The 144,179-nt window shown below is 48.0% G+C and overlaps 1 pseudogene; it reads left to right on the plus strand.

Annotated features, from left to right (window-relative positions):
- The first annotated feature begins 7,317 nt into the window (after window positions 1–7,317).
- Window positions 7,318–92,012, plus strand: LOC144153462 (uncharacterized; annotated as a pseudogene).
- Window positions 92,013–144,179: the final 52,167 nt, after the last annotated feature.

Raw genomic sequence — 144,179 nt, forward strand, 5'->3', positions numbered from 1 at the left:
CTACAAAGAAAGAAAGATGCATTTATTCACAGACACCTATTTGTGTTGTCGTTGTACTTGATTGCTAGAGCGGATCTCAGCTTTGAAATTTCGTGTCAGTACTCGTTTAAGCAGGTGCACTAGCCCTTCTCACGCCCGATTCTTGGCCAATCCCCCACGTGGGTATGTGTCATGTCAGCGGCCAGGCAGCGCGCCCATCTCCCCCCGTTGCCAAGGAAGACGAGGAGATTCCTGGCCAATCCCCCACGCGGGTATGTGCCATGTCAGCGGCCAGGCTGCGCGCGCCCATCTCCACGTGCGCGGACATCGCCGGTGGACGCAGGTTGAGGGTCGCTTAAGAAGTGCATTGCACTAAAATAGATACATTGATATACAGTGATTGGTAAAGTGGCACAGGTCACATGCTTCAAGTCTTTGGACCTTTCTGAACACAGTTGCAAGGTACTCCCATGAAAACTCTACTGCTAGAACGTGAAAGAGTCTACAACCTCCTTCATTAGCCCTTAGGGCTACTACAGCTTTCATTTGCGGATGAGACAATATACGTTGGCAACGCTCTTGACAGCACCCTTTGTAAAAATGTCTGCGGAAAAAGGTCATTAGTATCTCCTAAAAACAGGAACCGATTAACAAGCTGGCGAATATAGACGGGACACAACCCAACCCCGCCCTCCTTAACTCGCCGGAAGGGATTGGGTCTACTTGAACGCTCCCAAACTGAAGACCAAATGAACACGGCAAACACACGATGTGGTTTCTGAACTTTAACTCGCGAACAATCAATGACTTGCATTACGTACCACAGCTTTGCTACCAGAAAAAAGGTTTCAAACTGTGGCACGTTCCAAAACAGACAAAGCTTCACCTCCCCACTTGGTTGTCTTTTCTCACGGCCTCACAGTTTCGGATTCCCTGTACTCGCGACTATCCTGATAGCTGTCTAGAGGAACTCCGAGATAACGCACTCGTGTGCGTGACCAAGACACATTTTCAAACATACACATTTTAAAAAAATCCCACACACTTTGCATAATTAACAGAACTCATTGTAACGCGACAAAATTCCTTTCTTATCATCATTGATTTGCTGATTATCTCGTTGTCCTCCCAGAATACAGCCACATCATCGGCATATGTTGATAGCCTCACCTCACTTTATTGGAGACGAAACCAGCGCAAACCACCATCATTAATTATATGCGAAAACGAAAAGGTTCCGTAAAAACCAAAGCAACAATCCAGAGGCAGGGCATCCCTGTCACACAGAAGATACAACTGGAATACTTTTGCATAGATGCTTGTTTACAATCAATTTTGTGAAACATTCACGATACGGTATACGTACACTGTCCTTCACAACATCGCGAACATTAACATAGTTCACAACGCAGAACAAGATTTTGGGACACACGTTATAAAAGGCCTTTTCATAAGCAATCTGAAGAATTGTTACTTTTCTACAAAATACATCACAATACTGTAAAACAACGCGTGCGACATGAACATTGTTTAACATGCTTTTACCTGGTATGCCACATGTCTGATGCGGTCCAAGAAGTGTTGTTATTATTCCCAGTAGTCTATTTGCTATATTCAACTTCATCAGTACTTTGTAGACTGTATTGGCTAAGGTGATCGGCCTGTAGCCAGTTCCGGCCTGAAGTTTTGCCCTGTCGTCGGATTTGGGAATTTAGACAGCATGCGTTCGCGAAAAAAAAAGCATTCGAACACCCCCCCCCCCACCTTCCCCCCCCTCCCCCCCCCGAAAGGCTTCACATTACACCCTATACAAAAACGGTTCTTGGGTGTTTGAAAAACTCTTGTAAAAAAGGGCCCCCAAGCTGTCCAGGCCAGGAGACTTGCCACTCTTTAAATTGCATATGACTCTCTCTACTTCGCCTAACTTTATGGGTTATTCTAATGTATTCTTAACATCGTCAGCTAAGCTTGGCATGAAGCGAAAGAAGTCTTGTTCGAAGTCTTCGATATTGGGAGCGACCAGGCTGAAGAGTGTAGGTACAAAAGCATGTTGTACAAATACATGTCGTATAAAAGCCTCTTCTATGACCTTTTTATCTCGGGTAAGCTCTCCGCCTAGCAGGATTTCATTAATCGTGTTGGCTTTAGAGTAACGTGCCATATCACTTAGCGCTCGTTTCGTGGGCGCTTCGCCCACCAGATAGGATTCTGCTCTCGCTCGCATGGTCACCCCTCCCTACATTTTTGCCTTTCTATTGCTTCTAGTTTGTTCTTTATTGTTTTTATGTCATCCCGGAAAGCACCAGATGTTTCGCATTCCAGCTTGAGAATCTCTCCCAAATTACGCTTCAGAATACATTCGATTTTCTTATCTTTCCTTCTTAGTACAGTCCCGCTCTCTTTGGCGTTAAGCTTACAGTCCTTCTGAAACAATTCCCACTTTTCCCCCCAACTTATACCTTCTGCGTTTGTGTCTTTGCAAAAACGTTCTTTTACAGATGTATGAAAGTCTCATAATTCTACAGCTTTACGTTTAACTTCCACAACTCCAACGTAAATTTATACCCTTCTCCCTTTTCTCCCGTGTAAAAAGTAACAGAACAATGATCACTGAAAGAAACGTTGTCTACGCAATATTTTTGGCATGTGGAGGCTATACCGCAAAACCATAAACACTATCTAATCGCGCGTGGCTCGTTCCCTGAATATGGGTAAGCCTAACCGCATTTTCATTTCCTGCGCAGTGTGAACATCGGAAAGTTTGCAATCTTCAAGCAATTCACAAAGAATTTGTGCACTCTTATCCGCTCCCCGCCGTGGTCCATTTCTATCCTTTCCTTCGCAAACGCAATTGAAACCCCAAAGTAAAATAATTTGTCCTTCCGCTCTTAAGACTTGAGCGAAACTTTCAAAAAGGCCGCCCTTTCTTGCACGACGTTTGGGGCGTAGATACAAACGGCCCGAAATTCACCCCCACAGTATTCAAAATCGCAAAAAATAACCTGACCATTACGCACCAAAAAATTATTTGTATACAGTTGAACACGGATATATCGAACAAGGATATATCGAATTATTGTCTATATCGAACAGTGCAAACATCCCCTTGAAAATCCCATGCAAAAGTATAGGGCTGTTGTGCGTGTGTATCGAACTTCTGATCACGGGCAAATTCGATATATCGAATTCCGCGCCGAAGGTGCCCCTGAAAGTTTGCTTCCTCTGATGGGTGGAGCTGATGATAATGTTGACTCATCGCAGGAGCTTTAAAGCTTAGTGAGACAGAGACGGCGTCCGCGGCATTATGTCGCTTCGATGGCCTTCACCAGCTGTTTTCACGCTAGCACGAGGGGCAGCTCCATGATAGCTAGAACCCCGATAGCGGTTGGGGCGAAAGGACATAAAGGAGGAAAATAAATTTTCCGGAGGCACTCTTTTTCAGTGATTGAGCTGTTTGGTGGCTCGTGACGGGGGACCGATGCGGCGTTGTATGTTTGTTTTGTCCAAGGAATTCTTTTCGGAGCAACGAAGGCGGGAATTCGTCGGGTGCAGGCTGTGAAAAGATGTTGGTTGAAAAGGCGTTCGGAATTCCTCGCAGTAGTTTTGAGGGCGAAGAACGCATCAACGTTGACGTAAAGCCGCCCCGGCTCTACCGGAGCGTGTCGGTCGCAAAGCGACTTCGTTGCACGCCTCCAGTTAAGGAAGGTGTTCGGTTCGCATACTGAAGATAACGACACTCAGTGCCTGACAACGTTCCCAACCGCCTACTGCAGCCGAGGTTCCGTCAGCGGTATTCGCCTCTGTTGGGGCACAGTGTACAGCGTTGATTTCCTCATTTGTGCGTGTTTGTAATCTTGAAGACAATTTGGCGAACTTTACGACGCAGGAGAAAAAAAAACAAGCGAAGCTACAAGACATTTCAATGATAAATTAAGTGCGGTGGTCATCACGCTGCGGTTCGGAGTTTCCGTGCTTTGAGAGTCGAAACGGTAAACTACCGTTTTCAACGACTTCAGACAACTCTCAGTGATATGCGGAGTTGTCAGATCATCTTCAGAAAGGCGTATTTTATATATCGAATTATCGATATATCGAATTCTTTCACGATCCCCTAGAAGTTCGATATATCCGTGTTCGACTGTATTAGTACCATAATTATTCCTAACAAACACACACCCTCCCTAAGTGCCAACCACTGGCTGACACACACACTAAACAGGTTTTGAAAGGGCTTTATCATACTGGCGGTGGAGTTATCACTTTCGATTTCTGTTTCTTGGCCTGCCAAGATATCGATTTCTTTTTCCAGCGTAATTTTTTTCAGCTGGTGTTGTTTCCGCCTTTCGCCAAGGCCCCGCACATTTATTGTGGCGAAACGAAGCGCTCTTTCAAAGCCAGCCATAATTTATAGTTATAAGTGCACCCTCGGCAATATGTCAATTAACACGAGAGAGATAAACAAACACACACAATGAAAAAAAGAGAAGAAATGAAAGCAAATAAAAGAAAAACCAAAACGAAGCCATTTCTGGAAAAGCGGGGACGCGAGGAAAAGTTCCCGGCGTCTCCGTGCTCTAGAGGCCTGCCACATATAGCAGTCTAATGTGACCACACCCTTGAAACTTCCTTCTTCCTTCCCACCCCACACAACCCGCCCTTCTGGCGCCGTGTCAACAGTCCGATCGCTTCACCTTGGGTTTTTCCGGCGGGATATTTGCCTTGGGTCCAGGGCGTTCAGGGCGTCTGGACTGCAGCGTGGCCTTCGCTGGAGGCTCCTCGGGGTTTGGCTCTGCGGCGCCTCCTCTTTCGTCTCCACCACTTTCCCTTGCACGCTTCCCCGGCACGGAACTTGCGCCCGGTCCCGTCTTCGTCTTGCCCGTCAACGCTCATGTTGGCTGCATGCGGCTCACCAACACTTTTGTTCGCGTTACACGCCTCGGCGACGGCATCTTGTTCCTGGGGGGTTTCAGGGTCTTTTACAGGCTCTTCAGGCGGGCTCCACTGCGGCAGGACGACGCGAGCTAGTTCAGGGGGCGTCACCTCATTCGCCGGAACCTCTACTTTGCCCCTTGCAGCCTCCTCTGTATTCATGATAATTTCGGACGTCTTCTCGTCGACTCTTGGTCCTGCGACGTTCGCGTAGGTGTGAACGCATCCGTTGTCGTCGTGGCTGAAGCGGCGACAAAGAGCAGAACGGGGCACCCCACACTCGCGTCGAATGTGGCCGCTCCGGTGACAGCGGAGGCTGAGAGGCGCACGCCCGGGCACCACGACCAGGCCTTGCTCACGGGCGACGCATACCTGGTTGAGGATGTTGTCTACGCTGACGCCCGACTTCAGCTGAAGGGTGATCAGGCGTGTAGTTGACAGCTGCGCGGAGCAGCCTGGCGCACTCCATCGGTCCCGGTTCTTCTGTGACCTTGCCTCAAAGCCCCAGCGCGCTTCGCACTTCGTGGTCGGGGACGTTGTGGAGCACCCAGAGGATCTTTAACGGGATGTTCTGGTGTCTGGGATCGATGACGACACAACGACGCCCATTGATATGCAGTTCTCCGGCGTCAGCAAGTTTCTTCGACCCGTGGCAATCTTTGAAAGTAACTGCCCACAAATGGTTCATTGGGGACGCCCCCAAGGCGATAAACTCGGGGACGGTTCCAGATGAACCAAAGTGTCGCGGAAATCTTCGACCTTGTACGTCCTGGCTCTCAAATCGGCGTGCAAAAACATCGTGTTAAGCACAGATGGTTCCGACAGTAGTTGCGACAGTATAACTTGATAATCCTGGTGTTATCAGAAGCCGGCCCTTGACACAGCTGGCCATCCTGCGTCCGCACTGCTCCGTAGTTGGAAGCAGAATGAACTGCGCTATGGATCAGCATTACGAAGGCAGCTTATGTCCCTCCCTATATTCATTCAGATGGTACTGCCGTATAGGAGAGGCGAATCGAAGTGGCACATCATGACGCTAATGAGCGCCGACAGTTGGCCAGCGCCTTCATGTACGGGGAACGCACGCTAATTGCGCCCCCTCCCCCCCCCCCCCCCCCCCGCTGTCGCGTTGTTCCCATGGCCGTTATGTTTCAAGCTGCTGTTTTTGTGCATGTGATTTTTGGTTTTGTGGTTCCGGAATTGTTTCGCTCCGATGTCTAAAAAAACTCCTTGAAAATCATAAGAAGGCCACATATACCTAATGTTCAAGGTGTCATTTGCAACGCATATCATGGCAGCACAAACATAAGTATAAGTGGTATCTACAGACCCCTTGCCTCCATTATGGTTGTTGCGGAAGAGCTGCGCACACCCCTTGACAAATATGTACAGCTAGGGAATCACATTATGTTTGCAGGGGATTTCAATGTCTCATTTTGAATGAAAAAGCTTCTTAATTAAAAGCCAAAATTATTCATTAAGCGAATAAAGGTTAGATGCTGCCTTCAAATTTGATTCATTGCAAATTGTCTTTGTTTTTTCCAGAGTACAAGGTGGCTCTTCGAAAATGCTTGATCTTTTTTTGTTGTTGTTAGAGGGTCAATTTCTTCCAAGAAAGCTTGCAGTGTTGTTCCGCGAATATCGGATCACGCGGCTGTGCTTCTGGCACTACCAGATGTTTCCCTAAAGAAGAACTTGAAAACTTCAAAATTTCCAAATTTATCTACAGCAGATGACACATAAATCGATACCTATATAAACGAAGTGCCCGACTGTCTGATTGACAGACTCATCAAAGCCCAGCCAAAACCGATAGATCTAGACTTGAAATTTCACGAGTACATTTGCATTTAGCGTAGGGGCTGACTAAGGCGCGATTTTCAGAAATTACAATCCTAAAAAAGCAAAAGGGCGAAATTGTGCTTACGTAAATTCGTGATTATCTCGATAACCTGTTCATATATCGAAGTATTTTTTGCTGAATATATAGCCTTTAAGAATATCTAAAAAGCAGTTTTAGGATTTCGCCCTACCCACCGCAATCGGTGTAATTCCGCATGCCGGAATAAAATAGGTGCTCCTAAAGATTCTACAAAAAACCTTTCCCTGATTCACTTCTCCAATTGGTTTTTGCTAAGAAATGTTTCTCTTACATTAGCGGAAAACCAATTTTAAGGATTTCACCCTGCAACGCCGGTAAAAGGGCCAAATTTGTTTTATAAGTGAGACGCCTGACAAACTGAAAAGGCCTGACAGGTGGTGTCAACGCCAAGCCAAACAGCTGGTTCAGACGGCTTCATGCTTCATGAGCATATTGTGATTACGGTGGTGGAGCTCAATATCACTGAAAATTTAAAGATTACACCACCGAGGGAGTGAAAAGCTTTTCGCGCTTCTTTTCACGCACGGCCAGTGTGTGACAGTGTAATCAATCTGTATTAATCGTGATTTAGGGTCGCATTTGGTTTGAAAAGTTAGCATCGTCCAAGTCAAAATGGTGCAGAGGAAGATCAAAGGAAAAAAGGGCAAGAAGAAGATAGCGGCCGCTTCATTGGCGGTCAAAAAGCCGGAGCAGAAGGAAATTACAAACCCGCTTTTTGAAAAGCGGCCTAGAAATTTGAGCATTGGTTGGACAGGACATCCAACTAAAGCGGGACTTGAGCCGCTTCGTGCAATGGCCGAAGTATGTGCGTATTCAGCGCCAGAGGGCTATTCTGTGCCAGCGCATCAAGGTTCCTCCTCCCATCAACCGGTTCACCCAGTGCTTGGATAGGCAGACAGCGACCAACCTGTTCAAGTTGCTGGATAAGTACAAGCCGGAGTCCAAGGCGGCCAAGAAGCATCGTCTGCTCCAGCGTGATGAGGAAAAGGCAAAGGGCAAGGAGGACGTCCCCACCAAGCGCCTGCCTGTCGTTCGTCAGAGCACCAATACTGTGACTTCCTTGGTTGAACAGAAGAAAGCGCAGCTGGTGACCATTGCCAACGATGTTGACCCCATTGAGCTTGTTACGTTTCTGCCAGCTCTGTGCCGCAAAAATGGGTGTGCCGTGAAATTATTTTTCAGATGTTACTTTTTATCGCAGGACATTCGAGATATTGAAGTGGTTTTTCTTTATATAAAAACATAACTCAGGTATCTAAACACTGTTCTACAACATTGTTTCATGTCACCCACTCAATAGGGATAATCTGTATTTCGGGAAAACGGCGAGTTTTTGCACACAGCCCGTTAATATGACCAACTGGCTACTGCTTGCAACTGCTGCCCATCCTATTGCCCAAACTCAATTTCAGGATTTTGTCCTAACATGCGGATACAAATTCAAGCGAGGTTTTTTAATTTACACCTCTCTGGGCGTGGAATCCAGTTAAATTTTCCGCGTTTGTTTAGCCCTCGCCATCTTTCGGCACATTCTGCAACAAGGCGCCTCCCGTAGGAGCCCTGTAATCTATACCTATAAAAAGAAGTGCCCGACTGACTGACTGACTGACTGACTGACTGACTGACTAACTGGCTCATCAACGCCCAGCCAAAAATTTTAGACCTAGAGACTTGAAATTTCACGAGTTTATCTGCGTCATTGAGTAGGTGCTCACTAATGCGGGTTTTTCAGAAATTGCCCTCCTGACCGGAGAAAAGGGCGAAATTGTGGTTTCGCGAATACGGGATTTTTCGGTCACCCATTCACATATCGAAGCGTTTTTTTCTGATATAAGTAGCCCTTAAGAATTCCTAAAAAGTACTTTTTGGATTTCGCCCTAACCTACACCAGCGAGGTGATTCCGCATTCCGCAACTAAAACGGTGTTCCTAAAGATTCTCAAATAAATCTTTCACCGATTCAATAATCCAACTGATTTTGCTAGAATATGTTATTCATACAAATGCACAGAACCGCTTTTAAGGATTTCGCTGTGCGACGCCGCTAAAAGGGTCAAATTGTTTTTTTACAAATGACACGGCTGATGAGACAAAAAGGCCTGACAGGTTATGTACACGTCTAGCCAAACTGCTCTTTCAAACGGCTACAGATTGCAAGGGCACATTCTGATTACGGTGTTGGAGGTCAATATTTCTTAAAATTTTAAAAATTCCACCATGGAGAGAGTGAAAAGCGGAAAATAGTTTTTCAGATATTAATTTTTTTACCGCCCGCCATCTGAGATATCGAACTGGTTTTTGTTGAGATAGGCAACTTACTCACGTATTTGAACACTGTTATATAACATTTTTCAATGACACCCTCCCAATAGAGGCAAGCGGGATTTCCGGAAAACACTGTGTTTTTACACTTTCGTAAATAACCACCCAGCCAGTTGAAATCTTCCATTCGTTTTTTCTTGAAAATGCTGCCCATTTAATTGCCCAAAAACTACTTTCAGGATTTTGTCCTAACATGCGGATAAGAAGGCCAGCGAGATTTTTTATTCTGCATCCTTTTGAACGTAAAATATTTGCAACCTGGCACTCTTCCTCACATCATATTAAGAGTGCAAGCAAACCAAGCTCCTCCTTCTTCCATCAACTTTTCCAAACGTTTAGCTGTGGGAGAAGCTGGTGACTAACAGCGATCTGGATGTACAGACAATACTTCCTCCAGAGCGACGGCTGCCCACTCATCACATGGCTTTCTGAAATTGGGAACCACTCCCACTTCGCCGGCTCAACAAAACCTTTTTCTTTCACTCACTGACTCATTCGCTCAAATGCGCCAACTTGGTGCAATTTGTTTAGCAAGAGTTGGAGCAAAACACGAGTACCAGTCGTTTCACATTACCACGACGCGCCTGCAGTAGGAGCCAATGTACTGACAGCAGGCAGGCGCTCTCGAGTGTGTACCAGTTCCCAATGAAGTAGCCTAATATGGCGACTAACAAATACCAATTGCTGTCCTAAATATAATGGCCCACCCGGGCACCGCCGGGTACTACCGCTAGTTTGTCATAAATCTAAAAGTGCCAGTAAAAAGCGCAAAAGCATAGCGATCGCGATCTGTTGGCATTTTCTGCAACCCCGCGCCTACTGAAGATAGCCCATTTTATCAATAAACTGTCACCGATGAGCATCGTTCATACCTTCTGAAATAGCACTTCTCGTCGGTGAAAATACCTTTCCTCACCCAGTCGGCCTCTATCGCATGTTCCCAGCACAATCTCCTGACAAATGCAAGTTCTGTTTACAACCCGCCACTCTTGCTCATATCATATTAGAATGCAAGGAAAACCCTAACCTCCCCCACCTTCCGTCCACCTTTCCAACCCATGAGCTGTGGGAGAAAATGGTGACTAGCAGCGATCTGAATGTACAGATACTTTTAAAGCAAAGCTTTACTACTTTCGTCCAGCGGTTTAGCGGAGGATGCGCAAGGTGACCTTTTGACCGGAGACGCACTCCCGGCGACACACCCCTCGAAGCGCATCGCGTGATTCTCCAGGCCGCTTTCGGCGCTGCGCACAAGGCCTCGTTTTCAGTCGTTCTGGTCATATGAGCGGCGGCTGCCGCCGTGGTAGCGGCCTATCAGCTGATCGGTAGTCGATCACCCCCGATGCCTCTCATGTATGCGCCGCTGGGTCGTCTCGTGCTACGTGACTCTTCTTGCGCCCTGCGAAGAGGAACGGCGCACCCGCCGTGAATGAACGCCGCGTTCACCCTGGCGAACGCCGCCGGGCCTCCTCCTGTGAGCGTTGCACGGGAGCGAACGTCTTTCAGCCGTGGTTGGCAATACAGCTGCATCAAAGGTTAACCAAGTGAAACTAAGACTCAACCAGACTCAATCAAGCTTTTGCTTTGCATATCCAAGGTTAGCTGAACTAAGCTCGCAGCTGTTCTTTTTCTCCTCCAGAGCGAAGGCTGCCCGTTCACCACATGGCTTTCTGGAATAGGGAACGACACCCACTTCACCGGCTCAATAAAACCTTTTTCACTCGCTCACTCCCTCTCTTGAGCGCACCATCTTGGTGCAATTTCTTTAGCCAGAGCTCCAGTCAAACACGAGTTCCAGAGGTTTCGCATTACCACGACGCGCCTGCGGTTGGAGCCCTTGCATAGACAGCAGGCAGGAGTTCCTGAGTGTGTCCCCCTTCACGATGAAGCAGCCAAGTGTGACAACTAACAAATAAATGAGCGCGTGTTATAGCCATTAGTGTCATTATTAAAATGGCCCACCCGGGCATCGCCGGTTACTACCGCTAGTTTTAGATATGCTGTCTTTTACCTTTGATCTGTTTCCTAACAATGATGTTGACGTTCACAACCTTTTGAATTTCTTTAAAGATATTGCTAATGAATGGGTAGAGCGGTTTGTTCTCCGTATCAGAAAAAATGGTTAAAAAAATTCCTGGATCACTGGATACACATTACGCTGAAAAGGCAATTGAAAAGAATAAAAAAGCAACAGTCACGTGAATTCGCTTCTTGTACAAGACGGAAAATATCTTAAATTAGCTGCGAGATAAACAAAAAAAGCTTACTGAAGATAAAAGCCGCAATTACAGTGAGTCCCCGCAAAGATTTATAACCACAACTCCTGGCAAATTGCGGAAGACAATCAGTCCCATATATACAGTCTGTGACGCGTTCTATATCGGCGGTGTACGAGTAAACAATGAATGTATTATTTCAAATGCATTTAATGAACACAAGATAACAACACAAGATAAGCACAACATGAACAAGTCTTTAAACAAGATAATGGTTCGCTGCCGATAGTTGAAACCAATTTTAATTACGTGTCCGATGTTGGGATAAGCGAGTAAGTTATTCTTAATATGCTTCTAAAATTTAATGTAAAAAATCCGCCTGGAACGGACGGTATCCAGAACATGTTTTAACAGCGTTATGCAGAATGTACTTTCAAATATTTACATGTTTTATATTCCAGATCCATACATGAGGGACATTTGCCGAGTGACTGGAGAACCGCCATACTGAAACCATTCCATAAAGGCACGACCCAGGCATATGATTAACAACTACCGTCCAATTTCTTTAACCCCAACTGGCTGCAAATTACTACCACAAATTATACACGATCACATATCTGAATGTCTGGAAACACATAGTGCACTAACCGCCCATATGGGTTTCGGGAGTGATACTCAACCTGTACCCACCTGGGGCATGCCTTCGCTACATTTATTACTAACGGCAATGGAACTGACGGCATTTTCGACGATTTCTCAAAAGCTTTTGACAAAGTCTCACACAAAAAATTGTTTTTAAAACAGGATATATTTTTAGAGCACACAGTTACTTAAATGAAGCTTGGCATACCTCTAAGGCCGAGAACAGTTTGTTAATTTAACAACATCAATTCCTGTGGGTTAACGGTCAACCCTCTCGTTGCCCAGGGCTCTGTGCTTGGGCCCATTCTCTTTATGTTATATATTCATGATATTGTTTACAGTATTCCTGTGAAAATGAAACTTCTTGCAGATGATCGTGGGATTTACTCTGAAAAATGGGCAGCACATCAGACCAGTTGCTTCTAAACAATGTTCTTCAAAAAGTTATCACACGGTATGAACAATGGAAGATGGCTGTAAACATCGATAAAACCGGAGTCATGACAATTGATAGTGATCAAATGTAGCGCAGCAGAAACACACGGGACACGAAACACGGAAATTACCAACTAGCCCAGTCTACAGCTTTACTTAGTTATCATGAGAATTAGCCAGAAAAAATCATTTGGTCTTTAATTACTCTGCGAGCGCAATCATTGTGATCGAAGTAATTCAATATAAGTACCTCAATTTATACATAACCAACAAACTTATTTCGAATGACCACATTGATTCTAGGATTGCAGCCGCTACATATTTAACAATTTTGGGCGCACTTACGTTTCTGAGCTTTTAAAGGGACACTGAAGTGATATGTAAACATTGCGGGATTACTAGCGCAAATTGTAGTCCGCAGTCCCCAGGCCATGTTTCGACCACTCTAGGCGCGTTTACGCGATTTTATTTAGTAGAAAAACTAATTCGAAAATGCTGTCCTCCTCTCTTTGCGCTCGCCCATTTTCTGTGGCGTTTTCGTGTGACGTCAGGAGGGGATGAGCTGGCAATTGGCTGCGCTACTGCACGGCTCCCCAGCCTTCACACAGAGTCAGTCAGCCCAGCGTTTCGTCCGCCGGCCGCCGGCGGGTCGTCGCTATCAAGGAGGTTAAAAAAATTGCTTGGTCGCAATTCGTTCGCTTAGTTGAAACGATGCCAGGACACGTTTGTGAATGGAAGAATGTGCCTTTCTTTACTTGGTTTGTTTGTACACTGCATCTAGCTCCAAGTCAAGGTCGCTTCACACAAGCGCTGCACAAGGGCACATGCGACGCTTCGCTGACTGGTACGCCAGTAGGAAAATATAAGGCCTCTTGAAGGCGGGAGAAGAGTCAGCGAAGTCAATATAGGTACTAAGGAAATAAAATCAACTGATATTTTTACCGTACAGCGTAAAACTAGAGCGCGGGAAGCACTTTTTTGCGCTGGGGGAACAGGCACAGCGGTCAGCAGCACGACTACGCATCTGCGAACGCTTTTCCGTCTACGAAATGCAATTGCTAGACGTGAGCTACTGTGGAAACTCGGGCGACGCTTACTGCACGAGCGTAGTACAACAAATAGTCACCTAAGCTGCTTGAAATGCCAAAACTAAATAAAAGTCTAAACCGGTTGTACAATATATACCCTATATTAGCGAGGCCTTCGCATCCCGCTCCGTGGCTCAGTTTTGATAAAGTCTCTCATGAAATGCTTTTTAGCATCTTGGAACAAGTAAACTTGGGAAGAATAATAGCGGGGGGTGCACAAAGGGCTTATAAAGGGTGTTCGACAAGTTTGGTTATTAACAAGTCGGTGTGTCGTCCAATCAAGGTCACACGTTCGGTTCGCCAAGGGTGCCCGCTTTCGCCTTTACTTTTTTGTTTATACATTGAGGCACTCTGTGCAAGCGTAAATAACAACAACAGTATTCATGGCTTTCGGTTTCAGGCATGTGAGGTCCGTGTACTTGCCTATGCGGACGACATTGCTTTTTTGTGCCGTGATAGAGAAAGTATCAGTAGCGCCATTAAAATACTTAATTCCTTTTGTGAATATACTGGAAGTTCCGTAAATTGGAAAAAGTGTCTGGGGTTCTGGCACGGGTGCTGGGACTGGACACCCAGTGTGTTTGAAGGTGTCAGCTGGCAAGTTACGCCCGCGAAGTATCTAGGTGTCACGCTGGAAAATTACCGCGACAGCGAGCCGTACTGGCGAAGCCAGACAGCGGCGTTGCGAGAGAAAGCGGAAAAGTGGGAGGGAAAGGGTAAAACGTTGTCTGTGTTTGCACGGGCGACGGTGTGTAATGTGTTTCTGTTCCCTAAACTGTGGTACGTTTTGCAAGTTATTCATTGTTCGCGTGCAAATGTACAAAGGTTACATCGTGTATGTGCTGTTTTTATCTGGGGCTCGACCTGGGAACGGACGAGTAAAACTAATCTTTTCAGACGTGTGCGTGCTGGTGGTTTGTCACTATCGCATCTTTTTCTGCGACAAGTAGTCAATAGATTTTATTTTTTGCGTGAGGTGAAGGACCCCCTACTTCGCACTGTAATTCAGGTTAGGTTAGGTAGATTTCTTCCTCAGTTTGTTATTACGTCATCTTTGTGTTATACCGGAGGACTTCACGGATATCTAAAGGAAGTCGTACAGGCAACACAATTTGTATGTTCGCGTTTTTTCATGGAGTATTTGACTTCAGTGTCGAAGAAGAAGTTTTACAAAGATCTCGATGAAATCTGCTTTCCTGTGCCACTATACAGATCCATCTTTCGAAGTGGACCAGGACAAAATGTTTTGAAACGTGTAAAAGCAATGGTTGTTCCGCCGGGTGTTAAAACGTTTTTCTTTAAGCTTCATGTTGGTGTGCTCCCGGTTAAAACGTGGATGCTTGAGAAGGGCTTGTTCGTGCCCTGGGGAGCAGACTGCTGGCTATGCAAGAAGCCGGAAACTGTTGAACATGTATTTTTGGACTGTTGGTATGCGGTGTTTTTGTGGGATTTTCTTCAGAGAACTTTGAAAAAGGAACTCCCCTTGGATCCTCATGGTATACGGTTTCTGGCAGTTGAGAACGATAATGGAGTGCCTTACGACCTATTGATGTTGCTGGTCCTCCACGGAATATGGAGGTCTCGATTGGCAGCCCGTTACTCGGACGTTGATGGACGGCCCGCGAGGCAGTATTTCTGTGAAAGCGTTCATCGCATTGTAGAAATGTGGAAGGGTCAACCTTGTACACCCGAGTGGCTGCAGGAAGTAGAGAAAGTGTTGTCTATGCCCCGTTTTTAGACATAACACGCTGGCTTAGGCAAAGCTAGCGTTTGTTATCTGTAGCACGTTTTTGTGTTGTCTGAAACCGGTAATAAAAAAAAAAAAAAGCTCCGTGGCTCAGTTGTCTGGGGCGCTAGGCGTGTCACCGCAAGTGTTTTGCGAGTCACGAGTTCGAATCCCTGCGGGTACGTGCTTTTTTTTTTGTAAGTTCACTTTTTTGTTTTCCGCCGATGTTTTCTGTATTGAGTTCACCTTTTTTTGGGCCGCAACGTTCATGGCTACACGAACTAGTTCACAAAACGCGCGCAGGCTGGCACTGGCGCGCTAGCGAGTTCTCGTTGGCGTGCTGTTGCCATAAGCATGCACCGACTGCTTGCAGGCAGTGGGCACAGGCCAGAATGAACAGACCCTTGGCCTGGTGCGAACACGCTTTTTACGATACAGGCATGAGGGACGCAAGCTCCAAATATGGGGGAAAAGCGCATGACATTTGGGCGTCTGCGGGTACGCGGAGGGCGTTCATGCACTGCGTAGGTCTCCGCTAGTGAATGCTACGACTACAAGCCGTCCTGGGAGGCTTATCTTGTGCATTTTACAGCCGACAACATGGCAGAAGCGCGGTACGATGATTACTGAGATATTGAGAATGCCCATCCAACAACTCCATTGGTTATGTTTTACAGAACCGAAACCGAAACTTGTTAGATTGCTAACCTTGGGCATCGTCCAATCACGGCGCACCTCCTCCCAACGTCACAGCCTTAGTTGGTGTGGCCGCCGCAAACCGCGCATGGTAGTTTTTCTTCTTTCGCGCTTTGTAAAATAATTACCGATTTGTCAACCGGATAAACGATGAAAAGTGTGCTAATTTGAGCCAGTCTACGCAGTGCAAGCAAAAACGGGAGCTTGACAAATTCACTTCAGTGTCCCTTTAAGACGAGCCCAGTTAGCGTCGTTACCACACAGGATTCTATCTCAACTGCAGCTGTTTTTCTACCAAATATTCAAGAGGCATTATAAAATAGATGTTGCAAATGTGATTTCATTTTCAGAAGGGTACGCGACCAGGCAAAGACACCAACAAACAGTAACGCCCCATCGCACAGGCACTAACTCTTACAAGTATTCCTGCTTTCCCAGGACCATTTCCAATGGGAATAAACTTCAGAATACACACGTTATCCACCCATTTTTGAGTTTGCTGGATCCCCTACTTAAAGGGGTCCTGAAATACCTTCCGCCGATGCATGGATGTACATGTACCCAAATAAAGCAATGTATTTGCAATCTCCTCCCGCAAGAATTCTGTTAAAGCGATGAGTATTAGCTGATTAGCTGAGAAATCGTAAATCAAAAACCGCGCATTATCGTCGCTCCGCGTTTCCTCCTCCTTTCGACTTACTCTCCGCTGTTGACGGCGCGCGAGCCTTGCCTCCCATGATGGTGCGCTCCGCAGCGGTGACGTACTTCTGCTATTGCGCTGCTCAGACTGTCGTCTGCTACGGGCAAGCTTTGTTGACACCATGAATCCCGCACTCCGCTCAAGGCTGGAAAAGCGAACGAAAAATCTGGCCACATGTATGCGGTGGCCTGGCCTTGCCCTTTCGCGGTGTACGTTGCTGGTGGCACATGACTTTTTATCGGCGGCGGACTCGCAGCCGCACGGGGAGGGTTGTGCGCTCGTTCCCTTGATGCACCGCGCACTGTTTACCTAAAAAGCGCCGTATCAGATGTGGCCCCGCTGGTGCCGGGTCTTATTTTTCGGCGGTGGTAATTCCTGCCGGCGGCATGTGAAAAAGTCATATTAAACCGATACAGAACCCGTGCACAAAACGCTCCAATCATGTTACCAGTTAAGCTTGGGGCGACGCGTGGTGGAGAGCGGCAACGTTGGCAAAACATGCTCCGGCGCGGCTCTGAGCTTTCTAGCGCTGGAGCGAGCGCCATTTCTTTGACAATCTCAAACATCGGTTGCCTTGGCAACACGGCACAAACCGCTCCAGAAGTCAGTTACGGTTGCGTGATCCCGGTTCAGCTTGGGGCCCCACTTCGCCACATGTGGGCACTGCAGGCGTACAACTCACTCCCATTGGGAAGTACGAGATGCGTTTGGCATTACAGGAGGCGATGGTGTGTGTGTTGTGGACGCCTTTGTTTCGCGATGAATTGCGACGTTGTGCTTCTGCGGGTGGATAGTGCTTCCCATGGTCTGGATTATCTTTCTCGAGCGACGTAGGACTCAACCTCGCATGGGGTATGTGCAGTGTGCGTGGCTAAAAGCCATCGGCTTGTGCGCCAGAGTTAAGTGACTTGCTGTTCATCCCCGGAAAGCGCGCGCGAGGTGAGTACCGACTTTACGCTGGGCAGGAGGCAACCCATCCTCTGTCAATCGTGGTTCAGACTTTCAACTCATGTCTGACGTTGTGTTCGTTAGAAACGCATCTCTGCATTGTTTTGAAGTTGAATAAACTGTATGCGTCAAACCCGGGCATTCGGCTGAAGGCGTTCTCTGCGATTGCACGAAAGTAGTGCCACGGGGCTTCAACGCTTTCTTTATGGAACGTACTCAGGTAACGGAATATCCATGTCGTGTTATGGCCGTGTTGCATTCAATACAAACGGTTAAGCGTTTGTTTTACACTTGTTTCGTTTGTCGTAAAATGCCCAAGCACTCCGGCACTCCGCTGGCAGATCAGCCGGCGAGCCGACGCTGAGCAGACGGCTCATCTCTTTGCCGGAAGTGCGTGAAAAAGCCGCCCAATAGCAGGATGTCTAGCTCATGACGAACATCTGGGAATCGATGATGTAGACATGTGAAGATGGCGGCGTCCAAAAACACGAAGGGAAGGGTGAGAAAAAAACGACAAACTTTGCAACAAAAGTGTGAGCTTTCAGCTGCGCGTAAAAGAGTAATACTTGGCACAGAGGACGTTGACGACCCAATCTAACGGTCGCGCTAGTTCATTTAGTGTGCTCAAAATGCCTTTCAGGGCCCCTTTATTAGGCGTTTACCATTGTCTAAGAAATTTATTGTTGTTTACTCTTTCGGTGTGATATTTGTTACAACCTTTTTGTACCTGAGAAAAACGGAATGAATTCCCCTTCGTTGTATTATACAATTGTTCTCAACCCCATGTAGTTTTTGATACTCTTGTCACCCTTGTAACCCTCCTGCAAAAATTCATATCATTTATTGCAGTATAAATAAATAAATAAATAAATAAATAAAATACTGAAACGTAAAAAACACCTGGTGAATTCCGCTTTCATAGGAATCGGTAAAAAGACGAAAGTAAAATGTGCCTTCACAGGAGCATTTATTCTGCATCCATATAAACTTGCACATCGCTATAGGCTCCGGACAGCGAAGTTTGCCGCGCGAGCGCAGCGCCAGCCGCGACAGACACGCGCAACTCCGGGTCGGTCCCGCCGCGCCGACAGCCTTCAGCGCCAGTTAACGCAACTTTGCAAACACCGTTCGTTATAACGTTATTTGCGCGTGTATGTACTACGTAGTGCAACAAAGTCATGCAAAATATTGTATAGTCTGGGGAAGCCTCCAAATAAAACGGGGCACTGATAAAATGCTGTCGCCTCGCTGCCGAGCCGTAGGCTAGCACAACTGGGAAGCATGTGTTCAGGCTTTGCATTCTCCCGCGGATTCTTCTTGTCTGTGTTTTTTTTTCTCGCAGATACCGAGCATGGTTACTGAATCTTGAAAGGCCCACATTAATCGAGCGGATTACATGCTGTCGTGGTGTACGATCAGCTTGTTAGTAGGCTGGTTAGCAGGCGGTCAATACACATAATGCGCTCTGAATTCGGTAACAAAGAGGGCCCCCAAGCACAGTTACAGCATTGTAGTTTTATCACCCAGCTGTTCTACTCTGCTTCATCTATTATTCCACGTACTTATACCGCCTAATTAAATACATAAAACCACATATGGGGCGCGGACACTTATAGGCGTTACTGTGTCGAAATGTTTCCGAGCTTTTGGATAGCATAAAATTACCGCCTCTTCTTGCAAAAGAAACAATAAAATTGTTGTCTAAGACACTGAAAAGCGAAGAAAAATAGAGCTAAGACGTGCCGCAAAAAAAGTTGGAACAATATGTACGCAGGAAAAAGTTTCTCGCGTTCGGGAGAAGGAGGAGGACAAACTTCATTTATCCCATCTGTTGTGATTTCGGTAAGTCTGGACCAGTGAGGAGTGTACTAAGGGAACTAAATTTTTCTCCCGTGACTTTTGTTGCAGAGGTGTAGACGGTAATAAAAACGCTACTATTCCTTCCTAACGTAAGTATCCTGGCTAACCCGTTGCCGTAGAGAAAAAAAAATACCCGAATATGAATATTCCGTAATTTATTCCGATACGCCTATTAGATGTTCTGCTTACCCCTCCCCCATCCCATCCCTGCCCAAAGGAATATCTTGTGATAGCCTTCTCGTGAAGAGTTTCTTGTTTCGGGGCGTGTTTACATGTATGCAACTAACGCACTGCGCTACAACTGGAAGCCCAAAAGTTTCTCGGCGAAGCGGGCACTTATTAACGTCCGCACTTTCGCTATACCTCAACAAACGTGAATTTCATACTTTTACATGTATGGAGCATCACATTCGGATCAAAGACCTATATGTAACTCCCATGTGGACCGGTTAGTAGTTCTGTAGTCGCATGCAAGTGCACTCACATGGATGGAATACCCCGCGCGGTAACATCACGCAACGTCTGATATATTTGCAGACAAAGCCTCCTCTTTTGTGAATTGAACAATATAAATTACGTTTTCTTTTGAAGCGAAACATGCTGAAGGTTTTGCCCGCCAGGCAGGCTGTATACAAGCGTTTCTCTTCTGGGAATCACTACTATAGGTCCTTTATATGCCTTCTTATACGCGCGTTCAACCGAATAAATCCTTCTCCATTCCCATGCACTATGTGGCAGGATTACTTTACAATCTCTTACTTCGTTTTAAGCCCAAAAGGTGCGACTAATATGCTTAATCCGCGCTGCAAAAAGAAGAGCGCCCCCGAGCCAGCAGCGTACCGTCTTGCGGGGACCGACCCAGTGTTGCGCATATCTGCCGAAGGGGGCGCTGGGTGTCGCGGGCTCCGTGTCGCCCTCTGGGCGCTGTCCGGAGCCTATTTATGTTTCGTCGGTATGGCACCGTTAGACGCATCAACGTTCGCCACTGGACTGCACGCGTCGGAACATTACGTAAATACGACTGAAACCAGAGCCCCGTGAAAAGCGTGTGAAGGAAACGGAACCGAAAGCAGTAGGTGGCAGAGGCTGTCACCCGCGTCCCGCGTACGCGAAGGCGGGGTATCCCTATTCGCACGTCACGTGGGAACAATTTTTATTTCTAGTTTGCACGCAACTGAAAGGGAGAGGATGACTGCACGTCTAGCCATGGTTTTGTGTTGGAGGCCTGGTGTTTGGTCTGCTACGTGGAGGCAAGCAAGAATTATTTCTAGTTAGCTGGACCACAACGTGTTAGTAACAGTTAATTGTTGTCGGTAGCTTTGTGAGTATATTGCAACGCCACTTGTGATAAATTCAAGCAGTGCTCACAGTCAGTAATCAGTGTTTCAGTTCGGCGGGTGAATTTGTGACTACTGTGAAGGGTACCGTTTCTCAATGAATAGGTTTGTTGTCCCGCGAAGGCTTTAGGGCTGTACTATCGGCATCAATAAGAGGGAAAGTGCGTGTGTGTTACGTGCTCAGGGAGTATCGCTTTCTCCGCGCGCTTGTTGCCGCAAGTGAGGCCGTAATAGATGTGTGCCAGCTTGACGCGCCCGGCAAACGGGCTGCCCACTCCACCCATGACAAGGCGTTTTAATTCTTTGCAAGCCTTAGCGCGCGCAGTTATACTGCGCGCGCTAAGGCAGCGGCGAAGCGTCAGCGTCGAGCGGCCGATCCCGAGCGTCGAGAACGAGAGGCCGCCGCCAGTCGTCAGCGTCGAGCTGCGGATCCATCGAATCGAAAGCGAGACACGGCTTCGAAACGTTAGCGGCGAGCGGCGGACGCCACGTTACGAGAACGAGATGCCGCGGTCGGCCTTGTTGACGTAGTCCACGACGTACGCCGCGCACGCGTAGTGGTCGAGGATGATCTGAAGGTCATGTTGGAGTCGAGAACCCTTCCGATCCACGGGTTGAACGCGTTCACGCGCTTCTCGGCGGGGGTCCTCGCGTGAAGCACGCACGGACGCGACGCGCCAGCCTGCAGAATCTCCGAGTACTCCTCTTCGGAGCGCACGTCGAAGGCGCGCAGGAACTCGTCCAAGCTCGCAAACTCCCCGTGCTCCAACGCCTCGTGCATTTCGTCGTACTTCGCCTTCAAGCGCCGTCGACGCACCCGTACGACAACTACAACTACCACCGCCAACTACCACAACCTACGCCACGTGACCACCCCCAATGCTCTGCATTTACTCGTGTCCCTCGCGCGGGGGCATGCGACGGGGGCACTTTTTGGGTATCCCTGCAGTATGGGACCCTAGACAAGTGCCCTTGCCCTCATCTCTCAAAACTATACATGCGGGCTGATCTACAAATACGTGCATCCTTTTAATCACTGGCATCCTATATACACACACCTTTATATTTTTGCTGTATCTAAAGGTATGTACGATATACCCACAAAATATCTTAACGATGTGCCGGACGTATCGGCAAAATTTTTTAGAGGTGCGTCGGTGCACTTGGTAGACTTGGACCTCGTCAGTTATTCGCCATTAACTGCGTGCCACCTTAGTGAGCTTATCCAAAAGCTTTGAGCCACCCGAGACACAATCCGATCTGGGGTGACTAACGCCACCAGGTTGTCTTGTACAGTTCTGTCCAGACGGAACGGCAGCTGTGAGTAAAGTTACGTCCAGAGAAAACGAAAATGGCTGGTGGGAGCCAGGGAAGTAGCCAGAGTAGATGGGTGGGTTCGAACCACCGCCAAAACTGTTTTCAGGTAGTGTGCAAGAGAGGCTTAGTGATCCTTTTAGAATATCTTCTCTCTCCTGATAACCCATAACTAGGGCTCCGTGTTTTCGGTTTTTTCCGAAAAAATCCGGTAAACATTCGCCGGTAAAATTTTCGACAATTCGGATTTATCCGATAAACTCCGATTTCAAGGGCCAAAATGACCTGGTTCCGTTCTTTATCCAAAGGGCAAGTTCTAAGCGCTCATTGACACATCCTCTGGTTCGATCGATGTAATGTTTACCGCGCGTCGACAGTATCGTGGAGACCGCAACCATCGCATATTTAATAACGACATTGTCGTGCACGAAGCGAGAGACGTCAACAGGTCAACGAATGCACGGGCCCCGGGAGCGCGAGATGGCTTCTTGATATATGGTCCCCTGGCGACACTGGGCAGTTTTAGCATATCGGTACCGTGTTTGCGTTACCGTTTACCGTGTGAGTGGTACAGCGCGAGAGTTACCGCGAACAGTAACTTACCGGCACAGGCTTCACCGTCGCCAGCGGCTTCCGGTAACACGGTAAACGGTAACGCAAACATCGTAACGATATGCTAAAACTGCCTACTAAGGCGCGCCAGGCGACAGCGGCGCTAGGGCGCCCAGACAACATCTAAGATACGGTCCCCGGGCTTCGCCGCTCGCTTCTGCGCGCGGCGCATTGGGTGTCTGTGATTGGTCTGCTCTTCCTCGCATGAGCGGGCGAGAGAGAACAGTTTCAGACAGCCACGGCAGTGAGGGTCAAGCGCGGAAAGCCTGCTGGCGGAAAGCATGGCATGCTCACATGACGCATTTCTGTAGCGCGTCAACAGAAATTTCGTGCTAGCAAAATAGGAAGGAAACGAAAGCTTTGCAGCGACTACGTAAATGAGTATAGTGATTTTGAAGAGTCAACCTCCTCTGAAGGAGTCATCGTTTGCAAGCTTTGTCGTGTGGCAGTTAGCATTGCCAATGGCAAGGGCGCCGTGAGAATTGTGGAGCATTTACAATCGCACCGCCATGTCCGTATGAAGACGCGCCGTCCGGACACAGGTAAGTCCTTGCTGAATTGTTGGTGCTTTGAATTTACGGCTAAGTGAGAGTGAATGTAGCATGTTTCGTGCAGTTTCACGAGGTTTCGTCGTGCACGCTTACTTCTATGCCAGGGTCTAAACAGACTTGCATGGTCGGAGTCCGATTTATTCACATCGTCTTGTTATTCCGATCTCACAGGCAACTCGCCACAGCAAAGTTCGCTGGAAGAATGCATCACTCGGGACCGCTCAAAGAGAGAAGACGCGAATGACATCCCGCACCAGTTTGCCGTGCACTCTGTCATGCTGGGATTCCGCTGCACCAACCAGGCTAATGGACCTCTTGGCAGCCTTTTTAGAAGCAAGTGTCCGGCGGCACGCACGATGCCAGGTAGTGACCAACTATATCGGAAATACCTACATGAGGTCAGTGACAAAGACCTTGCGACGATAAGCTCTTTGATGAAAGACCAGCCAATTTCCGTCACCATCGGCGAGTCGCCGGAACTTCGCGGACGTCCGGCCGTGGCGGTGCTTGCAACATTCTACGATGACGAGCTTTCTGAACGTAGAACCCTCATGATAGACTTGCAAATAGTTCAGCAGTGTAACGCAGTATCAATTGCCATGTTGATTCAAACCGCCCTACAGAAGGTTGCAAAGACCTTAGGTGACATAGCTGTATTGTGCTCCGACTCAGCCTCCTACATGCAGAATCTTCAGAAGGACTTGTAACTCTCCAACCCCGAATTCAAAGCGCTTCACTTTAATGATCCGTGCCACCTACTCAATAACGCTCTGGAGGAAGGAATCAGGACGAGCCCGTTTAACGTACTTCACGATTTTGTTGTGCACTTTCCTGCCCTGTTGAAATCATTGCGGGAGCTGCGCCGAAAGTTTGGTCTTGTGTGCTTGGCCATGGGCATGACCATAAAGTCGCTGAAAACCGTATGTCCGTCGAGGTGGTTCTCTTTTTATGAAGGTGTAGAAGATATTTTGGACTACTGGCGCTATTTTGCCTTTTTTGAGAAGCGACGAAACCAAGGGAACGAAGTGTGAGAAGCTCAATAGTCTTATTTCATCGCCTGAAGCTGTGCACGACTTGCTTGTTAAGATGAGGTTTCTGAAGACCAATTCGTGTGCTGTGCTCTCAATCATTAAGGAACTTGAGTCAGAGAGTACCCTGGTACACCAACTTTATCCCATACTGGGGGTTCGTTTGCACGCACTCACCACTCAATGGCGTGATCCAAACAAGGTCTTCGCTTCAGATGTCACAAGTCTGTTGGACCTCCTTGACGAGAATGACCGTTTAACGACTGTCGCAGGCTTTCACGGATACTACGCTGCTGTCGCCGAAAAGTGGAGACAGACATCTGAGAGAAACCTGTGCGATCAACTCCAGTACACCGAAGAATCGTTTTGGTATTGCGTTCAAATTGTGAATCCAAATGTGAAGCACAAGCTGCCCTGCGCGTTTGAAACCTATGCGCCTATTCTTCAATTAGAGCTTCTTGAAGCTGACGACATGAGCCAGCTCGTGAGTGATTTTGCGACCTATCAGTGCTATGAGATATGTAACATTGTTGAACCCCTGTTGTTTTGGAGACTTCACAATGTCGAGTGGGCCAGTGCTTTCTCTCTGCACGCTGCGTGTTCTGGAGCTTCCTGTTTCTAGCGCTAACACTGAACGGGCTTTTTCAAAGCTGAGAGTCGTCAGTCGGAAGGAGCGCGCTTCGATCACTGACAGCAACCTCGCAAAGTATGCTGGCGTGTCTTACAACAAGCTTTAAGGTAAGGTTGTTATAAACACAAATACAGGTGATTCGCTTATGCGTATATGTTTTTGTCCATTGAAACCTTCTAGAAAAAATAAAATGCGCTTCATGTGTTTTCATGTTTTAGTATTCAGATATGAATTGATCTAAGATTTTGGGTTTTGAGAATAGTGCAAAACTCCGAATATCGGAGAATTGGGGATTTAAGGGGAATAAACTCCGATAAACGCCGAATTTCCGCCAAAAATATAAACTCCGAGAAACACCCGCCGATTTTTAAGAAAAATAAACACCGAAAACACGGAGCCCTACCATAACCCCTCCGAAAAATATTTCTGACTATGGCCCTGGTGGGAGCAGTCTGTAGTTTTACCCAACCGGCCAAACCCCTTCGGCTTACTGAGAAGCCAGAATCACTGCTAATTATTATTCACTATTAATAATTACAGTGGAATTTTGTCGTAACAAAATAGTTTCGGGGCAGTAGATTAGTTTGTTGTACCCAATATGCGCTGGTAACGGTAGAGGTAAAATTCGGCTCTTTCAAATCATCAGTCTGGCTCGTGCAAAAATCCTCGGTGAAAGAACACTTTATTCTAGGCTTCGAACCTACTATAAGCGAGGTAATCCTTAGCTGTCTCCTTATAGCATTTCAAACAAAAGGAAGGGGCTGGAATATAAGAGAGTAATATTGCAACAGTACAAAGTTCGATTTAGAGAACTTGAATGCATTGTTATTTATTTGAGGGATGTGATCTTCCTACGGTGGCTCTTCATAACACTCAACAGGATGAAGGTTTCTGGAGTTTTGGGCGTCGGGAGTTTCTTTTTTGTTACAGCCGATATCGTGCGGCTCTCGCAGTTCCTGTTTGGTGTTAAAAGATTTTAAATCCACTAGATGAAGCGCTACCAACCAAAGTTCGTATTTAGTTAGTTATAGCTGATAATTCGCTATATCAGTGCGCGTTTTAACGAGGTTCAACTGTACAGATGATTGGACTAACTCTGCCTCGGTCCGTACGGAACTCCAAGCTGCTACGCCACCCCCGCTTCACAACATGCGGCAAGAGCAGTCTTTCTTGATATTCGCTCAACCTGCCAAAATGTGTTTTGTCACTGACTAGCCAGAGTCACTGTTAATTAATAATCGCCATTATTACTTGACTGATGATTGGGCTCACTCTACTTTAATCTGTGTGGAACTCCAAGCCGCTACCCTACACCCGTTTCACAATACACAGTAAAAGCAGTCTGCCTTGATTTTACCCAGCCAGCCAAACGGCTTCCACTCACTGACTAGCCCGAGTCACCGTTACTAATATTAATACAAATGATCGGGTGATCGCTGTCAGCCTTGGCTTCGACCGACCGCTCTCACCACGTGAATTGTTAAATGGGCATTAGGTATAGGTAGTACAAAATGCTAGCCGCGGGCGCAAAAAAATGTGAAGATTCAAATCCATCAGAGTTCAACATAGAGCGCCTGCATACCTTAAAAAAGTTTGCGTATATGTCTGATGTGTCCTTGAGAAGTTTTGCAGGTACGTCCGACGTATCGTTAAGAAAGTTGTGGGTGTGACTGATGTACCTTTAGAAAGAGCCTTAATTTTCCACCCCCCACCAAGACAAAGTTCAACTTGCCAGAACTCTTCCACCAACTGACCTGTTCGTTGTCTTCCATTAAAATACTCTCATCATTACATTGCACGCATGTGCTCATGTTTTTTTACCCTTTTCAGGTCTTCATTTTCTTGTGTGCATATTCGTTTTCTTGTGTACGACATAGTAAATTCTTTAGGCTGCTGTTCTTCGCCATGGATGGATTTTCTTCTTATGCAGGCTGTCCCTGTGGATGTTTTCTCCAGCGGAGGCACGAAGGCCATTTGTGGCTCGTTTTATGAAAAACAGAGGTAATTCGGTCTCCTCAATTCATCCATTCTCAAAAATCTACTGAGTCTTTTAAAAATGTCTTTGAGGTGAGATATTTCAGCAGAGGCAGTATTCTGCCCTCAGGGCATTCATTCATTCCTGTTCTGCATTATGAAGAACTGGAGGGACTGCACGGCCGCTCAAAAGCAGGCTTCAGTTTTCCAATGCAGCATGGTGACTGTCACTTTTGCTGGGACTACTTTCACTTCAGAGATAACAGGCAGCTATATATTTTCAGGAGCAAAGAATAAACACACAGACATAGTCTTGTAAACGTTCATTTAAACGATGGAGGAAAGCGATTTGGTAGAAGAAACAATGGGCAGCGGGTGCCCATCTTAGTACGTTTGAGTGTATGCTGCAGTCGCCCAAGTATTGAGGGCCTTCTGGTCTTTGAGCTCGTAATAGGATTTTTTTCAATTGGTGCATTTATGTTGCGTGGCTATCTCCCTCTGACTGTGACTGAACTGGCATCAGGTTCTCTAAAGCGATGGTAATCATTTTGAAGTGATCCGGTATTGGTGCACGAATGCACGTGTTCTTTGGTTTGGCAGTCCTTCCGAGGAGCGGGGATTGTAGAAATCACAGTGCGTCTTGCCAGTGTGTACCTCAACGACAGGCAAATAAATGCACAGTAAGTCTCCTGCTCCTCCACAGGTATCCCTAACAAAGGAAGACGTGCACATTTATGCCACATCGGTTCAGAATGACCGCCATTGTTTCAGAGAATTCAGCCTCTGATGTCCGGTGTTCCTTTGCTGTGCACTATAAGAGTGAAAGCATTGCTCAACTTGGTAGGCTGAAATTCAGTATAGTAACTGATAAATGGGGGACAAAATGGGAAACGGCCTGGTCACACGCACGATATACCCACGATCTTTCACAGACCTCCAAATACTATATTTTACGTAGGCTCATACCAGCAGGCTGAATGGTTATAAGCAGTAATAAGGAAAATCACCATTGTAATAATTAAGCACTATATTTTACCATTCGGTCTTCTCAGTTCATCCATTCCCAAAAATCTACTGAGTCGCAGGAATCTACTACTGAGTCTACTGAATGGTAAAATACAACATGTAGCCAAGTTGATGGTGCCGCGACTGTACATTATTTTATCGAATATTGTTATAAGTGGGTTGGACTGCATAAAGAATGTTCCTGTGGGTTGTTTTCCTATGCTAAAGCCCATTTTGCCACAAAGCGTAGTTCTTGCCGCTCCACAACCCATTTTTATTGCTTTGAAATAATATCTTGGCTGCTACAATATCCTTTTTTTTTCATTAAAACAGACACACCGCTGCTCCCAAACCACCCAAAATGACTTGGGCCAATCACATCACCACCAGTGGGTTCCGGATGCTTTGAGTCCTCTGGCCAGCTTGGAAGGTAAACCAGAGCTTTCCACAGTGTGGTTAAACCTCTGACCCAATGCTCCATTCGGCACATCCCTGCCTGCCAAGCCAATTGACGCGGCATCTGCATGCAACGCCGGTAGGCTATTCATTCAGCCACAAGACTTCTGCCCTCAGCTACAGTAGCCTCAGGTCCAACGTGGCAGCCCCCTCTGCAGTGGTGCAGCTCCACATTAGTCACCTGGCACTTCGAATTAGATCCTGGAAGAGCACTACCCCCTTCAACAGCTCCACCGTCGCAAGGCGCTTGGAGAACTGGTCCCAGTAGGCGACATGGTGCTGTGTAGAGCGCAGGGCTGGCTTCCTAAGTCGTGTAATGTACAGTGGCTAATAAAGTGCTCAATAAACGCAAAGTCTCGGCGGCAAAAACTGACGCACTGTGGATGAGTCTGAGGCGCTGTTCTGTAACCAATATAGGCTGGGCCTCCTGCGACTCACCTGCAAGCAACTCGTCCACAGTGTGGCAGCACATGTGACCTAGCTAATTCCTGTCGTTTCAGGTGTGCGCCCGAATGGCGCAGTACCCAGGCCGCATCATTTACCAAAAGTGCGCCACAGACAAGCAGCACTTTAGAGAGTTTACTCCTGCAGTGCACTCGCGGTGAGGGGGAGTATCTATAAAACAGGATAGGAACATCTGAAGGATGGTTATGGAAGCACTGAATTTCATGAATCTAAATAAATTGGCTTGCAGGTGAATTGTCGTAAACTAGCTTGCACATGGGCAACGAAATAAATTCTGCACATTTTTTAAATATGCACAAGCTCTTATATTTTTCGGAATAAGCAACTTTTAACAAGTCTTTAGCATTGAAGCATTACATTAAACTTCATCACAGCTATCAAACATGAAACAAAACAACTGCGAAAATGCCAACCATTTTATTCTGCACAATTAGTAGACCCAGGCATACTTTTCGGCAAAGGAAGAATGGCCGGCAGTGATTGGATGGCTGGCTCTGTACGCTTAACAGCACAAGCTCAGAACACATTTACAGGAAAATGCTGATTGCGGCCTGACCCCCTGCGGGGATCCACCAATGTTTTGCTCCAATCCTACACATTTATTCATCACCTTCAGACACTTCTCTTGGACAGTCGAAATAAAGTAATCCAGGGGTTATTGATTTGGCTGGAAAAATTTCAAGATGTCAACAACATAAAAAGGGGTGTCTCCGATTATTAACAACAAAAAAAAAAATTTGCATCATTCCATGTTTGATTTTCGTAACAGACACTCTCAAGGTACCAAACAGTTTCTTAACAACATGAAAAGATGTTTTCCAAACAATATACCACTGATAAAGGTTATTCCAGTAAAACGTTTTTTTGGCTAGTAAGTCTTCGCTTCAAAGTAGGTCAAAAGTAGCTACTCTTTAAACATTACTGCTGTCTTTAGTCATCGCTGAAGAGAAAAAGTGCTGATGGACATTTTTTCAGCAATACTCCCTGGGCTGGAAAAGTGATAGCCATTTTGGAGTGGTCGCGATAGTTCATTTCATAATGTGCATGGAGCACTGTGGAGGCTACATTGTTGTCAACAATCCACCCACTGAGTACGCCTAATTCACACTGAAGGGTGCCTTGAAAGGACATTTCTATCTGCCCTCTGGGCAGGTGTAACCACAAAGCGCCGACGCATATTGTCGCAGTCCTTCACTCTGAGTTAGATGCCCTCAGTGGACAAACTGTTCACAACAATGTAGCATCCACAGTGCTGCAGGCCGCTTCTGAAATGGACTATAGAAGGAGTTATATGCAATACCTTTAACAGAAATAATGAAAACAACTTCCCCAGCCGGAGCTGTACGCGTCATTGGAACTTGGACCAGTGAAGTTATTCACGAGCCACACTTGTTGAGGCCAATGCTGTGCTTGTGGGTATCAAAGGTGTGATATGGTCAGTATCACACCTGGTATCAGTATCACACCCATTTGCAATATGAAGGGTCCTTCAGAACTTTGGAAAAAACCTGCTTGGCAAAGATAACACGAAAATGGTTTCACACGTGAGGAATGATGCTGGTGGCGTCGTCTCTATACAAAAGCAGCTTTTTTGCAATACATCGGGCAGCAACATCGCTTAACAACTCCAATTTGTCTCAAACAGGCAGTCTGACCTCTGTGACTGCACAACGGCTTCAGACAATGACAAGAGCGACAATGATCATGATGATGCACTGGGTAATGCTTGTTAGTGACTATACATAAGCAATGGAATAGTACTGCTCCCTTTTTCTTTGGTATCCGGCAGGCATTGAGACAGATCTGCCCTCCATAGCAGCTTTTTTTTACATTTGTTTTAGTTAATTCCAGCTTGAAACCCATATTTTCAAATCATAATGCAAAAGAAGTTATGATTAGAGAAAATTTTGATAATTGGATGTTTTTCTGGAAACAATGTGGAGCCTAAAACACAAGGTGCAAACTTGGGAATGGGAATGGAAAAATAATTGGTCTATATACCCAAAAGGGTGTAACGATAGGAAGGTGAAGCCTTCCGAGATTTGGGTGCGCCCATTGTGGTGAAGGAGAAGGTAAGGCTTGGAAGAGGTCGGGTGATGCAGTTGTCCCTGATTGACAAGGTAGTGGCAGTGCAGTAGAGCTGGTCAACCTGGTCAAGGAAGAATAATCACGAATTTAAAGATTGAGCAAGGGCGAAATCGTGACTGGTTTGATAGGCATGTGGTAGTAGGGTAAACCGCTAATGACGAAGTGATGTGTGGTTTACCGCCATGAGGTCTGGCTGCTCGAACCCTATTGTCACTGCCCTTCCATGGTGTCGCTTAGAAGACACATGGGAGGTTGTGCGACCAGCAGCATCAAGTACAACACTGGGGCCTAACGTCGTACCTACACTGGATTTGTTGCAGCACTTCCTGCCTCACCAGGCGATCACAAATGTGCACGCAGCACAAGCAAAAAACATATGCACTGTAGGGCAGTATTGCATCAAAAGTCTGCACCAGGCTCTTGCAATACTGCAAATTAGGTAAGAACACTAGAGAAACCAAACCTAATTGTGTGCCTGTGATTAGCTGCGAGGGAGTGTCCCGCCTCAATTTCAAACATTCCAACAAAGACAAAAAAATGCACGGCGCGAAGCTGCTTGCTCTTTGCTACTGAAAAAAATATACTATCTATTGTCCCTGTCGTTAATACTGGCTACACTAAAATGTGGTGTAGGAGCGGTCTTCCTTTCTTGCTGGCTTACAAGTTCCCCATTCGTCTGTAGATATCCACAAATCTAATGGTCCTGTGCATAAAGTACATAAATAAGTTAGCTCCAGCTGGTTCTACCATATTGGACGCAAGGAGACGACAGCGGTGCATCCTTGGCGGAAACGACTAACCAGCTTCTAACCTCTATTCTTAAGAAATGTTTCTTAACACAATGCATATGTGGATTTAGCAACCTGACACCAAAACCACAAAATTTTTATCCACATTTCACATTTCAAAGTTTCTTGTATTCAATCGTACCTAAATATGTCTTTAAAATGTTGAGAATGTCATGATGTTCTCCAGCCATTTCCGGTGCGCAATTCGTCTCTCAAAAGGATGTATGGTAAACAAACACCTATAGAATGCAAAATCGATATATACCACTGATTTTCCTCACCACAGTATCTTGCACGCGCCTCCTGTACTCACACACAGTATCGAGCGATCTATTTTGAGTAATATGCATATTTCAATGAGAAGCACTGAACAGCTGAACACGATGGTTCTCCGAGATCTGCTAATCGCTAACACACATGTGACAGAGCGCAGAAAAACTACAGGGGTAGAGCTTTTCCCGGCGGAGCAACATCAGAATGCCTACCGGAGTTACAAAAAAGAAAACGTAAACGGATTGGGGGGGGGGGATAAGTCAGCTTCAACACTGAACATCTCGGAACGCAATTCAAGCATTCAACCAAGAACAACTCCACGTGTGGCCCCGCGGATACAAGAAGTTGGTTAACATGTTTATCAAATTTATCGCTGGTACTAACACACTAACACATGTGACAGAGCGCAGAAAAACTACAGGGGTAGAGCTTTTCCCGGCGGAGCAACATCAGAATGCCTACCGGCGTTACAAAAAAGAAAACGTAAACGGAGGGGTGGGGGGAGATAAGTCAGCTTCAACACTGAGCATCTCGGAACGCAATTCAAGCATTCAACCAAGAACAACTCCACGTGTGGCCCCGCGGATACAAGAAGTTGGTTAACATATTTATCAAATTTATCGCTGGTACTAACACACTACTGCGCTACTTACCACCACAAATTAGCCAAAAGCTATGCGGGCAGCTTGACAAAGCGTGGGGTATGCCAGCAGAGAGATGACTGATTCGAAAAGAACAGCGGAAGCCGCGCTGGTCGCGAACCAGGTGAAGGCAGCGAAGGCTCGAAGGCGTGTGAACAATTTTTATTTTTTGTTGGCACGCGGCGTGCGAACAAAAATAAAAATTGTTCCCACGTGACGTGCGAATAGGGACACCTTTGAAGACGCTGGTGTAGATGCGCAAACTGTCGGTGCTCATTAGTGCCGTAATGAACTACTTCACTTAACTTCTCCTAGACGGCAGCCTCTGTTAACGGCATCTAAATAAAGAATGTAGTGGGAGATATAAGGCGTGTTCGTATACTGACTTGCGCTTCGATTCGTAGCGCAGTGGGCAGAGTGCTGTGTACCTCCCGTTGCAGCGAGAGAGTTCATGGCTGGAATCCGGGCGCAGCCGCGTAACGGAACTTTGTTTTTGTGGCGACATCATTTCCGAGGCGGATATGACGCCAGCATACAAATCTTGGTGTACCCGGGCATAAAACACTTTCGTGCTAAAAAATGCAGTGGACTGACGTTATGTCATTACATTCCGTGACACGTTCAAGCAAATATAAGGCAAAAATGTTTTTGTTCGAAGGTTTCTCAATCTGGAAAACTGGCATCCCTTTCCCGCGGTATTATGCCAGTTTGACGGAATTCTTCAAGAACCCTTGCAAGCAGCTAACCCTCCAAAATCGAAGTATCCTTGATGGCCAATTACATGCGACATTTTTAGTTTTTTCGCGCAAGACTCCGGCTAAATGCACCTAAAATCGGTCTTGTCAGCCATCAGAAAAGGCGATGATGGCGTAGTACGGCTGGAAGCAGCCGTTCTGCACAGAATCGGCATTAGTTATCCTGTTCTGAATCCGTGTTCATGCCACTGAGCGACATAACGGCCGGCTACACATCTCATAGCGGAGGTTCGGGGCGACTGCAATCTCCCGTATGGACGCTTCTGAGAACCAGTGTGAACTGGTGGTAATTGTTTCTGTGTCATGGCTGTGATATATCATTCACAGGCCATGCAACATTGGAATTTGATGAAAGGTTTGCCGGGACAGCTTTCCGTTGAAGAAAAAGCAAGTGCGTTCTTCTAAAACCATCTTATGGTGCCCGTTACTGATCCACAGCGGCGTTATTACGTGTCTAACCTGCAGACAATTTTTGCTCTTTGTGAGGATGTGGTCGGCGGACAAAACCTACCTTAGGTAACTGCTGAATTTGTGGTTCACTACAATAAGCACCTTAGATAAAAGGCCCTGAAGAGGTCTGATCAAGCAGCGTAGACGAATCCAATGACTCCTTTACAAAACAAGCTTTGGCCTGTGATTTCTCGTTTAAATTGAGAGCATTCTTTAACTCAATAGGTCAAGAGGGCGGCGGACTCTAGAGAAGTGAGCGATGGTGGCGGAACAGCAGGACATCGATGGCCAAGACACCTCCCCAGCCACCTACCACGTGAAACAAGTTAACATCGGTGCCAAAGAGGAAGCAGTTTTTTTTTAGAAAAAACTCTTAAAGCGATGGCAATTGCCACGCGTCGAGGGCACCCCCTGAAAGGAGATGCTGCAGAACCCCCCGAAAAAAAAAAGAAAAAAATCAGAGAAACGCCAATTTGAACGGCGCACCAGGAGCGCACCAATGAGCGAACGGCAGCACCTAAAGACCGAGGCATCACGGTCAAATATGGCAGCGCACTGGTCAGCCAATCAGAGAAAGCCGCGCAAGAGACGAGTGGCGTGACGACCATATATGGGCATGAAAAGGCAAGTAGCCAATGAAAGAGCACCGCGTTCAAGTCCAGAGGGGTTAAAAGCCGGACGCACAAGGATCAGGGGGAGGAAAGAAACCAGGAGGCGGCAGGAGCACGTGGGCTTCAAGGAACGAGACAGGGGGACGTGGCCAGGCCATCGACTATGCCTACCAATCCTGGGCGGGAACGGGCCGACTTCGCATCGGCTGCTGCATCCTAGGCGCACCACAAACCGGTTTATTCGTGGCCCCAGCGGCGGCGGTCGGGCGCCTGCGGCCAATGTCTACGCTCCGTCGCCCTTCGCTTCCACGGCCCCGAAAGGCTACGTTCGTGGCGAGACCTACCTGGGACCTCCAGCGGCAGCGGCTACCAGGGGGTAGCCACAGAGGAAACCAGTCGGGACGCGCGGAGCCCACGCCGCAGAAGGTGTGACCGTGAGCATCGAACGCCGTTACCGAAGTCAGACGAGCACGTCTACCACCGAGTCCGGGCCCCGCAAGGGTGCCACACGTCAGCGCCGACGACCGAGATAGGCCAGTCCAATAGGGACCGGGCAGCTGGACGGGTGGCGCCACCACTCGGCGCTCCCCTCGTCAGTGGAATGAGCCGGTGCATTGGACTACACAGCCTCCCGTTGTTTTTGTCGTGTTTGCTTCGGTGCTTTGTATGTTTTGGTGGCGTTGTGATTAGACATGTGAGATGAAACGAAGTGTAAACAGATGTGTTGGGCTCTTAGATGCAGTAATGACTACATAAACTTGTCGGACGCGTCTAAAGTTGGGTATCGGCTGCAACAGCATGAGCGCTTTTTGCAGCGATCTGCGCTTGGCTCCACCCGTTCTGAGTATGAATAAAACTACTATTATTAGTATTATTTTCTTCTTAAATGAACTTACGGCTACGCAAACTTATTCGATGCTTGTAAGGTTGGGGAAGGGCTACATTGACACGAGCGCTTTTTGCAACACTCTGCGCCTCGCTGCGCGCGATCTGAGTAGGAATAAAACTATTAGCAATATTAGAATTCTTTTCTGCCACTTTAAATTATCTTCACTGGTTTCAATGACTACGGTTTCCACGCCAGCCTTAGCGCTGGGATACCTCGATACGTGTGCTTTAAATAGAAAGACACCTGCATACGAGATGGATTACCGTGTAGCCGTAGAAATGTTGCAGTAGTTTACACTTTCTGTACCCGTGATCTTTGTACCTTCCGTTTTGGTGAGCGACACTGTGACAGCATGGGAGCCTGAAAGCCGAAGTGGAAATGCCACGTTTGTGGTGGTCATTTATCAAGAGCCAAGGTTATTCACCAACTCAACAGCCCAAGCTACAAACCATCCCTCCTCCCCTTCCCGTTTTACCCCCTGCGTAGAATAAAGGCTGGCACCGATAGTTAAAAAATGTGCCAGTGTTAACGCCAGCCGGTGTTTTTTAATGCTTAAGTATTCTTTACAGAGTACCTATAAAAATCGTGTAATGCCTGGTGAAGACAACAAAAACGCGCGATTAGTTGCCTCAAATATAGGTGCATGAGCCCGATTCCTCCACCACAGACACATTTCCGACACGCTGGAAAAAGTTTAGATTTGGAGAAGGGGCATGGAAGTTCAAAATTAAACAGCAAAATCATCTAGCCCTCGGTCTAATGATTATGGTGGTTGAACACAAAGCTTTCTTCGTGCGAAATCGAGTGGGAAATGGTCAAAGTCAAAGACGCTGCGATCAAAAGACCAAACTGCGTGCTGGTCAAATTCGACGCTTAACTAGTCAAAGTTTAAATCCAGAAGGCAACCAAGGAAACCCATACGATAGAGCTTTGCGATAAACCATCATCGTCGTTAGACGGAGGTGTGCATGATTTTTCGAGCGTAAGTAGCAGCTTGCGGTAGGTAGGTAACCGACCGCAGCATTCAGTTGTGAAGCTGAGTACATGTTTCGGGCACCCTCCTGTCTTGCGTCCTTCAGCCACGCAGGAATTGGTTTTGAAAAACCATTTACCAACTAGCCAGCAAACATTGCAATTCTTGTAAAGCAATGCTTCTCCACGACAAGCAATAACATTCTACTATAATGCGGTATTTAATCTATCAATGATTCCCGATGACTGTAGTAAGAGCATTTCTGTGAAATTAAACACGTTTCAGTCGTAGGTAATGAAGTTACGGAAGTGTCGTCCGTCACAATTTGTTTTGAGGTAAATCTTCGAAGACACCCTCCAACTTTGTCTTTCGCTTGTGCACGACGTCGGCGCCGTTTCGTCATCAACTGCCAAAGGCCAGCGCCGCAGCATTCCTAGATCGGTTGCACACACCGGCTTTGTGGGAGCATTTAGCGGCAATATACTCCTCGATTCGCGAAACTGCATGCAGGCATGAAAAAATTGCATGAAGCAACGAACTTTCACTTCCAGCTTGACTTCCAGCTTGGCGCATTGAGCGTCGTCTGCTATTTGTAAATACTGAGTATGGGCGTAAATAACACACATGGCATGCCTCGTAAGCATCACATCCACACTCAAGATTTACCGATCTGAAAAATGCACGTGGGGTTACGTTCGCTTTGCAAGCCGCACCGCAAAAAAACGAAAGAAAGCCATGCACAACTACGCTGCGCTTACCGCCACCGGCATTCCACTGACGAGCGGCTCGCCACGGGCGGCGCTGTTCGCTGAAACGACGGTGGTGCCATACAACGGCCGCCCGGTCCCTATAGGGACGCAGTCGTAGGACACGAGTAGGGCGATGTGGTGGTAGAAATGTCACCTAGAAGGTGATTGTTTGAGTGGATTTGAAATAATGGTTTAGGACGTTATTGTGGGGACTTTTGAATTTTGATTTGAATTGTATTTTTGGTTTTTTAATGAGGAATTTGAGGGTTTATTGGTTGAGTGCAATTAATTTATTAAGTGGTTTGCTTGAGGGTTTTTCGTGTGCATTAAATATGTGTTGTGTTAAACATGCCAACGGCTTTCCTGCATCCATGTGCAGTGTGGTTGTGTGTTGATTTGAAGGCGGTGGTAGGTGGAGCTTCTCTCCTAGTCAACTTGTCGTGGGGAGGTGGTAAAGCGCGGCGCTCCAGGTGGGGCTGTTGGAGGATATCCTTGTATTTTTGAGGTACCAAATGGTACTTTTCCGACGGTGATGACGGAGTGTCGGAGGGGTCCTCTCTACGTTACATCTTTTTTTCTCATGGAATCTGCGCATGACGATTGTTTTGTAATGTTGAAGTACACTTGGAGTGGCGGCAGTGATGGTCCAAATTTCCAGCCCCGGCAAGGGATAGTACTGCTTCTCGGTGCTTTCGCAGTCGTTTATTTACGTGCCGCCCTGTTTGGGCCGCGTAGTATTTGCCAAACGTTAATGGTATTTTGTATACCAGCCAACCTTGCAATCTAAACAACGATCCGCGTGCTTTTTCTGCTTCTTTCCTGTAGCGGAAGAGGACAAGGAAGCACCACCGCAGCCGCCATCCGCGCGCTGAGAAGCAGCAGCGGCGTCTTCGTGGAGCCGTCCGAACACCCCGCCGCTCTGTTCCCGTATCTTGCATTCGACACCGCTGTTCAAGTATCCCGCTTCCACACCGACCACTGGCATCACCGACCCAGGAGGCCGCAGCGTTGCCAACCGACATTGGCCTACTCGACAATGTGTAAGTCGCAGACTTCCAGCACACGGTTGTTCTGTCGCCGCCTATTGCGCCCGCCTGTCACTCGCATTAGCGATTCTCGGTTTTCTCCGGCCTCCCGTACGCCGTTTTTTCGCCATTTTCTTTGCGCAGCCTCTCTGCCCCGCGAGCCTGAGGCAATGGCAATGAATTTAGACTAAAATAGTTGGTTTGCGTTGCTTCGCACTGTGTAATTAGAAAGGAATATTCATCTTGTTTTTAAATCATAGCTCTGAGGTATGGATACCCTTCGAAGCAACAAGAAACCTCGAATCAACGATTCGTCACCTGATTTGTAGTTATGCGAGAGCGCTTCGAGTGCTTGGATGATACGGGTAGCCAGTTAGGTTTGGTTGTTTTATTGTTTGATAGTTTTTGTTTATTTACGATGGAGGCGAACAGTGAAAACAGCTGTGTGTCGAGATGTCGACGCACGTTAGATATGCCCGCGTTGTCAAAATTAATCAGGAGCCCTGCAGTGAGGCACGCTTCCTAGCCCAGGTGGAGTTTCGGTCCGTTAAATCCCCAAAACGCACTTACCTGACTCAATCCCCGGTTCGCCTTCCTTCCATCCCCTCTCGCCACCGTACAAGCACACGCCCTCCTTGTTCCAATAGAAGATTCAATCAATCAATCAAAGGATCTGTTCTTCCTATGTATATTTACACTTTTATTGCGATTACATGCCTTATCATCGCCTGGTGTGCAGACTTGGTGTGCAGAGTCTCAATCAATCAATTAGAATCATTTCTGCCTGTGTATATTTACACTATTATGGTGATTACGTGCCTCATCATCGCCTGGTGTGCTGAATCGGTCTGCAGTATCGGGGTAGTGCTAGGGTGTGTATAACACCCATTTTTAATTTTGCTAGTTAGTTCTTTTTTATAATTGTATTTTTGTTTTTGTTTTATATTTTCTCTGTACAAAAATCGCCCGCATTTTCGATATTCAAACGATTAATTTTGTATTCCTGCCGATGTATGTTCTCCGGATTTTCATTCATTTTTAGGGGGATATTTTATTTTTGTCTTCGTAATTTTTACTTGGGCGCGGGCCTCAGTATAGATGTGCATTTTTTAAATTGTGAGTTTGTTTTTGTGTTATTTGTTTTCACCTATTTTGATTTCTTTCTCTGATATCATTATCTATCAGCACAAAAAAAATTCTTACGAACAACGGGAAACTGCGGCTTTGCTGAAGTGTACGAGGCAGCGCTACGCATGTCACTACTGCTTTTGGCTGCGTTTCTATTTTGAAACACGGGGCAAACGTCGCGGGGATTCAGCGACAGAGCGTCTGCGCGCGGGGCAATCGTGATGCACCCGCATTCCGGACCCCCTCCAGTGAAGTAGCTCGCCGGGCGATATCTCAGGGGTCGCCTCAAGCCGCTTCCCGACGATGGCTCAAAGCCTCCAGCTTCCGCACAACGTTCTGTGAACAGAAGGCCCCTCGTCGCTCTTATTCATGACCATGCTCGCATGCACGTGGCTTGTCACGTGGTCAGGCGGCGACTCGGCTGCGGAGAGCGTATGGGACAAGCCGGCAGCAGCGGCGGCAGCGACAGCGGCAAGCGAACGCGGTTTTCGGCGGATCTCGGCCCGGCGAGTGATGCGTTGCCAGGGGTACGACGCAGCTGCGGTCAAATAAACGTCGAATTTTCCACGACGGCGAAACCGCTCGTCGATATTAGTAAAGTTTGCTTTAAAAATACCGAGTGCACGTGAGCGTGCGCCTCAACTGGGGGGCACTGACACCGAGTTCGCGTTACAGACGCCCAGTTCGCGAAGCCGGTTACCGCCAGTTCTAGCACGCGCTAACCGCGGTGTACATTGGGAAAGATCTGAAAGGTTACGATCCGGGCGTGCCAGTCATGGAAAACGTACAGCGGCAAGTTCGGAAATTCATTTCAAGGGGCAACGCGGGTCCTGCCGGAGGGAAAAGGGCGCCAGCTCTGCTGTTTCCCAAGCCTTGGACCAGTATTGCAAGCTGTACCAGCTTTGATACTTGAGTACGTCATAAATCTGTAAGCATAGCAGTGTTATCCTCGCCAACAAACATCAGCTGTCTGTTCCACGGCTGCTTTGTGACGTGGCTGGAATGACTTCGAAAAGGCGGCTTCTGTTATTTGTTAAAAAAACTGGCTGAAAGTCACAAAGCTTTGGCTGCGTTCCCCCTTCCTCGTTGTGTAAATTCCCGCCCGGCGACAATCCTGTTGGTTGTAACAGGGAACCTAACGGGATTCGTTGCAGCTCACCCGAACTGTAATTCCGCTTGAACAACCCCCCTGCATCACGGTGGTCATGATCCCGCTCGGGCCAAATAGTTTTCAAACGACCAATGAGCCCAATACAGGGACGTACACTTCGCAGACGGAGTTCAGATAACAATGCGGCAATTGCAATCACACAGGCCACCTATGGTCTGTGGTCAGTGTTTCGTTCTAAGACTCGCGGTTCAACCGTGATCTCTACTCCGCGCGTATACAATTGCATTAAACGCTTGCCAACTTTCTTGCAGCTACCTCTCCCGCGTCGTCCAGGAGCAGTAGTAAGTAATAACACTTTGTATAATTACTGCCCCTGTCGCGGACCGACTCCCGAAGTTTCTGAGGCGAGGGTTCCTTTAAAACGCGTCTAAGCCCGATCTCCTCCTACGCAGCCAAGCTTACAGATAGCGCTGCGTAACATTCTCGTGAACGAACGCCAAAAGCTTGTTTAGTATTGTAGCGGCTTTATATTGTCAAGTGGCAGCAATACAGAAGCCTCTAACAATGTAGGTTGAGGCGCTGATTTATTGGGCGACCATGACTGCATATATACACAAGGCGTGTGTACATTCGGTTTGTCGCCTTCTTCGGCGTGCAGTCAGCGTAGCGCAGTGCCGCCTTCTTTCTTGTTGTGGCAATTGCTATTTAATGTACAGCTGCAAAGCAGTCAAAAAGGTGACGACCAACAGTAAAGGGTATAGGGCTGTTGCCTACTATTGTTTTCGATACTCCGAAGAGTAAGTCTTGTATTTTGCGCTGTTTTGCTGTATTCTATTTAGAACCAACTGGCTCTTCTCGATATTGCAGTTTTCGAATCTGCAAAGCCGGCAACCGCTCCCTACTTTTGGAATTCCCTCGAGATACAAACAAAATAATTCTTGTTTACTGAACAATGGCTAGGGCAAATAACCACAACATTTCTGACGGACAAACTGTTATTCTTTCGTGGGCGCTGCTTGTTCATCAACACGTTTTTAGGTGCGGAGTACCTTACTACCGCACAAGGTCCGTCCACGTCCGTGCGCATAGAAGCTACATTCGCAAAAAATTATACACCCACCGACAGGATTCGAGCCTGTGTCTGGTAGACGAGACAGAGTTGGCGTCAGTCGTCTTGCCCATTCGTCTGCGACCGTGATTAAGTACCCGAGGGTCAAACGGCTTTCTCCCTCACCTGTAACGGTGTGGAGTACTTCCCTATGTCTGTTCGCGTCCATCCGTGCGCACACCACCATCAAGCAAAAATCAAATGAAATTCGATTTGAGCCGTGAGTTGCAGTTTAATTTAGGGAATAACCAAGGTGCAACTCACGGCTCAAATCAAATGATGATCGGGACGCAAATCGGATGCCACTCGGGCGGAACTTGGATGTCATTTCGACTCCCCGTACTCTGCACCCTCGCCATCATCCACGGAATGGAGATGCTGCCATTTTTTTCCTGCTAGCTGTGCGTCGCTCGGTTGTCCTAGCGCAAAATGGTGTGCGTAAAACAGCGACTTCCGAACAAATCACCGTGCGAATCTCGCAACACTGAACGCTGCAACATTATCAGCTTAAAGCCGTTTGTGGTGGGCCACATTTTGAAATATGCCGCAAAGCCTCTTCTACAAACGCCTCTGCCCGTTTTTTCACTAAACGGATTTATGCTGCGACGCTACGTCTGAGATAAAACATGCGCTACAGAGGAGCGCTATGGCATGATTTCGAGCGCAAGGGAATATTTGTGGAACGCTGAATTCCAGACACAGCTGATTTCACCTTCGACTAATTCGACTAATGGAGCATAGGCGTTCTTTGAAGGGCGATGACTATTCCCACGTCGCACAACACTGCAAAAAATGTAAAAAATGTAAAGGTTTTTACCCTGTCTTTAATTACACAAAAGTAGTAGCGAAACATAAAAACCAGCAGGTCCGAGAGATAATAGAGGCCTGCCATTATAGAAGGAACGAGGGCAAGTGCGTTAGTGTTCCTTCTCTCTCATTACTTGACAATTAATTTCAGTTTCTTATCCGCTCGCAGATTGTGTAACTTCTTGGATGCTGAATTTCGTCGCGTGCCACAGTGTTTTAAAGTTGTTACTCTGTTGTCGCTCACACCCTTTTCCGTGTTATCTGTTCACGCGATAGTATGGTTATTCTCTATAAATACGTGCTTTCTTTCTAATAAACGTTCAGTTGCGAGTTCAGCGCTGTGCGTCGTCCACTCTTCCTTTTTGTCCCGGTGTTCCTTGCGTTTTTTTTACTATGAATCTTAATCTGCACCAACTAGCCCAACTTGCCATCTTACTTCTGTAGTGCCGTTATCCGCTCTCTGCTACCACCTAACGCAATTCAAATTTCCCGCCTTCGCAGTGCTCGCGCGCCCCCTGTCTGAAACTGGGCCAGCGGGAGTTGTTCTTTTTGTGCTTGCGTTTCCTCCAGCACGTGCCGGCGTTGCACTGCCTCTTTTTTCGCTTACTATCGTAAAAACCAACCCAACGACGTTCTTAACTAACTGAATGTGGGCGATGCCGGTTAATTGGGTATACAGGTGTCCCAGCTGTCATTCACCAAGGTTTAAAAAAGAGCAAAGGCGTAACTTGAAGAAAACCTAGTGCATAATGTTTGCAGTACTGTGGAGAAGCGGACAGTAATTTTTTCGTTAATGAGACCTAACTAATAATTGTAATTAATTATCTAACTCGAGAATTACAGTCCTAATCACTGAAGTGTCAGTGAGGCACTTGGAGGTACCCACGAGGGGCATACAAATGCGGTATTTCCAGTGATAAACAATTGCGTACTCATTTATTCTGACTGATAAAGAAAACCCGCGAAATATGAAAAATACCACGTGACGGCGCTTCCGCGCGCATTATAAAGCAGCGTCCCCAAACAAGCCGACTGAAAGCAACTGCTTCGCCTGTCACCCGCCCGAAGAGACAGCACATCACCTTGATAATGGCATGCATGGAAGGAGCAGCAACAGCAAGATTCGCGGGGCGCGTGTACAGATAAGGCCCAAACTCGGTCGCGATTTCTTCTTTCTTCCTTTTGTTTATTTCATTGAGGGAGTCTGTTCGAGGGAACTGCTTTACGATGCGCTTGGAGGCGCCGTCACGTGGTATTTCTTATATTTCGCGGATTTTCTTTATCAGTCAAGATAAATGAGTACGCAATTGTTTCATCGCTGGAAATACCGCCTTTATATGCCAATCGTGGGTACTTACAAGTGCCTCATTGACACTTTGGTGATTAGGACAGTACTTCTCGAGACAGATAATTAATTACAAATGATTAGTTAAGTCTCATTTGACACTTTGGTGATTAGGACAGTACTTCTCGAGACAGATAATTAATTACAAATGATTAGTTAAGTCTCATTAACGAAAAAAATGCCGCCCGCTTCTCCACAGTACTGTAAACATTATGCACTAGGTTTTCTTGGAGTTACACTATTACTCTATTTAAATCTTGGTGCATGATAGATGGGACACCCTGTATATTGCCTCAAATGATTCTGCAGTTTTATCTGCCCTAATCAACGGGGGGATGTATGACAAGCGCCAGCGGTTCACGAGTTTCGAACGCTTATGAGTAAGCAATTATGAGTACGCAGGGGCTTCGAACCGCTTGGCTTTCGAAGACCGTGGGTTAGGCCGTGACGACAGCCGCTACGACGGAACGCTGTGTGGCTCTACTTGGGTCCAGTTAGCGAGCTACGACGACAACGCGAGCCCCTAAAGGGATCTGAACATAAAAAATTAAAGCCGTTCCGCTCAATGTGAAAGCTGTCGGAAGTGCAGAGCAGTGATTCGATATAATGGGAGGTGGCGCTGTTATCCGCTCACTGCTACCACCGATCACGCTCTTCACCACCCTGTCTCACTACTTCCTCTCTTGATGAATGTGCGATTCAACTTTCCCGCCTTCGCAGTGCCTCCGTGCCCCCTGCCTGAAACTGTGCCAGCCGGAAATCTGTTATTTTTGTGCTTGCTGTAATTTCGTATGACCCGCCGCGGTGGCTCAGTGGCTAAGGCGTTGCGCTGCTGAGCACGAGGTCGCGGGTTCGATTCCCGGCCGCGGCGGCCGCTTTTCTGATGGAGGCGAAAAGCAAAAACGCCCGTGTGTACGAGATTTCGGCGCACGTTAAAGAACCCCAGGTGGTCTAAATTAACCCGGAGCCCTCCACTGCGGCGCGCCTCATCGCCTGCGTTGCGTCGGCGCGTTAAACCCCTCAATCAATCAAATCAATAATTTCGTATGCTGGAGCTGTTTGGCGTCATTCTGAACGAGCCATTTTTTTCTTGCGTGGCTGGAGCCTTTCGGTGTCGTTTCAAACGCACCGTTTTTTCTTGCGCGGCCACTTGTTTCGCTTACTATCTTAAAAACCAATCCAACCGGCGTTCCTAACTAAATGAACGCGGACGCTGGCGGTAATGAGAACGTATGTTTTGCCTCAAATTTAGATGCAGTTTTCTCTGCAGCGGAACAACAGGGAGACGTATAACAAGCGCGAGCGGTTCACGAGTTTGAAGCGGTTATGATTATTTAAACCGGGTGGTTTTCGAAGCCTCAGCTTGACTCCCTGACGACGGCACACCCAGCTCTACTTGGGTCCGGTATCTCGCTGCTCCGCCTGATTGCGGCAGTCGCTTGACACCAACCGTTAGCGAGCTACGACGACAAGGCGACAGCATAAAGTGCTCTGCGCTTAAAAAACGCTTGGCGTGGTCGGAATGAAACTTAGTCGCTCGCGTTATGGCAGTGGCTTATATTCCATTGAGCTATCCTAGCATTCCGGGTGGACAGCATTTCCTTTGAGTTCGTGGCGGGGCCGTCGGCTTTGGACTTGGCCGCAGGTTCTAGCGCGTGCTAACGCTGTCTAGTTTGAAAGACCCGTGAACGCCTCCACACAAAACAGACCGGCCCCGCCAGCCAAGGAAAACCTTCAGTGGCAAGTTCAGAAATAAATGTGAGGTAATGAAATAAGGATGGGAAACGTTATGGTTTACTGAAGAACTAGAAAGCAAACTTAGGCCTGCTCAACAGGCCACGGAACGAATAATGATCGGTCTAAGACTTAGACATAGGAAACGAGCTACGTGGATCGGAGAACAAACTAGACTAGGAGGTCATCATCATCATCATCATCATCATCACCAGCCTATCTACGCCCACTGCAGGGCAAAGGCCTCTCCCATTAATCTCCAATTATCCCGGTCCTGTGCTACCTGTGACAAATTTATCCCCGCCAACATATTGATCTTATCTGCCCATCTAACTTTCTGCCGCCCCCTGATCAAAAAGATAACTGAGCGAGTTGGTTCAGATTCATTTTCACTAGGCGCAAAAGCATTGAGGTAAACACAAACAGGGCACCTTGTGTTTACCTCAGAAAAAGAGCTAGGCCAATTACACGATGGACGGGCGAAATAAGAAAATTCGGAGGCATAGAATGGATTCGAGCGGCGGGGGACAGACACAGTTGGAGGTCGATCGCACAGGCCTTAGTCCTGCAGTAAACCTAGTGGGCTGCTGCTGATAATGATGATGCAGCAGCAGCTGCTGGGTCTCCGATGAAGCGAGGGGAGCCGCCAGCTCTGCTGCTGTGCACAGTACCGTAATCGCCAGCCAATTTTTAGATGCGAAGCATCTCATGCTTGGGGGTGTGCCCCTGCCTCCCTTGTTGTCGTTGTCCACCGTCCGCACTCTACTGCGCATACGCGTCTCTTCAGCCCCGTCAGCGTTTGTGCTGACGTCAGCGCAGTCCACTATAAAAAGAAATAGTTAGGCGGCGCCCGGTTTCGATCCCACGACTCTCTGCCCGCAACTTGAGGTACGTGGCGCTCTTCCCACTGCGCTACAAACAGACGGGAGAATTGCGACGAAGGCGCCTTACGTCATTCACTCATTCAAACTACGTCAAGATGCTACTGATAGAATGAAGGCACGCGAAGCTGAACTTCAACGGAAACGACGAACTCAAAGCTAATGGGAACTTCAGTCGACCCCATGGCTGCTTCGCATAATACTCAGGGTTCCCCTGCGGGAAGATAGTGTAATTTTTTATCGTAAAGTATTTAATCGTTGGGCGCAGCGAATATTCATTGAAATATTACATTCGCCGAAGTCTCCTCAGCGTTGTGATTGCAAAATTTTACCATCCCTCCCTGAACACAGTTGAGAAGCGCAAAAGCTACAAGTGCCTCCAAGCTTCGCTGAAAGTGCGTAAAGCCTGCGAAGACCCAAATTGGACGCAAACAAAAAACAAGCCCATGCGACGATATTTCTCGCACTAAGTAAACGCGCCTGCGAACACTCAAAATGAATACCGATGCGCGTATTATACTTATACTCCTTCCTGATGGTGAATGCGTGCATTAAATTACTATCTAGAACCGTACCTTTTTCGCGGTTTTCAAGTAACGGTTTTGACACAATGAAACCCGTCTTCATGTTCGCGCCGTATGTCTAGAGATCTTATCAAAGCTTTTTGGTTGACCAACCAGTCTTTGGGGAAATGCATTAGTTTTTTGACAAAACGCCGTCAGCTCAACTAAGACATTCTTCACTTTAAGACGCCTTGACAGCGTTCGATTTCCATACTGCGGCACAAATGTGGTGCGTTTTTTAGCAAGGATATTCCCCTTACGCTGGTTTTGTTTATAAATACCAAATGAAATATTCGCCTCAGTGTGGAATGAATTCCTTTGTGACCACGATGCAGGAAGCTTCGAAATTTGGAACAGTTCAAATAAGGCCAAATCATAAAGTACTGTCCACAATTACGTCAGCCCCGCTAATAACTTGCCCTATTTGCAATTCTTTACGATCCCGATTTTACGTAAACGTTGCCATTCACAAGAAACTAGCTTATCGGCTTTCCTCAGCGTCTCTATGCCCGTGGTATACGCGATCGGCTTCCATGCATTTGCAGTCGGGCTCTTTCTTCCCACGTCGTCTAAATGACGCTTCTTAGATACAGCGTGTTCCAAAGTGTGAAGGACGAAGAACCAAGACTCTCCTTATGCAGGAAAAGCAATCTCCACTCGTCTGTGCCCTCTCTCGTCCTCGTCCCGTTGCGCATTTCCAATTAGTTATGAATCCTTTCAAAACTCGTACAGCTATCTCTGATTCTAAAAAAAAATCTGCCGTGAGAATAGGAAATTGTTGTCTGCCCCAGTGCACAACATTCGGAGGGGCCAGGCAACTTCAGAAAATGAAACCAAAGGGTTTGTGTTCACTGCTTCAAAAACAATGTGGGTTTCTTCCGAGTACAGGTACACTGTGCTAGAGTGTGGAACTGGTACAGTGATATATTCGTGCGACGTTATTTGACTTCCGTTCCCGCCTTTCGTTTTTCCGTTTGGTCGGACTGTCTTTCATCAAGCTGTTTAATTCTTCACCCAAACTTACGGCACCTTCTCCAGTGATATGAACTGAAACTGCAACGAAGGGCCCTCCCTTTATCTGTTTGCAATGTTATTTACGGAATGTTATTTTAACTGGATACCACTGAGTACAGTCAAGGTTTCGAGCACCTCGTAAGCAAAAAAACTGGCTCTAATCTTCGCTGTGAATGTGGTTGGAAAGCAAAGCTTTAAGCGACACCCACAACAATTGCCCATGCAACGTTTATTGAATTCACACAAGTGGCTCTACAAAGAGTGACACTCTGCATGCCGTTACCTGGAACTCGCGGGGGCAGCGTCGGCCATGGCTGGGCTAGAGCAGCGGACGCCGCCGCTGTGGCCTGGCTGTGAGCAACACCACCTTCTCTAGGTGGCGTTGCTGTGAGTCGCGAGAAAGCATACGGAGAGGAGCGTCTTTCGAAGGGTGAGACAACGGCACCTAGCCATCATGACTTGCTAGCTTGGGGCTAGACCATCGCGCGACCCAAGCGCAGACACCGAAACAATTCGGCATGTGAGCTTAGTGATTCCCATTTATACCGATTTAAATTAGTTAGTTTTAGTAAGTTTGAGAATTGCAAGAAAGCTGAGGGAACTTTTATAATAGCTATTTGTAAGGACCAGTTGCTGCTTTCGCGTTTTGTAACACCTTTTAAAACGACCGATTTGTTATTGACCAATTTCAAAAACGGAGTCCCATTCGTGGCAAAAAGTGCGTAAAAGGTATAGTTCTTTTGGCGGCCAGAGGTCTGTATGTCGTTTGTACATTTTTTTTCCTCCCTGCAAAACAATCCTTAACGTATTGTTGTCACACGACATTTAATTCCGTCGGGTGCGGGTTATACTGGAGGTGCTGTCAAACAAGTTAATCAAGCGGTGCGAAGGAAGTGCGCAACGGACGCTAAGCTGCGATCGAACAGGCCCAGAACAATCGTCGCTAAAGCAGACGACAAAGCCGTACTGCCGACGCCGCCGCAAGCGAGCAGGCACATCCGCGCGGGGAATGCTGGGTAAATTCGCTGCGCCAACTACAGTGTGCTCCATGAATGAAACCCTATCCCTACCCCCGCCGCCACCTCCGCCGCGTTGGGAGTTTCCCGGTATGCCGCGAAAGAACCGTTGGCTAGTAAAGCTAGAGCTTTGCTTTAAAATTCAATGGCGTGCGTTCTATCCTTTTTAAACGGAGATGAGCTAAACCAACTACTGCTTTACCCATTGCGTGTGGGCCATAAAATCACACAAAGAAATTGGTAGAACGGATGATCTAGTTTCCTTCAAACATTGATTATGGTATCTTAGTTCGTAGTTGTTGTCTCAGGGGTTCATTGTCTATAATTTGTACAACAACGTTTCAAAACGGTATGTTGATAAATATTTTAAATGCAATTTTATTTTTACGTTTAAGCCGAGCTAAAATACCTTACTGCAACTGCAGCAGTAATGATTAGCCTATCTTCATCTTGATATTTGCTATGTTGTTGGGATGACACCTGAACCTCCACGATCTTCGATGTAATGATAGCTGTACGCTTACAGGCCAAGTTAGCCTCTGAACATTCCTGAAAAATCGGGTGATCTTACCGACATCTCTGATTTCTTTCAGGTACCAGCCGGGCGTCCAGGGTAAGCGCATTTGAAAGGGTGAAGTTTCGCTTTTGCACCTAAATGACCGCGAGAGGACGGCCATCTTTGTGCAGGTAGTTTTGCGGCGGATGGTAATTTCTAGCCGGAAATTACTGATTGATTGATATATTGCAGGTTTTAACGCGCCGACGAAACGCAGGTGATGAGTCGCACCGTAGTGGAGGGCTCCGGATTAATTTAGACCAGCTGGGGATCTTTAACGTTGCCCGAAATATCGTACACATGGGCGTTTTTCCTTTTCACCTCCATGAGAAAAGCGGCCGCCGCGGCCGAACCCGCGACCTCGTGCTCAGCAGCGCAAGACGGAAATTACTAAACTGCCTCATATTTCAGCATGATCAATACTTTCATGTTGTAAAATATCCGATTGGTTGGTAAACAGAGGCACATGTGAATTTTGTCAATGGTTCCGTTCGTTATTTCAGGCGGAATTTCTTCAGAACCGAATTTATCAAGTGAATTGTAATTGTAGAAGTATTATTAAAGTGTTAGGTGTGTTATTAACGTTGTAGGTGCGCATTTGGACATGCGGGCAATTGATAGTAACGTTAGCCTTCACCCAACACTTTTCTTTTCTTTGCTCTTCTGAGAGCACGTCTTTGATTGACGTAAAGCGTCAGCATGTCAAGGCACTTTGGGGAAACAGTTTGCGTTGTCTGCCCTTCCGCCGTCCTTTCTTCTCATGTGGGCAGTTGCAATTCTTTACCGCATTCCAGCAATTGAATGGGGGGGGGGGGGGGTTGTTTTAACACGAGGGTGTTTTGCTCCCAGATACACGAAGATTTCGTTGACGTCATATCCGTCACGGAAGTGACGCCGGTGCAACGAAGCGGTCTCTGCACACAGGGTCTTTTTGGGGGGAAGCAACCTTTAATACTAAAGAGTACGTTACACTTAGGGTTATTCGTGTTGGGGTTTTATATTGTACCAAGAAGATGTTTTATGTCGCGATACCCCAAGATTCCACTGACGTCATATCTATCACGGAAATGACGCCAGTACACCTTTGCCGAAGCGACCCGCCAGCAGGACGTCGCTCGCCAAGCACACCCGCAAGACAGCCGCCGACCCGCAAAATATGGTCAGCTGCATATTTCGCTTCACATTACACTTTCGTGTTTCACTGATTCCTACGACAAAGGAATCAACCACATTTGCATGCTTTAGCATGAGCGCAATCGCGTTCGTGAGCCCAGTTTGTCAAGTTCATAAGTACTGGTGGACCACCAACACAACAGGGTAGCTACCGAATGACAAGTCCAGAAGAAATGAAAGGCCATTAACTAGATGGAGGGACGAATAAAAAAATTCGGGGGCAAGGAGAGGAGCAGCGCTTTGACAGGAGCGGGCGCAGGGCAATGGAAGAGGTCTTAGCTCTTCAGTGGACGTTAATAGGCTAATTATGAGTAGCCGGGCGTTCCGGCAATGATAATGCAAAATGAAGCACATCCATACATATATAAAGGATTTCCGAGCAAAAGAAGCAGTTAGAGAGTTGAAGTAGGCTGCTTCCTACGACGGACGGCGACGAGGCCAGGAGGAGCAGGGCTGGGAGGAGTATTGATAACCGTGTAGCTTTCACGGCTTCACGGTTACGCGACGCAGAAAGTGTACGTTTTTGAGAAAAAATGGCCGCATACCTGCTCCTTTCGTTGCAAACGTCGACAAAAGACGATAGTCTTGGTCGACATTTGCAAAGTGTCGATTATGTACGCTGTAAATCGGGTGGCTGAGGCCCGTGTCAGGCCACGTCCGCCTTTAGTATCGGCCTCCCCTTGGTTTTGCAAAGAAATAAAAATCAAATACTCAAATACTCAAAAGTAAATGCATCCCTTCGCTTTCCCGCTCACCTCTCATGTTGTTCCTCTTCCGTCGCGCTCCTCCCTAAGTAAACATGCTCAAAGGAGCCATGAAGACGAAATGCAAGTTTGTGTTATTCGAAAGATTTCGTTTTTTATAGTGCCCCCAGCGCTTGTCCGAATGCAAACGATGCTTTATTCACTGAGAAATTAATCACTTTAGGTAAAAATTTTGATTTTCCCGCTCAATCGTGCGTTTTCGTGGTCCCAAGTGACATCACAGGAACCGACCGCTCTGCAGCCTAGGGTCCCTTGATTCACGCATCCGCCGTACAGGGTGGAGACACGTATGCTCTGGCGCCGCCATTTTAGTCCACTCATTCACTGCCGAAACAAGTCATTGTATCAAAACCGCGCTAAAATTATCGCCGCAACGGGGTTAACTGGCGAAGTTTGAATCATCTTATCTGTTTCGTGTTGCTGGGTCTCGTGGAAAACGAGAACGACGCGTTGTGCACGTTGACCCAGCTGCAGCGGCACGAGACCGTTCAAAGGGTGTCTCCACCCTGTACGTTGGTGTTGGCACTGAGGTATTCGCGCGTTTGTTTACGTTACTGTACCTAGATGGCGCCACCATACCGTGGCGTGTCGTTATCTGCCTTTTTTTTGTTCTATGAGAAAATGGTTTCGTGAAACATAGTGCTCGCTCAATAAATATGTTCACGTAAGACACCGTCGCGTCAATCAATCGGCCAGTGTCGTCTGAGACAACCCCAAAGCCCCGCAGTTCTGTGCAGCTAAACAAGCATAGTGCGCGCAGTACCAACAACAGCAGTACGAAGCGGTACTGGCGGTACTTCTATGTTTACATGTGCTTTCGTAACTTACACTTACCACCATTCTTACGGCTTTAAAACGAATGTGCCCTAAATTTAAGCGCAAATAGCTCGTTCGGCAGGCTTGTAAGCTCTGCCTAATTTGCGTTTACTTTATCCGGCCTCCGTCAATCGCAGAACTGGCTCGAATGACATCATAGGTTCTGTTGCGGGAAATGAGCTAGTGGGTCGCATGGCCATTCCCTTTTTTCCTAATTATGTAGCTTATTTGAGCGAAGTTTACGTTAAAAGTGGGGTCAGTATGATTCTGACGAGGCAATCATTTGAATGAACCAAACTTGCGTTTTCTCTTCATGGCTCCTTTAAGGTTTGCTCAAATCAATTAACTTTACCGCGTTCCTCGATGCCTCGATGTCAGCGGTGCCGTACGGCGGAGACGCGCGTGAATCAAGGCGCGTCTCCCTACTTCAACGTTTATAGACCCACGTTGCCTTAGTCCACGTGCGCTTTAAGCAGAACATGGAACTTATCTAGTGGAACGTTTCGTCACTGATGCCACTTGATTTCTTCAAATGCCGCCATTAGCTGTAGTGACGCGGGCGACAGCAGGCTACAGAGTGAATTTTTTGTTTCTGCAGCGAACGTAGTATTTCATTCTGCAAAAATCAAGCCATTATGAATTTTTTTATAAAGAAGCGCTGTGAATATCGCTTATGTATTAATTTTTTGCCTTTTATTTGCGTAATGACTAGTTCTTTTTCAACAGTGTTGACAAGTGTCAACATTAAACTGGACTTACATTTTCAGATTTGGCTGTGAATATGACTATAGCGCAGATTTTGCTTCACTACCGCCGGGTGGCTGAATCGAGCCGCAGGCAGGCAGACGGAGAGACAGACAGACAGACAGTCAGACCGACAGACAGACCCAAATTTTTGGTGTAATTAGCCAATTAATCAATTGGGCAGTCAAAATTATTATCGTTTCAGGCACCCAAAGGAATTTAATATAAAACAATTTAACAAACTTGCATGTTCCACCAATATCGTGAAAATTGAAGTACTTTCGAAGTTACTTTAGCTCACTGTTGAAAATGCATACAAAATATTTTCAATACAAAGTATGGACAAGCAAAAGGCCTATATTTACAACAATTGGAGGCTTACTAAAATGATTTTTTTTTGGCGAATCATTTCTCGATTTAAAAAAAAAAGAGCTCAAAGAACACGGACAAAGAAACACAAGTAGACTGGAGCGCTCGTCCAGCCCGTCCAGTCTACTTGTGCTTTTTTTGTCCACTTCCTTAGCGCATTATTTTATTTTTTGAAACTATTAGAGAACTTGGCTAGCGAAGCAACTCTCATCTCAGTCTATGGGAGAACTGTCGACAGCACCAAATGTGCGCCAAAGGAGCGGGTCAAGCATTTTCTTGAATGGCGCCATTTTCTTAGAGAGAGAATAGGCAGGCCAGGTAGATCCTCGAAGGGCGAAGCCCACCCACACAGGAGAAGAGTTACTGGAGCGGCCGGGCGTTGCTTAGGCTGGTCTATGCCTCCCTTCATCCTGCGATTGCGTCACCGTATCTGTTTGGTGGACGTCATTCGCGTTGGGGTCCTGTTACTTGTTTCAGTGGTGTGCACAGGGTGCAAAAATCTTCTCACATGGCGCGCACCTTTAAAGGAGCCATGAAGCGAAAATGCAAGTTGGTTTTATTCGAAAGATTTCGTGTTTTATAGTGCCCCTAGCGCTTGTCCGGATACAAACGGTGCTTTATTCACTGAGAAATTAAACAATTTAGGTTAAAATTTTGATTTTCCCGCTCAATCGTGCGTTTTCGTGGTCCCAAATGACATCACAGGAACCGACCGCTCTGCAGCCTAGAGTACCTTCATTCGCGCATCCGCCGTACAGGGTAGAGACACGTATACGCTGGCGCCGCCATTTTCGGTTGCTCGCTCGCCGCCGAAGCAAGTCATTGTGACAAAACCGCGCTAAAATTATCGCCGCAACGCGGTTTACTGAAGAAGTTTGAATCATATTGTCTGTTTTGCGTTGCTAGGTCTCGTGGGAAACGAAAAGAATAACGCGTTGAGCCCGTTGGCCCAATTGCGGTGGCACGGGACCGTTCAAAGGTTGTCTCCACCCTGTACAGCGGTGTAGGTTTGTTCCCGCGTTTCTTTACGTTCCGTAACCTAGATGGCGCCACCATAACGTGGCAAGCGTTTGGTTTGTTTTTGCCCGCATTTAAACCTGGCTTGTTTTTGTTCTGGGAGAAAATATTCGTTCCATGAAACAGAGCTCGCTCGACAAATGGGGTCACGTAAGACACCGTTGCTTGCGTCAATCGGCCAGTGTCGTCTGAGACAACCCCAAGCCCCGTAGTGCTGTGCAGCGAAACCAAGCATGCTGTGCGCAGTACGAACAGCAGAACGCATCAGTACTTCTATGTTTACATGTGCTTTCGTAACTTCCACTGTTTGTCCCATCATTCTTATTGCTTTGTAAAGAATGTGCCCTAAATTTAAGCGCAAATCACTCGTTCGTCTAGTTTGTAAGCTCTACCTAATTTGCGTCTGCTTCTGCCAGCCTCCGCCAATAGCAGAGCTTAGCTCACGTGACATCATAGGTTCTGTTGCGGGAAATGAGCTGGTGGGTCGCATGACCATTCCCGTTTTTCCTAATTATGTAGCTTATTTGAGCGAAGTTTACGTTAAAAGTGGTGTCAGTATGATTCTAACGAGACAATCTTTTGAATGAACCAAACTTGTGTTTTCTCTTCATGGCTCCTTTAAAAGGAATTTTTGCTAAAAAAGGGTGTAAAGGGGTGTAAAGATTTAAAAAAAGGTGTCCTTGTGAACATCCTAAGTAAAGGGTGCACGGTGGCTTAACACTCTATAATAAGGGTATGGTAAGCGCAGCTACGCGCGGCAATTTGGATCGGCTGGGCGCGCAGCATGACATACCGACGCATCCAACACGCACAAGTCACCCGTGGACCACAAATGAATTCAGCAAGAAAACCAACGGGCTGCATGGGGCGAGTGAGTACTATCGGCGTCAAATGAAACGCGAGCACGAAAATATGAACCAGAACTCACAAATGGCGCGATTTCTTTCCATGCAAGCCAAAATACGCGCGGCTTAGTTACAAAAATGGAGTTAGGAAATGTGGATTTGCAAATATACCAAGAGCGTGCCATTATGGGATCTACGAACAGTATTTTAAATGCAGAGCATTTCAGTAACTCACGATGTCACCCGCGTTGGCGTCCGTAGTCCGCGTCCGCATCGCTCCCCCTACACTATATAAAAAAATGATACTTGCCGGCGCCAGGTTTCGATCCCACGACTCTGCGGGCGGAACGCAAGGTGCACGGCATAGAGTTTCATACTATAATATACACTAGAGGGGACACTGGCGCTAGTGTCTATGCGAGCCGTTGATCGTCTGCTTCAACCCCCACGAGGGCGGCCATGTCAGATGGACGTGTGATTTTCGAACTTGGCATGACTATGCCGACATCTTGACTTGACTCAAAATACTTTTCTTTAAATTGAAAAGCTACAACTATAGTTTATTACTGTATAAATTATTATTCGCGTAAACAACTTGTACTATACGTTAAGTTTTAATAAAGGTTTAGGAGTATTATTTTATAAGAGGGGAAGTGATTTGTGAACGGTATACACGGCTCAGTTTAGCGGAGCCGGCGATTCGGCGGCGAAGCGTATTTTCTTTCGTTTTTTTTTTTCGCGTGCGAGTTGGCGGTGGCATGGCGGCGGCATGTGTCTGTTGAAGGGCTGCTGTACGGCGTTAACTTTCGTTCTGGAAGACTACGAGTAGCGGAGCGACGCGTCATATAACCCCAAGTAAGTATACACGGTTGTTGTTCATTTCCACTGATAAGTCGCCTTACCCGACGTGCGGTCGGCATGCTGACAAAATCGCGAAAGGACACTGAGTAACAGCTGATCGTTTGCTTTGGTGCCTTAAACAAGCCATAACGGCCAACTCGACCACGGAACTCGACCATATCACCTCTGTTCGTCGCTAACACGTAGACGATGTTTTATTGACCGGATGGTTAATTGGGTGAGAGAGAGAAAACATCTTTATTTGTCGCGACGCGCCCTCACGTCGTGTCAGCCGGCCACTAGGCTTCCGTCAATCGGGTCCTTTCTTTGTTGTACTGTTCGTGTATTCTTGCTGTCTTGACGCACTGGAGAGCTGTTTCAGTGAGCAAATGTTAATTTTATATGTTGAGAGCGACAAACGTAGGAAATAGGGTATCTTATCAGGCCACACAGCGAAAAAATTCTCGTACTTCACTCGTGTTAACCTTCCAGAAGACGGCCTCGCCGTCTTGCTAAGAGCGGCAGGCATGCAGATCGTTCTGGAGCAGTGGGCTGCATTTTACGGGAGTTCGTAATTTTGTGAAAATCTCCGTGTAGAATGTTTCTATTAGATGACCAATAACGCGCACTGATATATCTAAGCACTGTGTGTGTACATTACACGCCCACAAGTGCCAATCATCACCTGTCTAACCGAGGTCTCACGCCCAGATATAGCCAGGACCGCGTGTAAAATTGAAGGCACCCTATTTTTTCCAGTGCCTCCACACAAGCGTGCCGAAGCGCAGGAACAGTTTGGAATTACGTGCGAAGGTGTCCACACTGTTGCTGATCAGACGGTGCTTTCCTAAATAGCAACTAAATAGTGCCTCTGGGGTACCATTTCCATAATACACAAGCTGCCTTCATGCATTCGTTGTTCCGAAGCTGTTCCACAATAAGTTCAAAACAATTACTCATTTCGTGTGGTTGTTCAGTCTTGAATAATCCAACAGCAAAAGACATGTCTTGTTAAAGCACGACCTTTGAAAACATTGTTAGCTTCCTGTGAGTTCATTGTATGTGTCTTCTCTTTGGTTTAAGTAATGACTTCAGCGTCAACACGGCAGCGCGTAGCTGATCGTAACTGTGTGTTTTTATGAGAAAGCCAGAGTCATCGAATGTGTTATGTTGCTGGAACCCTTTTTGTAAATAAGCATGTTAGTGTGCTGTATTTTAAGAGTACATACTTGTGCTCTAAATAACTGTACAAAAGCCTTGCAAAACATTCAGTGATGCCATCCATTTCGATACAGGTCCCAGCTGTGTCAGCAGTGCAAGGAGCAGACCAGCAGGCAACACAAGAAGCTGCACCAGGCATGCAACCAGTTTCCAAATCAGGATCATTGGATGGATCATCAGCAGCGCAAGACAAGGCAGGCATGCCGCCAACCTGTCAAAAACACCAAAATTCTAGCAAGGGCCACCGTTCAAAAAGCAAAAGGGCTTGGGGAGAGGTTGATTGCAGCCTACGATATGTAAGTAGTAAAAACAATCCTGTACATTCAGCTGCGCAATAAAGAGAAAAACAAGTTGTGAGGAAAGTGCCTTGTAGTGCATGGAAGATGTTCTTTGAATCTTGCTTGTTAGGCACTCAAGATTTAAACTAATTTTCTCGGGTGCAAGAAAATTAGTAGTTCGAAACCATCCATTGTATGCATAAATGTGACGTATAGCAGTGGCGTCATTTGCGATAGCCTTGGCACAGCATGAAACCAACTTCATTTAACTACTATGAGCAGCCATTTGAAGACTTGTGTACGTGCTTATTGAACTGAAAGAATGAAGTGGAAGTATTCTGCGTGGTATTCTAGCCCACTGTGTTCCAAAGTGGTATTCACTTGAGGGACCTTGCTGAGAAGGAATAAGTGTGGTGCCAATGACTATGAGAGAGCTGGCACGTCCTCACTGCCCATGTAAATCTCCATTGAAGCCAGGTTCTATTGTGCACCTTTCACAAACTTTTTGTGGCGCCGCCACCTCCTCCAGCAACATATTCATGAAGGTGTGACGTAGGGGATCAGCTTTCACCACGTGAATGTCAGTTAAAACCTACATTATACGTTGTGGCTGCAGTGTTTTGTTTATGCACATGTGATGTATGTCCAAATAATGGATCGAAAAATGTTAAGCTGCCCTTTCCCATCTTGCACTGTTAGTATGGCTCAAAAGGTTCTGATCAATGGGGTAGAAGGCTGCCTCACCTACTTCTGGCTGTTATCAAGTTGCAGATTGTGTCCACCCACGGCTGTTCACTGTGACTGTATATTGTCGTGCCGAGTGTACGCTGTTTTAAGAACCTTGTTTTGTTTGTTGATCAGATATTGTTGCCCTGCTTCTACTGTGCTGGCAGATGCTGATCGAAACACTTCTGCTCTACAGCTATAAGCTTTTCTAGGGTTTCTTTTTACCGTAGGGAATCTATTTACCGTAGCCTAACGTCGCATTTGTTCGTCACTTCAGTAACCATTTTGTTGGTTCCTGCATAAAGCACCCTGCGTACATCAGTATGCTGGTTGCGAAAATGGCAATGCTGGTAGGTAGCTACAAACTAAATCCTGGTACCAATATGTTCACAGTGGCTCTTGGATGGGACAATAAATACATTGATGCGACATGCTTATGCCTTCACTCCTTTTCACTGCATAGTTTGCATGTTTGCTGATCACCAGCCTTCAAAATTTCAAAACAACTTCCTCAAGGTAAACTTGCACACTTGCTTTCGATGTATTAAGGAATGCTCTGCTTATTTTATTGGTGTTAGAGCATGACTGTGGTGAGGGCTTTTTTATAAATGAGTGAAACTGAATTCTGCACTTTGCTGTTGGCACTAATTCACACAGCACTCGCCTAGTACAGTCGCCAACTTTTTCTGTGTGCTCAATATGCCTGTCTCCAGGCGCTGAGCCAGGGTTCCACTAACGCAAACAGTTTCTACAGCAACACCAGCCACTGGATTGGGAACACTGTGACCAATGCAGACTCACAGCGACTTCATTGAATAGCAAGCATGCATGCCGGTGATCGCCTCATCTTACAGCCATACGGCTTCACCAGTACATAGCTATGTAAGCCATAGTTTATGGCCCAAAAGTACTGGTAGGCCCCAAGCAATCATTTGGCCACGTTCTGTTGCAATAGGTAAAGCCATTATACCGTTGCAGAGGTACGTTTTCTCTCCCTGTCTGGTACGGCTTAACGACATCATACTGCGCTGCATACACAGAGTATTCATTTCATTACATTGTTTTACCTTCAGCTTCAGCTCCATGGTTACAGGCGGTCACAGCGATTGCGCGTGAGCCTTGGTTACGTACTGAAATTCGAAACAGCGCAAAAAGACGGGACAAGGAAACGACGACACAAGGCGCTGACTAACAACTGTCTAACTAACCAGTGTCTAACTAACCGTCTTTTTGCGCTGTTTCGAATTTCAGTATGCACCACCAACTAGCCCAAACCACCGTTCTAACGCAGTCCTTGGTTACGCCGGTGAATACACGCAGCTGATTAGCAACGAAAATGACTGTGTCGGCTGTGTTGTGCTTGCTGGAACAGCCTAGCAGACGACGGTTGCACTGGCAGGATCGTCCTATGCAAGCGGCCTACCCTCACTTGTTTCGCCGCTTTCTCCCATGATAAGGTGCCGACCCACCCGGTGGTGGGCGCTCCCGCAACATTAAAAAAAATCACAGGCTGTGCGCACATATACTTACTGCTGATAAAAGATTTTTATTTGTCTTCGGCGCTACCGTGCAAGCGTAGTCATGAACGTGACTAGGATGGAACGCAGTACCCGGCGCGGAGTGCTTACCGCATCCATTCATTCCAGCCGTGCAGTATTTCCGCACTGCAGCCGCTGGGATCGGACGCCAACAGCAATTCTCTGCCCCGGAATGACCCACCGACGCGTTTGACGCCGAAACCGAAACTGACGGCGTGGAGAAGTACGAAGCCTAGTACATATAACAATCGTCAAGCCTGAAGTTAAGCCAAGTTCGAAAATCACGAGTCTACGTCACACAATCAGCTCCATGGGGGTTGAACGATTGCAGCGCCAGTGTCCCCTCTAGTTTCATTAGTATGAAACTCTATGGTGCACGGTACTCTACCAACTGAGCGACAAAGCCGACACAGAACGGAAGGTAACGAACGTGCCTTATATCCTTGACTCATTCAACCGTCGGCCAGAGGTGCGCCCTCTCCCCCGCGTCCTCCTTGCCTTCTCTCCGCTCGCAACGCCCTCTCTCGCCGCGTTCGGTTCGGGCGCACAACAGGTGGGGACGTGCGCAACACCCTCTCTCGCCGCGTTAGGTTCGCGCGCAAGAACAGGTGGGGCGCTCGCATCGCGCTCTCTCGCCGCGGTCGGTTCGCGCTTAAACCACATATGTCGTTCGCGCGCGCTGCGGTCGCTAACATCTGTGGCGTGATCGTGACGTCAGCATCACGCGTTCGCGTGGTGGCGATTTCGGCGCTATAACACTCTCTCGCGAAGGGCATTGGATTGGATTCGATTGGATTGGCTTGGATTGGCTTGGATTTGGATTGGATTGGATTAAAGTGGATTGTGTTGGATTGTGTTGCGTCATAGCCGCGCCACGTTGCGTCATAACCGCTCCACGTTGCGTCATAGCCGCGGCAGGGGGTTCACGGCACGTTTCACTATCGACTTCATCGACAATGTCTACGCTGGAAGACAACGATTACAACAACAACAACCAATACGTAATCCATACGACTTGCAGGCGCGCCCCCCCGCAGAAATGCTCTGCATTTGATCGTGCCCCTCGCGAGGGGGATGTTTTTTTAATTTTGCACGTTCTGGTTTATAATTTCGTGTTCCCGTTTCGTTTGACGTCGATAGTACATGCTTACTTAGAAATGCATTTGCTCTTCTTGCTTTACAAGCAGAGGAAAGTCATCTGATAGAGTCCGTAGGTTTGTCGCGAAAACCAAATATGTCACCACTAACTGTAATTACGCATTTTAATGTTAGCATATTCAAGTAAGTATGCGTTTTGCAGCAATTTTGTAATCGTGATGTGGTCATTATATTCAACAAGTCATGCAATTTTGCGAAATAGCTTGCGAAATAGCTTTGCGAAACACATATTCCACACCCCTTCAACACCCTCCTTCATTATTTCAATACCCTTTTTCCAAAGAGGGTGTAAAGCTACAAATTAGGGTGTAGCTTTACACCTTAATAAGAAAATACACCCCAAACTAAGAAAAATAGTTTGGAAAACCGCCAACTAGGAAAATACGTGCAAAAAACTCCAACTTTGGAGGTCTTTCATACCTGCTTACAGGGGCACACTGAACATTTTCTACAAGCAGGTGGATGTCTCGTACATAACGTGTTTAAAACAATATGCATTGGCATACTGTATCAATGCTACACCATTTCTGGCCAAAAAAGGTTTAAAAACTGTGCTTCATTCCTCCGTCATAGGAATCGGTAAAACACGAAAGTGAAATGTGCAGCGAAATCTGCAGCTGAGCTTGACTTGCGGGTCGGCGGCTGTCTTGTGGGTGTGCTTGGCGAGCGACGCCCTGCTTGGTCGGTCGCTTCGGCAAAGGTGTACTGGCGTCATTTCCGTGACGGATATGACGTCAGCGAAATCTTGGTGTATCCCGGCCCCAAGGTCACTTTCGTGGGAAAATATAAAACCCGAAATCGAACAACGGGTAGTATAACGTACTCTTTAGTAATAAAGCTTGCTTCCCTGCATGAAGACGTTGTGTGCAGGGATGCACCCTTCACAGGCCAGTTGCTTCGTTGTCTAGCGTCACTTCCGTGACGGATATGACGAAAGTGAAATCTTCGTTAATCCCAGAATGAAACACTTTCGTGTTAGAAAGTTTAATGTATTGTGTGGCGTGGTCCTTGTAAGTTGGTCCACGGGAAGTTTCGTCAAAATCTGTCGCGCGTCGTAAGAGCTCCTGCCTGTATATAGCGGAGTAGTGTAGAAAGATCGTCACCGGCGAATGAGACGTTTCCAATAGGAGCTTTACCACTTCCCTAGCAGTCGATTGTGCGGTCTGGGCCCAACGGTTCAATGTGCTAAAGAACCGTGGCCACGTGTTTGCAAGCTTATATTGCCCAAAATTGATTTCGTAGTATTTTCAATACTGTTCCTTCTATACAAGCAGGGCTGCTTATAAAGGTAGAAATAAGGGCGTGTTGCCTTAAGGCTCCTCTTCTCGGTGTTTCGAAACACATTAATCAAAGAGGTTTTTTTTTCAGCTGGTCGCGACTGTAAGCGCGCGAGTGTCATTGAGGTTTTGCGAGACATGTTTAATGCAGTGAATGTTGTTCTTGTCACTGCTGGGGCAGCCGCGCGCTGCTTGAACCGGTTTCAAGCCAATCTGCACGTGATAATAGTTGGTTGATCCTTTGTCGCGAAAGCTACCGCGAGTCATGGCCCACAGTCCAACACAGAGTGACCCATGCTTCTTTATTCGATGTGATCGAACCAAATTACACTGATGATGATCGCGGCGCGTGCTCACGCCCGCTTCGTCCTCTTCCTCCTATTCTACATCTTACCGCGCTCCCAAGATGATTAGGCGGCAAAAAGAAAACAGGTACAGTTTGAAACTTGAAGATTGACCATAAAACGTGTCATACAGCACAGACACGTGGCAAAGTCCCCATTGCAATTGCGGTACGTTGTGGGCCAGGATCATAAACGCTATGTCGTCTATCTCCATCTGCGGTGTTCGACGTTTAGCTTAGCTGGGTTGGTGATGGAGTCGACAGTGCGAGAACCTTCCGGTTACTCACCACCGTATGAGTTTCCTTCCAGCCACCCGACGACTGACGTTTCGGCCTCACTGACACAAGTGCCTGTGCGCTTTCTTGGTTGGTACTGCGTCGCCTTGAGAAACCGCATATGCACCGGATGGTCTGCCCGTCGTTTCCTTAGTTCCTTTCTTGCTGTTCTCCATGTGCGGACTCTAGCCATTTGCTGAACGTCATTGGGGCGTACCTTTTATCTTCGTGTTCCCCTTCGATGGACTTTCATGGGGGAAAGCTCTCGAGCATGCCTTTACGGTCCCCTCCTTCAATATTGCGCTTGAGTTCGTCATCAGATCCTTACGTTCATATTATTTCAGGGCCGTTTCGGCCGATAGATTTTTCTGGCGTGCAGGTGTTGCGTTTTCAGTGGCGCTATCGGTGCATTCTCGTCTCCACGATGCGATCTCCGACTTGACTGTCTTCTGGGTAGCTGCACGCTCGGATGTCGGCTGGCTAGCACTGCATATTACCTGCGCCTCTTCGTTGGCAATGACTTCTACAGCTTTTTTTGCGCTTGCCTTCTCACGAGGGCTCGGACGAACTTTAGGGTTTTCGATTTCCGGCGATAAGCAACATCAGCTCTTCCGCCGCCATAAAGAAGATGCTTCGAGGTCGAAATGCCTCCGTGTGCCCCCCGACAGACACATGGCGCTGGCTAACCTGCACTATGGGGATTGGTGCATCCCCTGAACCATCCAACCTAGAACAGTGTCCACCGCTGTCAGCTCTTCGTTGATCCTGTCCACCCTGCTCGTGTCCACCTTCCAGTAGGCGTCTGAATCAACCAGTACGCCGATTTCATTTGTTCTCCATGTACTCGGCTGGAAGGTGTCGGCTATGTCATACCGCTTTTCAATAAGGGCTTCCATGATTGCGGTGTCGAGTTCCGGACTCGTAAGGGCGCAAATCCTAGGAACTTCTAAAGCTCCCAACATGACCGGCTTTCTACGAGCTTGTCCAGGTAGCCTGACCTGTACTCGCTGGCATCGTAGAACTTTGGGTGACTTCGCACTGCCGAACGTTACTAAGGACAGGTCTTCTGAGCCGACAGCCGTGCATTTCATGGCCCTAGCCACATCCTGGCGAATGAAGGTGCGTTGGCTTCCGGTGTCTAGACGTACTCTCACTAAACGCCACTGACCACCCCTGCCTATGCACCAGCCGTCAGCAGTAGTACTGACGTTGCTCCGGAGTGCCCGCTCGAAGCCGGCACCACAGTAGGCGGTACACCGTCTTGTACCTGGCGTGTTGATCTGGGCGTGCTGCTGGCAGTCGCATTGAACAAGTCACACAGGACAGTCAGGTGACGCGGATTGCAGCTACTGCAAGTCAGGATACGGGAAGCTCTGCACTGACGAGCCACATGGTTGTGTCGGCTGCACCGAATACAGCAACGAGCGTTGCACAATCGTGTCCTCTTCGCGTTCGCCGACATGTAAACTGGGCAGTCCGCCACTTTGTGACCATGGTTGTCACACAAGGGAAACGCCGGTATTATTACGGACTCAGACTACGTGGTCAAGGCCGACGCTGAGGGGGCGGGTGCCTCCGGTTGTCCTGGAGAGATCAAGTCGGAACTTTGGACGGATCGACGAGCTGCGTTGGATGGAGGCTGTCCTTGTCTTCCTTCCTCGCGAATTTCGATTTGGATTCTTAGGAAATTCATTAGTTCCTTCACCTGGCCAGCTCTTTGCTGCCGCGTCGCGGATTCGTCCAATAGCCCCTGGTCCGTCTCCTTAACCCTCTCCCGGTACATTAGAGTCACGTCATCCGGTAGGCATCGGAGGCTGAGCACACGGTTCAGGATTACTGCGTATTGCTCTCGCGGAAAACCCAGGGCTTCTAGGGCTCTGATACGGAATTGTACCTTGTCGTACATTTCGCGGAGCCTCTCGATATCTATTGAGCTTCCGATAGTATTCAGTGCTGTGAGTTTGTCAATGTGCTCGTTGATGAGCAATTCTCGTCGGCCGAATCGCTGAACTAAAGCCTTCCCCGCGAGGTCATATTTCGCGTCAGCAATTCGGATTCCCTCAATGGCTGGTTTGGCGTCACCGATCAAGTACGTCAGTAAGTACTTAAACTTTTCTATCTTCGGCAGCTTGGTATTTTCATGGATCGTCACGTTAAAATGATCCCAAAACGCTTGCCAGTCGTGCAGATTTCCCGAGAACGCTGGAATCTGGAGCTTGGGAAGCGTAACCGTCCAGTGACGTGACGCATGCGTGTGCCCGCCTGACGCATCCACGGGATCAATAAGTGGAGCGGCTGTTCCACCGCTGGCGAAGGAATCTGTTGCGCTGGGCACTTGCTGGGCGTTTCGTAGGAGGAAGCGTGCTTGAGAGACGGCGTAAGATATCTTGCGGGTATACTCTACCGCTCCTTCGAGCTCCTGCCCCAGCCCGTCCTCATCCCTGGCATAGGCGATTTTCTCGTTGAGGGCGGTGACATCGGGCTCTCGCTATGCGATGTACTCGACGAGGGAGCTCAGGATTGCCGCGTCGGGACAGGGCTGCTGCAGCAGGTCGTTCAGCTGGGGGAGAGCTTGCGTGGCGCCGCTCATGACGACGCCACCAGTTTTCCGAATACGTTTCATGGACGAAGCCATGCGGGTAATGCTCCGAAGGGCGGTTTTCTCGGGTTGGTCGGCGCCAAAGATGTCGAGGAAGCTACCGCGAGTCTCTGCCCAAAGCCCTTGATAAAGCGACCCATGCTTCTTTATTCGATGTGATCGAACCAACTTATACTGATGAGCAGGGTGGCGAGTTGGGCGAGTTGGTGTACTTGCATCTTGGGGAACAGCGCGAACAGCGTAGTTCGCGCTGTTCCCCAAGATACTGATGATGATCGTGGCGCGAGATCACCCCCGCTTCGTCCTCTTCCTCCTTTTCTACACCTTGGCGAATGGATGTTTTGTCTCAACGGCCACTCTTTTTGTAAGCCCTTCAACGGTGGCTAATAGGAGGAAATGCAATGCCAGTTAACCTGTTGTGCATGAAGACATCTTCACTTTCTGTAATTGAGGCTTTGACGGACGCCTGTCTGGTCGGGAGTGATCATAGATGGCATAAAAAAGCATTCTTATGACGCAACGAAGGAAAAAGTGTCCGCCAATGCCCTCACGGAACATTCGCAATCGTCTAATCATGACATTGACTGGGGCAAGGCACGTGTGGTCGCCACAGAGAAGGACTTCCCCTCTAGGCTGTATCTCGAATACATAATGATACAGACGACGAAAAGCACTCTGAACAGTACAGACGGCAATCTTCCCCCCGGCTACACACGGTGTTTAGGTCACATGTTTCAGCCAACTTAAACTCTTATATTCCTTCCGTTAGGTGGACCGAAACGTCATTGTTCTATTTTTGTAGCGTGAGCTACACTGGCCGAGGTTGAGCAGTTTCACGTTGCTCCTGGAGAGCCGTGCTGCGCATGTGCCAGGAGCAGTGACGTCACACGGCGCACAGAACGTTGGTCGCTGCGCGGCATCTCTCACACACCCCACGCGCCTAGCGTCTTCGCCGGCCTCCGTTCCGCACGTGGGGACCCGGTTCACTTGATGATCATGCGGGGGGGGCCGGGTGTGGAACCGATGGCTCGTGCGTCGCAGCAACACCGGCGCGCGCCTGTGGAACCAGCTAATCTCTGGGGCGATTTGTGAGGCTGCGCCGGAGCCCCTTGATAAATATACATGTCACATAATGCGTATACCATGTTTGTGTCATTGAAGCAGCAGTAAGCATGGTAATCAAGCTAATTAGACAAACAGGAAACCTAAGAGTAACCAGCTGAACCTTTGCTCACGCTACGTATATCCTGGCATAGCCGAGCTAAGCCACTGGTAATTTTTTCTTGTGGTCGGCGCCTTCCTTTTTATGTCTTCTACCTCCAATTTCTGCAAACAATAAGTCCGACAGTTTCCCAGAGGTTTCACGGTTCCTAAACCCTTGTCCGTAGCTATACATCTCCGCTTTCGATTCGGATCAAAATTAGCACCATACTGCGCTCTACAGGGGCGAGCGAAGTCGGCGTAAATTGCGTGCCAAGGGCCAGGAAGAGGGCATCATGAGATAAATTCTTTTTGCCGCACTGTCTCTGTTTGATTAATTTAGCGTGAATGCTGCTGACGAACCTGTGGAAAAGCAGGATTTATTCCCTTTCATTTTCGATGTTTGCTCTAGCTGGAACGGCGTTGGATATTTTTTTAGAATTGTGACCATGCCGCAGGGCTGAGCTATTCGGATTTCTCAGGTGTGAACAGAGCACACGCACACTCAACGGTTGCGTTTGCGCATAACATCTAAGAATTCCCGCCCTCGCTGAGTGGCAAGTATCATAGGCCAAAAGGGTCCAAATCTCCGAAGACCAATTCTTTTTACCAAATGCTTAATGGTACCGCGCTGTTCTCCAGCAGCCTTTGCGTTGTTCAGTATCCCTATCTTCTATAGACCCAACGTCTCCTCGCCAGTGTTATATCATGGCAGAAAGAACCACGTAGTGAACCACATCTTATCACGGTTATCGGGAATAGTGCCTTCGTTTCACGTTAAAGTACCATTCAAACTTTCATATACGATGCGAATTGTGGGAGGTTGAACATTTACACATTTTATGTGCCCCAATTTATAGCATAATAGTCGTGATATCTCAGTACTCGTAGAATGATCTAAAATTCCCAGCACCGTGGTTCAGCAGCAGAGGGATTCATGAAAACTGAACATCGCTATAAATAAGAAACTTCGTGAGGCAAACGTGTCACGTGAAGGCATTCTGAGCAAGCATTGTAACCTTGGTTAGAACTTGCAAGGGTTAAGGTTCGGGCGAGTTGGCACATGATTAGAAATAATTGGTACTTTTCTTAAAAGGCAAAATAGACCCAAGCTTCTGAGAAAAGAGTAAAATGGAGTGGTTTTGTCGTAAACAAAGTACTTGAGCCAAAATTTGTAGGTAAATTTGAAACGAAAAAAATAATGTATGATTATACCGGAAAGTTGCGCTAGGCTACGCACCAGCAAACGACCATGAGACGTAATAAGACGATAACTACATTTTCCACGTAATTCCGCCACATATGGCATGCTTTCAATCTCCTCAGACATTTTTCAACCGGGCAGTGAAATTAACACCGCTCTCGTAAGGGCGTTGCTTGAAGCAGTGGTATTTTGCGTTCACGCAACATATACGGAATAGACTACAGCTGCTGATTTTCAGGCGATTCGTTGCGAGTGCCTCAAGAAATACTAGAAATAACAAGAAAAGTCGCACTTCTCAACCCCCCTGGCTATGTCACCAGCTCCGAGCGGAGAGGGTGATACACGAATTACAGTGTCTTCCAGGGGAAGCCCCCCTATCCCGCCCCCTTTGAGCTACCCACTTCGCCGGGCGACCCCTCAGGCGTGGTGCCAGGATGGCTGCATTAAGTTAAACTTCGCCACGCACACACCTCCCCCCCCCCCCAGCAAGTCGCTTTGCGGGTCCGCGGGTGCGATACGCGCAGGCGACCTAGCTCTATCTTGTGTGTCGTAAAACCGAAAGACACGCCAGGCCAGAGAGCGCTCGCAGCAGCAGCACCCCCCGAAAATCCAGCCTATAGCCACACGGAGCTCCACTTTATATTGCCTTTCCACTGGGCCGTCATGCCAACTATATTATTATGAAGAGGGGGACGTGAAGAGAATACGGATTTAGAAGGCGTATGTACGGAGCGGATGGCACCTAAGTCCAAAATGGAAAGTTCTTTATCGTCTACGGCCTTCTCTATCTTCACCTCAGAGTGTGAGCATGCGTTTCCAGCCTCCTCATCTTTTGGCGACGATTTAGCACATGTCCCCACAGATTTGGCCGGCTATATACTGGCGTCCTTTTCTTTCTCTCAGGCTCATCAAAAACGTTACGTAACGGCAGGACTAGAGACACAAACCATGGAAGATGATTGAAGCGACGATTTAATGTGCGGCCATGTTAGCACGAGCGAACACCGGTGGTATGCCCCATTCAGGATGTCGTCATCACTGGTGCATTCACGGCACCGTACGCCATTGCCCAGACCTTTCTTGTAACAACACATTTATGTGTGCACTGACGACACCGACGAAGTAATGCGAGGTTGGTGTTAGGAAGCGCCACCGCGCTTCTGCTTAATGTACTTTGGAGTGGTTGAAAAGAAAAATAGTACCAGGTCCCCGTGTTAACACGAAGGTGTTTTATGCCCGGGTACACCGCGATATGAACGGCGTCATATCCGTCACGGAAATGACGTCGCTAGATATAAAGTTCCATTAACGCGGCTGCGCCCGGGATTCGAGCCAGGAATTCTCGCGCCGCAAACGGAGGCGCACAGCGCTCTGCGCACTGCGCTACGAATTCAAGAGCGAGTAAGTCTACGGACGCGCCTTACATACTTCCCACTGCTTTCTTCATTCGGATGCTGTCTAGGAGATGCTGCCTTCTAGGAGAAGGAAAGCGAAGTAGTTCATCATGACACTAATGAGCGCCGACAGTAGGCGCAACGATTCCAGCGTCTTCGTCTACGCGGGCCTCTGGCGAATTGATACACCCTCCGCCACCCACTGTTTTCTGTTTCGCTTTCGGTTACGTTTTTTCACACTTTTTTCAAGAGGCTGTGGTTTCAGCCGGATTTACGCAATGTCCCGGCGCGTGCAATGCAGTTCGTTGATGCGTCTAACGTTGATGCGTCTAACGTTACCACACCGACGTAATATAAATAGCGATGTGCAAGTTCATATGGATGCACAGTAAATGCTCCTGCGAAGGCACATTTCACTTTCGTATTTTGCCAATTCCTATGAAAGAGGCATCAACTACCTTTTTTCAGAGTTCGAGAGTGGGAGCAGGGACGACCACCGCCACCACCACCGGCTACCCAACCGGTTCGTACAGCACTGACGCCCTACAGGCTCCATACGACGACTATAACGTCCTCCAATGGCCAGTAGAAGACATTGTGGAGCCTCAAGGAAGGGAGTAAGAGCGGCCGCTTCTGTCTTGCGAAGCAAATCGGGAGCGGGTGTTTTCCAAATCGCATTTTTTTCTGGCCGCAAAACATGTCTCAAGCACCGGGGTTTTCGAGTTTATTGTGTATGACTTATGCTCCACGGCTACCAGAGGTACTTGTCAAGAAATGAACCAATAAAAATTGCGAGCCATTAGACTGTGAAGATGGAGGATGAGTAGATACACTTGTCGCAAGTGAATACACAGTGTAGTAATATTTATTCTTGAGATAATTTTTAGTGTTAGTGACAGTGGATTTATGTTTACGTAATAAACTTTCGAAGGACTGCAATTTTACACTAGCAGACAAACTCTGGTGAGACCGTTTCCCTGTTGTGGAGGTCCATGTATTAACTCGACACAGAAATTTCGTAAAGTTTGCAACTTTACTCTGAACTGCAAAAATAAAAAGTATATTGATAGTCGCGGTATTGATAGTCGCCTTAGTGCCAAATCGTCACTCCGTTGTTTTGGGGGACAGTTGTAATAAAACAAGAGTAGGAGGCTTTTTTCGCAATGCATTCGCGATAAACCCAAGCGTGGGCAGTCCAAGGTCACACTAGTTTGTTAGTTTAGTATCATCAATGGCATAAATGCTACCTTGGAGTGTTCTTGCGACTAACCTGAGCTGTTCCACTTGTTTTAGCTATCACTTATGATAATCAAACTGGTCTAGAGCTCCGCACGTCATAATCAGCACTCCAGTGAATAACGTTCTGCCGTGTTATGTCTCGTTACAGCCCGTTTAGCCGTACGTCCCTCTACCCAACGTTTTTAGATATCTAACCGAATGTGACTTAATCTAGCGTATGTTTACGTAATGAAGCCATTCATTTATTTTTAATGCGTAGCATTCTTTGCTGAGTACCCCCACTGCCACGACCGTGTGACGCCGTGCATTTACACAATATTGCAGATTTCGTGGAAGTTCCACTTGTAATCGTTATAGTAGCGTAAATGAACATAATTAGTCGAATGAAATTAAAAAAAAACTACTAAAATAAGATAAATGTAAAATTATTGCGGAACATTACTAACGGTGTAACGCCCTGCATTTACACAATAATGCCGATTGCGCGAAAGTTCCAAGTTTAATCAGTATAATCACGGAAATGTGTAACTGTCCGGAAGAAATTTTGAAAAACAAGAAATAAGAAAAACATTAAAAATAACGGGAAATGGCAAAACGTATAACCTATGGCATTTCCACAATATTTGCAGATGTCGCAAAACTTTCACCTGCAATCATTATATAATGTAAATGGAGATAATTGGTCCAACGAAATTATGACAAACCGGAAATATATGAAAAGTATAAAATTAATTACGGCAAAAGGCAAACCGTGTAACGCCCTGCATTTCCACAATAATGCAGATATCGCGAAAGTTGAAAATTTACTCGTTATACGTAAATGGAGAGAACTGGTGGGACGAAATTTTGAAAACAAAAAATCCGAAAAATGTTTAAATTACACGACTGGCAAAACGTATAACGCGTGCCATTTCAACAATAATGCAGATTTCGCAAAAGTTTCACCTGTAATCGTTTTTTTGAACTCAACATTAACAAAAATCAAGGAAATGCTTACCGAAAGTAGGTATTTTCCTTGTGGCTGTTGATTACTATACTCCCTAACGGCAAATATTTGCGCCGCGTGAACTGCAGTATTTTCGTTCACGGCGCATAGCTGCTGCGTCTCAGGAAGTGATCGTGTGATAATCCAACGCACGGGGGGGGGGGGGGGGGGGGGGTTGCGCACTACTCCGCCGTTATCTAGCGGCGCTAGCCGCTGGCGAGCATATTGTTGTAAATTGTGTTTCAACCTCCCGCGCCAATATGAGCGATGTTAAGCCTCTCCATCGGCGGGCGCGAACTGCTGCTCCAGTAATAGAGAGTTTTAGCTGACCGTTTCTGACGGTCCGCTCCGCTCCGATAGCAAGCGGGAGCGCCATTGCGCATGCGTGGCGCGCTAGCGCGCTACCGTAGATACCGGAGCGGGGCCCCGCTCCGCTAACCGCGGCTTCTTAGCGGACCGTTGCGGCAGCTTACGCTACCGTACGGAAATTTAACATGGCTGCCCCCGCGGTGCGAGCGCGCTACGGCGAACTTTGTTTCTTCAGTTCAAACACGAGCGAAGCCGCGAAAGCGCTTCCGAATAGGCAATGGTGCCACACACCTCAAAGATCTTTAGAATGGAAGCGAAAAACGTTGACCGAAGCGCCGGACTGCTTCTATGCAGCGCCGAGAAAGGCAGCCTTGGCTTGGCTATTCCTAAGTTTATCGGCTTCTTTATTGTTATTTAGAAAAATTATACCATGTTAGCGACTACATTACACAAGAAAAATGTTAAATTAGGCCAAGAAACACGGTATTTTTCTTTGTTTGGGCGACCAAATACAAATTCTTATGTTTCCTTTAGGATGAAGTTTTGGTTTACAGGCGCATGCGAAACGACCAGTCACGCGAATCATTCCCCGCCGAGGGAGATATCGCTTAGCTAAAAGCCTTTCGGCTGCTGACGCTTCGGTCGTGCTAAGCGCGCCGTCGGGAGCATAGCGGAGCGTCAAAAACGGTCAGCTAAAACTCTCTAATGATCGCAATCTGCATCTCGGTAAGGGACCGCGAACTGCGTCTCACTAAGTGAATGCGTAATCGTCGAGCGAACGACTGCACGCGATGCTATGGCGTCATCTCGCATTGCGTCGCCACCGCCAAGCATGTCTTAGTGCCGCCTCGTCACACTTAAGCCATGCGCCGCCGCTGAGGAGCGTCTCCCGTCGACTCGGCGTACCGCCCTCCCGTTCCCACTTTCGCAGCGCTTCCCCCTCCGTTTTCTTTCTGCTTTCGGTTCTGCCTTCGTACGCTCGGCACCCAGGCCAATTCCGCGGCCAAGCAGCAGTAACGGCCCGCAAAGCGATTGCAGCTAATACATGCCAGCGCCTAATCTGTCCTACAGTCCTTTGAATCACGACGCCAAGACGCAACCGCTACGTAATTATGCCAGACTTCCGCATGGCACCAACCAGCCCAGCGGCGTCAAAAGGCACTCTTTCGGGTATTTTATCCCCGAGCTTTAGGGCCGTCAGATGGCACTCTTACAATGAGTATAAACAGAGTTTGAAACTTTCCACTTATACGTGTGGGGGCTGATTATAAAGAGGCAAGCCGTAATGTGTACGTATACGGTTGCTCTTTCGTACAATGGTGACGTACTATAAAGCATGGTACCGCCACTAGTGTTCGGCCTCACTACAAGGACGATTACCCTCGGTTCATGCCCCGTTTACAAAGGTTGTTGAACCATCAAAAAGTGTCTTCATTGACAACCGAAATTTTAGTAACGCCTTCTGTTTTGGCAACCTTGGAATCATTCCAAAGAGTGACACTAACTGAAGCTTCTGCGATTGAGTGTGCTAAACAAGAAACGATGCACCAATTATTCGGAACTAGAGCTACAACTCTGTATCGGAGTTGGTCTCAATGACAAAACGCGGTGTTGTGAAGTTGTGACCAATTATGCGAATATTTGTTGATTAAACATTGGTATAAAGCAACTTCCAACAACTGGTTACCTGTCTCGCAGGGGAGTGCAGCCTCTGTGGAAGTACTGCGTAGCCGCCGTAGTACTCCTGGCTGTCACTGCCGCCATAGTGGTGGGGTTGTACTTTCTCGGCAAGACACGTAAGTCTATGCACAACGCATTTTTTTTTACTGTATCCATGGGACACAACCTTTATTCAGCAAAAAAAAAAAAAGAAAATCCTGGGACATCTCCACTAACGTGAAACCTGGGGAAGGACGAAGCATGCAATGTATAAGTGTAACATTGGCGCCTTGGCGTTTAGCCCAGGGAGATGAAACCATTGGGGGGCAGATGTATAACGCTGTGCTGTAAAAGTCTAGCATCTTTGAAGCACGAAGCGTTCCAGCGTGAGGCGTTGGAAAACGAATGTGCAGGTATGATCTTTTTGCACGCGTTCTTGCCCACGGTGACAAACGTTCTTGCGCGAGGCGTTTGAAAACGAGTGTCCCAGTGTGTTCTTTTAGTGCGTGTTACGTTCTAGCGCGAGGCGTTGGACAAAAAGTGCCCGGGTGTTTTAGCACCGTGATTACATAAGACGACTGCGACAACAGGAGGCACCGAAATCCCGAGCCCCTATGGGGCTCCACCTCTAAAAACACACGTTTGGTGACACCCATTTCTCATAAAAAAATCTGCCCTAAAAACAGCGCGTTTTCAAACCAAAATACGTTTGGCAACATCCGCTCAAATTCGAATTATTAGCAGAGGGTCATCAACACAAAAAAAGAATTCACATCGCCTATGCCGTTCTGCACAATTAAAATGATAAAAATGTCAAATTTGATGAAGGGAAGTCGACATTTAACAGTGCCCGTAGCAGTTGTAGACATTGTCGAAGCAAAAAAAGCTTCCTATAAATTTTTATGGGCCGGTGTTCAGATAGCGCTAAATATTTCACTGGTAAAACAGGCTCTCTGCTGTTACTAACACCGGTCTCAATTATGGCAAACGTAAGAAGGGCGTTGAACAGAAACACGGTGCCAATTTTTTTTTTGGACGCGCGTTTTGAACAAGTGGTTGCATTAGCATTTTTCCACCCATCTCACCGACGGGAGCTTATCCCTCTGTTCGCAATTTATTTCCACCAATAAAATCGCTGACGTCCTCTGTGACGACAGGGTGCACTACGAGTCTGATACAGGTAGCCCCTCACTTTTTGTTCCAAAAATATTACTTGGGCACTTAACTGCATTACTTTTCCTAATGAGGAACGTTTCCGTTCTTCAGGTTTTCATGCAAATGGCTCCAAAGAACCATTTGCGCTTGAAGCTGTTCGGAACACCTTATGTGATATGTGACGGTATTTCTGTGCTCAGGAAAACTGGCCGCTGAGCATGTTGGGTTTGGTCTAAGAACACGCCAAGTAGGGCAGAAGGAAACACAAGAAAGAGGGCAAGGAAAGGCCCTACGCTTCCGACTGTTTATTAGCAAAAAACGGTGTCATACATACATCCAAACATGCGCAATAGACGTGCCATCAAGCGTCAGCGAAATAATTCTTCGGAAAACTGCACCCCACCATTGAACTATGTCACGGAAGTATCACTAATGCAATCGCTTTCCTCCAATCTTATGCGATGCACGACTGGTTCAGCAAGTGTCCATTGTAGATTTGATTCCTCTAATTGGCATTTTATCTGCAAGGTAAAAGTCTCTTGAAGTGCTACCGCTTTCAAGTGTATAGGTCGAATCATAAAGCTATGTCGAATCAAATATAGCTAAGAGGTTGCGTCTAACACTAACACAAAAATTGACGTTACCACATGTTGAATTTGACGTAAGGCGGAGCTTCATTGCATACCTCCCGAATTCGTCCCTCACAAAATGTCCGTCGGCGTCGCGGATTGCTTTGGCCGACGATCGGCGCGCGGCCGGTGGAGCCTCCGTCGGCGCTGTGAATCGGAAGTGTAGTCGGTGGCGCTCCGTCAGTGCTGCGAAACCAGACGAGGCGTTTGCTTGACCTTAACTGAGGTTGAAGGGGAAACAGACGCTACCAGGCATCTCAGGGGTTTCCGCCTGGACCAGTATGGCTCCGCGTGTTATTCAAGGCAAATCAACTGTTCCATACGTTTTCCCATTTCTCCCATATGCCGGATACCGATATGCCCGTAGGCATATGTTCCTTATGCCGGATTGGGTTGAAGGACCACAACCAATCATGCATATAAGCAACAGTCGCTGTTGTTGGGCCAACGTTCGTTATAAATAAGCTCCGAAAATGAAAACCTCTTGCCTGAAATTGGTTGGATTTTTGGTCTAAATTTAAAAATAATACTTTCATACTGTTCGTACCCTCGCACAATATATTTGCAGTTGGTGTATTTGAACCAGTGCAAGCGGAAACGGCAGTGATTTCAACATTGCCTAGAATAACGGCTCCTACAACGACACCGTCCACAGCACCTACCACAGTACGAACAGGTACGAGCACCACGCGAGCTTTACTATCGACAGCATTTGACCTCACAAACACACATTTGTTGCCAAAAAAACTTGCCAGGAAGAATACATAACAGGAGCGTGTGAAATTTACGCGGCCATTAGGTAGCACGGATATCCTTATATCGGGTAAGTGGTGGGCTATCCATAAATGCTAAAAGTTGGGTCTGTATGTGTGTATGTATGTATGTATGTATGTATGTATGTATGTATGTATGTATGTATGTATGTATGTATGTATGTATGTATGTATGTATGTATGTATGTATGTATGCATGTATGTATGTATGTATGTATGTATGTGTCCATGTATGTATGTATGCGAGTATCTATGTATGTACTAGCGGTAGTACCCGGCGGCGCCCAGGTGGGCCATTATATTAATGACACTAATGGGTATAACACGTGTTAATTTATTTTTTAGTTGTCATATTTGGCGAGTTCATCGTAAACTGGTGCACACTGAGAACTCCTGCCTGGTGTCAATACGTGGGCTCCAACCGCTGGCTCCTCGGAGTAATGTGAATCGACTGGAACTGGTGTTTTGCTGTAACTCTCGCTAAACAAACTGAAACAAGATGGCGCGCGAGAGAGTGAGTCAGTGAGGGAAAAACGTTTTATTATGCCGGTGAAGTGGGAGTGGTTCCCAATTTCGGGAAGCCAGGTGATGAGCAGACAGCCTTCGCTCTGGAGGAAGTATTGTCTGGACATCCAGGACGCTGTTTGTCACCAGGTTCTCCCACAGCTCAAGGGTGGGAAGCGTGGATGGAAGAAGGGGGAGTTGCTTGCACTCTTAATATGATGTGAGGAAGAGTGCAAGGTTATAAACACAACTTGAATTCGGCAGGAGATTACGCTGGGTGCACACGATGGAGGAAGACTGGATAAGGGGTATTCTTCCTCATGGGAATTGCTATCTCAGCAAATATGAACGATGTTCATCGGTACAGTTTTATCAAAAAGAACATGGGATTCCTACGCGAGGCGCGGGGTTGCAGGAAGTCCCAGCAGATTGCGAGTGGTAACATATGCGCTTTTTATCGGTCAGTCTTTTCTTTTAGATTTATGGTAACTGGCAGGGCTCCTACGGGAGGGGCCTGGTTGCAGAAAGTGCCAACAGTTGGCGAGCAATATGCGAACGCAGGTAAATTCAACAGAATTCCACGTCCAGGGGGTGCAAATTTAAAAAAATATCCCTTGCCTTTTTATCCGCATGCGAGGACAAAATCCTGAAATTGATTTTTCCGGAATTGGATGGGCAGCATTTGCAAGCAAAAACGAATGGGATGTATTAACTGGCTGTGTGGTGATTGACGAATGTGTAAAAACAGTGTTTTCCAGAAATCCTGCTTGCCTCTAGTTCGTGGGTGTCATAGAAAAATGTTGTAGAGCAGTGTTTACATACATGACTCAGTTACCTAAAAACCAGTTCAATATTGTCACGAAGCGAAGGACGAAGCAGTTGCTTGTAAAAGAAACAAGTTATTGGAGCGAACTTGTGCTCCCCCCGCCGCGGTGGCTCAGTGGCTAAGGCGTTGTGCTGCTGAGCACAAGGTTGCGGGTTCGATTCCCGGCCACGGCGGCCGCTTTTCGATGGAGGCGAAAAGCAAAAATGCCCGTGTGTTCGAGATTTCGGCGCACGTTAAAGATCCCCGGGTGCTCAAAATTAATCCGGAGCCCTCCACTATGGCGCGCCTCATCGCCTGCGTTGCGTCGGCGCGTTAAACCCTACAATCAATCAATCAATCAACTTGTGCTCCCCTAACAACTGAAAAAAATACAGAGGCGGCGAAGAAGCGGTCAACAAAGTGACGTACATGCGTCGGCGAGCGTCGCAGAATCGAATGCCGCGACGTCTGCTGTGCAGGCTTTTATCTTTCGGCGCGAGAGTTTCTGGAACCGTCGATTCGCATCCATAACATTGTATATCACAGAAGATTATTCTGGGCTAGCGTCGTTAGGGCGAAACACTCTGCTTATCTAAATGAGATAGCCCGTGCGGCATAAAAATAAAGAATGGAATACGCTCTTCGCATGGGACACAGATAACAGAGCCGGGCGCGGTCGGGCATGAAAAACAAACAATAAATAAACAAACCCGTACATGGTTCGCGGCATTACCCCCCCTCTAAGAGTGCATCGACCCGATGCTAAAATGAAACGACAGTCCGAACAAACAGCAACAACAAAACAAAAACAAAAAAGTTCGTCATCTTGCGATGTACGGTTTGAGGCGAACCACGTGGACGACTTCGGGTCGCGTGCGTCGTCGTGATGTACCGGAATCACCACTGGGGATCACTTCGTAGGTTAATTGGCCAACACGTCGTAGGATCTGGTAGGGTCCGAAATACCGTCGCAGAAGCTTCTCACTGAGCCCGCGTCGTCGAATGGGAGTCCAAACCCACACACGATCCCCTGGTTGGTACTCAGCGTCTTGGCGTCGGAGGTTGTAGCGGCCGGCATCCACCAGCTGCTGGTCCGTTATACGAACTCGAGCGAGCTGGCGGGCCTCCTCCGCACGTTGAAGGTATCCTTGGACGTCGGCGTTGAGGTCGTCGTCTTCTACATGCGGAAGCATGGCGTCGAGCATCTTAGTCGGCCGTCTTCCGTAGACAAGCTCGAACGGTGTCATCTGCGTAGTTTCCTGCGTCGCTGTATTGTACGCAAACGTGACATACGGGAGGACTTCGTCTCAAGTCATATGTTCAACGTCGACGTACACGGACAGCATATCCGCAATCGTCTTGTTCAGACGTTCCGTTAGTCCGTTCGTTTTGGGGGTGGTACGCCGTCGTTCTTCGGTGATGCGTGTTGCTGTAGCGTAAGATTCCTTGCATCAGGTCTGCGGTAAAGGCCGTTCCTCGGACCGTGATTAGGACTTCAGCAGCTCCATGTCGCAGCACAACTTGGTTAATAAAGAACTTGGCGACTTCTTGTGCAGTCCCCCGCGGAAGAGCAGCGGTCTCTGCGTACCGCGTCATGTAGTCTGCCGCTACGACAATCCACTTGTTCTCCGATCGTGACGTCGGGAACGGGCCTCGAAGGTCCATTCCAATCTGTTGAAAGGGCCTCGACGGGACGGTCATCGGTTGCAGAAGTCCGGCGGGTCTTGTCGGCGGCGTTTTTCGTCGCTGGCAGTCACGGCAACTCCGAACGTAGTGGGTGACGTGGGATGTAAGGCGGGGCCAGAAGTACTTCGCCTTAATTTTTGAATAGTGCGAGCTGTGCCGAGATATTTCGTCACGAAGGTCTGCGGGGATGACAAGTAGATAATTCGTTCTTGTTCCGGGGCTGAAATTCTTCTTCAGGAGGGCGGAGGTTTTGAGGCTGAATGCTGGTAAGTTCCACTTGAACGCTCTAGGCACGGCGACGTTTCGTCCTTCGAGGTAGTCGATCATTACGTGCAAGTCCGGGTCGGCACGCTGCTTGGCGGCTAGGTCGCTCTCCGTAACAACCCCGAAGAACGCGCTGTCTTCATTGGAGTCTTGTGGTGGTGGGTCGACAGGGGCGCGGGACAGGCAGTCGGCGTCGGAGAGTTTCCTGCCGGATTTGTAGACGATTGTAACGTCGAACTCTTGCAGGCGCAAATTCCACCGCCCAAGACGGCCAGAGGGGTCATTGAAATTGGCGAGACAAAACAGCGCATGGTGGTCTGATACAACCTTGAACGGTCTGCCATACACGTATGAGCGAAATTTTGAAATGGCCCATATAATAGCCACGCACTCTTTTTCGGAGGCAGAGTAGTTTTTCTCTTCCTTCGACAGACCACGGCTGGCATAGGCGATTACGTTTTCGCACCCGCTTTGTTTTTGGGCAAGGACGGCACCCAAGCCTATATCACTGGCGTCCGTGTGTATTTCCGTTTCGGTGTTTTCGTCGAAACGAGCGAGCACGGGCGGGCTTTGCAGGTGTTTTTGCAGCTCGCAGAATGCCTTTTCTTGGTCGTGTTCCCAGCTGAAAGAGGTGCTATCTTTCGTCAAGCGCGTGAGCGGCTCTGCAATCCGCGCGAAGTTTGCGACGAAGCGCCGGTAGTATGCGCACAGTCCAAGAAATCTGCGCATGCCCTTCTTATCTTTCAGCCTTGGGAAGTTCGCTATGGCTGAAGTTTTCGCCGGGTCAGGCAGGACTCCCGCGGCGTTGACGACATGGCCCAAAAACTTCAGTTCCTCGTACGCGAAGCGGCACTTTTCAGGCTTCAGCGTTAACCCCGACGTACGGATGGCCTCGAGTACCAACTGCAACCTGGCGAGCTGTTCGTCGAAAGTCCGGGAGAATACCACAACGTCGTCGAGGTATACGAGGCAGGTGTGCCACTTCAGGCCAGCTAGCACAGTGTCCATGACTCTTTGGACGTTGCTGGTGCCGTGCATAGCCCAAACAGCATCACCTTGAACTCGTATAGGCCGTCCGGGGTTATGAATGCAGTCTTCTCTCGATCTCTCTCGTCCAATTCAATTTGTCAGTAGCCTGTCTTCAGATCCATCGATGAGAAGTACCTCGCATGGCAGAGGTGGTCGAGGGCGTCGTCGATTCGTGGCAGGGGGTACACGTCCTTTTTGGTGATCTTCTTCAATCGCCGGTAGTCAACGCAGAACCTCAGTGTGCCGTCTTTTTTCTTCACGAGTACGACCGGCGCAGCCCACGGACTTTTCGATGGCTGTATAATGTCGTCGTTGAGCATGTCGTCGACTTGAGTCCGGATGGCTTCGCGCTCGTTTGAAGAGACGCGGTACGGTGACTGTAAGGTAGGTCCGGCTCCATCCTCGGTTATTATACGGTGCTTCGCCAGAGGTGTTTGACGTAACTTTGAGTTCGACGAAAAACACTCGCTTTAGCGACGCAGCAAAGCCAATAACTTGTTCCTTTCTTCTTGCGGTAGCGCCGGATTCACGTCGAAGGGGTGCGGAAGCTTGAAGGTATCGTCGGGTGCGCGTTCAAAGTCGGCGACTGCTATCACGTCACTTGCTTGTTGCATTTCTTCGACGAACGCAATTGCAGCGCCTTTGTTTAAATGCTGGTACTCCTCGGTGAAATTGGTGACCAAAACGTGGGATTTGTGCTGCTTAAACCGCGCAATGCCTCTTGCGACAGACACACCGCGGTCAAGAAGCAACCTTTGGTCACTCTCCACGATAGCGACGACATCGGGAGCAGCACCTTCACAGTAGACGGTGATCATCAAGCTTGCGCGGGGTGGCAGGGTGACGGGATCATCGGCGATCCTTACAGCTGCACGGTGTTCGGGGTTCGATTCCAGCGTCATGGAGTGGTCGGAGGAAAAAGTTATCGACTTCGTCTGCAGATCGATTATTGCGCCGTTGTCTGTCAAAAAGTCCATTCCGAGAATTGCGTCGCGGGAGCAGTTGGGCAAAACGACGAACACTGCAGGGTATGTCGTGCCGTCTATGGTCACGCGGGATGTGCACGTTCCACTTGGCGTCACGAGGTGGCCTCCTGCTGTGCGTATGTGCTGACCGCCCCATCTGGTCATAACGTTCTTCAACTCAGACGCAAATGGTCCGCTCATTACGGAGTAGTCGGCTCCCGTGTCTACGAGGGCAACTACATCAAAACCGCCGATGGACACCTTGACGTCGGATGCCGCATTCCTCGCGTTCCGGGTGCGTCGGGGCGTCGCATCTCGGCTTGTGCGTGTTGACGGTCGGGCACTGTGCTTCGTCGTTGTCGACGTCTTCTCAGCGGACGTCTCGGTCAGGTCGGGTAAGCGTCGCGGCGTATAGCTGTCGTCGTGTTCAGGAGTCTCGTCAGGGTTAGGTCGGGTCGTCGGGATGAGGGCATGCCGTGAATCACTGTCTTCGGCGCGTCCTTGCGTCGTTAGAGGGTTTCCGGTTTTTCGCCGTAGAGCAACTTCACCTCCAGAAGTTGCTGCTTTTAGTTTCCCCCGCGTGGGCTGGGGGACCTTCCACGGGCGAAGTCAGCGTTGCTATGGCGGTTCGGCGATTGGTATGGGTAGGGCGACGGCGAACGGTTGAAACGCGCTGGGCCACGGCTGGTTTCAGATAGATACTCATCGATCTCACGTGGTCGTTGGCCAGGGAGAGGGCGAGGTGCGCCGACGGAGAAACCACGCAGTCCGAGTCTCTTGTATGGGCAGCGACCGTAGATGTGGTCGGCCTGTCCGCAGTGGTAGCACAGAGGGCGGTTATCGGGAGTTCGCCATACGTCCGTCTTCCTCGGCGTCTGGTTTCGGGCTACCGGGGGTCGGGTGGGTGACAGTGGGCGGCGGTACGGCGGGGCCTCTTGACGGCGTGTTGGAGCAGGGCGGGGTCGACGAATAGCCGCGGAGTATGTCATAGCTTGCGGCTCTCGGGGTACCTCGGATGGCGTAGAAGTTCGCAACGCCTGTTGCACTTTTTCTCTAATCACGTCGGTGAGGGAAGCGAACTTGGGGCTGCGGCAGCGTTGGGAGAAGTTTCCGCAGCTCCTCTCTCACAATCGCGCGGATAGTCTCGCGTAGGCTGTAGTCCGGGATCCGCGTGCTGCCAAAGTCGTTCGCATTGGCCGCGCCAACAAAGTTGCGGTCATACTGCTTAGCACGCATTTCGAGGGCTTTCTCAATGGTGCTGGCTTCGGTCCCGAATTCGGCGACAGTTTTGGGCGGATTTCGGACAAGTCCAGCAAACAGTTTCTCCTTCACTCCGCGCATTAGGAAGCGCAACTTCTTTTCTTCCGTCATTTCGGGGTCCGCGCGGCGAAATAGCTGCTTCATCTCCTCAATGAAGATCTCGACTCCTTCGTTGGGGTGTTGCGTGCGCGTTTCCAATAAAAGGGCGGCTCTTTCTTTCTGCACGACGGTAGTGAAGGTCTTAGTGAACTCGCTTTTGAACTGAGCCCAGTTTGTCAAGGAGCTCTCGTGGTTCTCGAAACAAGTGCGAGCCGAATCTTCCAAGTAAAAGAAAACGTGCCGGAACGTTTCTGCGTCGTCCCACCTGTTGAATTTCCGGACGCGCTCCAGTTTCTCCAACCATTCTTCTGGGTCTTCTGCGGGGGCTCCTCGGAATGATGGTGGTTCCCGTGGCTGCTGCAGGACGACGGGAGGATTGGCTTGGTTGGCCATGGTGCTGGTTGCGACGTCTTTCTTCTTCGCTTTCTCCGGTAGTAGACCGACCTCGGGTGGTAAATATTGCAGGCGGAGGCTGGCTCTTGTTGGACTGGCTTGGCGGCTTCCAGAGGTTGTAGTGGGCTTGAAGGGTGCGTACCCCGCACCTCCACGAGATGTCACGAAGCCATCCGCCGCGGTGGCTCAGTGGCTAAGGCGTTGCGCTGCTGAGCACGAGGTCGCGGGTTCGATTCCCGGCCGCGGCGGCCGCTTTTCTGATGGAGGCGAAAAGCAAAAACGCCCGTGTGTACGAGATCTCGGCGTATGATAAAGATCGCCAGGTGGTCAAAATTAATCCGGAGCCCTCCACTACGGCGCGCCTTATCGCCTGCGTTGCGTCGGCGCGTTAAACCTTACAATCAATCAATCGATCATGTCACGAAGCCAAGGACGAAGCAGTTGCTTGGAAAAGAAACAAGTTTATTGGAGCGAACTTGTGCTCCCCTAACAACTGAAAAGAATACAGAGACGGCGAAGCAGCTGTCAACAAAGTGACGTACAGCCGGTAAAAGGCTTGTCTATAACACAGTTTTCGTACTCTCAGCCCTATCCTGCCCCGCCGGCGCGGGATTTGAATAAAACTACTGCGGAATTCTGAAGTCTTCGCCCTTCGCTTTTGCCTCCGACATGTTTGGAACGAGTATGTTTCTGGAGTTTTCGCATGTAACTGGTTGAAGTTCAAATCGCTGTTATAGACAAGCGTTTTACCGACTGTACGTGCGTCGGCGAGCGTCGCAGAATCGAATGCCGCGGCATCTGCTGTGCATGCTTTTATCTTTCGGCGCGAGAGTTTCTGGAACCGTCGATTCGCATCCAGAACATTGTAGATCACAGAAGATTATTCTTGGCTAGCGTCGTTAGGGCGAAACACTCTGCTTATCTAAATGAGATAGCCCGTGCGGCATAAAAATAAATGGAACACGCGCTTCGCATGGGACACAGATAACAGAGCCGGGTGCGGCCGGGCATGAAAAACAAACAATAAATAAACAAACCCGTAGATGGTTCGCGGCAATATGTCAAATGGCGTGCAATAAAAAAATAATACCTGAAAAAATACTTTACCGCTTTTCGCTCTCGCCATGGTGAAATTTTTAAAAATTTTCAGTAATATAGACTTCCAACGCCGTGATCACAAAGTGCTGATGAATTCTGAAGCTGTTTGAAAGAGCAGTTTGGGTAGGCGTGCACATCACCTGGTAGGCCTTTTTGACTCTTCAGCCGTGTCATTTGTAAAAAACAATTTGACCTCTTTAGCGCCGTCGCAGGGCGAAATCCTTAAAAACGGTTCTGTGCACTTGTATGAGTAACATATTCCAGCAAAAATCTATTGAATAAATAAATCGATGCAAGATTTAGTTGACAATCTTTAGAAACATCAATTTTTTTCCGGAATGCGGAATCACCTCGATACTCTAGGTTAGGGCGAAATCCAAAAACTACTTTGGAGATATTCTTATGGGATACATATATCAGCAAAAAGCGCTTGAAAATGTCAACGAGTGAAATATGTAATAATGAATTTAAGAAAACAAAATTTGTCCCTTTCCTTCGGTTGGGAGTGCAATTTCCAAAAGTCGCCCCTTAGTGAGCCTCTACGCCAAGTCGCAAATGTACTACTGCAATTGCAAATCTAGATGTAGCAGTTTTCGCTGGGCGTTGATGAGTCATTCAGTCAGTCAGTCTGTCAGTCAGTCAGTCGGGCACTTCATTTTATACGTATGTATGTGTGTGCGTATGCATGTATGTATGTATGTATGTATGTATGTATGTATGTATGTATGTATGTACCATTGCATGCATGTATATATGGATGTACCTATGTACGTATGTATGTATGTATGTATGTATGGATGGATGTATGTATGTATGTAGGAATGTATGTAGGGAACGAAGGGCTTTGAAGGTGGTCACTAGATAGAAATAATACTTTGGAGAAGGTAGCGGCCTCAGACCTCTGCCAACGTTTCGACAAGGGGACTTGTCTTTTTCAAGGCATCAGGGTTCATTTCTGGCAGACTGTTTTATAGATTGAGATTGAGTTGGAGAGAAAGGGGGGAGGTTGTTTAGAGCGAGGCTGAAAGGAAGAAAGCAGAGAGGGTCAACGGTCGGTTGAACGGAGCGAAATAGTGAGAGAGAAACAGAGGTGTGGTTATTGCGACAGGACTCCCCAAGAGAGAAAGAGGGAAGACTACGAGCGGGCCGGCGGAAAGAGGGGGAAATGGTTTAAGCTAGGCTGCGGTGCTGCCGGGAAACCTCAAAGGAGGATTCCGGTTGGGGCCAAGGGGGGCGTCTTACGGGTTGCGATTGCAAGGTTACTGAACTGTGTGTAACATAGAAAACTCGTAAACAACAACAGCCCGTATAGTCCGAAGAATTCCGGGTGGGGAGGCCAGTGTTCGTAGAATAGAAGGGGTATCCGACTACGTAAGTAAAGCTTTGCTTTAAAAGGGTTCGACGACCCCTGACATCCCTATCATCCTGGCTCCTGGACTCGCGTCATCCCTGGTAATTAAGCAGCTCACGTCGCGGCTAACGATGTGATACACCAAGCCGTTGCTAATTGGGGCTAGTCTCTATCCGCCCCCCCCCCAAGATCAGGCCCACCCACTGAGTGGCTACGCAGAAATCCTCGCTCTGTATAGCAAACTCGCTGCAGCCTCCGACCATCACACTGGCGCTTCTCCCGAGAGGAAGCTATAACTTCGAGGTGATATCAGACAAATACCTACACCCTTCCCGCCCACCTCCACCTCATCTTCCCCACCCAAAAGCCCTCCTTCAGTACTTAGTGCCCAGCCTGCCACGTTAAACCTTTATTAGGGTGTACCGAACCTCCCCACATTTGCCCCAAATCCCCGACCGCTCGTTCAAACAGTGGAGGGCTTCCCTGGACAGCCCACAGCCGGATAACTAGTTTAAACCTGGTGGCTCGAGCAAGGACAGCCAGTCGAATTCAAGGAATCCCCTTCTAGGGATGCCTTTTACAAGGCGGGTTCTCATAATATCAGCCCCGGCTCGACAAATAAAATTTTATTCTCTCTCTCTCTCTCTCTCTCTCTCTCTCTCTCTCTCTCTCTCTCTCTGCCATTGCACATTATTTCTTGTTTCTGCGCTCTGGTTTTGTATGTATGTGCCATATGCAATGCGCAGTAATAATGTTGATCATTTCGCTTTCTGAGGTCTTCTTCGCTCTTTGTGTTGCCTTGTATATGTGGTCTGCCCAGAAGTTTTATAAAGGGGCCTCGAAAAACAAATGAAGCCTTGGTTCATGTGAAAGAGTGTGTCGTCAGAATAACACTGGCCCTACTTGTAACGCGAATATTGCTAAAATAAGCCGCATAATGAGAAAACAGACAGTAGGCTGATGAGAAAACAGAGAATAGGCTTGTGACCCCGAAGCTACTTTTCTGCGTTAAAATTATGACGTATTTAAGGCAGCTGGTTGCGATTGCCTGAGGCCGACAAAATTCAACTCAAATGAAACAGGCATTATAAGATTACAGAACGAGGAATTTGGATCCATATACACTGCACCTTCTTTTCATAGCAGCACGAATGGTGTGGTAAACAATGGACGTTACGAAGGAAAATTTGCAGTGACATCTACTTTTAGGTCAAGATGTACGACGCGATATCGTTACATCGACAATGAAGGAGTGTTTTGGAACAGAGTCGCTGCGTTTAGCGATTACTGCTTTCCAAGCACTGAGGTAAGCTATGAGTGCGAGACTAGCCTCAACGATTTTAAATCGCCGCAGCACAGGACAGACAAACGTTATTTACGCTTGTGTGGTTTAAGATGTGGGCGTGAATGGTAGCGGCGGCTATGTGTTGATCAATTTCAGCAAAAAAGCGACACTCTTAGTGGTTCAGAGTGCTTATTCCTTCATGTCGTGGCCGGTCGTAATAATCTGGGTTTTGCTTAAGAGACAAACGAATGCCTTGGTTCAGTTAAAAATAGTGTGGGTTTATTCAGAAGGGGACCCAAAGTCTAGATTCCCGGATGCATGCAGCTTGTTCCCTGCCCCTTCAGCCTGACCTTAACCTGGCGAACTTGTCAGGGCTGCCTCCCTTCTCACCACAGAAATGGAATGTGCAGTGTCTGAGTTGTTCTCCCTTCGCCATGCCCTTTAAAATGGCTGTGTTGCGTGGAAGGTGGTGCATGTTTACGGCATTTATCACAGTTTTCATTCCCCGTCAGATGTTACCTACCAAGCATGTTCCTCCAGATGCACGGGCTTCAGCAGGGGGGTGCAAAACGTGCACTTGCCTCTCTCAAAACCCACCCCAGTAGAATTGCTCCGCCCCCTCACCCTGTTCCCCTCAATACATCGGGTTTGCCCCCTCAAGCCAAAATCCTCCCAAAGCCCATGCCAAGATTTATTTGTGAATCAGTTGGCTTACATCCTGTCCAGAGTTCGTGTATTAAGCCTTAGAGCCATTGGCAGGCGAAGGATCGTGTTCGTAGGTATAGAAACAGGAAAAGTTCTCTGCATTTTTTGGGAACGGGAGTGTGGCAGACGTGGTCGGAAGGAGCGTCATATAGGAGTATGCATGCAACCTCGGTACCTTGCATGGGCACCCGTACCCGAGCGTCATATAGGAGTAAGCAACCTCCGTACCTTCAGGACCATCGGGTACGGGTGCCCATGAAATTTGACCATCTAGCACTGAAGGTGGCAGAACCTTTCGGGAGCGTTTAAATAACCTGTCTGTATTGTTTTTGAAATGCTGTAATGGTAGTCCGTAATGATATTTGTGGTTGTATTTGACAATCTCGCTAGTTGCATTGCAAAGAGGATGGCTGAAATCACCGCTACTTTCGTTGCTGTGTGTAGAGGAGGGTCATGCAGTCACAAATATTGCCAGGTTGGACTGACTGATCTGTACTGCAACGATTGTTTCCTGGGTACGTTAGTACGTTCGAAGTCGGTGTATACTGTGTTTACATGGTTTTGGGATTTTAACGGAAGAGCTTAAAGCGTGCCTTCCCCCCCCCCCCGTCCTTGCTTAGGTTTGGATACCAAGATTTTGGTTGGGAAGTTTTTGTGAGGACTGGCTTCATCTCTGACATATCCATCATAAAATTTCATGACATATCCGACATGAAATCGAGTGTCGTCTTGCATTCGACAGCCCTTCCAGACTTTTTTTCAGAACTGCTTGCTCTGGGCTAGAAAAGTTGCTTTCTAAACGTTTGAATTGTGTTATAAAGACCCATTAACCTTTTAGGAGACCGCGAAAGTTGGGAGGTTGAGTGCTGCCGCTTATCTTGTCCTGATGAAGGCGTTAATGGGGTTTTCTCTGGTGAGTGTAAGTTTGTGGTACGGCAAGATGTACGAATTTCGGCTCATAATCAGTGCCTGTATTAATCTTATCGTTTCGTCTTTCACTCTTGCAGTTCCCCTGGCTATGCGTTTCCCAATTTGGTCAATTGTGGTAAAGATTGTTTGTATTTTGGCAATTGTTAGACTCCTTTTGATGTTTGACTGTAGTGCCATGAGGTGAATGTTCGCTTTTGTGTTCTCTGACGTGACAATATTTCAGGGTGGCCTCTCTTACCTTCGCCGCTTGGCGACCCCATTCTTTTGCACCACACACTTTGCAGCAGTGACACAGCCGCGGAAAATTCGACAAGTAACTTAAAAGTAGTGTTATTATGCGCTATACGCGCGGAATTTCATTTCATGCTCGGAAATATGTTATTTCGTTTATGCTCCTAATCTGGACCTTTTTTAGCTTTAGAGACCGCCAATAATCTGCCCCTGCTTTTGTTATCTGACACAATGTTGTTGCCAGGATTAGTGATGTGGGAGAACCGCTTTGGCGTGATGGCGTCAGTTGCAGGCACGGCTGGCGACAGTCTACGGAGCATGCTACGTAGCATTCGACCACCGACCGAGACAGAATTATTTCCTATGCGCAGGCGCGGGGCGTGCTGAATTTGCGTACCTTTTCTTTTGTTTTGGGTGTACCATTATTGTCCTTCTTTCTATATATCAGCTGGTACTGCACGTACTCCAGATAAGGGCGATCCTTCGCATCTGGCTGTCTCAGCCGTAGATTCCGCATAGCAGCGGTGACGTATTTCCGCGGACACGTGATGAGCACGGTTGATAGCTGATGGTTAGCAGGCACGGAAAAATCGAAAAATGAGCCCAATAACGCATTCGTGTTAATACGTAAACATAGAAGGACCAGTCTGTACGGCGCGCAGTATGCCGTCCGAAGCTGCAGAGTCGTCGGGAGGGTTGGGCCTGTCTGACACGACACTGCTCAACTGGCATAAGCCACAGCATATCAAATCTTTCACAAACGATTAATATCAACAGTAACAAAATTAAGCCAGCTATATATCCGGTCAAAACAAAAGCAAGTGGGAACAGCGAACTCTGAGCGGTATTGTGCTGCTACCTTGATATGAATGTGGAGAGTAAACAAACGACAACATAAGTCATCTTTCGCCGTTGGCAGCAGCCTTAGTCAACATACTAACTTCCATTTCAGGTACCTTCCCTAAACATGACCTCGCGGACGTCACAAAACACATGATTTAACAGGAGAATTATTATTTTAGATTAAAATTTTTAATTTCTCAGCGAATAACTGCTTCCGCATTGAACGCAGAGCGTCCAGCTCACCATCTTGCTCTTCGGTAGCGGTAGTCTTTGTGACAAGCCTGGTGGACTGGACGGGACATTGCGTGTCTGAATCAGTTGGAGAGTTGTGGTCGCTTGCCGTCGGTGTACCGGAAATGGCCGCGCCCGGTGTCGGTCGAGTTTTCTTAGTCATCCGTCCCTCGAGGCCGACGGTAAAAAACCCCAGTGTTGGCGTCGGTGCCTTCGAGGGAGTCGTTGGTTGGTATTCTGCCACTACCAGCCATGGTTCCAGGTAGCTCAAGCTGAGTCGGCGGTGAACGGTTCCGTGTCTGACTCGCCCGAAGCCACTGGCATCCCTGCTGCTCTCCCTGTCGGTCTCTGGTCTTCTTCCCGGGTTTGTCGGCACCAAATGTTGGGGCAAGAGGACACAGAAAGCAGGGTTCGGTGTCATGGCTTCCAGGAACGAGGTTCTGCCCTTTATTGACACGAACAAGTACATGGTCATGATGATGATTGGGATGTTGACGGCACATACCCCACACGGCGGATTCATCAGTCCCCTTAAAACTCTACGATATCCTCAGTATATTATATCAAATTCTGTTGTCAGTTTTATTTCCTTGTATAGCCTTCAAACTGCCGCAAACTGCGGGATGCGTTTTCTTTCTGTTGTAATGTCCCGGCGGGGTGGCTCAGTGACTAAGGCTTTGTGCTAGTGATCCCAAGGACGCCGATAAGAATTCTGGCCGCGGCAGCCGCTTTTATAATGGAGGTCAAAAGTGACAAATCCCATGTGTTCGAGATCTCGGTGCACAATATAGATCCCCAGGTGGTCAAATTTAATCCGGAGCCTTGCACAATGGCGTGCCTCGTAGCCTGTGTAACGGCGGTGCGTTAAACCATACTATCAATCAATGAATCAATCAATCAATTGGCTTCTGTTGCTTATCTGTTGTTTTATTAAGTTTATATGCCCATTTACGATCCTTTTTGCACGCTAAAACTCGCAGTCATGACTTTGTTACCCTACTCACTCAATGTCCTACGATAGAACCTCTACGATATCATCATCATCATCACCATGAGCAGCAGCCTATCTACGCCCACTGGAGGGCAATGGCCTTTCCCATAGATCTCCAATTATCCAAGTCCTGGGCTAACTGCGACCAACTTATACACGTAAACATCTCGATCTCATCTTCCCATCTGACTTTCTGCCGCCCCCGGCCAAGCTTGCCTTCTCGAGGGATCCACTCTGTTACCCTTAATGACCAACGATTATCCGGCCTTCGCATTACATGCCCGGCTCACACCAATTTCTTATCAATTTCAAATATGTCCTTAACACGCGTTTTGTTCCCTGACCCACTCCGCTCTCTTCTTGTCACTTTACACCCATCATTTTACGTTATATTGCTCGTTGAGTCGTCCTCAGTTTACGTTGGACTTTTTTTGTCAGCTTCCAAATTTCTACTATATATTTAAATTTATCAGTATATGCTTTGCGTGCAGCAATTTTTTGTTTGCCAGTCTTCAAACACCCGCAAATCACATATTCCTACAAATATAAAAAATCAACTTAAAAGTGCAAAACAGCTTTCTTAAGACGGATCACTCCACCGAAGAAGTGCGCTGCCTTATCTCATTTTAAAAATGGCATTAAAAAGTAAGGCTTGCGCTCTTAACCTTCACTGCCCTTACTCTTTAAAACTGCATATACTAGTGCATAATGTAAATCGCGAGACCTTTACGTCTCGCAGGTTAAAACCAAACCTACATAATTGATATGATGCCCAAATATCTTTTTAAAAGTTGAAGCTCACCGATATATCTTTTTTTTTTGCCTTTCGCAGGCAGCAGCTCTTCGGGAAGACCTATTGCAATTGTCACGTCGCTGAGCACAAGAAGCATCACGAACGCTGCCTTAACCACAACAACGACTACCACGTCCACCGCTACCATGACTACTACTACAACTAGAAGAACGACCACTACAACCACGGCCACGACCATGACCACGACTACAACTACAACCACAACCACGACAACAACGACCACTACTACAACCACAACCACGACAACACCTTTACTCCTAGAAAGCAGCAGCTCTTCGGGAACACCTATTGCAATAGCCACATCGCTGAGAACAAGCAGCATCACAACCGCTACCTCAACCGCAACAATGACCACCACGCTCACGACAATACCTATTGCAATAGTTACGTGGCTGAGTACAAGCGGCACCACAACCGCTACCTCAACCGCAACAACGACCACCACGTCCATGACCACCACGACGACGCCCACCAGCACCACCACGGCCACTACGACTACTCCTACAACCACAACCATGAACACAACAACAATCACTGCAACAACCACAACCCCGACAACTACAAGCACGTCCACTCCAACAACCACAACTACTACAACCGCAACCACTACAACAACTATTACAACCACCAACGACACCTACAACAACGACACCTACAACAACGACACCTACAACGACGAAGATCCTTTTTCTGATCATCAGTAGTATTCATCCCAACTTGTCAAGCTTCTGAAAGCACCCTCATAGACTCAACAGCTGTCTAAAAATGCTGTAGAACGTAACCGATAATAAACTTCATTGGAGCGAGGCGGCAGCAACTAACGTCATCCCCACTACATTTGGGCTGGTGTTGGGAAATAGTGTATTTCCGTCAAATTCAGTTTCAGATCGGCTGCAGGAAAAAAGTAAAGGTTCGCAAAGTATTCTGTGATGTCGAAATGATTCTACTGTAGTGTTTCTTCATGTCATTTTATTACACGTGTACAGGCACGTCTTGAATTTACAAATAGGCCGACGACAACGTCACACGGTTGCCAATTATGTCATGACAAACTCCAGCGTAGATGTCCATAAAAAGGCATCTATAGTACAATACAGGCGGAAAATGAACGACGACGGAAAGGAAGTATCGACATAATACGAGACTTGACGCTGTTTGTGCTATTACCGCACTTTCTTTGGAGCCTCCCGATAGTCATCAGCGTCTGTGGTTGGCAGGGCTACCTATATTTCTCTGCGTGTCATATTATCAATAAAAATGCGCAAACAGGAGATGTTGCAGAAACGTTTTCAACTTTTCATTCATACAGTGATGAATTTTCTCCCTTAGCTCACTCGAACAAAAATCCGCCAATTGTTTTTTACCGAGGAAGTGCTTCATACATGTCCACATCGAAAAAAAAACACCTGTGTTTACAGTTCACACCCATAAAAAAACCGGAGTGGAGGACACATGTAGCCCTCAGCTGTGCCTTCTCCTTGCGTGTAATTTGCCTACTTCATGCTGTAATCACCACAAAACGAACCAACGTATCCCGCGTAAGCTTCCCAGGCAGCACAGAAAACGTGGCCAGCCTTTGGCTTATTTTTGGCCGATGCTTGGCCTGTTAGGCCATTGGCAAAGTTTGGACTACCAGAGAACTTATGTTCTTTGGCATGCGTTTGGTCACAGAATACTTGTCTGTTCGGCCAGCCGAGGTCTTTACACCAAAGGCAAATATCTGGCCACAGAGAACATGTTTTTTCATTGGTCACCACATGTCCGATGACGAACAGCACGGGTCCGGCCACAGATTACTTGTTTCCTTTTTGGCCAGCTGAGGTCGGAAGACGAACTGCAAGCGACTGGCCACGGGGGCCGCGTTGTTTTGGCCAGTTTAGGTCCCCAGATGAACGGCAAGCATCTGCACACGGAGTACACGCTTTCTCCATGGCCACCATACGTCTGATGACGAACAAAGAGCGTCTGGCCACGCATTAATCGTTTCCCATTTGGCCAGCGCAAGGTGGAACACGAACGGCAAAAGTCTGGCCACGAATGAACGAATGACTTCTTTCCTGTTTGACCGACAAAGGTCCGAAGACGAACAACAAGCATCTGGACGCGGTAAAGTCGTTTTCTCAGCGGCCACCCATGTAGAAAAGATCTTCGGACAGAGAATTGCGTGTATGTACGTGACGACGTCTGGAAGGACGGGTCGCGGTGGACGGGAAATACAGTGGTGCGGGAGAACGAGCTGCATGTCTGTGGGGACTCTATGGCATGCAGTAGCATGGTATGTAGTTTCGCGAGGGCCTGGAGGTGACAGTAACCTCTACGGCGAATCTCCCTTTCTGTGAGTCAGCTAATGGAGGCCATTATAGGCAGAAAAATCTCTCCTTTAGTTTAAAAGATCTGATGAAGCATGTAGGGCTGCTGACATGAGACTTGCTTTAACTGAAATGTTAGTGTGTGGGATGCTAAATTCAACTTCAAACATTTTTTTCGCGCCGAAGCTGGCCTAAACAAAGAGGTATACGTAAATGCTACATTTACATCACACGAGGGTATTACGTTATCGCCGCAAAGGCGACGTCAGGGCATTCTTTTAAAATAAACGAAAAAAACGGCAGCTGTTGCAATTGATCTAACTAGCATTTGATCTGTTGTTTGGAAGCACCGTGCCACTCTGGTTACTTTAGTCGTGATACCCATGAATAAAAGCAAAAACAGGCAATGAGCATGTAGACAAGTCATTAATTTACTTTTTCCAAGCCTACCAAGCACATCATATGCTCCTATACTCGGTGACAACTTAAGAACGGCACCGGAAGTTGCCGCTGTGCCTTATCACTGTAGGCGGATGTTTCCCCGCGCGGCGCAAGTAGGGCGTTACTGGGAATATTTTGAACATGGCGTGAGCCGTTCTCGTGATTTTGTGGACTTAATATGCTTATAAACGACTCCAGTGACGACAAACTGCGTGAGACAAGGCAGACGGTATCTCGCATTCATAGCAAACCCCTTTCAAAACGCGCGCGCACTGACGTCACGGGTACGACGCTCTGGCGGAGTGATACACCACATGAGGTGGTGCCGTTCTTGAGTTGTAACCGAGTATAGCATACAGCTAAGTGCCCGTGATACACTTGGCGCTACTGATTCACATCAGCTTTTCATTTGAGACATGTGCTGTGTTAATAAATATTGAGAGGACAAGGTTTACCGGAGAGGCCGATGTTCGGGGCGACCGTTTATTCGGAGGCTCGAGCAGGGAACGCCCGATTACACACACCATGATGATGAGTATTCACAGAGATGAGGACGAAGTGCTAGAGAACGTTCGCTAATGATGATGATAATGTACAGATGAAGAGGAAGCACTGATGGCCGTCCGATGATTCCCCACCAAGACCGACTGTGCCAACTGGTGCCGGTAGATTGCCCAAGGATGCTCACACTTTCCCCCCGCTAGCGGAGTCGGCCGCCTGGCCGCGAGTCATTCTGGAGCCCGGCGCCTGAAGGGCTTGAGGCGAGATACGTGGACTATTTTGACGCCACGGCGACGACGGTCTGTTACGGGGCCCATCGGTGCTATGCGGTAATTAACTGCAGAACTTCTCACAAAGACCAGGCTTCCATAGGAGCACTTCATCACCAGGGTGACAACGAACGGAGGAATGTTTCGAGTCGTATCTTGTCTTCCTGACTTGCTGATGAGCTTCAGTGTGCAAGCGTGCTTGTTCTCGGCAATATGCGTGTCGTGAAATGTACTGCTCATGGGTTGGTGCGTCAGAGGAAACAGGGGCGGAGAAGAAAGTTGACTCGAAGGTATAGGAAGGTGAGCGGCCGAAGACGAGAAAGAACGGAGAGTAGCCAGTAGTATGCTGACGTGCAGTGTTATAAGCAAAGCTGACTAAGGGGAGGACAATGTCCCAGTTGCGATGGTCGGGGCTTATAAACATAGAGATCATGTCCGAAAGAGTTCGGTGGAAACGTTCGGTTAAGCCGTTTGTCTGGGGATGGTAGCCGGAAGTAGTCTTGTGCACGATGTTGGAGGCACGCAGGAGCTCCTCAACAATGGTCGCCAGGAAGGTTCGCCCGCGGTCGCTAAGAAGTATGCGTGGTGCACCATGCCGCAAAATGATGTGATGTAGAATGAATTCGGCGACTTCTGCGGCTGTCCCGGAGCGTACAGGTGCAGTTTCAGCATATCTTGTCAAGTGATCGACCGCCGTCACTATCCACCGGTGACCAGACTGCGTGATGGGCAAAGGTCCATAAAAGTCGATTCCGACCGTCTGGAAAGGCGCGAAGGGACAAGGTAAGGGCTGAAGCAACCCGGCAGGGGGAGCCGTCGAACGTTTGCGACGCTGGCAAGATGCACACGAGGAAACGTATTTTGCGACAGTTGTTGAGATCCCAGGCCAGAAGTAGAGGCTGCGGACCCTATCATAAGTCTTCGCAAATCCAAGGTGCCCAGCCGTGGCATCGTCGTGACAAGCTTCTAATATCGATGTGCGAAGGGAACGGGGTACGACAGGCACCCATTTGTGGCCGGTAGGGTGGTGGTTGCGACGGTGAAGCGTGCCATGCAGGAGCTGGAAATTGTCGAGTTGACGGCGAGCACGACTGTTGGGAGGCTGTACGCGGCCGGTAAGGTAGTCAATGATAGGACCAAAGTATGCGTCCGCCCTCTGCAACGAAAGAAGTTCTGGAGGGTCTTCCAAGGCAGGAGACGTAACGGGTGCTACTTGGAGTACGGTTTTCGGGACCTCCACAGCAGGTGACGGAATGGTGGTCAGAGGGCATCGAGACAGGGCGTCGGCATCGAGATGTTTCCGCCCGGACTTATGTGTGACGACGAAATTATACTGCTGCAGGCGGAGAACCCAGGGGCCTAGGCGTCCGGACAAGTTCTTGAGGGAAGACAACCAACACAGAGCGTGGTGGTCTGTTACGATGGTGAAGTGGCGGCCATAAAGGTATGGGCGGAATTTTTGAACGGCCCACACTACTGCCAGACACTCTTGCTCTGTGATGGTATAGTTTTGTTCAGCACTTGTCAGGGAACGACTGGCATAGGCAACTACTCTTTCCTGATTCTGGGCGTCCCGCTGCAGAAGGACAGCGCCAAGGCCATGACCGCTGGTGTCCGTGTGGAGTATTGTGGGGCTCTTTTCGTCGAAGTGGCGCAGAACAGGTCGAGATGTGAGCGCGTCCTTAAGTGCTTGAAAGGCTGCTTCACATTCGCTCGACCAGTCGTAGGGCGTGCCAGTCTTTAAAAGCTTGTGTAAAGGAGAAGCAATGGCGGCAAAGTTACGCACGAAGCGACGGAAGTAAGAAGCCAAGCCGAGGAAGCTCCGTAGATCTTTTAAGTGGAGCGGACGAGGGAAATCGACTACAGCGGCTATCTTGCCAGGATCAGGTTCTATGCCCTCTTTGCTGACCACGTGGCCCAATACCCTAATAGTCTTACTCGAAAAGCAGCATTTCTTTGCATTAAGCTGAAGCCCAGCGCGGGCAAGGCACGCTAATACTTCTTCCAGACGCTTGAGGTGCTCGGAGAACGTGGACGAGAAGATGACAATATCGTCAAGGTAGCAGAAGCACGTTTTCCATTTTAGGCCACGCAGAACTGTATCCATCATCCGTTCAAACGTGGCCGGAGCATTGCACAGCCCGAACGGCATCACGTTGAACTCGTAGAGGCCGTCAGGCGTAGCGAATGCTGTCTTCTCTTTGTCCGACTCACGCAGCGGAATTTGCCAGTAACCGGACCTTAGGTCCAGACTGGAAAAATACTCAGTGCCTTGAAGGCAGTCCAGAGCATCGTCAATGCGAGGCATCGGGTACACATCCTTCCGAGTGATCTTATTTAGAGCCCTGTAATCGACGCAGAAGCGCACTGAGCCATCCTTCTTCTCCACCAAGACGACAGGTGAAGACCACGGGCTTGCCGAGGGACGTATGATTTTGCGCTTGAGCATGTCGGCCACATTGTCGTCAATTATTTTTCTTTCTTATGGTGAGACACGGTATGGACGACGGCGAACTATGTCGGGGCCATCAGTTTCGATGCAGTGCTCTGTGGTAGAAGTCTGCGAAAGAGAGGGGAAGCACGAGTCGAAGGAAGCTTGGTATTTAGAGAGCACGTCTAGAAGAGACTTTTTTTGGGATGGAGTGAGATCGGGGCTGATGACGGTACCAAGAAGAGGTGTGGGGGAGGTAGAAACCGAATTGGGTGGACACTGTGGAGTTACGGCAGGCGGGAGAACGGCGGCAATTTCGTCATTAACTGATCCAATCGTGCAACCCTTAGACAGCAGAATTGGTTCTGGTGTTGTATTCTGAACAGTAATGAGTGCAGTACCTTGCGTAAATCGGACAAGACCCGCAGCGACTGTAATACCGCGCGATAGCAAACGAGCAGAGGGCACCACAAGGACATCTCCCCCAGTAATGGCTCCAGCGGAAATCGGCAAGATGTGCTCGCAGCTAGCAGGTATAACACAATCTGCTGTCAAAGTCACTGACTCCGTTGAAGCGGAAACAATTAAGTCTTCTGTATCCGAGATGTCGATGGCGGGTTGATGACATGAAATGATAGCAGACGTCGAAGAGAGAAAGTCCCAGCCCAATATCAGCTTGTGGTCGCAAGGAGAGAGCACAGCACACAATATGTGGTAAGTAACTCCGGCGATCATAACCCTAACTGTACAGTATCCCGAAAGTGTAAGTGCAGTCTCATTAGCACCGCGCAAAGATGGCCCTACGTAGGAAGTCCTCACTTTTCGTAAACATGTACACAAATCGGCATGGATAATCGAAATGCTTGTTCCCGTATCAATCAAAGCTTGTACACGAATCCCCTCAACAGATACCGATAGCATATTAGCTGGATGACCTGGGGGAATTTCAATTTTCGAAACTTGTGCAGTTTTCCCCTCAAAAACTGCAGGGCCTAGTTTCCCGCCAATTGGTTAGTCTCATGAGAGACAGGGCGAAGAGGAGGCGACGTGCGGCGATACGGAGACGGAGATCGGCGGCGCACTTCTCGGGAATCGTGATGGAAGGCTGGTTGGCCAGGTGGAGACGACGAGCGTCGCATAGGAGTCGTATAGGACCGGGGACGGTAACCGGAACCAAAACGGAAGTCATCCCGTTCGTTGACATCGTAGCCACGTCTTTCGTCTTGCTGGCGTCGCCTGCAGAAACGATAGATGTGACCAGGGATTCCACAATAGTAGCACGTTGGCCGGCGAGTGCGGAGGGCCTGGCGGGGTTGTCGCCCCGTCGGCTGGTAGGTCTGCGGGCGGGAGACCGCAGGAACAGCTGCCACAAACCCAGGGTGAGGCTGAGCAGCGACTGTCGCCAACGGCAAGGGCGTTCGGCTTACGACTTCGCAATACGACGGGTTGGTTGCCGCTGTCGATAGAGGGGACGCCGAAAGGCAGGACATAGACGCCAGCTCCTCTTGAACTATTTCACGAAGCCCAGGTGCAGGAGCGCTGCGACGAACGCTGGCACTGCATAGTGACGGTTGGTTGCCGACCTCTTCACGAATTATGGCACGAATCATCGTGCGCAGCTTATCATTGGCGAGATAGGCAGGTGCCAGCGAGTCATTGTGTAGGCGGATGGATTGCAGCTCGTCCAATCGTTGACACGTCACGACAACATCGGCTACCGTCGCTGGGTTCTGCACAGCAAGGGCTGAAAATGCAAACTGGCCGATCCCCTTCATAATGTGACGCACCCGATCTGCCTCTGGCATATCCCCGTTGACCCGACGGCACAGCACAAGAACGTCCTCTATATACGACGTATACGTCTCTTGGGCATGTTGCACGCGATCGTCCAGCTGTTTCTTCGCGGCGTCAGAACGAGCAGCGGATGAGCCAAATTTCTGGCGTATCTGCCCGGTGAAATCGGGCCAGTCAGCGATTCGGTGCTCGTTGTTGAAGAACCACGTCTTGGCTGCTTTGTCGAGGGACCACGTGACGTTCTGCAGCTTAGCGCGGTCGTCCAACCTGTTAAAGGCGCTTACTCGTTCGTAGCTATCGACCCACTCCTCAATACCTTCGCCACGAAGGCCAGCGAACGATGGCGGGTCGCGCTGGCGGGTCGTAATGATACACTGCGGCGGTGCCGGGTTGGCGGCAGTGTTGGCCGATTCTCGCGTCATGGGCATGACTGGGCCAGGCAACCGGTGACCGGAACGCAGCTCCAGGAGTGGGACCGAAGAGGTACGAAGCGGGACCGAAACGCACCCGCCACCACTTGAGAGGACAAGGTTTATCGGAGAGGCCGATGTTCGGGGCGACCGTTTATTCGGAGGCTCGAGCAGGGAACGCCCGATTACACACACCATGATGATAAGTATTCACAGACATGAGGACAAAGTGCTAGAGCACGTTCGCTAATGATGATGATAATGTACAGATGAAGAGGAAGCACTGATGGCCGTCCGATGATTCCCCACCAAGACCGACTGTGCCAACTGGTGCCGGTAGATTGCCCAAGGATGCTCACAATATTATTAAATTTGCGTCGTAATAACACCATACCCCTTAGCCCTGCTATTATGCATGACTACATACTTCCCTGTGCCACAATGTCTTGTGACCTAGCTACTTCGACGAAAACACGATGTTTCGTCATTGGTGAGTGGGACATCCTTGACGCTTCATTTCAGTTATATTTCCTATAGAGTTCAATACCTGGACAAAAAAAAGAACCCTTCGAGGATTCGAAATATGTATTTTACGATAGCTACAGGCTATGCTAAGGTTTTACGCTCTAATGTATATTTATATGAAACGCGAATACTCTGAAACGATCTGAGTTATTCATCAAAAGTTGTGGGAACCACGGAAGTGGCGAAGCCCTATATTTCTCGCACCCAGAGCAAAAGAACTCTCCTGACATGCAGAGAGGATAATACAAGCGTTATGAGGTTGCACGCAGGTTGTTGAATCCAAGCTATGCTTACGACGATTGTGAATACCTTAATTGTACTAAATCACGTGCTGGGCGCGTCCTGAATTTGGAAATAATGTATTCCGTGGGTGTGATGAAACGCGTATGCGTGTTATATCATGAAGATTTAAAGGAACGTTACGCGCCGTTTCCCTACAACGTCATAGCATGCTTTCAGTTATCGCTTTAATAATCTTATCCATGTCGTTACCACAAATATATTCTCACACAGGCAACGTATGTATCAGAGGTTTTTTTTTTTTTTCAAAGTAGCGAATCTAGCGCATTTGAACGCTTTCTTCACGATTTTGAGTGCCGCCACTTTTACGCAGCCGAGGTGATCAATCTGTCTCCAAAACGAATTATTACGAGAGCATTACGAAGAATTACTTCTATACAATTTCCTTGTGAGACTATCAGTTGCCCAAGTACCTCAATAGTATATTCAATATCGTCAGCGACAAGCCATCTATAAAGTGAACAACACACCAGTGGAGATTACTGGTGACACTGCTGAAGGAAGATCCGGCATGAGGTCGCGTCTTGCCTAAACACAAAAATGTTTGCCCCTACGCTTCCGTCACCCCCATCAGGTTTCTCCCACATGCGCTCTGCTCTTGCACTGGTCGCTTCCTGTTTTTTCACGAACATTTCCTGCCTAGCGAACCTTTGTGGTTACTAAAACGCTTTTGAGCTACTTCTATGGATTTTCCCTTACTCGAAAGATAGAAAAAAGAAGCGCAGGTTCTGTGCGGGACTATATGCTTGTTTAAAAATTTAGGCAGGAAGTGAAAGTCTACTGTCACCCGCCTCGATGGCTCAGTGGTTAAGGCGTTGCGCTGCTGAGCACGAGGTCATGCGTTCGATTCTCGGCCACGGCGGCTGCTTTTCTGGTGGGGCGAAAAGCAAAAATGCCCGTGTGTAAGAGATTTCGGCGCACGTTAAAGATCCCCAGGTTAATCCGGAGCCCTCCACTACGGCGAGCCTCGCCGCCTGCGTTGCTTCGGTGCGTTAAACCCTACAATCAATCAATCGAAAGTCTACTGTCGGCTCAAACGTCAGGCTGAGTGTAACTGAGGAAAGAGGAGGGGTAGGAGAGGGAGGATAAGGGCCCTTAGCGAAAAGTAATACGTTTGAAATACCTACGAGTATGCTTGAAGTGCACTTCAAATATGCCTTGTATTTGTACATGTATTTCAAGTGCATTAAAAATTGCGTTTTCTTAATTTTTAGTAAATATTGAAAATACATTATTATAAAAGCGGAAAAAATACAGTGCTTTTAAGTACCCTACAAATAGATAAGGAATGTACTGAACCTCATGGATGCGCGCTTAAGGCATTCAGAATATATTGAAAATGTATTCTTTCCCGCCAAACGATCTAGGTCCAAATGAACTGTAAATATTTAAAAAATACGCTTACCTAACTACATTTAGAGCAGCACTCTGAGTATACTTTAAAAGTGTGCTGAAGCATAGAAATATACTGCGAATATATTCGAAATATATTTCAAATGCATTGTCGGTTTGTGGAACGAACATGGTAGAGATACACTCTCAATGCAGGAAAAATATTTATTGAAAATACATTTTAATGTATTAAAAAGCTTTGCCGAAATACATTTCGAGTACACTAGAGGCACTATTTCAGTTGCTGAATCGTAAGATTCACGTAAAGCATATCCTAAGTGCCGGATAAAATACATCTCAAATGAATAAACGTACTGAGAATTTCTCCTCGATGTTTACTTATAATAAAAGAAACTGAGGGAGATATTTTCACTTACTGCGCTGTCTAAGGCAGGTATACATATAAGCACTCTGTATTAGAGAGAAACTCGGCGTACAAATATGTAAGCGGCGGTGTTCCAACGTAATCGGCAAAGCAAAAGCATCTAATTCAACGAGTATATATATGTATGAAAACACTTGCACTTTGCCAGCGTTGCTACGATGGTATCGCTGTGGAGGCTTTGAAAATTTTCTTTTTCTGAAAAATATCGGCGTTAGATGGACAACGCTGGCTATGCTTGAGAGGGCGAGCAGCTCGGCGCCTCTCACTGCCCCTCACTACCTCCTCCTTTGTGCCCGGGACCTGCGGGGAGCGGCGCACCCCTCCTTCACGTTTTGTCTGCCCTCGTCTTGTTTTGTTTGCCTGTCTTGTGGTGTTACAAGTTTTCGGACTCCTCAACGCGCGGTCGTCGTGCGGACGAAACCTCTGCTTGGACGGCGCGTTGCAGCGGCGTTTTTATCAGGATTGCCGTCTAGCCAAGGTAAGCACGATTTACCAACTATTTGCGGGTACGGTGTCGCACAACAATTAATCGATGTATGTTTGCCTTGCAATCAAAGTGTGTCAATGCCGTTTTTGAAATCCGCACGTGGTTGTTAAGCTTACCTTTACCTGCGAGCAAGATTTCCTACCGTAGCTACTCCGCGCAAGGGAATGTACTCACAAATCAACGACAGCAAGAATACGTAAAAAAAAAGGATTTTAGTGCTACCCTTTTTGCGCCTAATTTTTAGCTCAGGTCTTGCTGAGTGGCCGGGGGACTGTTGGTACTAGTTTTTCTGTTGATAGAGTTATTCCATTGTGTGCTTATTTAGAACTAACACTTGTAGTAAACACATAAAAACCAGGAACGTTTTAAACACAGCCTGTTCACAGAAAGTCCGCAATTAATCCGGAGCTTTCCGTCGGCGCATTAAATCCTACAAACAAAGTGTGAAAGCGAAGAGGTTCCGCGCCTGCACTACATAAGTATCGCACCCTACAAACAATCAAATCAGTGTATTCAGGGACGTAGCTTTTTTTTTCTGTTCGCAGCAGCCGCTCACAGCTGCGCATGTTGACAGCAGCCGCCGTACGGGGAAGGAACCCAGTTTGTGGCATACATGTATCTGATTAATGCGCATGCCCGGGCCATACGGCGAGAAGCCGGGTAGCCTTCGCGATTTTCGTCTGTCGCATGTCGCCATTCTCTCAACTAAAGCCATGAAAGAGTTTGTGCCATCTGTTTGGAAGTGACCAAAAGTGTTAAAAGCCACACGCGTAATCTTCGGTGCAAGTGGCTGTAGGGACACTAAGTGCTTCATGCTCAGGGCCTTAAAATGATTTGTCCGTCTAAGACAAACTGTATGAGCGTCGCCGCTAAGTTACAATCAGTTTCCGTTCCCAGAACCAAGAACCAGCCAAGGAAGGACGGAGAAGGAAGGGGGGATGCGAGGGGGGCAACCAGTTCCCCGCACGAGACCCGTCGGTTCCCAGAAGGGGTCCCCCGGCCGGGTTCGTCTCTTTTTGTTCCTTTGATCGCTCCCCCAAAACTTCATGAAACTTCAGGACGTTCCACCCTTCCTCTTTTGTGTTTCCTAGCAACTTTTCCCCTCGTTGCTGTATTCATTTTGTCGCGCATTCACGAACACGTGAGCGCGTTTTGAGGGGCCCTTAGGCCGCTCGTGGTGGAGTGAGAATTTCAAAAATGTTCCAAAGGCACCGCAAAACAGCAAGTCTAGAGCGGGTGTGCGTGGGCTGCTTGGCAGTTGTGTGTGTTTAGCAGCCGCAATTGCTCATTTGCGTCTAAACGGTGTACTTAAACGAGCTCCTTTTAGGTGTCTCGAGTATTTATGCAGCCACTACTTTTTACTTGATGGTCCCTGACGCTAACAGGTGTTTATCTGTTTTTTGTATGTAAACGACGCGAGCATTTACAATTATTTTCCTCGTCGCTCCCTAATAATTGATTACGTTGTCTGTGTACAGCAAAAAGTATAAAATTACTGGTTATGTACGACGGAGAGCAACAAAACTTCATATGTGTGTAGGCAAAAATACACTTTTTCTCGCTTTGCTGGTTTTAATCGCTTTGGTTAGGTGCCTACCATATCGGAGCTTGTAATTTTAAGGACGGCTTGAAAGTTTTCTTTCTTTTTCGAAATAAACTTACTTTGCCGTTCCTTTGAAGGAAGTGTTGAGTGCTTACGCCAATCTAATGACTTTTATGTAAGCTTCCTACTACAATCCTGCCCATGCATTTTTAAACTGTTTCGCTGCGCACTATTTTTTAGCACGTAATCTCCGAAGAAGTTGACGCCGAAATACGGAACACATAACAATAATTATAGCAAATAAGATTACTATTTATCTTATTTTATTAGCGCCCTGTGAGGTCACAGAGCAGTTTTGTCCAAGTTAATTAAAAAAACTAGAATGGCCACCATTTCATGTTAACTCAAGCGCCTAAGAAAGAGAAGCAGCGTAAGGCTAAGAACTCTGTTGCATGTTTGGTAACGTTGTTAGCTGTGGCTTTTTTTGTACTAATTTTTGCTAATTTTTATCCCTAGACAATCTCCATACATAAGCCTCCCCCCCAACCATCATCCTTTTTTTATAATGGAATTGAAGATCCAATGTCGCTGCCGCATGACGATATAAACTATGCTTAACATTACATAAATTGTCTTACGTCTTTCAAATGGGCATTGTTTTCATGACGGTTTTTTTTTTCTTTGAAGGGGAAACTAAAAAATGCTTGCTCACGAGGAACGTTGGTACGGCTAGAGAAAAGGCCTGATTGATTTGACATTTATTTGCCTCTAAAAAAGAAGTGTTTCCCTAATATTTTCCCCTGTTTTGTTTTGTTTTCACTGCAGGAGCTGGTGAAATTTCCCGCGTGGAGAATCCGAAGTACGAGTACTCGGATACACAACGCTGCATCTGCGCTGGCTGCAGAGGTGGCTGAAAGGCATTCATTCGTGCTGCTTAGTAATGGCGAAATTGGCCACTTTGCTCAGGTGTAAAATAAACAACTTTCAAACTGCAACTCTGTGCACATACATGCTGTTCTTTTCAGTCATTTGCTGGCCCGCAATCAGAGCATGGCCGATTTACATTTTCACAATGGAGCATATCTCTAGGAGCATATCCCATTAAACTTTTCGAAATCACAACATGAAATTTTCAAGTTGAACGTGAACAATTCCCCCTAAGACACATTGCAAGGCGTCTCTCAATTTATTCATGATTTTATTTTCTATACACTAGTAACACATTTTGAGTATATTTGAAGCAGTATTTTCTGTCCATTTAAAATGCATTACTAATGCATTTTGGACGTATTTACAATTACATTTTCTGAGCATTTGTAATACAGTTAAAATTCATTAAATATATATTTTCGATGTTAACCGAAGGTTAACGGCCTGCTGTAGGGCATGCATGGCAGCAGCCTTGGGCGGGCTTCCTCTGGCCTGCAGAGAATAATCTAAATCAGGCCAATAGAAGGCCATACATAATTCGCCAATGGTAGGCCATACATGCCCGGCCAATGGAAGGCCATACATGGTCGGCCAATGGTAGGCCATACATGCCCGGCCAATGGTAGGCCATATATGCTTGGCCAATGGTCGGTCAGCCAATGGTATAAGTGGCCATAGTAGATTGGCCAATGAATGACAGCCAAGCTCCAGCCTTACACGGCCAAGGACCATTTTGGACTAAGGGCCGAACACTTTGGCCGAAGATTGGCCGGAAGGAAAAGGGCTGGCCAATGTTCTTTCGGCAAAGATTGGGCGCACATGCACGTGCTGCCTCGGTTATGCGGTACCTGTAACGAGGCAGGTATTTCAAGAATTCCCTCTCACAACTTTACCTGCTCCCCACTTCCTGCTCGGTGCCAAGCTGTGGATGTGCGGGAACATTTGGCTGGCTGGCTGAATCCAGATACACGCAGACCGACAAACAGAAAGACAGACCAAAATATTTGAGTTTACACAGCCAAATAAAAACTACCGACTACAAAAGCGAAACCTTCAAACGAACGCTAAATGGGGAACATATTTTGACAGCCCTCAGAGTCCTGACATAATTTTAGAGTATGTATAGTAGTGACTGCCTCGACAGGGTTAAACGCAGAGTGCGTCTACCGTGCACATACAAAGTGGACGCGTATTGATATTGCGATATAGAAGGTTAGGGGCGATTACAAATTATACGAAGAGTATTGGCAAGCATCAACCGAAAAGCGTCGGCTGCTGTAGCAGTGCCGATGTCCCTGGAACACAACTCGCACAAACGCCAGCGACAGTCCTCCTCTATTTCTCTAGCCTATCGGCCGGCTTAGCGTAGTGGTGCGTTCCCGTAGAAAGGCATTGGCCGGAGCTAAACGAACGATTCAGTTCATACTCAAACGAGACAAGGGGAGCAGCCCATAAAAGCACGATTACTACTGCTTTGTGCTTAAATTTGGCATTAGCTTGCAGGAAGGCCGGTGAAGAAACTAGGATTGTACCGCACCGCATCTGTGGCACCGGCTGCGGAGCCAGTTCCCAAGGAGCTTCCGCCAGATGGCGACTACATCTTTTTCGACTCACTGTACCGCAGAACCTCTGGCGAATACGCAATAAAGAATCGCAAACCCAGTGTGGTGCTTGAAACTTTCTTGAAGAGGACGGAAAAGGAGCAAAAAACGGAGTACGGAGTCGGCATCAACTTTGCGTGAGTAGTCTCACATTTGCTATGCTAATCGAAGCGTCTTCTCGTCACGGCTTTTGGGCATATCTAATGTCGCTATGAGCGAACGCAAGAAGCCTTACACGAGTGCCTTTAAGAACACAAATGGCATCTGCGCTCACCTTTTAAAAGCTCCTATTAAGCCTGAGGTGAACATCATCAAGACTTGGCCAAAAACTGTACACCAGACGTAGAAGGCTACGGTAAGCCCGTTATTCTGATTAACTATCCAAAAGGTAACTTTCATGCTAGCGCGAAACATGACAGAAATGGCTTGAAGATAATTTTTTTCACATTGTCGTCTTCCATGACAACCTACAGATGACGTCAATCTGTGAGTGCAGTAGTTTAGCACACTCCAAACAGTTTAGCACAGTAGTGAACACACAGCGAACCTCTGCTACGAATTAAGTTTGATGATAATTGGTAAAACGGTGTTAAAGGTAAAGCTTATAATTATTAACGGTTGCCTCATTGCCTTTCTGATAGTTACACCTTAAATACAAGAAAAGTGCTTTTAAGCATGATGAAATCTCCGTTTAAAATAATTTCAGAATCGTAACCATCTATGATGATTTTGTCCAGAGAAGTATAGCCTTGTCGCCTAACATAGGGTTTGTAGTTATGGGAGAGGGAGGTTGCCAGCTTGCGGTGCAGCGTATAAACTCCCGTATTGAAAGAGGAAGTAGCTTTTCTGACTGTTCGGCTAGAGTGATGAACAAATCCTGAAGGGATCCGATGCCTCGGCTGAGCTAATCCACCCGTTGATTGTGAGGCTCCAGACTTCTCGCAGCCAACCCTGAGTAGTACGTTTGACACTTTCCGTGCACGTGTTGCAGGCTGCAAGGTGCACCTCTGTTTCGAATCATCATCATCATCATCTTTTCTAGGTGAACTGCAGGGCAAAGGCCGCTACCCATGATCTCCGATTATCCCGATCGTGTACTAACTGCGATCAATTTATTTCCGCAAAATTCTTAGTTCTTTCATATTTCGTATTTCATATTTCATAATTCATATTTGATTTTTATTTCTTGACAAAGGCAAGGGGAGGCGGGGACAAAATACGGACGTGGTCTGAAAGAGCCTCAGACACCCGATTTACTGTGTAGGTAATAACAAGGTTCTTCACAAATTTAAGCATAATAACACAATCATAATAGCAAAATACCACAAAGCGAAGTCATTACTACATTTACTATGTATTCTGCAAAGCATCGGTCTAAAATAAAAGAATGATCAAAGTGTACACACAAACACAGTAACTCGTACACATTAACTTTCATCAATTACCATACTACGTCACAATTGCGTATTAATGTATTTTAGTTTGTAATTTTGAATTTCTACCTTTACGGGAACATATTGACATATGCTTCAAACACTTAAAGGGACACTGAAGTGATTTGTAAACATTGCGGGATTACTAGCCAAATTGTAGTCCGGTGTCTATAGGCCATGTTTCGACTACTCTTAGCGCGTTTACGCGAATTTATTTAGTAGAAAAATGAAATCAAAAATGCTGTCCTTCAGTCGGACGCTCCCCCATTTTCTGTGGCGTTTTCGTGTGACGTCAGGAGGAGATGAGCTGGCAATTGGCTGCGCTACTGTACGGCTCGCCGACCTTCCGACAGAGTCAGTCGACCCAGCATTTATTCTGCCGGTCGCCGACAGGTCGTCGGAACTGGCTCGCTCAGTTAAAATTAAGCCACAACACGTTTGTGAATGTAAGAATGAGCCTTTATTTACTTTGTTAGTTTGTGCACTGTATCAAGCTCCGAGTCAGGGTCGCTCCACTCAAGCGCTGCAGAAGTGCACATGCGACGCTTCTCTTACTGTTACGCTAGTGGGAAAATCTAAGGCCACTTCAAGGCGGGAGAAGAGTCAGCGAAGTCAATATAGGTACTAAAAAAATCAAATCAACTGAAACTTTTACCGTACATTGCAAGAATAGCGAGGAGGAAGCATATTTTTTTACGCTCAATGAACAAGCACAGCGATCAGTGGCATGACTACACATCTGCGTACGCTTTTCCGCCTAAGAAATGCAATTGCTAGACGTGAGATATTGTGAAAATTTGGGGGACAGTTAATGCACGAGCGCTGTACAAGAAATAGTACCTAAGCTACTTGCAATGCTAAAACTAAATAAAAGTGTAAACTGGTTCTACATTATATACATTATATATCAAACCTCGGCAGGCCTTTGTCGTGGCTGAGTGGTCTGAAGCACTAGGATTATTGTTTTGCAAGTCGCACGTTCCAATCACCGAGGGTACATGCTTTTCTTTGTAAGTTGATCTTTTCGTTTGCAGTCGATGTATTCTAAACTGCGTTCACCATTTCTGGGCCGCAACGTTCACTGCTCCACGAGCGAGTTCGCAGAACGCCCGCAGACTGACACTGACGCGTTGGCGAGTTCTCATTGGCGTGCTGTTGCCATAAGCACCGACTGCTTGCGGGCAGTGGGCACAGGCCAGAAACAGCAGACCGTTGGCCTGGTGCGAACACGCTTTTTTACGATATAGGCATGAGTTAGGCAACTCCGAATATGCGGGAAAAACGTATGGCGTTTGAGCGTCTCAGGGGACGCGGAGGGTCTTCATCCACTGCGTAGGCCTCGGCTAGGGATTGCTACGATTCCAAGCCGTCCTGGGAGGCATATCTAGGCATTTTACAGCCGACAACATGGCAGAAGCGCGGTGCGACGATTACTGAGATATCGAGAATGGCCATCCAACGATGTCGTCGGATGTGAAGCATGTTGTTTTACAGAACCGAAACCGAAACTTGTTTGAATGGTAACCTTGAACCTCGTCCAATCAAGGTGCATCTCCTCCTGTCGTCACAGCATTTAGTTGGTGCGGCCGCAACAGACCGCGCATGGTATTTTCTTCTTTCCCGCTTTATAAAATAATTACCAACTTATGAACCGGACAAACGATGAAAATTGTGGTAATTTGAGCCAGTCTACGCAGTGCAAGCAGAACCGCGAGCTTGAAAAATTCACTTCAGTGTCCCTTTAATTATATATCAGTATCGCAAGAGTTTCGCGTAAGCAACGTTTCTTTCACCTGTTTTTAAACGTGGGTTCACTAGCTTGAAAGTTTTATTTTATTTTATATTTCAGTTGACCGGTACAGGAAAGTTGCTCACGAGAGTTCGTTCTTACATTTGAAGTGTGCCGTATTGTATGTCTGCGATGGTAGCCAGAAGATTTACTGTTAACTTGATTGTGGGTCTTTTGCTTATAGTGTGCAGAACCTTCATGTAATAGATTTGGTCAGCTAGAACAATTGAATATTCGGTAAATAAAAGAGTTGTCATCAAATCTGCGGAACAGCCATGAAAATCTTAATAAATCCGCACAATTCTTTTTTGCAATACAATGAGCCTGTTATAATTAGTTTTACTTCTGGTCCCCCATACCAAAACAGTGGTATCAAATGGCAATTGCTCTAATCTGCGCACCTAACTTTATGCCACCCCCTTCCACACTTGCCTTCTCTGGGCAACCACTGTGTTCCCTTTAATTACCAACGGCTATCTTGCATTCGCATTACACGCCCTGCCCACAAGGTAGGCGCCCTGCAAGCAAAGGTAGGCGCCCTGCAAGCATGGCGCCTACCTTTCGCGTCACTCGGGCACTGTCACTCGGGCTGCGTTGCCCGGGCGGCGTTTCCGCAGGGTTCCTATCCGGTGGGATAGCGGGCCTGGGCCTCAACGATAGCCGTAGCCCTTGAGTCGCTTTCAGTGGTTGCTCTCCAATGTGCGCGTCTCCTGCGTCGTCTCCCTCTTCAACGTGCGGACGCTTGGTTGAACCCGCCGCAGTCACAGCCATGATCGCGTCCATGGTTTCCTCCCCTTGCACCAACGCTTCCCCGGAGGCCCCGGCGTTCGAGCTTGTTTCGTCGCTCTTATCCGCGCCCTCCTCCTCGCTGGTCAGTGTTCCGCGTGAGTCCTCAGCGTCTCCTTCCTCCTGGTTAGCTCCAGCTTCCCTCGGTGTCGTCGCGGTAGTTCCCGGGGTCTCGCTGCCACCCGTTCCTTGCGCTGCTTCCTCTGCTTCGGCGACGTCCATGAGGTCTCGGCAGACTCCTCGGGGTCAGCGCGCCCCGTCACCGACGCGTACGAGGTCACGCACTGCGCGGCAAGATGTCCGAATCGCCGGCACTGGGTACAACGTGGCACCTTACACTCACAGCGCACATGTCCCTGTCTATTGCAGCGAAGACACTGCATAGGGCGGCCCGGCACCACCAGTAGGGCGAGCTCCCCCGCTACTCTTATCTGATGTGGCAAGTCGTCCAGCTTGACGCCTCTTTTCAGCTTGAGCAGCACCCTCCTCGTCGTTGACCCCTTGTCTGTAACGCCTTGGACACGCCAGCGTTCGCGGTTCACTTCGGCCACTTTTCCGTACAGGGCGAGGCCGGAACGAATGTCCTCGTCGGCGACGCCGTGCCGCAGCCATTGCAGTTTCAGCCGTACCTGTTGGTCTTGCAGCTCAATGATGACGCACCACCGACCCTTCACCTGTAGCGCGGTGACTGCTAACATCCTTGTCGTCGCTTCGGCGCTGTTGAATGTTATAGCCCACACGTGGTTTATTTGGTAGGCTCCCAAGGCGACAACCTCGGAGAGCAAACCAGTCCGTGCAAGCGCGTCCCTGAAGTCTTCGACCTTGAGAGGTCTCGCTTTCACATCACCGTGCAAAAATAACGTGTTCACGACAGTACGACCGGTTGGCAGTTGGGGCAATATTACCTGATAATCCTCGCTGTCGCTTCCGTTAGGCCTGTTTCCGCGGCTCTGCTGAGCCGCCATTACCGCTCCACCGGAGCTCATGATTCGCAAGTCCGAACGCTAGGGCGACCGGAAGTAGAATGATGTGCCACCGCCCAAATGGTGCGCCGCTGCGAAATAGCAGGTGTACTAGTTGGAGGCCCATCCTTCGTGTCATACGATGACTGTTTACTAGCTGGTTTACAAAATCTCTGGCTGGTAAACTGAAATTACTTAAATAGCGATTGCTCAGCAAGGTTCCCCGAAGCCTCCGCAATACTTTATTGCCATCAACTCTGCTGCTAAGCGAAAGCGCTCGTAACAATATGTGTGCCCGGCCCTGACTGCGATTTCGCTGTGCAGGGATAGTGCTTGCCGTGCTTTTGTTTTACGTTTAGCGTTAAAAACCTTGGCCCATCTTGATCCCTTATAACACAAATTACCCTACGTAACTGTTGTTGTGCATGACACTGACGTTATAGTTTCTATAGGCGAGCCGATCGCACACGCATATGAAGTTGCCAGCTCCGGGGTAGCGGCGTCGCCGAAGAGCCCGGCCGAAGTGTCCAAAGCCAAAATACGGATACCACAGCTTAGTGTTGACTTGTATGGGCTTCATGGACCTTACTGAGTTTATTACACTCCAGAAACTAACAAAAAAGAGCCGCATTCATTGCTGCACGAATGTTTTTGGGGCGCAGTTTTCGATTCTCGGTCGATTTCAGACGACGTGTCGGGCGACCGCTTTTGTTGGCGTCTTTGGTCGGCGAGTCAGTCACACTTCGAAGACTTTACATCGGCCGACGTGTTTGTGTCGCGGTCGGCGTAGTGTGACAACGCGGTCTGGCAGCTCGGCAGTTGGCCGATGGTTTGGCGACTCAACGGCGTCACTGTCGCGTCGTCATCGCCGTCGTGTCGGCCTAGTGTGAACGCGCCTTAAGCGATCCCGCACGCACATCAGCGAGAAAGCGCATCCATCCCCTGGTGAGTGTTCCAAGCAAAAGGCGGAAGTCCGCGTGAGGCATGGACGGGTTAGGGTGCGTGAACGTAGCCCTGTTGAGAAAGGCAGGCTAAGCAAAAAAAGTGGCCCCATTTACACTCAAAGCCATAAAAGAGGAGCAGAGTAAGGGCCAAGATGAGAGTAGGCGATAAAGACACCTACAGTAAACATGGCGAACCAGATAACTCAGGGAACAGAAGACGTGACGAGCTAAGGAGGTTGCAAGCTAGAAGTCAAAGAAACGCGCCCTATTGCATGGTAGGACTTGAACTTGCGAAGCTTAGGTTGCTCGCAAGTTAGGTGCCTCTGATATGACCGAAGCGAAGATCGAAGCCAAGAATGTCAGATAACAGCACTGAATGAACGCTCGCATGGCCTGGCCCAGATGTTGTTTTATTCTTGCCTAGTCGCATGCTGTCTTTTCTTCTGGCGAACACGAAGTCGGCGACTTGGAAAAAGGGCGAGGAGTGTGCTTTTCGCGGTATGAATAAAAAGCTAGATTCATTTCCTGCGTCCCAGATAAGGTTCCTGCGTTTAAGTAGGCGAAAAAATGTATTTCCCGGTTTCCTAAACCTTTGGTATCACTCTACGCCCAAAGGTAAACAGTTTTTGCAGGTCAGCGCTTGTTCTTCCCCATATCAGCACACAACTATCTGGGCGACTGTGCTCTCCACTACCTTCCGGGATATTTATGTAGGATACTACTCTATCTTACGCTTGAGGTTGGTAGTCAGTAACCCTCCAGCAACTCGGGGTAAATTTATAAAAACATCCCCCATGCGAGGGGAACGGTCAAATGCAGAGCATTTTCGGGGGGCGCACATACCCGATTTTATCTGGTTCGGAAGAAATTGACAGCGAGAGCGAACGCCGAGAACCGCCCCATCACGGCACGACCGCGCCACGACCACGTCAAGACTGCGTCACGATCACGCCACAACTGTTGTTGCTCCCGCGCCAAACTACGACGCATGCGCGCCCCACCTGTTGCTGAACGCGATCCGAGCTCGCAGAGAACACGCGAGGAGCAGCGGAGAGCAGGCGAGGAGGAGTGGGGGAGGGGTGCACCTGGAACGGCTCTTGCGGATGCTGAGGCACGCCAACGCCGGGTGACATCGTGAGTGAAAGAAATGCTCTGCATTTAAAGAACACAGAAATACGACAGCGCGTATACACAATTCACTTTCGTGCCAGCATTTACAGCGGCGGTTACATGGCTGCGACCGAAGGACATCGCAGCGAGCTGCTGCAGCGGCAAAGCACGTGTGAGCCTACTGGGCTACAGACATCCCTCAGTATTCACTGTGAATCATGCCGATTACGTGACGTTTACGTGATAAAAGCTTGGTTCGCTGCGCTTCTGTCGAAGCCGCACGTAAACACGTGACTTCGCAAAGATGAATTCCCTCCCACTTATGCGTATTAATTTTCAGCAACAATGATGGCGAGTGTTACGCATCAAGAAGATCGCAGCAACGACAGGCCAGAAACTGGAAAACACATCTGTTGCCGGCGAGGAAATCACGCTGTGGGGCGTTGTGATCGCGATAACTACAGCTTTATCAGTACTTCTACGCGAAGAAGAGTGCCTAAAGTTGTCACACGCCCCGCTTTCAATATGTAAACATATTTGTACTCTGAAAAAATGTCTTGCTATATATTTTCCACATTAGAGATCGACGAAGAAGGAGCGGTTTCTTAGCGCTCTTCCATGTTCGTTGTTTTCGGCTATATTCGTAATTATCAGGTGTTTCATCCCTTCCAGTGCTTTTGATCCACGCTGCAACGCATCTGGCCCCTTTAGGGATAGTCGGCAAGCAACAAGACAACAAGATGAGCCCTCGGGGACTTCCTCTGCGTCGGATACCGCTCACCGGCCGCTAGGCATAGCGCCTCAGTCGCAGTCCAATTGGCGGGTTCGGCACCACTCAGTTATGTCACACATGTCAGCGCAACTGGCGGCGACCCTCGCTGCTACAGATGCGACTACGCACCCGACGCTAGAGGCTTTTGCTCAAATGGAGGTAACGCCACCGTTCCCGCTACCTCTGGCTGAGCCCTCCAGTTTATCGAAGCGTCAATGTGACGAGGGGGTACCCCAAGTCACTACTGGCGACTCAACTTCACCTGCGGCAAAGCGGGCATGTTCATCGGACACAGACCAGCCACTACAGCGGTCGGGTGAGCGTACTGCACCACCAGCAGCCGCTCCACCCTGTGCAGCGACCGCCGCTCCGCAGAGCTTTACAGCGGCAACCAGCTCCTCTATGTACAAGGTCGCCATCAAACCTCGAGAGCGCTTCAACATCCTGTCTCTTCCAACGAAGTTACTACAGCAGACTCTCGACAGCTGCCTGGAAACCTCTGGCTTTACTGGCTACGCCTACCACAGTCGCACCAACACTATATCGGTGTGGGTGCCTTCTCTAGAGGCTGTCCAGCGGCTATGCTCCCTGCACCGTATTCCTCTAACGCCTGAACAGCAGCTTCCTGTACAAGTGTACTTGCTGTCGGGAAGTGACATCCGGCGATATGTCGTTTCTGGGGCAGACCCGGGGGACGATCCCGAATTCCTCCGCTCCAGCCTCAAGTGTTCCACTCACCAGGTGCTTCTTGCCCGCTACATGGGCTTTTGCCGCACGTACCTTGTTACTCTGCCTGGTCCACTAGAGCCACCGGAACGACTTTTGTACAATGGCTGCGTACTTCGGCCCCGCCTGTTCAAGCCCGGAGTGGTGCACTGTTACCGATGCTTTCGTCAGGGGCACATGAGCACTTCGTGCCCCTCCGCGGCATCAAAGCCACCCGCTACCTCTGAATCGGAACCACCAGCTACCCCGTCGGCCGCACCGCCAAAGGTCACGTTTCGATGCGGTCTGTGTCGTAGCGATGACCATGACATTGCGGAAAAGAAATGTCCTACGAAATGCAAAGCTGTGCTTGCTAAACGACGAGCGTGGCGACGCCGGTCTGACCCCAAGGCAATCCATACGTCCAACCGCTTCGAGTGTTTCGTGGAGGATAATGAAGACACTATGGAGGAAGTAACTGCACAGCCTGCTGATTACACACAGGTCTTGTACCGTGATGTGCTCCGTCGCTCCAGCCGCTGACAGAATAAGGATAACAAAACTGGGAAGGCATCTCCAGTTACGGACGAGCTAGTGGAGGTGGACCAACAGTTGGCTGTGCTGCAAGCCAAGTTCACCAAGCTCAGCCAAAGCCGTGCTCGGCAGTTTCGTTGGCCACAACGTCAGCCGCCAGAACAACCAAGCCATTCCAGTCAGCCCCGTCTCTCACCACCGAGCCTGCACCAGCAAAAGCCAGTCCCTTCCATCCTCACCCACCAAGAGCTCCTACAGTTTGTGGTGCAGCAGCTACAGAACTTGGTGTCTGCGTTAGCAGCCCAACTTCGCTAGACCCACTTTTATTATGCCTGACCCACAATATATTGTACAGTGGAACTGCCGGGGGCTCACAACAAAGGTTGGTGCGCTTCGTGAACGTCTTCGCCTAGGCAAACTTGGAGCTTGGGCATTCCTGCTCCAAGAGACGAATGGTTTACATCGGCTTTCCAATTTTACAGCCTATGCTACACCTTCCATACCTGATGGGCGTTGTGGCTCCACCACGTCCACACCAGGCAAAGCCGCAATTTATGTGCACACGGCATGTAAACTTCCATTCCACTAGAACCATGGTGCACGGCTTGGCAAGAAGTAGTTGCGGTAAAGGTGCAACTGCCCAGGTGCGCAATAATTCTTGTATCGTGTTATGTGCGGCCTCACAGCGGACGTGCACCCAGGCTACGATTGGGCTGGCTAGCACGTTCGAATGCTGGCTGTCCCATACTTGTAACTGGCGAATCAATGCGCCCCATTGCAATTGGGGATACCCTACCTCAGGTGAACGCGGACGCATGGTTCTTGAACATTTTAACTATGCTCAATTCGCACTACTAAATGATATAGTAGTCAGGGCACGGCGGCACCGTAGCGATGCGGTGTTCTAACCACTTCGTCTTCATCGTGCAGATTCTACTCGGTCTACCACTTCGATCCTGCACTGCAATCACCGTAAAGCCGCTGCCTGTAAGCGACGACGGAAGAAATGCAACGACGAGCCACGTGTTCACGGCTCCCGCACAGATCGCCCGAGATTGTCAACGCCAACAGCCATCGTCGACACGGTCGGATCTCGGCGCATGCGTCCAGCCATGGTCGCGCCTCCGGGACCCACCTATAAGTTCGCCACTCACGGGCGCGGCGGCCACAGGGCACGGCGGCACCTTAGCGATGCGGTGTTCTAACCACTTCGTCTTCATCGTGCAGATTCTACTCGGCCTACCACTTCGATCCTGCACTGCAATCACCGTAAAGCCGCTGCCTGTAAGCGACGACGGAAGAAATGCAACGACGAGCCACGTGTTCACGGCTCCCGCACAGATCGCCCGAGATTGTCAACGCCAACAGCCATCGTCGACACGGTCGGATCTCGGCGCATGCGTCCAGCCATGGTCGCGCCTCCGGGACCCACCTATAAGTTCGCCACTCACGGGCGCGGCGGCCACAGGGCACGGCGGCACCGTAGCGATGCGGTGTTCTAACCACTTCGTCTTCATCGTGCAGGTGAGGAAACGTTTTGGTAAATGTATCCGCTCAAGTGACCGCTGTTTGTTGGTGCTGCCGTGCCCTCGGCTATGTGACTTTGTGTGTGACTGCGCATTGTTTCTCGGAAGACTGTTGTTGCTGGGGGGCGACGTAGAGACCAATCCCGGACCTGAACTTACTCAAATTATGAAACAACTGAAAGAAATTTCAACGGACATAAAGGAAATCAAGGAAAAAAGACTAGTCGATATCGATAACAAACTAGATGCTCTAGGCGCACTCGAAGAAAAACTTATTTCCTGCCAAGACCAAATTTTTTCCATGACTAGCACAATCCAAACGCTCGAGCAACGAATTGAGGAACTTGAGAACCGCAGCCGACGATCAAACTTAATCGTTTACGGCCTAGAAGAAACGAAGGATGAAACAAGCGAAAAACTTGAACGCGCTGTCAATAACGATATCATAGTAAGTATTCTTGAGCTGGAGCCGGTTCAGATTGAAAGAATTCACAGGCTGGGCAGGCCTGCACCCAACAAAATAAGGCCAGTTATTATGAAACTTTTCGATTCAAGGCAAAAGGCGGCGATACTAAAGAATGGCTTCAAACTCAAGGATACTGATCTGTCTATAGGAGAGGATTTTTCTCGCAAAACTCGTGAAATCAGAAAAAAACTGCGGGACAGTGCAAAATCCAACCGAGAAAAAAAGGACAAAGTAGCGTTGGCATACACGAAGCTGTATATTAACGACATCGCTTATGTCTGGGACGATTTAAAGGATGAGAGGGTACCATTGCAAAAAAACGACGACACTGTAAATCGTCCAAAGACGAGACGAAACGCTCAATCGAAGAAATAACAATACTAACTCTAAACGTCGGCAGCATAGTAAATAAGACTTCATGCCTTGAACAATTACTGCTAGATCAAGAACCACACATAGTAGCTATCACAGAAACGTGGTTGACGCCTGATATCTTCAGTGATGAGATCGCTCCTCCGGACTACGCAGTAATCCGGAAAGATCGGCCCACGCGCGGTGGGGGCGTAGCCCTGCTGATAAGCAAGTCTATTCCTTTTGTCGCTCTTCCTGATGTTTTGGGTGCTGAGGCGGTATTCTGTAAAATTAATTGTGATGGAATTAACATAGTTACCGGGTGTGTCTACAGAAGCCCCTCTTCTGGGAATGATTCTATTATTGCGGTTCAAGAATATCTTCAAAGTCATGCTCACAATTCTCGTCTAGTTATCATGGGGGACTTCAACCTTCCTGATATAGACTGGAACAACATGCAGTACACGTCACAGTCATCAGAGACACTTATTGATTTAATTTTAAATTTCAGCCTACAGCAGATCGTTTTAGAACCAACAAGAATAACAGAGGAAACAAAAACAATTCTTGACCTTATTTTGATTAGTGGCCAGTTTTCGCCAAATAAAGCAGTCGTTAATGTCATCCCAGGGATTTCTGATCACCACATACCAATCTGTAAATTGAATCTAGGATTTAGCATAACATCGCGATCAACAATAACAACTGTCCGAAATTTTCATAACGCTGATGATGCTAGCATTCTCGCCTACTTGGCTCACGAATTTGATAAGTTTTCAAGCTTGGCTGTCGATCCATTGACTGATGTGAATCGCATATGGTCGAGCTTCAAGGCTATTGTCACATTTTGTATTACCAATTTTATTCCCCTAAAGGCTAAAAGGCAACGCAAACATAATCCGTGGGTGACACGAGAAGTGTTGCAGGCCAAGCGCAAAGTGAAAAGGCTACGTCATGTAGTCAAAAAGAAAGGCGAAAATTCAGTGCGCATGTCTAACCTGGCAAGTGCTGTTGCAGACTTCAAGAGAAAGGCAAAACTTGCTAAAGAACATTATTTCACTACCGCGCTACCCGGCTACATTAAGAGCAACCCTTATCGATTCTGGAAACACTTTCGGCCCGGCACAGGAACAACTTCATCTCTAACCGATAGCGAAAGAACGAGTCAGGCCAATGTGTTCAACAATTATTTTCAATCTGTTTTCAGTGATGACAATGGTATCACTCCCACAATCATTCCGCTTGTCGCAAAGCCAATTGAACCATTAGTTATAAGTGACGAGGGTATTTTTAACCTTCTTCTGAACTTAGACCCCAAAAAAGCATGCGGCCCTGATGATATCGCCAACAATTTTCTGTTACGATATGCAGAGTGGTGCAGTAAATACCTAGGCAATATATATCGCAAATCTGTTCAAACTGCTAAACTTCCATGCGAATGGAAAGTAGCGAAGGTTATTCCAATACACAAAACCGGAGATACAGCTGCTCCCTCTAATTTCAGACCGATATCGCTCACCAGGACGTCATGCAAAATACTCGAGCATATAATCCTAAAGCATTTAACTGTCTTTCTAGAAAATAACAACCTTCTGTCTCCCCACCAGCACGGCTTTCAGAAAGGGTTATCAACTGTAACCCAGCTTACTGAAGTTGTTCACGATCTTGCCGTTTGTGTAAATAACCGTTCCCAAACAGATATAATACTGCTTGATTTGTCGAAAGCGTTCGATCGTGTCTGTCATAACAAACTGATTTCAAAATTGGAAAACATAATAGGGGGTGGAGAGATTACGAATTGGGTAAAAGACTTCGTTAGCGACCGCCAACAGTTTGTGGTTTACGAAGGCGCATTATCAGGGACAGCTTCTGTTAAGTCAGGTGTGCCCCAAGGCTCCGTCCTTGGGCCATTATTATTTCTTATCTATATAAATGACATTACAGCTGACATAGACTGCAAAATTAAGCTTTTCGCGGACGACTGCATTATTTACAGGGAAATTAGAGACAGCAATGACCACAAGGCACTAAATAGTTCATTGGAAAAGATTGCTCATTGGTGTGAAGAATGGCAAATGTCGATAAACTTAACAAAAACAGTCTGTATGACGGTGACCAGAAAGAAGTTTCCCTCTGAGTTTACTTACACAATAAACAACACACCTTTACAAAGAGTTACGCAGCAGAAATATCTCGGTGTCACATTAACTTCCGATCTGAGATGGGAAGCGCATATAAACAACGTCACCGCTGCAGCTCTGCGCAAGCTGTTTTTCTTAAGAAGGCGGCTACCACTTGCACCGACACAAACTAGGCTCTTAACCTACACAACATTCGTCCGTCCAATTTTAGAGTACGCCAACACGGTTTGGTTTCCTCAATATGCCACTCATATTGCAAGGTTAGAACGGGTACAAAGGAAGGCCGTAAGGTTTATCTACAACAAGTATAAACGCACCGACTCGCCCACTAACCTTTTAGAATCTTGTGGTCTTCCTACGCTAGCGACAAGGGCAAAACTGGCACGATTAAAATTTATACACAACTTGCTTCATAACCGCAGCCGCATCGATGCATCAAAATACATCTCCCTAGCAGAATCCAGAGAACTAAGACAAAAACATGCGTACACCATTACCGAATACACCTTTAACAGCGATTGCTTCAAGCATTCATTCTTTCCCCTGTCAATAAGAGAATGGAATAGTTTAGATTCCTCGATTACCAGTATACAATCAATGTCAGAGTTCACCTCAAAAATCGAGGACATGTTCTGTAAATAATTTTTAGTTATCTTTTTCTCTTTTGGTGAGACGTATTGTTTTCTAGTGGTTATTTTTGTTGTATAAATGTTCCCGTACAATTGCGCGTGAACGAATTTATTTTTCTGGTTGCAATAACTGGTTCTACGTTACCAAAGTGTATGTTTTTTGTGGTGTATTGTTGCCAGTGCTCTTGTGTTTGCGTACAACTAGTGTCGTATTGTCTACTTGATAAGTAGAACTGTCTTGTATGCCATCTTTAAGTATGCACCGACTGTTCAGTGTTTGTATGTAATCAACGCCATTTTTTCAAAATGTACCTATTGAATTTTGTAAAGGCCTCGAGTCCACTTAAGGCATTTCTGCCTCCAGCCTGTGTCCTCTTAGACATTGTCTGACAAATATGCCGCTGTACAAATGTGAAACTGAAAACTGTGTGTTGTGTATCCAAGAACTGATGCCCTTCTGCTTTGGTCTCGTATGAGACTGGCAGTATTGAAAATAAATAAATAAATAAATAAATAAATATAGTATGTCCTACGCGTCGATGCACTCATCCCGGGATGCCGCCCTACTCACCCCACTTAACCTGGTGGCTGGGGACTGCAGCCGTATCTTGGCAGCGAGAGGCTGACTGCTTGGGTAGTGATCATCACCCTATCAGTCTTGGCATTGCCCCGAACTCGACGCGTCGGCTTCGGCGAAGCTGCACTCTAGAAAACTGGGATGAGTTCCGGTGCATCATCAATGCCACCATGACGGCCCCCAGCACAGACCCCACCACTGTTATTAAAGCTCTGAGCAGCGCCAGTCGGAGGACGTGGGTAGAGGAGTCCCGGCCAAAGCCTGACCTCCGACTTTTGCTGCTGTGGGCTCAGTGCAAACAGGCTGAAGTAGCTGCCTCGCGAGATTCCTCGTGTGCGCCGGCTCGAATGCGTTTGCAATGCTTGACCGCTGCGGCCAGACGACATGAGAAGCGTCTTTCATGGCAATGATGGCTTAGCTGGTGCGAGTCACTCGGCCCTTCGTCCACCAAATCGTTCTATTTGGCGCACTTTTCGGGCAATGAAATCAGGCGGCCGCACTCCGGATGCAGCAGCCAGTGCGCGCCTGGCATCAGGCAAGAACCCGGACCAATTTGCCTTCGATGTGGTTCGCGCCTTGTATCCTGCATTTGACATCCTCGCGGCTAGCAACCCGTGCCCGTTTCCTCCACCGCGCCACGTCGGTGCCTCTCCGTCTGATGATGCAGTCCGTGGAATACAATCTGCTTTCACCATGGCAGAGTTAGTGGCTGCGATAGACCAGGCGAAACTTCAGTCATCTCCCGGCACAGACGGCGTTACGTACGAGGTTTATAAAAACCTCGACGATCCGGCCCTGAGCCATCTCCTCGACTCCATCAATGAATTGTGCCCGAATACCAGAGTCATGGCTCCGGGCAGATATCGTCCCTATACCGACGCCAGGCACACCACCCGAGCATCTTCCCAATTTGTGCCCAATAGCATTAATGTGCACCTTGTGGAAACAGTTGGAGGGAATGCTGGCTACGCGACTTCAGTGGGGGATGGACACTTACCAGTGGTACCACCCGGCACAGATTGAGTTCAGACCTCGTCTGGGGACAGATGATGGACTTGAGCACTTATCATCAATGGTGCTACTTGGTGGCCGATCTCACAAAGTGTGGACGTTGATTGCCATGGACATTCACAAGGCATATGAAAACGTCAGCCACAGCGCTATCCTGGAAGTTCTCCAAAGCCTACTTGTCCCGGAAAAGATCCGCTCTTTCTTCGTACCTTCTTGACTAAAAGATCATTTTCCGTACGGATTGGTTGAACTAAATATGGCCATTTTATGTCCGGCCGTGGAGTGCTTCAGGAGTCGGTGATTTCACCCTTCCCCTTTATTGTAGTTATGCTACCGCTTTCCTGGCATCTTGGTTTCATATCAGACCTACACCTTCTGGTGTACGCGGACGATATTACAGTATGGACTGTCCACCCAGACCTGTCTCGGCAAGCCGCCAGCCTGCAACAAGCTTTAACGGACACACAGAAATGGTGCGAATACGCTGGTTTCTCGCTTTCAGTCGAAAAGACAGCCATTCTGTCCGTGGCCAATGCTTGGGGCCGTCGTAGACTGGAGATGTCACCGATCTCGATACAACTTTCCGGCCAGCCTGTGCGCACTGCCAACTCTCTTCGCGTGCTGGGATTGGAGATTTCATCGTCAGGGTCAGTTGCCTTGTGGCTTCGATCTGCCCGCCAACAAGCAGGTCAAATGCTACACCTTATCCGACGCATTTCACAAAAGTCTGGAGGCTCCTGCTTCAAAATGGCCCGACTTTTGGTCCGGTAAATACTTCCGCCTCGACTTGTATATCAGGCTCAATTCCAGCATGTGACCCAAGCGGAGTGGGGCCGACTTGAAGTAACTAATAGAGAGCAATGCGGACGATCACCTGCCTCCTTCAAATAACGCCTATACCAATTCTACAGGCCGAAGCTCAAATTAACACCCTGGATGAGCTTGTACATCAACGCCGCTCCGCACGCCAGAACAAACTAAATTTTGTTCCGGAGGCAGCGGCGTTGGCAATCTACATGGGCCGTTCTCTACCCGCCTTACCAGCCCACCCTGTAGCTAGGCCGCCCTGGCTGTACCATCAAGTGACCGACAACCGGCCTCTCATTCGACTCCACATTCGGTCGATGGGAAACGCGGACGAGCAATCCGCGGGCGTGCCATTACTAGCGACTGCGAACCTGCCCCAGGTTGTAGAGGCATTCGTGGACGTTGGGGCCCAAGACGGCGTTTTAACTACAGCGATCATATGCCGCTCTCACCCAGAAGCAAACCAAAACTTTTTTTATTAAATACTCAGCACCTGGCCTTCTAAGCCGGCGGGGCTTACAGCCATCCGGGACGGACTGCAAGCTCTACTACCAGCACTTCTTGAAGCTCCTGGACGTTTTACGGCACAAATTTACACAGACTCAACGGCGGCCATACGGGATTTGCGACGTGTAGCCTCCAACTCGTCTGTCTCAAGAGACATTCATGACTTGCTGGACACATGCCCCTGCCCTCTCCGACTGTCGTGGATACGGTGCAATACTATCACCCCTCATATTGCGGCAGATACCGCGACCTGCCCCTTCTCTACGGCTCCTGACGAAGACGCCGACACCAACCACCTTATATGGATGTGCCCTTCTCTGAGTGCAGCGAGATCCCGACACCTTCGCGGCACAGGCCTGCATCCAGGGAGACCCCGCGATCTTCAGCGATGGCTGTGGGGACTTCCTGTCTTCTGGACTTCCTCGAGGAAACGTGTGCAAACTTGGACCTGTAGGACCTTATGTCAAAGGGCATACTGTCGCAATTAAAAAAAAAAACATTTCTCGGATAGTTAGAAAGCTTCGCTGGATTTTATTACCGCTGTATTGCTTTTGAAAAGCTGTGCACTGCTACATGGGGTTTGAATCAACAGTACCCGAATATACATTGTATGGACCAGATAACGTGTCGTCATACAAAATCACAAAACAAAAATAACCATGACTTTCCAGATCACACTGGTATACATGCGGTTGGGCCCGATAGGAGCTATAGGCACATAGTGCTTTGAGCGGAGGTCCTTGTGGTTATTGCTGCGACGACTTGTGCGTCCCTGTAAAATTTAATTTGGCTAACTGCCCGGTGTTTTTAGCATCGGAAGCAAAACGGGAAACGGGGTGTTGCGGATAGGATCCAGCCATGGCTCTGCTGACAACCCTCTTTTGTGACCTCTTGTTGACCTATTTAAAGATGGTGATTTCTCTCTTACTTTGTTTGTTTTGTTCTTTTCTGCAAAAAAAAAAAGATTCCATATGCACTTCTGGTAATCCTACGCAGTGCACTTATATAGGCGCTTTTTTCGTATTGTTTGTAAAAAATTTAACAAACAATTTTTACCATAAATACTATGAAAAGACCAAAACGTACGTACGGAGTACAATGCGTTAGTTATAGTTAGATAAACGTTACCACAACGCTAACGTCATATGCTATGCATTGAGCTAAATGTTGCTAACAGCATTGAATTCCGGTGTACTTAGGTTTTGCAAATTTTGTTAAATTTTAATAATACGTACCCACTTCGTAAATTAAGTAGTGTGCGTGCGTATGTATGTATCTGTGTATGTATGTATGCATGTATGTATGTGTGTGCGTGCGTGCGGGTGTGTGTGCGCGCGTATGTATGTATGTATGTATGTATGTATGTATGTATGTATGTATGTATGTATGTATGTAGGTATGTATGTGTGTGCGTATGTATGTATGTATGTATGTATGTATGTATGTATGATCAGCCTATCAAGGGCGTGGACCGTGGGAGTTCAACTGCTCCTATACTTCTCTGTCCGAATAACTTATTTGCGCACAATCTCTTTATTTCATTCGTTTAGAGCGCTATGGGTCTTAAAGCACTTTCTAGTCTCTTATCAGGGTAGCCATTCCGTCATCACGGTGGTCAAAACGTGCCCTGCCCTACATGCCCTACATAACTTCACTTTCAGTTGTACATCCCCCCCTCCAGTAACAGTATTCCAAGACGCTCGTTCCCAACTTCGGAGCGCTTCTTTTACCATTCTGGTTTCGGTGGCCACATGGGCTGACCTCAGATTGTTTTGACGTAATAACTCCCTGCGCGATATTCGTTTACGACATGGAGAGCCGAAGTTTACAGGTACAAGGGAAGCATAGGCAATTTTTTAGTAAATAGACTGCAAAGCGCACTGAATCAAAATCACTCCACCTACTCCCTAATGACTTCTCTACTAGCTGCTGGATTTCTTCTCATATTCGCTATCCTAAAAATCAAACGCACGCACGCATGCATACACACACTCGCACACAGATACACTTCCATTTTGTCCTACTTTTTTAAGTTCGTACACATCATCACCTACGCCGCCGTTGCTTTTTACTTAGCTTTATTATGGTCATCGCTTTTTGGTTAAAAGCCCTTGAACACATTGTAATGTTTCTCGTGCACTGTGCGTGCGGACAATCTCCTATTTTCTCTTTGAGAAAACAACTCTCCTCATTTAGGAATTGCCCTCGCTCTAATATGTGCAACAGCTGTTTACTATGTTTTTCTTTTATTTTCTTATTGCTATCAGCTTCAGTCACGTCGCAATGACTGCGAAGCACTCCTCGTACGACCAACCTCTGTCTGCCTCCCCTCTCACATTCCCGCAAGCCTCGCTTGAGGTCACACGGCGTCACTACCAGGCACCCCATACCATTTCTCCCCTATTCCACCCAACCCCCCACCCTCAAAGAATCTCGTCCAACCACTCCGCTATCGCCGGCGGCGCTCACTTTTAAAGGGACACTGAAGTGAATTTGTCAAGCTCCCGTTTTTGCTTGCACTGCGTAGACTGGCTCAAATTAGCACACTTTTCATCGTTTATCCGGTTGACAAATCGGTAATTATTTTACAAAGCGCGAAAGAAGAAAAACTACCATGCGCCGGTTTGCGGTGGCCGCACCAACTAAGGCTGTGACGTTGAGAGGAGGGGCGCCGTGATTGGACGATGCCCAAGGTTAGCAATCACACAAGTTTCGGTTTCGGTTCTGTAAAACATAACCAATGGCTTTGTTGGATGGGCATTCTCAATATCTCAGTAATCATCGTACCGCGCTTCTGCCATGCTGTCGGCTGTAAAATGCGTAAGATAAACCTCCCAGGACGGCTTGGAATCGTAGCATTCACTACCCGAGGCCTACGCAGTGCATGAACGCCCTCCGCGTCCCCGCAGACGCTCAAATGCCATGCGCTTTTCCCCCATATTTGGAGCTTGCCGCACTCATGCCTGTATCGTAAAAATTGTGCTCGCACCAGGCCAAGGGTCTGTTGATTCTGGCCTGTGCTTATGGCAACAGCTTATGGCAACAGCACGCCAACGAGAACTCGCTAGCGCGCCAGTGCCAGCCTGCGCGCGTTTTGTGAACTAGTTCGTGTAGCCATGAACGTTGCGGCCCCAAAAAAGGTGAACTCAATATAGAAAACATCGGCGGAAAACAAAAAAGTTAACTTAAAAAAAAAAGCACGTACCCGCGGGGATTCGAACTCGTGACTCGCAAAACATTTGGAGTAAAATCCCAGCGCCCCAGACTGCTAGGCCACAAAGCGGGACGCGAATGCGTTGCTAATATAGGGTATATATTGTACAACCGGTTTACACTTTTATTTAGTTTTGGCATTTCAAGCCGCTTAGGTGACTATTTGTTGTACTGCGATCGTGCAGTAAGCGTCGCCCGAGTTTCCACAGTAGCTCACGTCTAGCAATTGCATTTCGTAGACGGAAAAGCGTTCGCAGATGCGTAGTCGTGCTGCTGACCGCTGTGCTTGTTCGCCCAGCGCAAAAAAAGTGCTTCCCGCGCCCTAGTTTTACGCTGTACGGTAAAAATATCAGTTGATTTTATTTGCTTAGTACCTATATTGACTTCGCTGACTCTTCTCCCGCCTTCAAAAGGCCTTATATTTTCCTACTGGCGTACCAGTCAGCGAAGCGTCGCATGTGCAGCGCTTGTGTGAAGCGACCTTGACTTGGAGCTAGATACAGTGTACAAACAAACCAAGTAAAGAAAGGCACATTCTTCCATTCACAAACGTGTCCTGGCTTCGTTTCAACTAAGCGAACGAATTGCGACCAAGCAATTTTTTTTAACCTCCTTGATTGCGACGACCCGCCGGCGGCCGGCGCACGAAACGCTGGGCCGACTGACTCTGTCGGCCGGGGAGCTGTGCAGAAGCGCAGCCGTGGCGCAGCCAATTGCCAGCTCATCCCCTCCTGACGTCACACGAAAACGCCACAGAAAATGGGCGAGCGTAAAGAGAGGAGGACAGCGTTTTCGAATTAGTTTTTCTACTAAATAAAATCGCGTAAACGCGCCTAGAGTGGTCGAAACATGGCCTGGGGACTCCGGACTACAATTTGCGCTAGTAATCCCGCAATGTTTACATATCACTTCAGTGTCCCTTTAAGGAAGTACAGCCCTTTTTCTCTGACAAATTTGCTCCCTTCTAACACATTCTTTATCTCAGACCCTGTTTCCCCTCCCTTTTTTAGACAAGTAATAAATATGTGAAGATAATGCTGGAAAAAACAGCATTCCCGCAAATAAAACAAATTTCAAAGCCGGCACGGATCACAGGCTCCTCAGGGGAATCGTGTGAAATTGTACTGATTGATTGATTGATTGATTGATTGATTGATTGATTGATTGATTGATTGATTGATTGATTGATTGATTGATTGATTGATTGATTGATTGATTGATTGATTGATTGATTGATTGTGGGTTTTAACGCGCCGACGCCACTCATGTGATGGGGTGCGCCGTAGTGGAGTACTCCGGATTAATTTTGACCACCTGGGGATCTTTAAAGGAGCCACGAAGAGAAAACACGTTTGGTTCATTCGAAAGATTGCTTCGTTAGAACCATACTGACACCACTTTTAACACAAACGTCGCTCAAATAAGCTACATAAGTAGGAAAAAAGGGAATGACCATGCGACTCACCTGCTCATTTCCCGCAACAGAACCTATGATGTCACACGAGAATGCTCTGCGATTGGCGGAGGCCGGCAAAAGCAAACGCAAGTTAGGCAGGGCTTACCAGTTTGCATAGTGAGCTATATGCCCGTTAAACATACTGGACATTCCTTTTATGACACTAAGAAGAGTGGAGTAAACGGTTGAAGTTCCGAATAAACACGCAAGCGTGTAAGCCAATGCGTACGAAACTGCCGCCAGCCGAACTCGACATGTCGCCGTAGCCATCGTCGCGCAGACGAATTTTCGGGTTCGAGGCTCTTCGGGGCCAACGAACCGTCCCAGCACGCACAGCCGTGACCTTGCTTTGTATCGTAATCCCTTCACAGGAGGTTGGCCGTCATATCGCCAACCAGCAAAGGTAAAAAGAGAAACGAGGGGAGTACGGAACAGCAAGCAGCGACGAGATAGTGACAGTCGTCGCAGAAGTTTCTGAATGGTGTTGGCTTGCTGCTGTTGTTAGCAGCTTGTTTCCAGTTTACAACCACTGAAAACTTCAGTTTGTTCGAGTACTTTACAATGAAATTTCGTTGCTGCGTTTTGAAATGCCCATGTAGTACGGGCAAATCGTCGAGGGAGTGCGACATCCCCGCCGGGGAGGAGATCTCCTTTCATGTGCTGCCCAACGACGAACCTCGGCGAAGCAAGTGGCTACGTTTTGTGAACTTTGCAAACGGAGGAGAAAGAGAGCTAAAGGAAGTACGAGTGTGCTCGCTTCATTTCCGAGGAAGTGATTACGGCAGGGACCCTTACGTTAGCTCACTCCTGGGACACGCTGGCGCTCGTCGCCGACTTTGTCAAATCGCCGTCAAAGCGCTCTGACCTTGGGAAAAACAAATGCCGTACGCACCGCGCATTGACGCTCGTATCTTTCTGGTCGGAGCAGAGAGCTCGCGCGAACGGCTTTCCATACAAGACACCGGCCAACTGGCATAAGCGATACTGCTACTGAAATTGAACTATTATTAAACGTAATAAAAATACGGCACATACGTACCAGTCTGTATTCTTCCGTCGCGACGGGGCTGACGAGGCAGCGGGGCCGACGGCTGGGCGTTCGTCCGTTCGTCTGTTGTGGCTATTGCGGAATGGTCGCTTTCCGGTCCACCCGCGTATCTCACAACTCCTGTCGCTCGTGCACTTAGAAGCATTGAGTGTTCGAGTGGTGTGAGGTTGTTAAATGCAAGCCCGAGCTTCTCGGCGAGAGTTTTGTCCTCCCGGTCAGGCGATTCCATGACTAGGGCTGCGGGTGCACTAGGTTTTACTAGTATTTTTAAAATGGCCGCCGTCTCGGTTTCGGCACGAGTTCCGGTTCCTGTTTCGTTCCCGCGTGTGGGTGCTATATGGAGTCGACGTATCTGTTTCATGGACCGGCTCGTATGACGCCATTGTTCACGTCACGAAATGTGCAATTTAGCGGGAGATTTAAAATGTTGGCTTAAATTGCCTTATTTCTCATTGAATAAAGCATCATTTGCTTCCGGGAAAGCGCTTAGGGTACTATGAAACACCTAATCTTTCGAATAAAACAAACTTTTGTTTTCTCTCCACGGCTCCTTTAACGTGCGTCGAAATCTCGAACACACGGGCATTTTTGCTTTTTGCCTCCATCAGGCAATCGGCCACCGCGCCCGGGAATGGAATCCGCGTCTTTGTGCTCAGCACCACAAGTGAACTTCGAAACCTTTAAATAATTCTGTAACGCACAAAATCTTGCAGCTCTCCCCGAAACCAAAAATAATGTTTCAAAAGCGGGGTAAAATTAATCGACGCCAAGGCGCTGACCAGGCTTAGTTTGTGCTCCATACTTAGTGGGTAGGTGGTAAACACATTTATGCGGACAATGGTGGGGCTGGCGATGCCACTCACGTGCACGTATGTTAAGAGTCAGCAACTGGCTAACGACAAATAAATTGTGACTTCGATTATGCCTCGCTGGATGCAATCGCACGGAAAATGTTTAGCTTAGAGACGACCAACATAATATTCTGGAACACAACATGGTCTCGAACTGAACAAGTGAACTTAGACGGGCTAGTTTGTGCATGATGCTACAACTGTTTGTCTTTACTTCCTATCGTATTATTTCTGGCGCTGTTTTTTTTTAAGTAGCATGGTCTCGAAATCGCAGCGCTTCCGACGGTGTTGTGCCTCTGCGGTTAATTGTCCGGTCAAATGTCAAGGAAAATGCATACTTTACACAGGACCTCTGAGGTCTTGTCAAGAAAACGTTTTTGCCTTCTTTGATAACTCTCGACTTCCGTATGCAGGGGGGGCTCATGGAGGAATTTATTAATTTTAGAAAGTGGATTTTGGAAGGCGAATTGTTTTTTCTTGTTCCATGGAATCAGGGGCCGTGGCGTCCGCTATAAAATGGGTACTATGTGCTATTAGGGGGAATTAATATAATGAGAATGTACTAACTTTTACACATTTTCTAGTCAGGTGCTTCGTTGTAATGGGGAGATTGTCGATGATCATCCGTACGTCCGGTGTCGATTATTACATTTTGCGAAATTGTAATTGCGTGCAGAGCCACAGCACTCAGAACCTCAGGTCTACAGATACGTGCAACGGTACTGGCGGCAGTTGAGAGTTGCAAAGCCACGCCCACACGCTCATATCACTCAGATATGTACACGTCACACGCACGCTGCGCTTTATCTTTCGGCCAGAAAAGAGGCAAGCGGCGTCGGATGCATCCCCCGCTGGAACCTCCTCGCCCGCCCAAATGTGACTAGTCTTCCCGATTGCCGAGTGCGGCCGCGACCTGCTGCCGGTTGCGTGCGGCGGCCATGGTTGATGCACAAATAACGTAAAAGGAAATAATGAATTTGCAACCTACAAATCCGCCTATCAAATGCATTTCGCCTGTTCAGGTGCCCCTTCATTCTGTTCGGGCCGAAGATAATGCGCGGCGCGCGTGGTATGCAAAACTGCGACTGACATTAGCTTGTGGGCGCGGCTTTGCGGCGCTGAGCTGCCGCCCGCAGCCCTTTGCGCCCATCCGGGGAGCTGATGTTCTGAGCGCTGTACAATTAGAATAAATTTGAAGGTGATCGCTCGGGGGCAAATAAACCAGCAGCGCCGCGTTACGGGTTGAATGAGGGTGGTATCATGAAACAGACAACGAGAGGAAGAAGACACTCCTACCTGTATCTCCAAAGTTCTGTAAACGGCCGCGGTGTAGTTTTGAAGGCCGGCTAATCGATGCTACCGTGATCACCTTCAAAGTGATCCCTACTCTACCTCTGCACGCAAATAAAATATAGAAAATCTCATAATCGATACCCAATGGACTCGTTATCCTCTACAATGTCCTCATAACACCCAAACACCTAACTTAGAATAATTAAAAAGGTAATTGTAAAGTCTAGTTCAATATTCCCCTAAATAGCAATTGAAACCGAATTTATAGCACCCGCCACGGCCCCTGATCACTTAGTGCAAGAAAAACAATTGAACTTCCAAAAGCCCATTTTTTAAAATTACTTAGTCTCCCTAGAACATCCAGTATACATACACATTTATTTAACCAATTTTTATTTACTACCTTTATTATATGTTGTCGCTCTGTATGTCTTTTATTCCTCATTTACCCAGTGCCTCAACCGAAAAGGCACAGCGCTGTTAGTGGGCAATTTAAATAAGTAAATAAATAATATAGTGCCTGGATGAACGCCTTGGTAGCCGTGAATGTAGGCGCCTTCCGCACTAAACCAAACATTACAGAAAACAGACAAAATCATCTAACAAAGAAGCTTTTTCACATATGTATGATAATTTGTCAATATTTTCGGGCACTTTTTACCCTGTACAATAGTAGCTTCAATATTAAAGCGGGCATAAAAACTAAATACAAAAAATATGCAATTGTGCCTTATTCGAAATACACACGTCAGAAAAACTGTAATACCTTGGTAAAAATTAACTTCCAGCAATGCCCTCTGTAATTACCAGAAAATTACGCATGAAACAAGAGTGGAAAGTTGCGCTCATCTACACATAGGTTTAAACCAAAAAAGAGCATCAGTCGGAAGACAAAAAAAATAACTTGACAAACACTTGCGAAAGTGTTTGTATACTTGTATCTGATGCGCTCTTGCTTTCTTTGGAACCCTGGAAAGACCCATGCCGATGAATTGAATGCCTGGCACGAATGAAAGATTTTCTCTAACTTCCTTGAAACTGACTTTCAACGTTCCGTTGAGAACGTGACAGAAAAAAGATGGCCCTTTTATTGTAACAGAGAGCACAAACTGGACAGTGTCGCGCATTGCCCAAGACATGACCCAGTATTATCAAGTTTAGTTGGCTGCGAAAGGCGCGCATCCCAAACGAGATGAGGTAGAGGCGAGATAACGCATCCGGGCCTGGTAACGCTGTGACCATTGAGTTTCTTAGTAACTATGGCTGTGACTACTCGGAGACTTCCGGACGCGGTGTTCCATGTATACGCATGACGTCAACGCGACCTGCATTGCGCTCAGTGCGCTTGAAAAAAAAAATGAAATATTGGGACTGGAACAGTCTGCAGCTACAGCTGGGATATAAGGCGCGCTATGGTGGTGGGCTCCAGATGAATTACAACGGCCTGGAGATCATTACCGTTCTGCGAAATCTCAACACGCGAGCGTTGTTGGTTCTTAACCTCCATCTGAAGAGCGGCCACCGCGACCGGAATAGCACCGGCGTCTTCGCTACGCTTTTGTCGCGGCCCCGCAGTAACAGGTATCTGGATATAATTGTTTAGGCTGAGAGCGGGTAGTTGTTGCTAAGGGAATCATCACAACTTCTTGCTTTTCGTTTTTTTTTTTATATTGCCGAAGCTTTGCATCAGTTCTGCTTTTCTCTGCCCGCAACCCTGAAAATCACGGCGATCTAACACTGAGCAAGGGGGACACATTTCCTGTCGCTTCTCTACCCTCCTCATCCACGCTGTATTCGTAGCCTGGCGTGGGACGGAAATAGACACAACGGAAATAGACACAACGACGCGTAGCGCCCCTGTCCTGTCCCTTTCTCGCGGCGGGACCTCCACCTTTGGCTTTTCGCGGGGTAGCCGGTTTTCGTCTTTATGTTTATCTCTTACTTTGCGGGCTGGCGGTGGTTGCGTGGGGTACGGTTGCGCAATGTTCGCAGAATGCGGAACAGTGGCGGCAGCGTCTCTTTCCAGATGGTTTTACAGACCATAGCCTTTCTTTGGCCACTTGATCGCGACAATGTTAGCCTGTCAGTCTGTCTGTCTGTGTCCGTCATAAAGATAATTTAATATTGCAACTTAATATGACGCCCCGCTGTATACATGGGAGCTACTGGGGTCGCTGTTAAGTAGCTTTATGTACATAATGTGCTCTCTCTACAACTGGCCAACTGCCCGCGATTCAGCCGCTCGGCCAAAAGTTAAAATAATACTTGATCGAGAGCTTCATACTGCCAAAATATTCCCTAACTACTAAAGCTGGTACCATGCTTCCTATTTATGAGCGTTGTTGAACAAAAATGAAACATTAGAGATATTTGAACCCGAACATAAATACGAGTGATATGAAAATGAAAGTGAAAGTCTCAGGTTACAGCACCCCGCACGCTTCAAAGACACATGGAGTCTCGGGAGTTCTTATTTACAGACATGAATTATGCACGGAGCCGTAGCCATACAAGCTTGGCTAACAGCCTTGAGCTTTCTGACGCTACCGGCGTCGACAGCGCATTATTTATATGTACAGTGGAGCACACAACGATTAAAACGTTGCCGCGTTTTCGAGCTTGTACGGAAACCGTACGTCATGAAAGTAAGAATAAAAAAATCACGCCATATCCACGGAATGAATGATAAGTGGGGCGAAGCTCGAGAGGGGGAGATCATCGGTAACCGTAACTCTCCCGTGAAAGTTCGCCCATTACATCATTAAGAAAGGCGTGAGACTGTGTGCGTACATTGTACAAATCAACTTTTATTTTCGGCGTCAATGCTCCCAGGCACAGACCTGGTGAAAGACCCCGCGCCATCGAGGACTACCCCGCACCTCCACCACAATTTGTCACGTAGGATGGGACACAACGGTAAAGAAAGAACTTTTATTTAGGGCGAACTTGTGCCCGAACAAGACGAGAGGAAACGAGGAAAGGTCCTTGCGTCTCGTTCGATCTCCGAGAACGACTGCCTGCGTTCGTGGCGTGATCTCTTGCGTGATCTCCCCCTCGCAGTGCACGTGCGCTCGCGGTCCGTTGGCGAACACAGACAAGCTCGCGCTACCGGGGCCGAGTTTGCGCTGCCGGTTGCAGCCGGTTCTTGCGCGTTCAACGCGGCCCACTTTGCGACATCTCCGAAAGCATGCGGCGGTCACGTACCACGAGACACAAGGGATGGACAGAGCCATGACTTAAGGAGCTTCGCCCCTAAAAAAAACACCAGCCCAGGCGGCACAGAAAGTGTGCCCCAAGACCGGCCCGTCTATGGCCGCTTTCTGGCATGTCCGGCCAGCATCCAGGTTCTGACAGCCACTGATCATGCGTTGAACGGCCAACATTCGGTAACCAGCGCTTCGGTATTTTTCCGTCCGCCCGTGTCCAAACGCACAACGGCAGCTAACCGGCTGCCAGATATTCAGTTCTCTTAGGCTGCCGATGTTGAGAAAGAGAACGGCCGAAGTACGGCCTTAGGGCATCCGTTTTTTAAATGCAGAGCATTTAAGTAACTCACGATGTCACCCGCGTTGGCGTCCGTAGTCCGCATCGCTCCCCGTCGGTCTGGCATTGGATTGGATTCGATTGGATTGGATTGGCTTGGATTGGCTTGGATTGGATTGGCTTGGCTTGGCTTGGCTTGGCTTGGATTTGGATTGGATTAAAGTGGATTGTGTTGGATTGTGTTGCGTCATAGCCGCGCCACGTTGCGTCATAGCCGCTCCACATTGCGTCATAGCCGCGGCAGGGGGTTCACGGCACGTTTCACGTTTCACCATCGACTTCATCGACAATGTCTACGCTGGAAGAGAAGGCGGCGCGGCGGCGTGCTGCTGATGCTGAGCGCAAGCGCCGCAAGCGAGCCGCCGACGCCGAACTTCGCCAGCGAGAAGCCGCAGCCATTCGTGAACGTCGGGCGGCGATGCGGGAGGGAAAACAAGCACAAAAAGAACAGAACTCCTGCTGGCGCAGTTTCAGGCAGGGGGCGCGCGAGCACTGCGAAGGCGGGAAATTTGAAATGCGTCGAGTGGTAGCAGTGAGCGGATAACGGCGCTACAGCCCATTATGGCGAATCAGTGCTCTGCATTTCCAACAGTTTTCACGTAGAGTGGAACGGCTGTAATTTTTTTCTTCGGGAAGCGGTAATCGGCCGACGCACGGTAAGCGACCGGCCACAGAATATGCGTATTCTTGCGGCAGTTGGTGTTCGAAAGGAGACCGGCCGGAGCGCGGCTGCCGTGCATTCGTTGTTTCAACGGTGAACCGCCCGTCCAGCGGTAGAATATTCGTTTTCTTCGGGCAACCAGTGTTATGAAGGATACCGGCCGACGTACGGCCCCAGATTATTTTTCTCGGCCGAATTACGGCCGAGAAAAATAATCTGGGGCCTCGGCCGAATTACGGCAAGCGAATGGCCACAGAATATTTGGCAACCAGTGCTCTAGAGGAGACCGGCCTACGTAAGGTATCTGCTTATACCCGTCATTTTTTCGGCAAACGGCATACAGCCGAACAACGGCACGCGCCTGGGCGCCGAGAATTCATGCACAGACGTGTTTGGGAGGCGACCGACCGTTTTTTTCCTGGGGGGAGAAAAAGCCGTTAGGGAGCCGAACGACGGGGACGCGTTTTTCATCCGCTCTGTGTTTCTACGTTTTAAATGAACGAACATCGTTTGTCAAACAGTAATGAGTGTTCTCGGTGAACGGGCAAGGTGCAAGGACTCACTGGACATTAGCAGGGAACCTTTTAGGCCATCGAAATGTCATTCATTGCCACCAGAAGACTGTGCCACACCGACGGGTGAGCTAAGCCTCGCCAGTCATCGCCGCTACAACGCCTCTGCCGCAGACTTCGTCGACGCATCAGCTCGAGGCTATTCGCCCCCTCAAGAAATGGAGAGCATTGGAGACATCGACCCGGCAGAGATGTCCGATCCGAGATGGAGATGGTTCACCAAAATAACTGGCCTTCAAGGGCGTCGAGCAAGCGCCCACCACGCAGAAGCTAAACCGCCACCATGTCAAGGACTCCCCACCAAAGAAAGGCAAGTGCAAGCAAAAGCGCAAGTTATTCTGCTTACAATTAAACTGCGACAAGCAATGTTGCACTATGTTGTTGGGGATAAACGTAGAAGAGACTCGCTCGTGCATTGGTAGGATCAGCTTCATAACCTTGCACTATGTTACTTCATGGGATTTTACGACTGCCTATTTAGAAAAAAAATTATTTTAAATTTGCGATAACAACAGAGCCTTGTCACTGACGAAGCCTAGCTGTTAATTTAGTTCCGATGTTTGAAGGTGAGCTTAGCTACTCTTGGGATATGACTCATTTGGTTAAACATAATCGCCAGCATCCTAGCAAACACGGATTTTGTCAGGATTTTCTTGCTCAACGCAGATTGTTGAGTTCACGCACGATTTCGCTCTTGCAATAGATAAGCTTAAAGTGGTTGACTGTATATTCTTGGACTGCAAAAAAGCAAATGATGGTGTTCCATATCACCCTCTGCGTAGTACATTTCATCCTATGAACTGAATGAATCGGATTTTGAATTTTTATTACTATTGGCCCTATGGCTTTGTTCAAAAGTACTGTGTAGTTTACCGGACTATAGCGAATAAACGTGATTCCGTATACCTGTAGCTTTATTCGAATTTAATAACATCCTGGTGTGCTGATTCAGAAAAGTTTTTGGATGTTAAACAGTGTGTTAATGGCACCTTTACAAGAAAACCTTCATTCCAATTGAATACGTACACCATAAATTATGCTGCTGTGACAACGGCCGAGGAATATAAATACCTAGGAGTTTATTTGGGGAGTGGTTAGAGGTTAAACAGGCAGGTTCACTCCATAAAAGTTACGGGTGCACATGTTTTTGGCTTTCTGAGACGAGATTTCAGTAAACCTCCATCTAACTGAAAAGAACAACCGTATTTCACTCATGTGCGCTCAATCTTGGAGTGCGCATGTGTTTTCGTGGATCCTTACACCAAAGAGCTGGTTGATACGCTCGAAAACAAACAGAATATGTCAGTGCCATTCGTATTAGGTAATTGGCACGCTCAACTTAGCATGAGAGAAAGTAAAAGTAAACGGAAATGGCAGGACGTGAAAGATCACAGACGAAACCACAGGTTGAACTTTTTTCGTAATAATTCGAAAACTGGAGTAGAAGGGGAGAAGTGTGTCCAAGCGCCATTCTACATATCGCAAAGTGGGACCGCTAGGTTAAAGCAAATGATTAACTTTCCTTTAAAGGTGACGCCTTGCGCGATTCATTTTATTTTACATCAATACTGCAGTGTAATTATCTTCCACGTATGATTGCATTAACTGTTTATATTGACGATTTTCAGCGCGCTTTGTAGAAATATTTTGTTATTTTGTATCATATTTATCGCTTAGTGTTATGTATCTCCCTTCTGTAATGCATGCAAAGGCAAGCAGGCATCAAATAAATAAATAAATAAATAAAACAATGAATAAACAAATGAATTAAAATAAATAAACAAACAAATGAACAAATAAATAAATAAATAAATAAACTTCCAGAGGCGCAAGTTTGCCTCCGACAGGTTGAGAACCCTACGCATTCAACCTTGACCAATAAAATATTTATTGCCCTATTCGTTGCAGTATGCAAGGTTTCCTGTATGCATGCTACCATTGCTATGTTATTGGTTTGAAACAAATTATCTAACTCTAATTTTACGTCTTTCCTTGCGTGAACACAGAGGGATACAACTGCAGCCACCTGAAGCAGGGCGTCATTCGCAACGCGTGTAGAATTTTTTGAACGGAGTATGACATTAGAAGAAAATTAAGTTCTTTTGGACTATTAGGTGGTGTGGACGTATACTCATGAAAACAACATTAAAATAGATTGAAAATGAAAGTACCTGTTCGCTCCTTCTTAGGATCAGCCCTGCGCAAGATCATCAGAAAAGTTGATCAAGTAGAAAATGTCTTTGCAAGAAAAATGGGCAAAAACTGGACATACTTTTTTGTGAAGGAGTTATATTAAATGCTCCTGAGTGTTTTGTTGAGAACCAAAACGCTTCGTAAAGGCATTCACGCCGGTTTTATATACATCAAAATTGGTCAAGCAACTGTTATAAAAATAGTTTATGTAGTCATAGCATGAAAGTGTTCCGGAATATTGCCCTAAAAGAAATTGGCTAAAAGCGGCGCAATTTATCTCTCTGAAATTCAACCCACTAAAGTATGCGCCCTCCGCACCCCCCCCTCCCCTCCTCTTTCCCCGTTTATTACAGGTAAGCCGCCCCTCAGAGGATATCAGGACCTGGACAATACATCTATTCAAGCTCTACAAAGAACTGAATATTTTCTGTTTTCGGCAGTAAAAGAGGCACAGCAATTAGAGGAACCACAATTTGTGAGCACTGTTTAATAAATGAATTTTGCTGTCAACTGAGGCTGGTAATTAAGCAAGGCTGCGCTGAAAGCTTGACGGCTGGTGGTTGCGCGCGAGCTCACTTTGATGTGGCTGCATTGGACCCAAAATGCTCGGTTTGTGCTGCTTCTGCACTGCGCGAATGAGTCATCTGCTTGCGCGACATGCAGTGACCGGCCTCAGTACAGTTAACGTACTGTGGCTGAACTCCAATTCCCGTAGCACGGCCGTATTTCCGGCAGCTTTAGTCGGCTGGAGTCCGACGACCGCATCTCGGCTGTCCTCCGGCGGCCGTACTTCGGCCGTACACGGGTGGCTTTGGAATGGCCGGAGCCCTACGGCTGAAATCTGGCGGTATGACCGTAAGCCGGTCGACTGGCCGACGGACACTGGCCGTTGGACAGCCATTGGAGTACGGCCGTATACGGCCAAAATGCCCACATTTGGGCATCGGCCGAAGATGGCTGCCGGAAAACGGCCGGACAGAAAATCACCGGCCAAAGTACACCGGCCTGTTTTAGGCCGAACAGTCCTGTGCTGCCAGGGAGAGCACGGCGTCAGAAATGCATCAGAAGGGCGATTTTTTTTCCCTCTTAGCTGAGCCGCCTCGCTGGCGCGCCGGCACCGGGAGCGCGAGCGTCCAAGTAAACAGAAAGGGCGTGCAACCGACGGCACAAGGCGGAGAAAAATCCCCGTTTTTGTTGTTTGTTTTGCTGACCTCGGTTAACCCACGCCATCGACCAATGAGAGGCATCCCATTGCTGTTGCCCTAAAGCTCCTTTCCTAGCACCGTGATAGCATCTTTGAAGAGAAAGAAAAAAGCGGCGCGCCACCCTCACGCCTTTCCCTGCACCCCGTAAGGAACACGCAAGCCTTAGCCAAGAGGTAAACACATCAGGGAAGGAGAACTTGTGGCCGTTGCGCCGTGAAACTTGCAACTTCGCGCTGCGTAGCGCGAAGTATTGCAGTCGCCCGTTCCTCTTTCGTAATAAACCACAGCGTGACAGCAACACCGGCCCGATAAGAAAGCCAATCAATTATTGAACGTAAAACCATAGCGGAGCTTGCTTATTTGTTACTGATAATAAATTGCGGAGTCACATATCATTAAATAATTGTGGTTTTACACCTATGAGGTGGCGCTTGAAAGACGACTGGGAAACACCAGCGGCAGCAGCTGGCGTTCTGCTGGAACCGCACCTTCCGACGCAGTGCAATAGACGAGCGAAATAGGGGTAACGTCGACGTGATCTGTTGTCTTTGTCAAGATAGATACTGCCGCCCTTTGTCGACCCATTTCGCAATACCTCTATCTTGCTTCGTTGTGCCTGAAGTTGTGCGTTTATAATGAAGGAAGAGAAGCTGGCTCTCGATTCGACAAACTGGAAGCGGGTAATTATTTCTCAGTTTGCGATTTCTGTGCCATCGCCCTGCCCGGACGCTGTGCTGGAGGTCAACATCCTGGGCTTGCCGCTGCGCGGATACCTCAAAATATGCTTGCAAGAGGTTGTTGGGCTGCTGTTGTAGTTTCTTACAGAAGATATGTTTTGTGCGGTAATCGTTGCTGATATGTGTGTGATGCTTGTGGCGGGCTGTTGTGGCGTTAGACCGAAAATAAGTTACGAGTGCTACCTTAAAAGGGCACTGACACAAACATTTTGCATCTCGGTTTTTTGTTGGGAAGATCAGCAATATAATGACCTACGTATCACGTGTGGAAACCTAATTTGCTCACAGCGTGCGGCGGTTGTTTATTAGAGGCGTTTTCAATGCGGCCAGTCGCAGTTTCGGGTTCAGTGGCCGCCGCGAAAAGCGAGATTTTGTGTGAACAAAGCTGACCAAGTGACGGTCAGACAGATATCACAGAGCAGAGCTGCCATAGCACTGTCGAATCCGCGTCTCCGGCAGTTTCTGCGAATGCCCCCACGCGCTGACCTCGTCACCCGCTTAATTAAAAAGCGACCGCGGACGTGACGCAGGCGCTGCGAGTGCAAATTGCTGCCGCGGCTAGGAACCACGCGCGACGCTCGAGACAGTGGATTGTAAGATAGCGCTGGGAGCAGCCAGCCGGTCTGCCTACAGGTCCGCCTACAGATGCGTTCGGCTTAGCACTGCGGCGGATATTCGATTACCGCTCTCGTAGGCGATGCAGACGACGGTTGTAATGCAACCCGCCATCGAATCATTAACTCCTTCCTGATTTGTGCTGCCGTGTTTGGGACTTGGGTCCCATTTAGTACAGTAGTAACAAGCTATCGCTCGAGCTACCTGCACCGGCCTGCACCACTTCGCAGCCGTGACCGCCGCCTCCAAGCTACATCTCTATAATATATCAGTTATAAATGTTTACATCCATTCATCCACCCGCGCAGCGACAGTGCGGCTCGCTCAGTGCGCTTTAGGTGTCCCCGGCGTGTTTTCGCGTCCAGTCTAATAAAAAGCAATAAAAATGGAGTGAATGGAATCGCTGTAGAACTTAGATCGCGGTCAGCTGCCCCATGAGCCGACGAAATCACCGGGCCTCTGCCGCCAACGGTTGGGTAATTCGTTGCTCGAGAGCAGAAGTTCCGACCTACGATTAAAGCGGCGAGCCGGCGAGAAACGCCAGCAGTGCGGAAGCAGCCAACACAAACCCGTGACGTGTATTGATGTGTATTTACAAAATATCGAGGAAATGTCGCTTGCAGGAGATCCTCCGCTGGCTGCTGACTTGAACAGAAAGCTACGTCCTATGCTCTGCGAAGAAACAGCAGTTGGTGAGCGCACTACGATTACGAGGGCTACCCTGCTCTGGCCGTAAGGACGACATCACCTTGCGCCTTCTAGAGGACAACGGAGAACGTCGCCACCTCTCCAAATGAACGAATGTGCCAACGCTACTTCAGGCTGCCTCCGTCAACAAATGGCAGAGGACCCTGTAAGCGGGGCTGTTTTAGAGCAAGAAGCTGCCTGATGAACGAGAAAGTTTTCAGAGAGAACTGGCGAGAGTCGGCGGCACGTTTCCAACAGTGCCTGGACTGCACGAGATCCGTACACAGGCAGAATGCACGACGGCACGCACACGAACGAGACGACGCATGCAAAATTGTGACTGCGTGCTCACCCAGCCTCTCCAAGGTAATCGCCACGATTACGGAAACGCATCGAAGGTCAGTGCATTTCTGGCGAGATCACGAACAGACGTTGCTCTGCTACATCGCCCACGAGCTACATCGCCCACGCGCAGGTCATTACAGCAACGAGCAACGAGACGCGCAACGTACGCAGCGCACACGAGCCAGAAGACACCACGTTCCTGGCACCCGTTCTTCCGGTTCAGACACACACAAACGGAACGGGGAGAGCACGGAACGCAACGGAGCCAGTACGTACATTTTTCGCACGTCCTGTCCCGGCGCCGGTCCACGCAACCAATATCACATCCGGATTGGTGGATATGACCACGACAAGCGAGCAAGACGCACGGTGACCGAAATGCACCATACGTGGCGAACGACCGCACACCAATTATAGGGGAGTTTCCGAGACGCACAGCACACGAAACGCACCAGAGGCGACGAATGACATCCAACTTAACCAGTGGAGCTGACCACGGCGAACGAAATGCACAGCGCACGGAACGCCACCAAGCCAGTACACACGGAGGAAACCGCTATTCGCGACATCCTCCGCTCCCACTGCTGCTATCCGCACTTGGCCAGCGAATGTTACAACCGCAGAAATCACCTGGCCACAAGCAACAAAACACCCAGCGCACGCGATTCAATCCTACCGGAACGTACGAGCCCTCCAACACCCGCTGCTCCAGCCCGATGTCCCGCGGACGAACGACGTAACACGGGTGGAGGTAGGTCCGTCAACGAGCAACGACACGGCCAGCGCATGCGGCATGTCCGAGCCAGAACGAACAAGATCCCCGGCACCCGCGCTCCGACCGAGACTCACACGACAAACACTATTTCGTACAAGAGGATGCAACCGCGAGCAAGCGGACTCGGGACGAACGAAGCCTGCTTGTATGGGAGAGATAGCGATTATAGCATTCTCGAAACAACGGGAAAAAGACGAGGGCTTGAGTGACGACACGGACACGGCAAGAACAGAAACGAATGAACCCGATCCAGACGAAGGCATCGAATGCCCTAATGATGAAGTCATGCTTGCGACGCCAAGGAATGTGGGACCGAACGGACGGCACGAACCACGCCCGCTTCCTCACCACAATGGTTTCACTTCCGAACAACCACGGCGAATGCGAGCCCGGCGCCGCAACGACTTTGACCGATCAGCCATGCCACACTACGAAGACGCCACGCTACCGCACACTAAACAAGAAGCTAAACGGCTCCTGCACCGTACGCAGCGCACACGTCAATCCAAGCAACGTCCTGAACGCGCCGAACTATGCCATCGCTACACAGCGCAGCTCGCCACCGGACAAACCGGACGTCTACGCCCCCACATGCATCAAGCACGCGATGGGCTACACGAACACAATCGCCGACGGAAGCGGCGTGGCTAACGCAACGCCGTAAACACTTCAAGTTCAGGTCTGACGAAGTGAATCCCACGGCACACACACAATAAAATCAAGCAGATTTGAAATTCACCGAAACTCAACGAGACGAACACCCTCTTAACGAAGTTTCTAGTATGCGGAACAACAACAAACAAACGCCAGCATCGAGCATTTGTGTATAAGCGGACAGTGATCGGGATACTAACGGACTTCAATCTACTTGAACGCTTTATTGTGCCTGCGGGCAGGCGCAATTCGGATTCGAAGCACGATTACGAGAGTATCAGCGCGCCTGGAAACGAAAACGGACGACAAAAGCTGCCACCCGAAGACACGCACAAAACCGCAGCTTACGGCCACGGCCGCACCGACAAGCCCCGAGCTCCCCTGAGCCCGACCCGGCCTAGACTTCGTTGTTTTATTCCTGAGAACAAGAGGAGACGCCAGACGCAACGCGAGTGCTTACGTTCCGTTTCGCTCTCTCACATGTACGTGCCTTCGCGCAGTAAGTTGCCGTACGACAGTGCACCGCGTCAGACGTTTCCTTCCTCTTTCCTGATATATATGTAACCTGTGTTTTTTTTATCAATTAAACATTTTATTTTTTCTAGTTGTTCTTCCATTCGAGATACGACCTAGCTAGCAGTGCAG

This window comes from Haemaphysalis longicornis, unplaced genomic scaffold, assembly GCF_048455015.1.
Source record: "Haemaphysalis longicornis isolate Haplotype H1 unplaced genomic scaffold, Haemaphysalis longicornis Haplotype H1 scaffold_9, whole genome shotgun sequence".
In the NCBI taxonomy this organism is placed as follows: Eukaryota; Metazoa; Arthropoda; class Arachnida; order Ixodida; family Ixodidae; genus Haemaphysalis; species Haemaphysalis longicornis.